Source organism: Miniopterus natalensis, chromosome 6 (genome assembly GCF_054644295.1).
Source record: "Miniopterus natalensis isolate mMinNat1 chromosome 6, mMinNat1.hap1, whole genome shotgun sequence".
Lineage (NCBI taxonomy): Eukaryota > Metazoa > Chordata > Mammalia > Chiroptera > Miniopteridae > Miniopterus > Miniopterus natalensis.
The window spans coordinates 57,112,577-57,256,755 of record NC_142086.1 but is presented as its reverse complement, the minus strand read 5'-3'; the positions used below and the strand labels follow the sequence as shown (position 1 = coordinate 57,256,755).

The 144,179-nt window shown below is 36.2% G+C and overlaps 1 protein-coding gene and 1 pseudogene across 1 annotated transcript; both read left to right on the top strand.

Moving 5' to 3' along the window:
• The first annotated feature begins 40,681 nt into the window (after positions 1 to 40,681).
• On the top strand, positions 40,682 to 131,723 carry ATP11B (ATPase phospholipid transporting 11B (putative)). Its single transcript, XM_087818290.1, has 30 exons — positions 40,682 to 40,845; positions 59,560 to 59,676; positions 65,762 to 65,851; positions 67,493 to 67,573; positions 68,164 to 68,271; positions 68,455 to 68,583; positions 69,135 to 69,238; positions 75,641 to 75,688; positions 77,741 to 77,805; positions 80,494 to 80,575; positions 81,772 to 81,922; positions 83,054 to 83,251; positions 90,094 to 90,333; positions 90,887 to 91,062; positions 91,509 to 91,577; positions 92,876 to 92,949; positions 93,023 to 93,126; positions 94,050 to 94,231; positions 95,486 to 95,689; positions 97,267 to 97,420; positions 98,851 to 98,953; positions 101,381 to 101,526; positions 102,730 to 102,789; positions 104,314 to 104,441; positions 105,436 to 105,574; positions 108,583 to 108,648; positions 109,265 to 109,368; positions 110,820 to 110,985; positions 123,899 to 124,029; positions 128,153 to 131,723. The coding sequence occupies exons 1-30, from the start codon at positions 40,819 to 40,821 to the stop codon at positions 128,232 to 128,234; spliced, it is 3,528 nt and encodes a 1,175-aa protein (XP_087674416.1). The 5' UTR covers positions 40,682 to 40,818; the 3' UTR covers positions 128,235 to 131,723.
• On the top strand, positions 65,503 to 65,602 carry LOC148092925 (U6 spliceosomal RNA; annotated as a pseudogene).
• Positions 131,724 to 144,179: the final 12,456 nt, after the last annotated feature.

Sequence of the window (144,179 nt, the reverse complement as noted above, 5' to 3'; positions counted from 1 at the left end):
TCTTAGTTTGAATGTAGATCCAAACAACTTAATTCATTTTCCACAAACTCAAGCTCCATGCCTTGGTATTTGTCCTTCGTATTTGAAAATGGCATTGAAATTCATCAGCATCCAAGATATCCAACTTAATCGGATTTTGTTTTCAAAGAATTTGAGTTGTAAATTAAAAGCTATGAAGTCTGTAATACTTTCAACAATAAAGATAAATTTAAAAATAAATAATAAAAGCTATGAAGTCTAGTGCCAAGACAAGCATTATCTGGCCATCTAAGACTTGGTGTTTTTCAACAGGGTGATATTAGTATGTACAGTGGGACCATTCTTCCCTGTGCTGTGCACTCTCTATGCAGTCAGCACAGGACATTAGCATCCCTGCCCCCCACTCCCACTAAATGCCAGTAGTATCCCCAATCATTGCGACAACCAGAAACATCCCCTCACATTTCCAAATACCCCTTGGAGAGTGTTGTCCCAGCCTGGCAGAGTTCCACAAGTCGTGCATTTATTAGGACCCCTTGATTCTGGGCAATCTCGTCATATGACTTAATTTAATTAGGTCATCACAAGTCCATGATACTTACAGGGTTCCAGTTACTTGTTATGCAAGAAATCATTATGTTTTCCCACACTCTTTTCTCCTACAAGCATCAGCTTGAATTTTTTGGCCAATTCCCTTGGGCTCACACTTCTTTGAAGTAACTGTCATTAAGTAAGTTCTTAATAAGAGAGTCCTGCCCAGCTTCACCAACCTGCTTGCCCAGTCCTGCCACCACTTGCTTTTTATTTTCTTATATAGACCCAAGGTGGGGGAGTGTCCAGGAGCACAGAGGGTGCCAGGAAGGGACAGCCTTAGAGGGGTTCACATGCCAAATGACTGCTTCATAAAGGGAGGGCCTGGGGAGGGGCCATCACCATCATCACACCATTGGCACAGGCTCCCTTTCCAGTGCAAAAGGCATTGCCTTGAAGAATTGTCCAATTTTGGCAGAGAGAGCAAGGATGCAGCAACTTTTATCAGGCAAGACATGATGAGTCACTCCCTCCAAGCTGGTTTCTCTGGTTTTTCTGGCATTGGGTAGTTTGATCTGATAGTAAGAACTGGGAACAGACTACTTGCTGGTTGGGCCTCTGATTCATAGCAAGGCTTTCTTTTTCTTGTAATGGACTTATTACTCACCAAAGTGAGCCACAGCCACCAAACTTGATAAATGGCGTCTCTGAAATCCTCCCGGAGAAAGCAGCTTATATTTGACAGGAACACAGTTATGAAATGTATGTCCCCCTCCAATTACGTCTGTACTTTTCCTTCATATGAGTGATGACAAGTTTTATGCATCATGTCACAATGAGATTGCATTATCTGTTTCTCGTCACGACAAGACAATGGCCCCATTTTCACTGAAAGCTACAAAGCTAAGGTGTGCAGCAGACTGTGGATCCTTTTATTTATTTTTTTCCCCCTAGCTCAAACATCAGCTTTCAGTAACGTAATCTGTGAAGTCTCAAGGGGAGAAGAGCCGTTTGGACATCCCCACTGTAACTTGATTCACAGACTCTGTTGAATGCAGCAGACACCTCATGTTACCGTCTTATCGATCCTGGAAACACCTGATAGATGCCTCATCTCCCAACCATCCCACCTCCAAGCGTCTCTCTTTACACTCTCTTTTGCATCGTCTCCACCATTCTCAGGTGGGGGATGTATTTGCTTCCTTTCCCATCTGCTCTCCCCAGCGCAGTCTGTCCTACCTCCTTCCTTGCTCAGCTGAATCCTTTCTCTCTAACTCACTTCCTTCTAACTCACTGGCCCTCTCTTCTGTCTCCCCTCTGAAACAAGCCTCCTCTGTCCTAGAAATAAAACAAAGCGAACAAAAACACCTTGGCTAAGCGGCTCCGTTAGTCAACTAGCCTGTTCCTTCCTTCCTCTACCAAACTCCTGTCCTCCACCCTCTGCTTCCTCCGGTGCAGCATCCACTCACTTCTGGGGTGTCGCTCCACCCCCAGCGCCCCAGGGGCCTGCATTCTCCAGCCAAGGTCACTGTGTCCCTCGGCGGATCTCTGCGGCTCACCACCGGCTCTTTGGGAGGTTCTCTTTCTTTGAATTCCAAGACTTTTCTAATCAACCTTCCCTTCTCCGTTCTCTTTATTCTGTACATCCACCCCCACCCCGCGAAATCTCACCTACACCCAGGTCTTCAACGGCTCAGTCCTGCCTTGCAGGGCCCTTGCAAGCAGCAGTGCCTGGCCCAGAGAGTGTCCCCTTCCCCAGGCCTCGCCTCCGGAGCTGCGCAGGCGGCTGGGTGTCCCGCGGGGGAAAGGGCCTGATTCGCTCCCAGCCCGCCGCCCTTGGCATTCCTGCCCTCCTGTCCCTCGCTCATCCTACTGTGACACTTACCTCTCCCCTGGGGTCATCACATTGTTCTGTCTCAGCGGCTCACTTACTTAGTATGTCTTGGATCCTGAGTTTTCTCTTGAGGTTTAATTTACGTTTTACCTGCCTCCTAAATGCTTCCACTTGATTCTCCTGGCATCACCTCAAACTCGAAGCCTAGGAATAAACGTACTTACTCCTGGGGGAGTGTGGGGGACACGGTCTTCTCTCTGACTCACAGGTCTCTGTCAGTGGTACCATCTTTCACTCAGTGAGTCTCAAAATCCTGGTCACTTTTGCTTCCCCTTTTTGTCCTAGTCGCCAAGCCCTCTTAATTCTTCCCCGCACTGCTCTTTTCTCTCCTATGTGTTTCTGCTACGAGCATCCCATCTCGGCTAGATTTAGGTATCCCATCTGCAACTAGATTAATCTTCACAAAACCCGCTCACAGACATTTATTATTGCCTTTACTAATCCGAAGTTTTTCAGGTGCAAATGAAAATCCCAGTTCAAAGTCACAAATTAAAAACAGAAATGTTTGGGCCCACATCTAACTGAAAGACCAAGGGTGTCTGACGTCAGGCATGGTTAGATCGAGGTCCTCAAGTAACTCACTAGGAATCTCTCTCCACCTCTTGGCTATGGGTTGGTTTCACTCTCAGACAGACTCTTTTTTTCTAAATTGAATTTGTTGGGGTGACAATGGTTAATAAAACCATACAGGTTTCAAGCGTACAACTCTGTAACACATCATCGGCACCCTGCATCGTCCACTTACCACCCGAAGTCAAGTCTCTTTCTGCCACCATGTCCCCCCTCTTTGCCCCTTACCACCCCCCCCTTCCCTCTGGCAATCACCATACTATTGTCTGTGTCCCGGTTTTTTTAGGTGCGACAAAATAGTCACCCCCGCCTGCAGACTCATACTGAAGAAATGTCGCATCATTAGGGGAGAGTAGTCTTTCTCAGCTGTCCAGCACAAATCCTAACACCGACTCGGATTTGCAAGACCTTGGCTGTGGACCCATCTCTAGCCCCTGGGGTGATGTCAACCTACCCAACAACCTAGATTAAGAGTGGGGAATTTTTGGTTCCCATAGAAAATAAGGATGCTATTACAGGATGAGGGAATAGGTTCTGAGTAGGCAAAGGCAACAGGCGTCCAAACATACTCTCCCACTATCTAATATGGTTAAATTCCTTTAATCTGACATTCTAGATCCTCATACCTTAATGTGCCCTAAAATTTCCTTTCTCATTTTTCTCACCCCCTTTCCAGCACAAGCCTTTCACTTGAGACAATCATTTTTTTCCAGTTTTATTGAGATATAATTGACATATGATAATGTATAAGTTAAAGGCGTACAATGTAGTATATATTGTAAAATGATTACCACAAAAGGAGAGTTAACATAGCCATCACCTCACAGAGTTACAATTTTTTTGAGCCAGTCTTAACTATTTGTTATCCTCTGATCTCTCCATGGTCTTCCTATCTCTACATCTTAGCTAATTCCACTACCCCATTACCTCTTCAAATTCTGCCCATCTTCCCAAACCAAGATTAATACACCTCTTTTTGGTCCACCTAATCATTCAGATTGCAGCGATTAATGCTTTTACTTACTCGATTAAGATTTATTGACTATGAGCTGGGCCATACCACTCAAAAATCAGAAGTAGGAGATAGCGTCTGTTGTCATTACCCAAAAGATTGGTAAAAACAGTAAAAGTTGGTATAAAAATGCATATTTATTTAGAATGAGAAAAGAAATTACTAGTTACAAATTTTGAAAAGTTGGCACATCACAAAATCACAAGATCTAAAAAGCAGCAGTATTTTTGCTAACTATCTAGCGCCCCTCTATAATACTTGTTTGTTAAATTTTTAGCCATGGATTCTGTAATGAGATTGTCACTTAACAATTATTTTGTAATATTTCCTACAAAGGAAATAGAAATATAACTCAGTGTTTTCTCTAACCTCACTGAGGTTTTCTGCTCTTTTGTTCTTGATTATTGATACATTGCAGAACTTATTTCAGCTTCACAACTCACATTTAGTAACATCATGTAAGTATTTAGGATGGTGTCAAATTTGGGGAAAGCTCTCTCTTCAAGTTTTTGGGTTGTTTTTTTCTATTTATGACATATCAGATTTGGAAATTTTTTCATAGACTAGCTTCTAGCTCCTAATATTTTAAATCTTGTTGCTCCTCCACAAACACACTGCCACTGGTGGCACACATACATACACCTCATGATAACAGTCTGGCCCTGCACTTCTGGATAGAGAACGGCACTGAGTCAGTACAAAGGTTGGTAGGAATGTTCTTAGAAGCCTTTCCACACCCTTCACTGAAATGACTAGCAATCACTTTACCCACGGAAGTGGCGTTGGGCTATGTAAATATATCTTTTTTCCAGTTCAGTATATTTCCAGCTCTTTTTTCCACTCAGTATATTTCCAGCTCTACTTCTGGCCCTGACACCGCTTGAGATTGAGTGTAGCACCCAGGAATCAAATCCCAGGACTCCTTCCAGCTTCTTCCTTCCCATATTTCCTAAATCCAACTGGCCGTTTTTACTCCAGAGCACCTCCTTTCTCAAAAAGGAACATCCCAGATCAGCAGCCATACACGCGCCACTGCCAAGGTTTGTCCAACCACCTAGACTAGTTCTTCAGGTCCTTCCCATTTCAAAGCACTATGAGCCCAAGAAAACTGACCAAAAAATCCAAGCTGATGCTTACAGGGGCAAAAGACCAATGCTGAGTTACAGGACAGTATCCTAAATGGCCAAACATAAAACTAATACCTGTTTACTAAATCATGTTCCCCAAACAATAAGTGCCTACATAGACTGGTTCTCAGGCTAGAGTGGCAGCTGCCACCAACAGCCCCACAACTGATCACCAAGGACATCAACTATTTCCCCTTCCCTTTAACTGAGCTAAGTTGCGTTTTTTTCTAAATGAATTTTTAATATGTGAAAAGCAAACTAGAGCTGTTCTTAGTGTTAGTCCATTAGAGCTCAAATAGCAGGTGCCATTCCCCTTGTGCAGGACATGCTTCCTCCATGGAAGAAACAGACTTCGAGGAACTGTGCAAGGAAGGCCTGGCCCAGAAAACTTGAGGTGTCTGAAAACAGCAGGCCTCCATCCTTCATCCTTGATCACTCCTTCAAATGGCTTTAAGGCCCAAATATGTGGTTAATGCAAAGCTAGGAGAAACGGTGAGCTAATAAAAGGAGATAAAAGGTTTCCTCAGGTTAATTTGACAAAGTTGAAATACAAAAAAAAAAAATTTAAATTAAATTAAATGTGGAATATTGTAGTTGAGTCAGAAATTCTCCAAATGCTTGCAGAAGTACAAGAAGATAAAAACAGATAACATTTACTAAATGTTACTGTGTGTCAGCCACTATTAAAGGGCTTTGCTTGTGTTAACCACATTCTAGATGAGCTGATTGTAAAGGCTATGTATTAGCTATCAGTAGCTCACTTGGCAAGGGTGTAAGGATTAGAAATGGTGTGGGCATAGTGCCTGGCACAGAGTAGGCACTCAGTAAATGTTAAATTATATTGGTTTTTTTCTAAAGGACACTTGAAAGAAAGCATCCTCTTTAATACTAAGTGATTCTTTTATCTTAGGTGGAGGGGTGTGAATAAAGATAATAATTGCTTTCAGTTAGTTGCAGGATATCAGTCTGAGGAGGGAATGGATTTGTTCTGTGTGGCCCTGAAGAAACAATAAAAAATAAATAATGTATTGGTGTTATAAGGAGCTGGTAAAAAGAAAGAAAGGGAGAGGGGCGGGGAAGGGGGAGGAAAGGGGGGAAGAAGAAAGGGAAGAACAGAGAAAGTAGGTTAGGGGCTGCCTTACAGGTAATGAGCGCCCAGAAGTCTACGGGGCTATTCTAGGAAGGACAGGACAGATCTTTGACAAGATTGGCTATAAGGGTAATTCAAGCATCACATAAGCCTGCAGGTAGGGGATGTTTTTACCACTAGCCTAATACCAAGTCTCATCTCAAATGCACCCAGATGGCTTGAGATATGAAAGCTAACACCATTGCAACTTTTCATTAGGCCTCAAGCTCCACAGGACAGTTTTCCACAACATGGAATTCCCATTATAAAGCAAAGGTCAAGGCTGGTTCCTGTATAAGACAATAGGAAATGTCCACACTGTTAATTTTTTAAAGCCTTTTGAAATTAACAAGAGAGTAAACTTTCCTCCATCAGCCCAACAACCCGGAGGCCAGCAATTCAGTAACATATTTTTCCTTCCCCCTTTCTGCTGCCAGAGGACCATGGATAATATTTGTACAGCTTTAGGGAATTCATTAGTTAAATGCATGTGATAATGTAATTCTTGGAAAATGTTGGATCTTTTTCACAAAGCAAAGAATTGCGCCTCCTGTAATAGAGAATTCAACACTATAAACATTTAAAAAATAAAACACTAGACAAATATAAAGTGCCATTTTTGTTATTTTTACAGTGTCATTCAACACATTCCTTGACAAATTGAGCTTCATTATAGGACCTGGGGTTTTTTAAGGTTTTTTTTGGTTTTTTTGGGTTTTTTTATAAAGAATCAGCTTAGAGCTAAAAAAACAAACAAACAAACAAAAAAAACCTATGTTAACTGGATCAGGTATATTTCTACGTAAAATATCTTACAAAAATATTGTAAAAGTTCATTGTAACATCGTCTCAGAGTCACACTTCTGGTTTTCACTTGATTTGAATCAATCCCTAGTCAGGCATTTTGTAAACATTCCGCATTTAACTAATAAATATCTTAGCATGCAGTTTGGAACGGTGGCAAAATGGGCTGGTGCTAAAGCCAGGCTGTCTGGTTCCAATCTACCACTCACTAGCTATGAACCTTAGGCGAGGAACCCAAACTTCTGTGCCTCACCTCTAAAATGGAAATCATGAGTGTCCAGCTCAGAGGGTTGCTGCAAGTTAATACAAAGAAAGCATGGGCATGGAGTAATCAGCCCGTGAACTCAGGTACCGCTGTTATTAGCACAGATATTAAAGGGGGAAGAAAATACCTCACATTTCAGAAAGGTTGACTGATGCGGAGTTAAAATACAGCACCCTAAGGAACCACCTGTAAAATTCTAATGCCTGTTTACTAAATGATGTTCTCCCAAACAATAAATACCTATATTGGCATGAAAAGTTAACATTTTATTTCAGAAACATAGATTTCTTGTTGGTTCTTACATGCAAACAGTGAGGCAAATGGTACCTTTTGCTGCGCTCCTGAGAGTGCACCTGAGGGCGCGGTGTTTTGGGGGGCATCAGTCTCACGGCAGAGCCCCCGGGATTCCACCGTGAGGCTTCTCCACAGCGATGACTGACATCACACTTAACAGCTCTTCAAGACAATCACTTTGTTAACACATGGTGAATTTTCTGAAGCTTCATTATTCTAAGAAGCAAACATGTCAAATATATCCTATGCATTACTTTTCAACAAAAGAGTAAGGAATAGTTATCCATAAATAATTGGTGGGATGAATTACATACTAGGATCATTTATAGTGGCGACAAGTTTAAGCAAATAAGTGGAGTGGAGAGGTTTTTAAAAATTACTTACTGGAGGTAGTTATTAGGGAACATTGTCTAATGAATTAAGCTTCAAGGTATGAAAAATTTGTAATTGAGGAAAAATTGGTAAATTGGTATAGTTTTTTAACTTTGATAGTTCAAATATGGACTACATCTGTATTCACAGTATATATCATGGACTCTTCAAGAAACTTATTTAAGAATGTTATAAAGGTAAAATATTTTCTTCTAAGAAAGATCCTTCCAAAAGATTAAAAACCAATTCCTGGTTCCAGCTTACCTCTTATTGCTTAGTAACATTGTAGAAGAATATAAAGTACATTCTACATGGGTCAATTATTAGATTTTATTTGTTTTGATTTATATGGAATCATTGGTGTAATTATTAAAATCTACATTGGAAACTCAAATATTTCAGTTAATGTTTTCGTGCCTTTTTAATTTCAAAATTGATAGGGAGTTTATTAACATAGCAGGAAATTTAAAACATCACGATTAGTGCAAAGGACAAGATACGAGATCTAGTCTCTTGATCTAAATGGAATGGATTCCTTGCTCAAATCAAGAGAAGCATTAATGAGAAAACATAATCTGTTCATTGCAGGTGAACTAAAATTATTAAATAACTTAAAGTTAAATTTCATTTCCCATTCCAGAAATATAAATACTATAGACATGTTCCCCCTTGCCATTAAGAAAGTAAGAAGGATGGAGGGAGAGAGAGAGGGAGGAGAGAAGGGAGGGGCTGCCTTTCCCTAACATTCCTTGAATCTAGTTGAGAGAAGGAAAACACCTGAAAAACCTCATGAACAAAGCAACACAATCACAGGCTGGGCTCGAGGCCACTATCGGCTGGCACATCATTTCACTAAACAGGCTGCAAACTAAATAACCACTCTGTGTTAGTGGAATATTTTATCATTGTTTATTAAGTGCCAAAATATATGTCAATATCAAATAAAGGGCAAGGAGTCTGGAAAAGAATTGAGGACAGCTGGAATTGGTCATCAAGGAAGTCGTCCTCTACTGATTTCATTGAAACTCAAGGTTACCATTAATGTTTTCATGTCTCTCTTTTTGGTTTGGTATTGTTTTCATTTTCTACTCCCCCCCCCCCCCTTTTTTCCCTCTTCTCCAGGAATAAAAGGCTTTTGGTCTGTGTGGTTTTGAAGTAATAAAAAGTGTTCAGGCAAAAAAAACTTGAGTGTGAGTCTCACCTATGTCATTCCTCCTTGCCCTTGGCCTGTGGGGTTAAATTCCTCGGTCTCCATTTCTTCACAGGTAGAGCGAGGTGACAGGGCCAGCCTCACAGAGTGAGACTGAGGGAAACGGCAGTCAAGAAACCAGCATGTGGAAGGGATTTAGAAGTACAAATCAGTAGTTACAGAATAGTCCCAGGGATGGAAAGTGCAACACAGGAATATAGTCAACAATATTGTAATAACTATGTATGGTGTCGGATGGGTACTAGATTTATCGGGGTAATCACTTAGTGAGTTATATAATGTATAATCTCTGGGTTGCACACCTGAAACAAATGTAATATTGTATGTCAACTGTAACTGAAAAATACGAAGTTATTTTAAGTTAAAACAAACAAAAAGAAAGCAGCACCTGGCACAGAGTAGGCACACAATCCATGGTGCCCATCATTCTCTCCCCTTTGGAAAAAGGATAGGAAGAGAGAGAATCTTTGTGTTAGAGCAGCGCTTCTCAAACTTCAACGTGAATATGAAACATCTGAGGGTGTTGCTTAAATGCAGATTCTGGTTCAGTAGGTCCAGGGGAAGGCTCTGAGATTTGACATTTCTAATGTTGATGGTCTTTGGACCACATTTTGAATAGCAAAGTTTTCGAGGTAAAAGGGACATGGAAATGGTCAGAGGGGAAAGAGTAGTATGTCGGGAAATAAGCCAACATTTATAGAATACCTACCATGTGCCTAGAAATGTATATATAATACATCTTTTTTTTAATCCTCAAAATAACTCTAAGAAGTAGGTTTTATTACCATTTTACAGAGCAGGGAATTGAGGATCAGGTGCAGTAGCTCATAGGAGATCTTTGTAATTCCCAAAGCTCACATTCAGTGTCCACCTTGAGGGAAGACAGGGTCAGACAGATCAACAGAAGGAGGTAAGGAAGAGCGGGTCCAAGTGGGAGAGGATCATCAAGTAGGGACGGGCATCAATGACCTGAGAGGGAAAAGTGAGCGGGCTCGGGGGACTGGAGAGTGCATTTAAGGGGGGGAACAGAGGTAAGAGTACAAGGACAGTGGCCTCTTCACCCTCTCTCTTTCTCCCATACTCCTTCAAAAGCTAGGATAGCTGCTGTCCACGGTTAAACCCTCCACCTTTTCTGCCAAATCATCATTGACACAGCACTAGCACAACTGTCACTTTCCATGCAACGAGGGAGTGGATGTGGGCCATCTTCACCTCTCCTGGTTATTTCTATGGCCACCAAGATAAGAAAGAAAATGCAAAGAGAAGGTCAAAAGGAGGACAATCAGGTACTGCATTTCCGAAGGGACATTTTCAACTACTGGGTTTAGCCAAGAGTTCATATCTAATCTAAGTTCAACACTGCCCTAGCAAACAAGAGCTGGAGCCAAAGGTATGAGTCCATGATTATAAGGAAGGCTAACAGGTGACAGTCACGTGACAAGAAAAACACGCTGCCATAAATGTCTTACTGAAAGGCAGCAGGTATTGCAGTGTTTAGGTTCCACATACTGCGGACTTCATTTAGGGCAGGCACAAAAAATATAACTAGCTTTAATAAACTCTGACTTAGTCTTGTTTTCGGTATGACACACTTAACTCTTTTTAAGGCACCATTCAGGAATATACCAATTGGCACCAAATTACTAAATTTCTTCAAAAGTTTTCATGAAAACTATAATTGTTAAATGCCAATAACTCACATAACTACACTACCAACTTCTTTCTGTGAAGGTATAGGACCTGAGCAGAATTGCCTTGGATGAGACCCTTTCCTTACCTTCATGGATAAAATCTGGCTAAGATGATCCCACAGGGCAGTCATGATCAAGGAATCACAATAATACCAAGAAAATAGCAAAAAAAAAAAAAATGGTCAAAAGTATGACACAGGAGACCAACATACCTTTAGTACCATCTACATAAGTTAATTTTATTTCATTTTCACAAACCTGTGGACTAGGTAGTGATGGGACCATTTTATAGATGGTAGGACTGAGATTCAGATAAGTTCATTAACTTGCTCTTGGTCATACTGCTGGCAAGTGGCAGAGCCAGGATTTGAAAAGGAAATGCCAGTGCTTTTAGAGAGGATGTGAAGACTGTGGGAGAAAGGGGTAGTTGCCTCTCTATATCAATTCTCCTCTTCTTCCTTAACAGAATCCCAATTTTTGCCTGGCAGCACTCTCACTTGGAATAAAGACTATGCTTCACGCTCGGCCGGGCATGGCTCAGCAGTTGAGCATCGACCTACAATCCAGGAGATCACGGTTGATTCCCGGGCAGGGCACATGCCCAGGTTGCGGGCTCGACCCCCAGTCAGGGACATGCAGGAGGCAGCCGATCAATGACTCTCTCATCATTGATGTTTCAACTCTCTCTCCCCCTCCCTTCCTCTCTCTGAAATCAATAAAGATATATATATATATTTTAAAATTTTTAAGATTGTGTTTTCCAGCCTTTTGCAGTAGTTGTGGCAATGTTGCCTATATTCTGGGATAAAGGTGGAAATGTTACACGGGACTTGGGGAAGTATTAATAGTAATCTCTCCTGTGTGTGGTCAGCCTGCCTCCTTGGCCTCCCTTCTGAGTCCCCAGTTCTTCATTCTTAGGCCACCCCCAATCGGACTGGGCTCCAACTGTGAACTCCATAACAACTGACTGACACCTTTACCCTTCCCCAGTCCCAGCTTGTTTCCTACCTGCCCTTCCCATGGGGATGATGGTCCTCGGCTCGTCTTAGCTCCCCACGATGGAAAATGAATCCCAGATGCCATCTGAGCACCAGGGTTCACAGCTGGTCTTTAGTGCCTGGTTGCACCTCCCTTCTGAACCTCTGGGAGATTAGAGCCCAGCTCTAAACCCAGCAAGCTGGCTGAGGCTGCTGCTGGCCCCATTTCCAGGGCTGGCCCATGGATGCCTCGCCTCATCACAAACACACCTGTCTGCTTTACAATCTCAGGCCCAAGAACATCCAGAACTAGTCTGCCTGCTCTGACCCTTCACATCAGATCCTCTTTGGCCACTGATGCCTGCATGAAACAAACTGAATTTTGTCGCATGCTACCCCTCCATCCTCAAGATACTATCAAGAAGGCTGTTAGGCCTTTCCAGTGAGAAAATGCCAGCCACATGTACCTCCCAGCCAGTATATCCCTTGCAGCCACGAAGCTGCAAGTCTGTCTCAGCCCAAATGTTTTCTCCTTTCTTAGTGTTACCATTCAGAATGCAGTTCTATGAGGGAAGGGGGAGAGCATGGAGCAGAAAACCTTTTACAATAATGTTAGATGCCTAACCGAACCTCTTTTGATTTGAAATATGTATAAAATTCAGTCAGTTTTAAATCATAGAAGTATGCCTAAAAGCTGACCATTATTTTCTACTCTCTTGTCAGTAGATATGAAAATGTGTTCTGAAGCAAAAATTCTTCTTTGGGGGGGCGGGGGTGTTATTCCACTTATTTAAGCATTCATTGGTTGATTCTTGTATGTGCCCTAACTGGGAATCAAGCCTGAAACCTTGAGCTGACACTCTAACCAACTGAGCTACCCAGCCAGGGCAACAAAAATCAAGAAAGTTACTAGGAGATGCAAGTTGGCAAAGAGTCTAGTTTGAGAGATTTGTCAAAGCCACAGCATGCAATGCAGTGATCAAGTTTGGTTTTGATTGAGCAAATAGACAGAAAGGGGCTGCTTTTAAGGTAACATTAATGTCAGCAAAGATCAAGCTTCTAAGTATGAGTTTCCAGGGAGGGTTCACAAGGAAAACTAATCCAGAGAAGAGAGAAAAGTAGGAGAGCTTATTGTTAATTATTTTAAATAATTTCAAAATCCTTACTTGCTTTTGAGTGTGGAAAGCGAATACAGAAATGAATCATTCTACAGGTCTGCTACTAAAGTCAGAAACTGACACTGTTGATCAGGGGTTTACAAGAGAAAAAGGGATTGACTCCATTTTGCATGTGCATCATTTCATTCAGCACCATGTTGCTCTGAAACCCATCATCCAGGACTCTCTAAAAGACAGAAGGAGGAAAAAGTGAACTTGACTAGGAAACATGAGTTCCTTGTATTAAGGTAGACTTTTTATTAACTGTAGAACTAAGTACAGGAGGCCAATCAGCAAGAAAAAAGTATAGTCAGAATTCCTTTTGTGTTGATACAATGTGAGGCTTACCTTAAGTAACGGTCCGAAAGGAAAATCAGTTGGCCTAACAAAATACATTTGTTTATTATTAAAACTTATTTTGGGATGTCTTCCTGACTCATAAATTTAGACACTGCTTCTTTGTACTCATTGCAGTTGGGTGCAACAGCGCTTGGGTACATGCCTCCAATACAGCGGGTACCATTGTATTGTAAGGGCTCCCAACTAAGATAATAAGTCATAAGATTATATATACTTGGGGTCAAAGACTATTCTGTCTGTGGATTTTCAGCAGGCTTGGGGCCTGCCAATGTGCATTGAATTAATTAATAATTTTATTCCATAAATTTCAATATAAGGTCAACATTTTCACCAATGTAATAATTTTGGGGGGAAATGCTGACTAAACTGGTTTCATTTAGTCTTTTCTCTAAGATGGAATCAAATCAAGCAGAAAGGACATCTGTGCATGACTTTTAGAAGCATATTTTTTTCAGGAATATGACTCATTGGAAGGAAAGGCCACTTTCATATGAAATCACTATGTCTGTTGCAAAATTTAGTGGTAATTTAAACACTGCTTCTTTCTATTTAGGTTTCTTGAAATACATTTGTATTAGTCAGGCTTCTCCAGAGAAAGAGAATACATACACATATATACATATCTATAATATATATACACACATATATATTTGTTCTGTGTGTGTGTGTGTGTCTATATACATCAGAGAGAGAGTTTTATTATAAGGAATTGGCTCATGTGATTCTAGAAACTGACAGTCTAAATCTGCAGTGTGGGCCAGCAGGTGGAGACCCAAGAGAGCTGATTGTGCACATGAAGTCTAGAGGCAGTCTGCTGGAGTATTCCCTCTTATTTGGGAGAGGGTCCATCTTTTTGCTCTATTTAGGCCCTCAACTGATTAGATGAGGCCCACCCACATTACAGAGAGCAATCTGCTTTAATGATTAAAATGTTGATCTCACCCAAGAACACCCTCGCAGAAACTCCCAGAGTAACATTTGACCAAAATATCTAGTCCCTCTGTGGCCCGGTCAAGTTGACATAAAATTAACATTCATGTGGCAGGGTTTATATAGGCCCTGTTCACTGTATATGCTCTGCATAGTGAAGGTTCAGAGTAAATCTCGGCTGAATAGACTACTGCTAGTTTTGTACAATTGTACATAGCATGGGCCTTTGATTCACAGAGAGCTGGGTTCCTGGTCCTACTCTGACGCTATCTATGTGACACTGAGCACATTATCTCATTTGTGTACTTCAGTTTCCTCATTTGTATTTTAGGAATAATAATAATAGTACCTACTTTGTGGAGGCACTATGAGGATTAAAATTAAATGCATGTAAAGCACTTAACTTAGTACTGGGCACATAGCAAGAAGTCAATAAATGTTAACTATTGTTACAATTATTTCCATGTGGTTGTCTCCCCTAATTGAATGATCAGTTCCTCAAGGCAAAGAATTTATTTTTAACCTTTCTCAATCACAATCCATGCTTAATCCATCATGTGCATCTGAAAACTATTTATGGGTTTAATTGGTCTCAGGTTCTGTGACTTTCCTTTTAAGATGAGAATGCCAGAGGCAGGGCTATATTTTAATAGGAGAATTTGTGTTCATGTTTTTTTAAAGAAACAAATGTGGGAAATAGTTCAGATGCTATTGAAGTAGTACGAGAAGCTAGACAAAATCCATGAAGCAGAAATAAGCTCTAAACAGGCTCTGGTGAAAAAAGATAAGGTCCTTCAAAGGAATAAATAAATTTACAAATGGAAATGTCTGGAGCACATGTGCAGCATTCTACAGGCTTTGGTTGCTTAACAAAATTGATGTGCGTTCTATTTGAAGAAACTCCAGATTATTTTTAAGCAAACCCAAGATATCATAATTTCTTCTATGTGTATTTCAATATGCCTCATTTTTTATTTAAAAAAAAAATAGCCTCAATAGTATCACCCCCCCCAAAAAAAAACAAGTCAAGAAAAATTCCTTAATACTATTAAAATCCAGCACTCATATTTTCCTTATTGTAACTATAAAACCTTTTTAAAAACAGTTTGTTCAAATCTAGATATAAACAAGGTCTATATATTGTTATCGGTTGATATATATATATATATTTTTTTTTACAGATGTCCCCTTTTTACCCCTATTCATCCCCTCCATCCTGCATCCACCCCACCCCCAGGCCTTGCCCAGACCAGTGTCTGTGTCCATGGGTTATGCTTATAAATATATAAGTTCTTTGGTTAATCTCTTCCCACCCACTCCCCCCTCCCCACTTTTCCTCTGAGATCCCTCAGTCTGTTCCATGCTTCTATGTCTCTGGATCCATTCTGTTCATCAGTTTATTTTGTTTATTATGTTCCACTTATAGGTGCAATCATGTGGTACTTGTCTTTCTCTGGCTGGCTTATTTCACTGAGCATAATACTTTCTAGTTCCCTCCATGCTGTGCCAAAGGATAAAAGACCTTCTTTTTTACTGCTGCATAGTATTCCATGGTGTAAATGCGCCACAACTTTTTTATCCACTCATTTACTGATGGGCACTTGGGCTGTTTCCAGATCTTAGCTACTGTAAATTGCCCTGCTATGAACATAGGGGTGCATAAGTTCTTTGTGATTGGTGTTTCAGGTTTCTTAGGATATACTCCTAGAAGTGGGATCACTGGGTCAAATGATAGGTCAATTTTTAATCTTTTGAGGAACTTCCATACTGCTTTCCATAGTGGCTGCATGCACCAGTCTGCATTCCCACCAGCAGTGTACTAGGGTGCCCTTTTCTTCACACCTTCACCAGCACTTGTTGTTTATTGACTTGTTGATGGTAGCGATTCTGGCAGGTGTGAAGTGACACCTCATTGTGGTTTTAATTTGCATCTCTCTGATGATTAGTGACACTGAGCATTTTTTCACATGTCTCTTAGCCATCTGTATGTCCTCTTTAGAGAAGTGTCTATTCAGGTCTTCTGCCCATTTTTTAATTGGATTGTTTGTCTTCCTTTTCTTAAGTTGTATGAGATCCTTATATATTTTAGATATTAACCCTTTATCAGAATGTATCATTGGCAAATATGTTCTCCCACACAGTGGGCTCCCTTTTCATTTTGTTGATGGTTTCTTTTGTTGTGCAGAAGCTTTGTATTTTGATGCAGTCCCATTTGTTTATTTTCTCCTTCGTTTCTCTAGCCCTAGGAGATGTATCAGCAAACATATTGCTACAAGAGATGTCTGAGATTTTGCTGCCTATGTTTTCCTCCAGGATTTTTATGGTTGCATGTCTTACATTTAAGTCTTTTATCCATTTTGAATTTACTTTTGTGTACGGTGTAAGTTGGCGGTTTAGTTTCATTTTTTGCATGTACCTGTCCAACTTTCCCAACAGCATTTATTGAAGAGACTGTCTTTATTCCTTTGTTTGTTCTTGCCTCCATTGTCAAATATTAATTGACCATAATGGTGTGGGTGAATTTCTGGGTTCTCTGTTCTGTTCTACTAATCTATATGTCTGTGCTTGTGCCAGTACCAGGCTGTTTTGGTTACAGTGGCTTTGTAGTATAACTTGATATCTGGTATTGTAATCCCTCCAACTTTGTTCTTCTTTCTCAAGATTGCCATGGCTATTTGGGGTGTTTTTTGGTTCCATATAAATTTTCAAAGTATTTGTTCTAGATCTGTGAAATATGCTGTTGGTATTTTAATATGGATTACACTGAATTTATAGATTGCTTTAGGTAGTATGGACATTTTAATGATGTTAATTCTTCCAATCCATGAACATGATATATTTTTCATTTGTTTATATGTTTCTCTATTTCTTTTTTCAGTGTCCTGTAGTTTTCCGAGTAAAGGTCTTTTACATCCTTGGTTAAGTTTATTCCTAGGTATCTTATTTTTTTAGTTGCAATGGTAAATGGAATTGTTTTTTCAGTTTCTCTTTCTGAGAATTCATTATTGGTGTATAAAAATGCCATCAATTTCTGGGTGTTAATTTTGTATCCTGCTACATGGCCGAATTCATTTATTAAATCTAGTAGTTTGTGGCAGAGTCTTTAGGGTTTTCTATGTACAATATCATGTCATCTGCAAATAATGACAGTTTTACTTCTTCCTTTCCAATTTGGATACCTTTTATGTTTTCTTTTTGTCTGATTGCTGTGGCTAGGACTTCCAGGACTATGTTGAATAGATATATATATATCTTGAGGGGGTTTTTTCTTTAATCTGTAAGTTTCCCCCAGGATCGATCTCTCTCTCTCTCTCTCTCCTTATGGACAAAAAAGGTTTTAGTCTTACAGAAGTCCTCACTGTCTAGATTTTGCTGATTTAATATCCATGGACTCATTAAACATATTCGTCTAGCCTGTGCATTTTCTATAAATTAAAATCTAAAACTTGATTTTTTTTTTAATTTTTTTTTAGTGGAAGACAAAATTACCTCCTGGGTGTTTATATGCTTCCATCACCAGGTAAATGTCTGGTTATCTTCCTGGGATGCAAGTAGCCATTCTTAAGCAATGACTATACAGTGATATTCTAATTCTATTATTTCTTTCTCATTTATGGGCTATAAATCCCTCATCACTATTAGATTATTTTGAGATACAGGTCATAATAGGATCATTGACTATTAAAACTATACTTTCATTAAAATTTTAGTAATTAAGTTTTATGTTTGACATTATATGGTAGAATCAATCATTTCTTAATACTATCAGCTGCTAGACTGTGTCTGTTGTCTCTGTACTACACATTTATATAATAAAATAGATGATCATTTTTAATTAATATTGATGAAGGAATATGGTACATAGTTTCCAAAAATGAGCAACCAGAATTTTCATATATACCCCTAATATTAATTATTTACTTGATACCAATGTTGTTTTACTGTGTTTAAGGAAGAATTGAACATATTCATGTATATTTTTATTTCCTTTGAATTATTTTCTTGGGAAAAATTCCTCAAAGTTCAAGAAAAATTTCAAGAATTAATGGAACAAAGTACTTGATTATATTTATGTCTGTTCCTTATTGCCATATTTCTTTACAAAAGGATTATATTAATTTATAGTGCCATCAAGAATGAGTAAATAATTTTACTTTGACATTGACAACTGTCATATGTTGCTACTTCAGTAGATATAAAATGCTATTTTAAAGTTGCTTTTACTTGCATTCCTTTGATTACTATCAAGAAAGAACATTTTTTTCCTATGTGCTTATTTACTAATTATTCATTCTCTTGGGTAGAAGAGACTTTTCTTGAACTATGACAAGGCATTTCTGATCAACATAACTATTAATGGGAACAGGGAATTTCAGAATCTGGTGAATTCTCAGTTTTCACAAATTGGCTTACTGGGAGTGAGAATGAATATTTCTGGTTTTAATTTCCTTTTTGTAAAGTTGGGCTGATTACATTTTAACCACAATAGAAGTCTATTCAGAAAATTTATTGGTTTTACATACCTTAAATTCTTATGAAAAAGAGTATATCCAATCATTATTTTAAGTATTTTTAAAGTATAACTTTAAAATATGAACTTAGCATTACAAACAAAAAAAAGTTAACCCAAGATTATATATGTGATATTATATATATGATAAACAAGAAAATTCAAGGTCGATCTTGGATATATATATATATATATATATATATCATATATGTATCTTTATTGATTTCAGAGAGAGGAAGGGAGAGGGAGAGATAGAAATATCAATGATGAGAGTCATTGATCAGCTGCCTCCCGCACACCCCCTACTAGGGATTGAGCCTGCAGCCTGGGCATGTGCCCTGACCGGGAATCGAACCACTGTCTCCTGGATCCTAGGTCAATGCTCAACCACCAAGCCATCCTGGCCAGGCTTGAATTTTCTTACATTCAGTTATATCCCTGAACTTGGGATCAGAAATTTACTCTGACTAGCAAGACTATTTACCTCTGTACATTCCTATTTAGGAAAAAAATGGAGTAGATTAAGTTAAAAGTTTTTTTTAAAAAAACAGTTCATCTGGAAAATAATCAATTTATTTAGCAAATATTAACGAACACATTGATTTCTTGAGGACGGGAGCAGGGGCTACTGTTTCGGGAATGAAACTTCCCTGAGGGTTTGATTATATGATGACATTCCCTCCCATTCTTTTCCGCCTCCCCCAGTGGATTTAACAACCAATCCTACAGCCATCCAGATACAAGTCAATGTACCGCCTGCTCCCCCGGGAAGGTGACTCTCCAAGCCAAACCATGGCTCTAGCCTAATCCAGAGGGACGAGCAAGAAGACAAGGCTGATGAAAGCATGCTCAGGGTGGCCAACTGGACCTGCTCTAGGCTGGACTTCGTGCACTAGTCAGGGTTCTCAGCGTCAAACTATCAAACTGACTTGAACTGATTTACAACTGACAACAATTTTCACTTTTCCATTTTGAACAGTTTACGGGCCACAGCAGTTTCCTTGACCCATAGAGACACAATCACAGTGAGACAGTGCTGAGGTGACAATGATTTTACAGAACATTTTATATCTCCCATGAATTTTACTCCTAGGAACTTTAATCAGTTGTTTTCCCTAGTATACATAGACTCTTCTTTTTATTGGCACCTTAGTGTTGAATTAAATAATAAGTGTGCTAATTAAAATAGCGATGATGATGATGATGATGATGATGATAACATATAATTAACTTTTGAAAAACAGTAAATTTATCAAAGGGTTAGGCGTTAGGTAACCCTAATTTTTAAATTAAATTTATTGGGGTGACATTGGTTAATAGGATCAAATAGGTTTCAGGTGTGGATTTCCATGTTACAAGATCTGTACATTACACTGGTGTGCCCAACACCCAAAGTCAAACCATCTTCTGTCACCATATATTTTAGGCCCCGTTCACCCCCACCCCCACCCCCTTCCCTCTGGCAACCACCAATGTAGCTTGTTAATGATAAACTCTATTTTGAATGTTCTTTACTTCTTCCATTTCTGGAACTAATGTAAAACTGGAACTAATGTCGAAATGATTAATAGCTAAAAGTTTAGTAATCACTCTTATAAGTAGTACATGAAATAAGGAGATACTCTCCAAGAATGGGAAATAAGATTGCCCTCTGGGTGTTAAATCAAAATCAACACTGAGATGCACCTTAAAGAAACAAAATAGCCTGCCACCTAATTAATAAACTGAAGGTAAATATGGTAGAGAGACCTTGTCTGCCACTAAAACACAGGAAAAAGAGATTCACAGTGTAAACATTGGCAGAGCCCAGTTAATTTGTGTCTTGAGGAAAGGGAACCCAGCCAGCTTCTACTAAGAATCTTGTCTACCTGGTAGGTATTTCCTTGGATCAGAAATGTGTGCACTGGGCTCTCTTAACTCAATGCCATTAAATATAAGTCTCTCATAAATACCTCCTCTTCTAAACCTATTCTCCTCAAGATATCTTCTGATGGTTTGGCTTCCTATAGGTTTTCCATTCAAAGAATGACAGGAAGAAAAATTAAACAATGGGCTCCCCAATCCCTGAAGGTTTTATTTCTCCTTGTAAATGAATAAAATACCTTTGTGGCTTCATATGTCAGTCTTTGGGGGAGGTTTGCTGGGGACTGAACATCCCCATTCTGATCAACTTCAAAATGTTGATGAAACGTTTTCTAATCTGTGATGTTTGCAGCAGACTCTACAGAACAGTGATTTCTCCAAGTTTTCCCCAGGTAATCTCCTCTGCATCGATGAGTGTCGAGCAAAACTTTTCCTTACAAAATGCCCACCCCTTTACTAGTGAGCACAGTTTACTCGAGGCCACACTTCCGCTCCAGAATGTAAGCATAACGTTAGGTGGATGCACAGGGATCACATCTAGAAGTTAACTTCTTTTCTGTCTCTTTCAGGTGAAGCAGACCTCACTTGCCCCATCTCCCTTGAACTATATAGTGGAAAATACAGCTCCTAGCACATAGTAGGACCTTAATAAATATGTGTTGAGATGAAGGCTGCTCTTGTGTTTGTCTGTCTTTCACAGAAGATAGGAAATAGGTAGCTCACTATTCTAGGAGTATTTTCATGATTACATATGACTGGACCATTCAGTCTTGGAGTGTGGCCCTAAAGTCAACAGAACTTCCCACAACTTGGGTGACCTTTTTTTTTAAACAGACCTCAATTTCCCAGGGTAAAAAAAAAAAAGAGGATAACACAACCATCACCAGTTCAGACCGTCTCCAGAGTCCTTGCTAGAGATTCAGGCCTCCCCTTCCAGGTCCCTTCAGTCTACCATCAGGGTCCCAGGGGATTCCCATACCCTCAGCAACCACAGTAGCTCTGATCTTGGCTTTTCCCCACCAAGTATGATCTCCTGGGTAGAAGACTGAAGAATAACTCCAGTTTCAGATGTGTTTCTACAACTCTCTGAGCTGAGATCTGACCTGTGGCCACCTTGCACCTGTGGAAAGGCGACCATGGGGCAGGCTGCACCCCTTCCTAAACGCTACTGAAAGTCCCAGACTTAACCATCACCAGTGAGCCATGTGGCCACAGCCCTAGGGCCCCAGGTGCGGCTCAGGGCCCAGGAGAGACCTCTCATCCCTGCTGCTGCAGGCTGACTCCTCCACTGGTCCCAGGGGTTTCAGATAGAGACAAAGCCCCATCTTGAATGTGAGTGGGTCAGCACGAGATAGGCACAGGCTGCTGTCCCAGAAAGAGAACAAAACTGGGGTCTCCATTAAAGAAACCTCCTTGGCCTGGCTGGGTCGCTTAGTTGGTCAGTGTCATCTGGATACACCAAGGTTGTAGGTTCAATCCCCGGTCAGGGCATATACAAGAATCAACCAATGAATGCATAAATAAGTGGAACAACAAATTGATGTTTCTCTCTCTCTCTCTCGAATCAATAAATAAAAAAACAAAAAACTCCTTGGCCCTCCCCCTGTTGCCAGACAGATCTTCCAAAGCTCTTCCGTTAATTCTTTCTCCAAATGCTACATACAGATAAAATGTATGCTTCTCTCATCACATCCAGGGTATTTTTGCTTTTCCCCTAGTATATTTTCCTGCTTTAGTGCATGGATGTGGTATATTTAATATTGAGAGGTCTACTGCATTTTGTTAAATAAAAGTGAAATTTGTAGTTGGCAGATTTGTTAATTCACATGTCAGTGCTAAGCAACTCCCTTTAAAAGATACACAGCACTATAACAATAGCATTCAAATTTCCTTTAATACTAAGGAGGGAGTTGTCTAAGTGACCTGGACAGTAATGTATGCTAAATTGGAGGCTATTTTTTTAAATCAGGAATGGAGAGAAAGAGATGATACATGAGACACGGAAGTAGAGAAGCAAAATATGATGCCAACGGTTTTTAGCCTTTGGTATTGAGATTTTGGACACTATAATTATATAAAAGCCAATATAGTTTAAAAGTATATAAAAGTGTTACTTTTGTAGCTTACAATTCTTGGTTAGGCTGGATATAAAGGTTGCTATTTTGGGGGCCCAGTCATAAAATAAATAAGAATGAATACCTATAAAGAGATGATCACAAAATACAACATTGGCTAAATCAGTGAATATAGGTTTGTTGGCAAAATAATACAAAGCAATATCTATTTTCCTAGTACTTAAATGAATATTATTATTAAGACTGGGAACCAGTTAGGAGAACAATATTTTCACAGCTTTAAGGTAAATGTTGAAAATATTATGAAATTTAAAATCCACTGTACAAGTAGTCAGACACTGGGTACAGAGTTCCAAAGCTATTCATCTTGGGCCTGGGAAATCAACATCAAAAGTCAGCTGACTTTTTTTTAGTACACTGTAGCAGCTGAGAACAGGCAATTTAACATGAGAGGAACCTGGGTTTGAATACTGGCTCTGACACTTCCTAGGTAGGTGATCTTGAGCAAGTTGCTTAACTTTTATGGCCTGATATGAATTTCCCCACCTGCAAAATGGGAATGATTATAACTACATCCCTGCTAACAGTCAACATATTTAACAACTGGTACAGCTTGAGCGCCAACAATTCAGATTAGACTCTGGCATTGGCTCTAGAGCAGGGTCCTGGAGGGCTGTTACTATGACCAGTGTTAACTCTTTAGTTTCTAGATTTGACGACAACAAGGTTGAGGGATCTGCAGAGGAAGAGCTGAGCAATCAGAGAAACATAGAGTGGGGGGCACTTGGGGAATTTAGGTCAGCAACATTTCACTGCCTACTATGGAAGTATTTCAGTGTTTTAACAACCAGTTTGGCCATATGGCTATGTAACCTGTTATGCAGAGTTCATGTGATGATTAAATGATAAAATGTAGGTAAAGTACTCAATACATGTGAAGCTCAATAAATGGCAGTTATACTGCTACTAATAATAGTGTCCTGATAGAAATAAAATAATGCCAATTTCAGGATTACAGTGAGGATTAAATAAGAAACATGTTATTTAATTCAGGGCTTGGCTACTAGTAAGTACGTAACACATAGTAGGCATTGTTATTGACACTATTATTGTTGTTACCTTTATTATTATATGACTGGTATGTGGATTAAATTGAATGCAGTGGATTAAAAGACCAATCAGGGCCAAGCAAATTTTGCATATATCACAGCTTTTCTAGCTACTAAATGATTACTGCACTCATGTTGTAAGATTATGGAAAATAATATGAAAAACTCATGAATAATTTTTAAAAAACAGAGTATTTCTTTTTCAATTCCTACAAAACATCTTATAATCTGGGAATACACCAAGCTTGTCAAATAATGCAAAAAAAATTAAGTTCATGAGCATAATTGCATCTGACAAATTATTGACTGTAAACTCAGAGAAGGCACAATATAGACAAAAGGATAAAATCAATTTTAGCATTCTTGAAGCAACTTGAATCTTGATTAATTGTTGAGATTTTAAAATTTCAATGGTATATTTTTTCATTTCTGTGAGTTTATATTAGAGATAAATCATATTTTTTGCTAAATTAGCAAGCAGGTAATGACTTTTCCTTAATGAAATACATCAGCTCAAATCTAAGTCTTCTGAAAGCTTTTTTTTAACCCTCACCCAAGGAATGAGGATATTTTTTTCCATTGATTTTTAGGGAAAGTGAAAGGGAGGGGGGAGGAGGTGAGAGGAGAGAGAGAGAGAAACCTCGATGTGAGAGAGACTCATCAATTGGTTGCCTCCTGAAAGCCCCCCAACCAGGAGTGGGGATTGAACCTGCAACCCCGGTATGTGCCCAGGACGGGGAATCAAACCCAAGACCTTTCAGTGTGTGGGCTGATGCTCTAACCACTGAGAACACTGGCCTGGGTTGAAAGCTTTCTTAGACTACACAATTTAACAGTTCCTCAGGCTGTGGTTTTAAGCAAAATAGCTAGTTTAAAATCACCTGCTTATTTTCCTTAAAGTAGACATTCAAAAGAGGATAATTTAATGGATTTGGGGTTTGTGGGTTTTGAGGCTCAACTGTGTCTTGGCACTCAATATTAAATCAATTAATTACCGAATTGCTATCTTATTTTACAATGAGCTTAATGTCTCCAGTGTACAATTAGTGGTTTAGTGGTTTGAAAAATGTGGATGAGATGAAGTGAAACTCTTGAACTTATGTACAACTAAAATTAACAATATTCTCCTATTAGCGGTTTTATTTCAGGTATGATACTAAAGGTCAACAGATTATTTTTTTACTCCACAAAATAAAGATCTTCACCATTGTTATGAGGGAAGTGTGTCTGAGGGCATCAACTACCTCAGGAAGCCCAGAGCCAGAACTGAGCATCTTACTTTCAATTTTGATTCAAATAAAATTTTTCCACATTTTGATGGTAAGCTCAAAGCTAATTTGCATTACCAATTAATCAATATTATACCACAAGCTCTGTTACCTCCTTAAAAATGATTTTTCCACTCAACTAATCCTGAGAGAACAGAAGCTGCTATCACATGAACTCTGTTTAAATAGAAAAAAATTTTTAAATGGTACTCACAGTCATCAGATGCACACCATTATTAAACATACAGTGTGCATATAATTTTCTGGCTTCTGTGGATTCACTAGCTTTCAAAAGGCTCACTCTATCTGAATGATGAAATAAAGGCAAGGGAGCTGAAACCAACTGGGGATATGGAGAAGAAAGACAGGTAGGAGCAAGATGTTGAAGATCTATTCCCCACAGACATGATACTGTTGGAGAGAGAAACACAAAGAAGTAACAGTCTTTGAGCCCCCACCCCCAGCACTGCATATTCACAAAAGATGTCTTTTACTCCATGATTATTTTCTCTGAGCACCATATTGAGGAGATCTCCCCACTTATTAGTAATGAAATTCGTTATGAACAAAAACTCTTGATCAGTTACAAGAATGTATAGTGTTAAATGCTGTAATTATTGCATCACAATTAAGCTGCATCTTTCTATAAGTAGCCAAATTTAATTTAATTAAGCATGTTTTTACTCTTAGTCTATCTAGTATTTAATCAATAGAAAGCTGAACCAGGTGAATAAAGAGGAATTAAAGAGCAGACTATATTTGCTCACCTCTGATATTAAATAAAAAATTAATATTAAAGTTAATAAAGCATCAAAGTTATGTTAAAACAGAAGATCAAGAGCAGCAAGTCCCACTTTGAAGAATGCAAGTGTACTACTTTCTGTCATTGTCCCAGGTTGGATGCAATGATCTCCTTGGACTCTGAGCCAAGGGCTAGGGAAAGGCTGGGAACCAGGATTCTAGGGAAGCACAGAGGGAGCAAAAGGAAAGGAAATCTGGGAAGAAGAGACTTTCAGATTTCAACTGGAGACAAATTCTAGTAATATGTTCTACAAAGAGCCCCAATGAGAACTGTTAAGACTCTGAGACACTCACTCCTCTCTACACGATCTGGCCTCAAACAAGAATAGGTTCTTTCTGGTACTTGACCAGCACACCCAGCCTGATGCTGAGGAGCATAAGAGCATGTATAGGGGTTACTAATGGAGTATTCATTTTAGAGGGGCTAATGGAGACAATATTGAAACTATAAACTATCAAGAGTCTAAACAGCAACCTGATAAGACATAACAGATGGAGCTAAAACTGATGGATGCAACCTAAAAACTGGCATCTCTCCCAATATACTATTTAATTAATTAACACAGGAGGAAAGCTGCATTATCTTGTCTGGCATATCAAAACAATCCAATAAAGTAAAAACAAGATATCATTCAGAATTTTAATGCAACCTTGTGGAACTCTGACATTCACTACAGTTGTCATTCATTACTGAGTTAGACTAAGACCTGTTAATTAGACTTCACACATATTATTATATTATTCAACGTTAAATTATATTTACATCTTTCTATACAGGCGCATAAATAAAAACAACATATAGAAAATAATACGGAGGAAAACATTTACATAGTGTGTGTTTAGAAAGTTTACCCTTCCTATTGTGATTGTGAAGGTTTTTTCCCTCTTTCCATGGTACAGTGGAAAGTCACAGAGTGATGCATATAACAGTAATCTCCTCCCTTTTATTTACAATGATAACACTGATCCAACATTATATGATTGAATTGAATTTCTGGTCATGCTGGTGATTCCAATTACCTGCTCTCCCTTGTCCTATTTTGGGACTAGAAGTGTCATGGAACAGAGTTTTCCCCTGTGTAAAGCTAACAACCATCTCTAAGGGTTGAGCCTACAATTTTACACTCATTAATACTTCTGGATAAAAATCTAGTGAGCTAAGTAATAAAACATGCACGTATCACCTCCCCGTATCTTCCCCTCTAGGCATACAAATACACATATACACACTGACAGCACCATCATCCCTGCTTTGTGTAGACGAGGTGTAATCTCCTTTTCTGCAGACAGGATGTTTCTTCAAGCAAGGTCACTGGGTGTATATATGCTGATTGGCAAGAAATAATGCCCTGTCTAGAAAAATTAAGTCTCAGCTGAATCACTGAAGACCTGGTCAATGAACAAGCAGCTCTCAAGTTGGAGGTGACAGAACTAAGAAATTTCTATACTTTATCTTCTTATGGACCTTCTTTATTCTACCTACCTATAGTTTCCTACATAGGTACACTTAGTACATTTCTGAATGCTTTTACATATAACATTTTTATTAGATTCAAGATGATAGACATAAACTTGTGTTGCTGTTAATAACATAATTATAAGACAGTGCCCGGGTCCTCAACTATGAACTCCTTAAGGGCTGGGCCTATGGGATTGTTAGCCCAGGCAGCTAGCAAAATGGCTGGCATTTGCTGAACCCTCAACAAATATTTGTTGAATAACTGAGTAGTGCCAGGAGAGGTGAGTATGGAGGAGGGAGCCAGATTCTAGCATCTGGGCCAGAATAGGGCAGCCTTTAGTACAATTTTATGGATGGGTCTTATAAAACTGTCAAGAATAAATTGATTATAATGACAAATTTATGATTATTTGATAGGAATTAGATAACTTGATAGGAATTAGATAATTCTTATCAAATCCAGCAGAAATCAATTTACCTCTCCAGAATAGCAACATTACATAGTCTGTAAAGTCTTTGATTATATCAGCATCGTGCAGGAGCATACCTGTTATTTCATTTGTCCTCACCTAGTAAGTCATCATCTTCTTTTATCCCTTTTTTACTCATAAAATTCCAGTTTACCACTCTAGAAGATTCCCGGTTTCTTAACTGCTTACTTAAAAATTGTTTACATTTTACAGAGTAGTTGGTAAAGCAAACAAATATTGGAGCTCTTGGATGTCACAGACCGATTCCCTGCCCTATAGAAGAATACAGTGCCATGAGGAAGAGAAACAGTAAACAGCCTGCAGCAAACAGTTATATGGTTACCAGTGTGTGAAGTGCTTGGGGAGGCACGGGACACTTCGGGAGTGCTTAAGGGGGAGAGCGCCGAATTACCTGGACAGCTGACTCAGTACTTGCTTGGAGCACCAGCAGAAACTAAAAGGGGGGGAGGGCGTGGATTTGAATCACAAGAAAATCTAGAAAGAACTTATATTCAGGATATGTATACATTTTGTTGTATGCCATTTAAAAAAAATAAACGTTTGTTTCGCTTTCATTTTGTGTTTGAATTCATATTTAGGCCAGGGGTAGGGGTCAACCAATAGAATCTTTTAGGTGATTAGGGTTTATAAATATCTTAACCCAGCCCTGCAAGAGTGCCTAACCTCCTCTGATGAGTAACTTTTAAGCTGAGACTAAAATGATAATTACCGAGCAAGGAAGTAGAGGATATCAGAAGAAATTTCCAAGCAGAGGGTACATGCAGCATGTGAAATGACCCAAAGGTGGCTGAGGCCACAGTCTTGGTCCCATCCATCTATTTCCTCTTCTCTGTAGAGAGTCATTTCCAAAGGCAGACTCATTCAGATCCTGTCATATGCACAAGGAAAGGCCTTCTTGCCATGACAGCCATGTAGAGACATTAACAAGTGGACAATCACAATAACATGGATACAGTTCAATTTAGTCCGGCTTTATTTATATGAAAAAAATTGACCATACACAATGGGCCAGGCCCTAGGTTAACTGCTGGGCATACATACCCAAGGATTTCTCCTGCTCTGGGTTCTTGTAGATCCATTTCCACATCTCAGCTCTCTCCAACTGAGGTCTTCCTCTCACTGACTCCCTGAGAAGTGTGGCTTCTCCTCCTGGTTACATTCTATTTTTGCTCTAGTACCCTATCTCCTCTACTCCCAAACCAACTCAGCCACTGTCTTCAGTCCATCCCAGAGCCCTTCTTCTAAGCCAACCTGAGCATTAAGTGTTACAGGATAGTGAGAAGCTAGAAAAATGCCAAGGCAGCAGGAATAGGGAAACTGAGACAAGAAAATTAAACAAGGCCAAGCAGCTCGGACAGCTTGCAGCTGGCTTGTAAAAAACAAGCCATTATCTTCCCCAAACGAAGGACACTTGAGAGCAAATGGTTAAAAGCCTCCCTAACAAGAGAATGCAGGAAAGGAGGGGGGAAGGAAAGTTTTATTTTTTGCTCCCTAAACAGGGGAGCCAGCAGTCTCAAGGCTTGGCAAGATAAAATTGCCAGGTGCTTTTCATGAACTCTGGGAAGGCCACAACAAAGTAAGAAGGGACCTTGAGAATTAACCTATACCAAGATGTTCAGCAAAGAAACTTTGAAACCTATAAGAGGGTATGTAATGCCTCAAACCCCTATCCAGATTAGCTGAGTGATCCTCATCTGCACTCCAAGCTGGATGAAATGAAACAGATTCTCTTGCCTTGCTTCTTTAATAAACTCGCTGCTTTAATTGCCTTAATAAATCGGCTTTATCACAGTGCAATCAGGATCTCTGGTTTAAATTCATTTATACAAGAAGACAAGAACAGGGAGAACAGGCGGGGGACAGCCCTCTCCCTCCGACTCAGGGTGTTATCCAATAACAACTTTTCTGGGGTTTCTGGGGTACCTGTAACATAAGGAAGCAACAGGCTTTCTTCTTGTTATCCAGGATTTCCCAGGGTTCTGCCCCACTGCACCCTCACCTGCTCTCTGATGTCCCCTTGCTGTTATTACTGTGAAACTCCCATACCTTCCTTAGTTGTCAGCTATTAGCAAAATCAAGATGTCCAGACTAACCCCTTGAACAAGTCTCTGCTTTCTTCCTTTTTCCCATACAGAAGTCTCTTTGAACTACCATTTCTCAATACTCACCTCCCAACACATTCTACTTCTTGCAATCTTAATGAACTCAGTTCTTGAATTCTCTCTTTGACTCAGCATATTTTCTTCTTGCTCACACTTTTTTCCTTCTTTCACTTTCCATCTTCCCTGGCTTCAGCCTTTACTCATTGTTTTGTTTGCTTCTCGTAAATCTCCTGCTCATACAAATGAATATCTCTGGTCATTGTAATGTAGTGGAAATACATATGTAATTGTGGTAGACGTAAAGAAAATCACATAATCTTCAGATTAGATGATTGGGGGTTCATTGTTATGTAATCTTAAAACTAATCTTTATGACATAATAATGAATGGTTATGTCTTATCTTTTCCTTTATTCCTTCTATTAAAAAAAGATTGAAGATGGCTTGCAAAATACACACAGTGTAATAATATATTAAGGAAGTGAAGTAACCAACCAAAGGTAAACTAGGAGTATACAAAATAAAAAATCAGGATAAAAGTATTTCATAAAATGTATACTGTGGAGTATGGGCACTTGCTATAAGTATGCCTCTGAATTTTTAAACTACCAGCACAGGATAGAAGGAAGCACATTCAATTACAGAATTCCAAATGCTCAGAGGATTATAAAACAAATGAGTTGCTCAAGAGAAGCAGAGTCATTTGTGGTAATCAATTTCTGTAGTCCCTCCTTAAACAACAGTGTGATGAGTGAGTGGTGTTCTCAGCTGCACCTCCATGGTAAAAACAGTCCTGAGATTTCTGAGGCTGCTTCTCCTAGTGATAGATAAGACAAGGGTCTCAAGATCTGGGCCATGCTAGCTAAATGCTATTCTTGCCAAAGTGTTAAAATGTAGCATAGTATTTTGCAGGTCAGCTGTAAATAGGAGGAGCTTGACAGGAACTCAACCTAAATGTAGCCAATTGCAAAGAAGAAATCAACATGCAATTGACCAAATAGTGTATATAAACAATGGCTAAGCCTCCCTCTGGGGAGACAAAGTTTTGAATATGAATCCCTGCTCCTTTACTTGCTGCAAGTAAATGAAACTACCTTGCAACAACCAGGTCTTGTTAAATAGAGTACCCCAAGCATGAACCTCTTGAGTTAGGTAATACTACCCCAAGCGGCAAACCCCTTGAGTTAGGTAACACTACCGTCCCTAGACTTCAGATATTGTTCATGTGATCCTAAACTACAGTTCAGTAAAAGTAATCATAGGAGTGGCCAAAAGAAGACTACGCAAAGGCAGGTTTCTCATCAGTTTTCTCTAATCCAAAGATAAAATTTAGGTAGAGTGCATAGTCTTCAGAAAATCCTCCATTAACATTACTTCTCCCATCTGATCATTTCTGCAAACCAGACAGGCATGTTGGCAATTTCCGGCATATTCATTTCCTTTAGTGCTCAGCAGAATTGAGGATAGGATTAATGTTGTTTTATAAAAGTTAAGGAAACAGAGGGCAACTGAGGAAATATGTGTGTGGGCTAAGCCAAGGTTTTCCTCAGAAAACAATTTTGAATCCATTCTAATACAGACAAAAGACAAAATGCTAAAACCATCATTTTACTTTCTGTCTCTAAGGCTAAGACTGTCTCTAAGACCTAATGCAGTCATTTTTTTCTCTTTAAGAGAGAGAGGAAGGGAGAGGGAGACAGAGAGAAACATTGATGTGAGAAACATCAATTGGCTGCCTTATGCACACCCTCCATCAGGGATCAAGCCCAAAAACCAGGCATGTGCCCTCACCAGAAATCGAATCGTCAGTCTTTCAGTATATAGGCTGACACCCAACCCACTGAGCTGCACTGGCCAGGGCCTAATGCAGTCATTTTAATCAGAAAAAAACACTCATAAAATATTTAACCTCAAGCAATGAAACTTCCTCTTGATGTCCATAAGATAAAGTATTACAAAACTAACGCTTCTAGATGGCTAAAGAGTTTGACCTATTGTGTAGCATAAGAAACCCACAGTTGGGTAAGTGTTGCGGACTATTAATAGCAGCTTTGGTTTTGCTGCATCTGCTCTGAGGCCGTCAATCTTTTTGTCAGTAATTCAATCATTGGCCACTTGTCTGTTTAAGCTCCTCCTCTCTTATGACAAGTAAAACGAAGTCCAAAAAGTAAACAGGTTCATTTTCTGTTGTTGTTTCTTTTACAAGAGAAGTGATAGAACACTATCTAATTCATGCAAAAGTAGTATCAAGTTATTAAAAGGCAATTTAAAAATAAGGAAGGTGCAGAACATATTTATGGTTTACAAACATTGACTTGTCAAGAAAAAGGTCATTTTTATGGCTCTTAACTCTCACCATGTTTTTGAGTTTCAGTTCTGTATAAGCATAAGTAGCTAAAAATTAAAATTGCATTCATATAACTTAGTCTACAACCGATAACTATTTGAGAAACTTTCAAGAAAAGTTGCAAAAACGTAATGTGATAAGTGTTCCTAAGGAATTCCTTCACAAGGTAATAAAATATGTAATCCTGGTCAGTACTAGCAAAGCTTGCCTGAATAGTGTTTTTTCTTTGCCTAAAGTTTGGTCTGGAAATTCCAGAAGGATAATTAATCAGAAGGAAACTGCTTTTTTTTTTTTAAAATCCTTACCCAAGGATATGTTTCTATTGATTTGAGAGAGAGAGAGAAACATCAACTGGTTGCCTTCCATATGTGCCCTGGCTAGGGATTAAACCCACAACCTACATATGTGCCCTGACTGGGAATCGAGCCTGCAACCTTTTGGTATATGGGACAATGCTCCAACCAACTAAGCCACTCGACCAGGGCCAGAAGGAAACTGTTTTTTAAGTGGGATAATTTATAACCTACTAGATTTATGTTTTTGAGAAAGTGGAAAGTTGTCCTTTTAAAAAAATGAGATAGAGCAGATTCAAGTGCCCATCTTATGGTTCCATCACTATAGAAATAATTAAGGCAACAAATTGGCCAAAGCTCAGTGTCCTCCAATCAGACTAACCCTTGAAGAGCTGTGCCCTAAGTCTGAAGGACAGTGATTACTGGTCTCACTGCATAGCTTAGAATCCATTGAAAACATTCAGTATGCTTTACTTTGTATCATTCTGATATTCCTGAACTAGATATTTCCCACTAACTATTCAGTTATCGACATTACATTTTTAATTCATTCAACAAATATTTAGCGAGTACCTTTTGGACACTATGGGTACCAAAGTGAATGAGCCAGGAATCTTGACTTTAAAAAGGTCACAGTCTGTGCTTTCTATTGATGGCCTAAGATGTTCTCATTAAGAAAAATATCCCTCGAGAGATGGCTGCAGAGTAGCTGGAAGTTGTATTCACCTGTTTCCAGCTTCAAACCAGATTTACAGCTAAATTACAGAGCAATCAACTTGAAAAACAAATTGAAGTGTAGCTGATCTGTAATACTATAACCAAGGAGCACAGAAGAAGCCATGTTGAGACTGCTAAGAGGGCTGGAGACACGGAAAGGGAGAGCCCCCTCATGCAGGTGTGGCAGCTGAGAAGCTGCAGGAATATCTCGGCAGCAAAACTCCCTCCTCCTAGGAGTGTGGTATCTCAACCCCGCACAGGGATTGAGCCCAGAACAACAGAGATCGGAAGAGGAGCCCATGTAGCATCAGGCGATGGGAATCAGTGGGGATTCTGTCCACCTGGGAGACTGGGACTGCACCATCCCAGGGAAGGAGCACTCCCATTGTTGTGGCACCAGCCTGGGATTGGACTATGACTGCTGGAGAGGCCACACTGTCTTACTTGGGTTCTGCAGAGGGGACTGCTGGCTACACCCAGCAGTGACTTTGAGGGGCCTTCTAATCTCTATAAAGGCTCTGGGCGAGACCCAGTCAGTGACTAAATTGTGTGGTTTGATAAAGAGGAAGGGTCTCTCCCACCTTGAGTGCATGGTAGGTGCCCCACCCCCACCTACTAAGCTGCTTGGCCAGCCCCATCCTGCTGGGTTTGGCAGCACAGCAACCCAAAATCTACAGGACACACCAAAAGCAGTTCTGAGAGGGAAGTTCATAGCATTACAAACCTACCTCAAGAAGCAAGAAAAAATTTCAAATAAACAATCTAACCCTACATCTAAAAGAATTAGAAAAAGAACAACAAGAAAAGCCCAGAGTAAGTAGAAGGAAGGAAATAATAAAGATCAGAGTGGAAATAAATGACACAGAAACTAAAAAAAAATTTAAAAAATCAATGAAACCAAGGGCTGGTTCTTTGAAAAGACTGATGAACCTTTAACCAGACTTATGAACCTTTAACCAGACTTATCAAGAAAAAAAGAAAGAGGGCCCAAATAAATAAAATTAAAAATGAAAGGGGAAGTAACAACTGACATCACAGAAATACAAAGGATTCTGAGAAAATACTGTAAACAACTATATGCCAACAAATTGGAAAACCTGGACAAAATGGACAAATTTCTAGAAACATACATGTTTCCAAAACTGAATCAGGAAGAATCAGAAAACCTGAATAGGCCAATAACAACTAATGAAAGTGAAGCAATAATTTAAAAAAATAAAACAAAACAAAAAACTCCCAGAAAACAAACCTCCTGGACTGGATGGCTTCACAAGCAAACTTTAACAAACATTCAAAGAAGAACTAACCCCTGTCCTTCTCAAACTATTCCAAAATATTCAAGAGAAAGGAAGGCTTCCAAGCTCCTTTTATGAGGCCAGCATAATCCTAATTCCAAAACCAGATAAAGACACTACAAAGAAGGAAATTATAGGCCAATATCCCTCGTGAACATAGATGCTAAAATCCTCAACAAAATATTAGCAAACCAGATCCAGCAATACATTAAAAAGATCATACACCATGATCAAGGGGGATTTATTCCAGGGATACAAGGTTGGTACAATATTTGCAAATTAATAAATGTGACACATCACAAACAAAATGAAAGATAAAAATCACACGATCATATCAATAGATGACAAAAAAGTATTTAATAATATCCAGCACCCATTTATGATATAAACTCTCACCAAAGTGGGAATAGAGGGATCACACCTCAACATAATAAAGGCCAAATATGAAAAACCTATAGCCAACATCCTATTCAATAGACAAAAACTAAAAGCATTTCCCTTAAGATCAGGAATAAGACAGGGATGTTGGCTTTCACCACTCTTATTCAGCATAATACAAAAAGTCCTAGCCACAGCGATCAGACAAATAGAAAAAATAAAAGGCATCCAAAAATTGGAAAAGAAGATGTAAACTGTCATTTGATATTGTTGACATGACATGATGACATGATATTGTACATAGAAAACCCTAAGGACTCCACCAAAAAACTACTAGACCTAATAAATGAATTTGGCAAAGTAGCAGGATACAAAATTAATATTCAGAAATCAGTTGCATTTTTATACACCAATAATGAACTCTTAGAAAGAAAAACTTAAAAACAATCCCATTTACAATTGCATAAAAAATAAGGTACCTTGTTATAAATTTAACCAAGGAAGCAAAAGACCTGTACTTGGAAAGCTATAAGACACTGAAGAAAGATACTAAGGAAGATACGAACAAGTGGAAGCACATATGTACTGTGTTCATGGACTGGAAGAATTAACATCATTACAATGTCCATACTACCAAAGCAATCTATAGATTCAGTGCAATTCCTACTAAAACACTAGTGGCATATTTCACAGATCTAGAACAAACATTGCAAAAATTTATATGGAACCAAAAGACCCGGAATAGTCTCAGCAATCTTTGAGAAAGAACAAAGTTGGAGATATCACAATACTGGATATCAAACTATACTACAATGCAACTATAATCAAACCAGCTTGGTACTGGCACAAGAACAGACATATAGATCAGTGGAACAGAACAGAGAACCCAGAAATCCACACCATTATGGTCAATTAATATTTGACAAAGGAGGCAAGAGCTTGCAATGGAGTAAAGATGGTCTCTTCAATAAATAGTGTTGGAAAAATTGGACAGGTACATGCAAAAAATGAAACTAGACCACCAACTTACACCATACACAAGAATAAAATGAACTAAAGACTTAAATGTCAGATGTGAAAGATGAAGATTTGCATCATCAGAAAGATGCAAATTAAAACCACAATGAGATACCACCTCACACCTGCCAGAATGGCTCCATCAACAAATCAACAAACAAGTACTGGTGAGGGTGTGGAGAAAAGAGATCCCTAGTGCACTGCTGGTGGGAATGCAGACTGGTGCAATCGCTGTGGAAAACAGTGTAGAGGTTCCTCAAACAATTAAAAATTGCCCTGGTCGGATGGCTCAGTTGGTTGGAACATTGTCCCATACACCAGAATGTTGTAGGTTTTGATGCCTGGTCAGGGTGCATGCAGAAGGCTACTGATCAATGTTTCTCTCTCCCTCTCTCTCTTCCTCCCTCTCTCTAAAATCAATAAAACATATCCTTGGGTGAGGATTTAAAAAAATTAAAAATCACAACTGCCTTTTGACCCAATGATCCCACTTCTGGGAATATATCTTTAGAATCCTGAAACAACAATCAGAAAGAATATGTGCACCCCTATGTTCACAGCAGTGTTATTTACAATAGCCAAGATCTGGAAGCAGCCCAAGTGCTCAGCAGTAGATGAGTGGGATAAAAAAAGCTGTGGTACTTTTACACAATGGAATATTAATCAGCTGGGGCGAGGGGGAGTTCTTATCTTTTGGAATAGCAGGGATGAACCTGGAGATTATCATGCTAAGTGAAATAAGCCAGTCAGAGAAAGACAAATATCATATGATCTCACTTATTTGTAGAATCTAATGACCAAAATAAACTGATGGACAAAATAGAAGCAGAGGCATGAATACATGGAACAGACTGACAGATGGCAGAGGAGAGGGTGTGGGGTGTACTGGATAAAAGGTGAAGGGAGTAGCCAGAGAACATATAAGCATAACCTATAGACATAGCCAACAGTGTGGTGAAGGCCGGGGGGGGGGGGGGGGGGGAGGAAGGCAAAGAGGGGAGGCACGTAGGACATCTGTAATAGTGTCAAGAATAAATAAATACACAATAAATAAAGATTGTGGAAAAAAGAAAAGAAAAATATCCCTTTGTTCTGTCTTTTTTACACTTAAGAATCTCTATTACACCAAACCAAGATATTTTTTCCTGGTTGTGAACAGATTTCACAAATATAACTAGCACAGAATTATGTAAGTTTACTCAGCAAAAAGAACCATATTTACTATTAATTCAGTGGCTGTTATGTGATTCTGGTAAACTTACTTTCTCAGAAGGTCTGTAACCTCACTTGGAATGGCTTAAGTTTCAGTTTCCTTGTCTACCATCAGAGTAGAACTTCCTATAAATGCTTTACTTCTGGCTCTCTACCAGTCCAGCACTTTTCAACTCAATGCATCACTCTAGCAATAATTTCCTGTCTCGCCTTTCTTCTCTCTCCAGCCTATCACATAGAATGTCTATGGCATAACATTTTAATTTCATCCTGTCATTCCATGTTCAGAAAATTCCAGGGACTGCCATTTCTTGTAAACTCTTGTGACTAGCCAGAAACTCTCCCAATACTATGCCTCGCTTTACTTAACCTCACCTCACCTCTTACTACCCCAAATTAGTAGTTGTTCCTGAAATATCAAGAACATTCTTCACTCTCTAGGTATTTGTTCCTGCAGTTCTTCCTGCTGGAAAGCACCCCCTTCCCACTCGCCCTCCCCTTTTAAGTTCAGTTTAAATTCAGCTCCTTTCTCCTGAACTCTCCCCAATTGCTATTGCCCACGTCAATTTTCTGAAATTAGTGACTATTATCAGTATAGTTCCTTAGGACTTAATCCCATACTTCCTTGGATTGTTATTTAACTGATTCCTCTCTGCACCTTCTCTTTCCAAGTAGATTGTAATTCCACCCTGAGCGAAGGTGCTCACCTTAAAAGTTGCATTTCTGTCTCCTAGTTTTAGGCAGTTGCGTATACATTTGGTGTTCAATACATTTAAAAAATATTTGTGGAATGAATGACCACTGACTCTAAATACACTTTTCCCTTTCTTTTACAGCCAGTGCCACCCTTAAATCCTGTGTATTCCCAGGTCAATGCTTTCAAACCTTTCCAACCACAACTAATAGGAATAAATTCTTTTTATATTGTGACAAAACAACGTGTGCAATATATCCTTTTTTTATCCTATTTTTTTAAATACTGACATGACACACTAAATTGATTTGCTCATGACTAAAGGGTTATAATCTACAGTATAAATACTTTATGCTCCTTGAATTCATATGAGGTGTGTAAAATTGTTCTTGAAAAATGCTTACAACAAAACAGTGCTTTGAATTCTCAATCTGTTCCTGACAGTTTGAGTTAACAATTATTATCTTTAGAGTTATCTTGAGATCACTTCTTACCATATTCCACCACAGCATGTAGAATCAATTCCTCCTCCCACTTCTACTTTTTGAAATTTGGGCACAGTTAAATAATAATGCACAAAGTGTCGTCTAGATTTCTATTTCTTATGCTGTCTTGACAAACTTTAGTGACATATAAATGAACATTTTCAGGCCTAATTTTAATCAGACCACTTGCTGATGAATAAAAGTAGGTATGGTCCATATTTTTGTGTCTTTGTGTATCTTAGGAACTTGCATGAGCCTTGTTACCTGATCATACAGAATCTGAATCCCAGCTTTGCCAAGTTACTTAACCTGAGCCTTTATTTCCACATCCATACAATGGGAATAATAATATTAACTTCAAAGGATCGGGGGCGGTTGATATACTTTAACCACCCTCAATTCTTTTCTTTGCTTTTTTAAAAAAATTTTTATTGATTGATTTTAGAGAGGGAGAGGATCATTGCCCTGTTGTTTCACTTATGTATGCATTCATTGGTTGCTTCCTGTATTGTATGTGCTCCTATGGGAGATGGAGCAAACTTGGCGTATCCAGACTATCAGGATGATGCTCTAACCAACTGAGCTATCTGGCCAGGGCCTCTAGCTCAGTGATTTTCAACCTTTTTCATCTAATGGCACACATAAACTAATTACAAAAATTCTACAGCACTCCAAAAAATATATTTTTTGTCGATCTAACCAAAAAAAATAGGTATAATATTGATTCATTCATACCGGATAGCTATTGTTGTGATGGCTGTTGTCATTTTTTTATTTGACAATCTAAGAGAAAAGAGGTCAGTGCCCCTGACTAAATAGTCAGGTATTGCATGTTTTAAAAATTCTTGTGCCTTCTGAGGCACACCAGTTGAAAATCACTGAGCTAGCTAAATTTTGTTATCGGCTTATTTATAATATAATATTCCACTGCTGGTTTTTTAGGTAACAAATATCCCTGTGGAAAGGCTCTATTTGTGGTGCTGAATAACCATTATATAATAAATGTCTCTTTAAACTAAAAGAACATATATATATGAAATAACTTGTGTAGTCAAGCTAACCCATTTAGATTTGTTTTCACTTTATAAAAAAATTTTTTTTAAAAAAAACCACACGCACCTGTGTGTTGAATGAAGTGTGTTTTAACTCAGCAAGATTATTGCACACAATACACAGACATAACACTCAAGATGTACATGAGGCTGCTTGTGAACAAAGCAAGACCTAGCACTCCATTTCAGCCTTCCAAATCAAAGCCTTGTTCCAACTGCTTTTATATTCCTTCTTACCTCTGTTGATCCACCCTTATCTTACCTATCTACTTTTAGGGTGTTTTTAATTGCAGGAGTTTGGCGGTGAATTTAAGTAAACAACTACCTCCCCACAAAGTGTTTTTCACCCTAACCTGTTCAATTTAGCACTGCAAAGCGGAGTATCTCGTCCATTCTCCTGTAAACGCTGGTTCAGAGTGGACCGGGCACAGGGGAGCTGCAGTCCCTTTCAAAATCACCTAAAGGCAGTGATCAAGATTCCCCGAGCCTCAGCTCAGTCGTTTGCTAGAGGGCTGCGTTTTGCGCCGAGACTAAAGTGGAGACCGCTGGGGATTAAGCTTCAGCCCCCACTCCCCAAACTGCTGCGTGTGCGAGAAGGGGGTGGGGGGGGAGTGTATCCAAGGAAGCGGAGAGGCAGAAACAGACCGGCAACAGGAGGTAGAAACCGTGGAGTCAGAAGCCGCAGGCTCCACAGACTCGCACAGACACGACTGAATCCTAGATGGCAGCTAATAGTCACATTGATTTTTAATTTAGTTATTTAGAATTTTAATTTTAATAGCAAATATGGTTAATAAGTACCGTACAAATCTAAACATTAGAACGCGGCGAGCAGCTAGCGGGGAAGCGCCGTAGGAGCAGAAGCGGCGGCCGCGAACCCCGCCCCTTCCCTCCCGCCGCTGGCCCCGCCCACGCGGCTGAGCTCCGCCCCGGCCGCGGCCACGCGCGCCGAGCCTCCGGTCCCCGCAGTCTCTGTCGTCACGTCCGGGGGCGGTCCGGGACGCCGGGGGCGGGCCCGGGTGGGGCCGGGACGCCTTGGGGGGCCGGACAGGGCGGGGGTGGGGTTGTGGCGGTGCTCTGGGTGACAACGGTCAGTAATGAAGGTGGCCGCGGCGAGGCGGCAGGCTCAGCAGCGCCGGGCGGGGGTGGCGCCCGGGCCGCGCCAGTGAGACCTCGGGCCCGCGCGGCGAGATGGGGACCCGGCGCGGGGAGTGAGGTGGCGGCGGCAGTAGCGGCGAGCGGAACTTTAGCCGGAGGGGCTCTCAGGACTGCCCCTCTGGCTCGCCTGCCTCCCCCTGCAGCCCCTCGGCCCCCGCGTCCCGCGGGACCGGCTCGGCGACGGCGGGGGCATGTGGCGCTGGGTCCGGCAGCAGCTGGTAGGTACCTCCGTCCTGTCACCTCCCGGGCGCCCCGGCGGAGCCGCTCAGGCCCGGGTGGCGGGGAAGGGCTCGCGGCGCGGAGCCGCGAGGCCCGGGTGCGGGCGTCGAGCTAGGCCGCAGCAGGGGCGGGCGCGGGGCCGGAGCCGCCTGAGCCCCGCGCAGCCCGGGCGCGCGTCTCGCCTGCCCGCTGGCGGCGGGAGGTGGCCGCCCCCGGCCCGCGCTCCTCGGTTGCTCCCGCCTCCTCGCCGGTCCTCGGCGGCTGTGGCCAGCAGCGGGGGTCCGGAGCGGGCCCGGCGTTACCCCTGAGGAGACGGGGCGAGGGAATGGAGTGGAAAGAGGCCAGCGTTTCCTGCCTGGAGCAGTTTGGGACCCGTTTGAGCGAAGGGGGGGAGGACTTGACTTGGCCCCTCTGGTCACCGCGCGCAGTTAGTGTCAAGATTCTGCGTGGCGCTGATGATCGGAAAGGAGGGTTCCTCGTCTAGTGTAACCCCTCAGAGTGGAAGAAGTGTTACCCAAGGCCTGGGTGAGAGACAGAAAAGATTCCGACACCCCGTTTACTTTCGGAAAAGATTTGTACGATAGGTAGGCTACGTGTTCCTACCTTGTCTTCCTTCACCCCGCCGCGAGTGAAACTTTTGGAATGTCGACCTTACTTTTTTCCATTCTCCTGAAGGCAGTTTGAACGAGCCTGGTTTGGAACCAGTGGAACATCTGGGGGGGTGGGGGGGGGGGAGAAATCTTAGAAGAGGGCGATTTAAGGCATATCAAAAGCGCCACCTTTCTTAGAACTAATTCAGATAGAAAAATCTTTCCTACCTCCTGGCAACTACAACACTAAGGCAACAGTGAAAATTAGGACAAAAATTGCTTCTGGCTGAAGAAGCCGAACCTTGTCTCGGTGATGAGGTCTGTTACTGGTTACTGCTTAATTTCTAAATCGCATTAGTTAAATGCTTCTAGAATTCGGTGGTTTCGTTTACTAAGTCAAAAGGCAGTGAAGCAAACACGATTTTTGTGAGAATAAAGCATTGACCCTCCTGCTCCAGAACAACATTTTAATGTTAAGACTGAGAATTACTCTGTTTTAGAGCCAGCCTTCTCTTAATTCATTTTGCAGCGGGCATTATTCTAAAAAAAGAATAAATTTTATAAATGAAACTAGAACTGCCTGCCACTCCCACAAACAAATGGTGGCTATTTTTAGTTAATTGTGAATTCAGATACCCAAATATATGCCTTATTAGGAAACCAAGCTAATGATATTATTATAATTCCATATTGTGGTAAGACTTTGTTGCAGTAAGCTGTAGCACAGTAACTTGACTCGAAGTTAATTATTATTTTTCGAAGTTAATTATTACAGGTCTGATCTCATGCTTTTGACTTGCCAATCTTCCTGTGTGGAAGGCTTATTTATGGTGTTTTACCTGGAAGATCATTCTGAAGTGGTTTTCTCAAAGCTTTTCCTAGTAGATTAAGACACCACTTCTCAGTGTTAGGTATTTTTGTTAACCTGAATAAAATCCTGCTTGTATAACCACTCATGTTCAAGACAGGCAATCTGGTAATGTTTTTAAAAAATGACTTCAAGTGAATGCAACGTAAAGGAAGGACAGGAAGTTGTGTGGTTAATTTCTAAGACTATTGCCTTACTGAATGGTTAACAAGTTGAACACGTTGCTGTGCATTAAAAAAAAATGCTATCTCTGACATTTAGTTGCTCATCTTGCTGGTTTTATTTTTAAGTTATCATATTCTCCAAGTATGTAATCAGACCTGTGCCAATTTAGGACTTTGTACCTCTGATTAACTTTGTACAGTCACTTAAATTATACATTAAGGATAGTGGATATACACAGTAATGAAAGCATATTTTACTATCCCAGTCACAGGCAGCTATTCTAGTTACCAGGAATTACTAAGGACTAGTTTAGATTATTCTTCCATTTGCTCAATGGATTGAGTCATCCATGTCTTTTAGGAAGAGGCTCATTTTAAAAATTGAGATAAATAGGATAAAATAAGGAAAATTAATATGCAAATTGCAAGGATACATTTTTGGAGTTCTAAACATACTTTATTCATTATATGAATCATGATTTTCAATAACTTGTCTTGCCAAAAATAATTTATAGTCATTTTATTACAGAAATAACTTATGTTCTAGTAATTTCTCCCTAATTAAATAAATGTTTTACTACTTATCTCCACAAAGTATTTTCACTAACTAGACTCGAGGAAAATCAGGTTTTCAGAAGGTTGATATTTTCTCTTGGGGAAGTAGAGTGGAAAGAAAAGATTGGAATATCCTTTTCTTTTTCTTTTCTCTTTAAATTGATTTGAGAAAGAGAAAAAGAGAAAAACATCGGTGTGAGAGAGAAACATCAATCAGTTGCCTCCCGTATACCCCCTAACCAGGTTTCAAATCCAATGTACCCTGACCAGAAATCCAACCCATGACCCTTCACTTTATGGGAGGACACTCCAACCAACTGAGCCACACCTGATGAGCTGCTCTTTCTCTTTTGTTCTTTCTTTTTTGACTCACAATGCTGAAGTTATTTTACAGTAAGAACATTTTTTTGTCTTTTTGGTACAGTTAGTATTATCCATAGTGTACTCATTTCTAGCAGCATACTATGTGTATTAACTCAGATGAGATGACAGCATTATAATAGAGGAAATACCATTAGCTACTCACTGTATTCTCATATTTAGATTTGTAAAGTAGTTAGTAACCATATTGACTATTAAGATTAAAATTCTAATTAAATTAAAAATTCATGTGACTATTACCTACCGTATTGGACAGCTCTGAGCAGAACATTTTCATTATCATAGAAAATTCTACTGGACAGCACTACTTTAGACTTTTAAGTGAAAGTCTTTTCAATACATATTTTAGTTGATAAGTAATATTTATAGGACAGTGCAATGCTGATTTTATTTTTTTTTTATTTTAAATTATCTTTATTGCTGAAAGTGTTACAGATGTCTCCTTTTTTTTACCCATTGATCCCCTCCACCCTGCACCCCCACCCGTTCAGGTCTTCATTCCACTATTGTCTGTGTTCGTGGGTTATGCATATATGTATATAAGTTCTTAGGTAATCTCTTCCCCACCCCTACCCCTGCCTTCCCTCTGAGATTCATCAGTCTGTTCCATGCTTCTATGTCTCTGGATCTGTTTTGTTCATCGGTTTATTTTGTTCATTAGATTCCACATATGAGTAAGATCATGTGACACTTGTCTTTCTCTGACTGGCTTATTTCTCTTAGCACAGTACTCTACAGGTCCCACTATGCTCTCTCAAAGGGTAAAGAATCCTTTTTTACAGCTGCATAATATTCCATGTTATAAATTCTGAGAAGATGCTTGAAATGATTTCAGTCTTCTTGAACTTGTAGAGACTTGTTTTTTATATTCTAACGTGGTCTGTCTTCAAGAACATCGCATGTGCACTTGAGAAGAATGTATATTCTACAGTTTTGTGGTGAAATGTTCTGTAAATGTCAATTAAATCCATCTGATGTAGTGTGTCATTTAGAGTCACTGTTTCCTTGTTAATTTTTTGTCTGGAAGACCTATCCAGTAAAGTCAGTGGGGTGTTCAATTCCCCTACTATGACTGTATCGCTGTCGATCTCTCCCTTAAAGTCCTCCAGAAGTGTTTTTTTTCAGCCTGTGTGAGTCTTTTGTTCTGAGGTGGGCCTCCTGTAGACAGCATATATTTAGGTCATATTTTCTTAACCATTCAGCTACCCTATGTCTTTTGATTGGATGTAATGCTATGTTTTTAAAGCACTTCCTGTGTGCAGACATTATAATGTGCTAAATACTGAGGATACAAATGTAGGTCAATGAGGGCCTTATTCATCTTTTTATGTGTCTCACACAGTACTTGACATAGAGTAGACATTGGGTACATGTTTGTGAATAAATGTATAGATGAAGGAAGAAAGAATGAATCCTGTAGTAGTGTTTCTGTGTTCAGAGATACAATGATAAAATTCAAGATTGACCAGTCCAGAAGAAAGCTAGAAAATTGCTGTAATTTTACAAAAATACAACTTAATGTTGTTATAGTAAGAATACCATTTCTTAAATTCTCCATAAATGTAGTCCCTTCAGATTTGTATTGGCAGTGGTAGGAAGGCTGGTGAGATTTGTTTTCTGATTCACTGAGAAAAATGGGAAGCTCTTAACTTACACTGCCTCAACTTTCTGTCTCTCATCATACACACTCATTGAACTTGTTTATAACTGTGCTAAATTCTTCCCTTTCCACTTGTCACAAAGGAAGGTGTGACAGTCCTCTTTTTTAAACAAACCTCTTATACTATTATTCCTGTTTTCCCCAGTCCCCATCAAGTACCTATACTAGTATATTTATTCTCTTACTCTTTTCCTTTAACCTGTGAACATGTTCAGGCTTCTCTCAACTATTTTTTCCTGTGCCTGAAAATGTCCAATTCTCTTCAGTTTTCTAAAAAATAGGTCTATCCTGAATAACTGTGCTGTCCAGTACACTTGAAGTGTGGCTAGTTCGATTTGAGATGTTCTTAAGTGTAAAATACACACAGGATTTCAAAAACAGTATGAAAAAAAGAATGTAAAATAATCTCAATTTTTTATATTAGTTACATGTTAATATTTTGGACATATTGGGTAAAGTATTACAATTAATTTTATCTGTTTCTTATTACTTTTAAGATGTAATTACTAGAATTTTTAAAATTACAAATGTGGCTTGCTTTTGTGGCTCGTGTTATATTTCTGCTAGTGCTGCTCTGTTTCTGTATAGCACAGAAGTCTAGATATCTCACTCACTAGACTAAATATCTAAGGGCAGGGGCCATTTCTTGCTTGTCTTTATATCCCTTGGTTTCAAGACAGCAGCCGGCCCATTGTAAGTACTCACATGTACCAAATGTTGGTTGAATATCAGATTTATTTCAGCATCAGTTTGGTAGTACCTGCATTCTTTGCCTTTCTCTCAAGGAATGAAGAGTAGGAAAAGGAAGTGCAGGCCTATGATGGTATTATTTTGGTGTGGCTATTAATTTTTAACCTCAGGAATTAATGTTTAAGAACCTAAGTCTTTGAATATTTGCTTCTTTTATCTCTATGTTCAGCCATATATTCTTGAATACCCAGTTTTTCATTTGGTTAGGGAGGGTCAAGCATTAGAGGAATCCCAAGTATCTCAGCAGCACTGAAGTAAGGGTCTTGACCAGATCCTTAAAGAACCTTATGATTGCCATTACTGTCATTAATATCCCTTCTATCACTGTAGCCTGTTTTCAACATCGCAGCCTGAGTGATCTTATTAAAACACAAGTTAGATCGTGTAATTCCTATGTTCACAACCCTCTAAGGACTTGCCTTCTTGCTCACATTAAAAACCAGTTTCCTCTTTATCTGCATCCCCTCCTCCCCAAACCACTTTTCATTTTCCATCACTCTTCACTCACTTTGCTTTATGCACACTGTGGCCCTCTTGGAATTCATTAGAAGTCAGGCCTGCAGTGCTTAAATCTCAGGATCTTTGCCCTGTTACTTCTGTCTGGAATGTTCTTCCTCCAGTTACCTGCTGGTTCCTTTACTCCCTTCATGTCTTTATTCAGTTGTTATAAATGAGGCCTTTTCTGGACATTCAACATAAAATTGTAGCGCTCCCCAAGACTTCCCTGTCTCCCTTCCCTGCTTTTTTTTTTTCTTAGCACTTAATCACTATTTAATATACTCTGTAATTTTCTTATCACATTTATCCCACGAAGGCAGTGATTTTGCTCTATTTGTTTTAGTTCTCCATATAACAAAAGCTGTTTCTCAACTCTACATGCACTTTTAAGGAACACCATCATTTGATTTTTTCTTTTTTAATATATCTTTATTGATTTCAGAGAGAGGAAGGGAGAGGGAGAGAGAGAGAAACATCAGTGATAAGAGAGTCATTGATAAGCTGCCTCCTGCATGCCTCCTGCATGCCCCCTGCTGGGGATCAAACCCAAAACCTGGGCATGTGCCCTGACGGAAATAGGAACAGAGCTCATAGGTCGATGCTCAATCGCTGAGCCACACCCAGCCAGACTCAGTAGCACTATTTCTTTCTCATTTATTTATTCACTCATTGACTCAAACATTTTTTGATTACCTACTCTGTAATAGCATGTTGCTAGGCTCTGGAATTACTAAAGTGAACCCATATCCTAGCCACATTGAAACCAGAAGATTATTCTAGTTTGATCTTAAATATGTGAAGGGAAATAGGAAGTTAGATATCTAATGTAAATAAGGCTTAAATCACTAAGGTTTCATCAACTACAAGTCAGGAGGGACTTTTCTGTTTTTATCATCAGTGGTCCTTGGCACACTACAAAGCACATAGAAAGTACTCAGTGAATACTCTGGTTGCTAAAGTAAATTCTTTTCATTATATGCAGAAGGCAAGAATTGCAGATCACGAGTATAATTTTAATAGTCATTGTGCAGGATAAGTGAACTGCTTGCTGAAAGAATGGAAAATATGTGAAAGTATTTTTTTCTGTTTTTAAAAAATATGTTTTCAGAATTATGTCAGACCTAGTGTTGCCAGATAATCACTTCTCTGCTTAAAGTTTAATTTTCAAATTTTCATAGCACTTTAGGATTTGCGGAGTCCTTTTTTTTAACCTTGTATAAACATGTTTTACTTTCTTCTGAAGCATGTTTCTCACATTCCCAACATACAAAATTATTAAGACAATTGTGTTATTTCTGCCCTAGTTTTTTCCTACCTTTGTTTTAATTCTTGTATAAATAAGTAATAGGATTCACGCAGCATCTCTATTCTTTGACTTCATTATATTTTTTATAGTTTAGAAGTTTTTTACCTAATACATTAGCATATTTAAATCTGTACTTGGAAATATTTTTCAGTTTCTTGGTTTGAGTACTGGCTCTGCTGCTCATGGTATAAGCAGCAGCTTCTAATGTGAATGATAGAACCAAGATAGTGAATACTTGTAGTATAACTTACATTTGGCCATCCAAGTACATTGTTGCTTGTTATCCCTATTGGACCTAATATCCCGTTTCTAACAAATATTTTATAAATAACCCCTTTCTTTGTTATCCTGAAATAAAAAAGAAACATATAGCCTGCCTATACAAATACATTCTTTTTAAGTCAACATTAAAACCCTAGTTGTCATGTGAAGGAAAAATGAATACATTCATATCTATTTTAGTATGTAAATGCTCAATGATAACTACACTAAGCATAATAAATAATCAGTTGCTATAATCATTATGAATGCACAGCTATTAATACAGACGGCTGATCATGTAGTGGTGACTCAAATTCAAGTGACATTTCCATTGGTGATGCAGTTTTCTGAGGCAGCAAACAACTTTTCATAAAGTTCCGACACAGCATAGTCTATCTTTAATTTACATGGTAGTTTCATTCCTGAAAAATTAATAAATTCATGCAAACTATTTTATGTTTATATTTAAATAGGGGACTTATATTATTCTAAAGAAATTTTTACCAACATGAGTATCAGGTATGGCATTTGAAACTTGTCTGGTTCACAGGACATTTCTTCATTGTCAGAACTCTACAGTGCATTGCAGAATGTCTAATATCTCTGCCCCACCTACCCATTTATTCACCCACCTACAAAATGCCAGTAGACACCCCCCTCCCAATGATTGTGAAAATCATTACCAACAATATTTCTGAAATGGTTCCTAAAAGTCTTCCTTCCCTTAGGCTCATTCCTTAACAGGAATTTTGACTTTGAGACATATAATCTCTTAGCTATAATAGAGAACTATTATATGTGGTTCTCTCAATGAGAATAGGAAATCACACTTAAGCAACCATTCAGGAAATGATAGGTGAGTAGAAAGCTTGTAGAGCAAAGTGTATGATCATTCAGAAACATTGATACTATTTCATTCAGAAATAGTATTATCTGGGTTGATTTGCTAATTATAAATACTTGGTATTACATTGTACCTATCTGATAGCAGGAATGGCATATACACTGTTATATAAAAGCAAGAGTCATATGGATTTTGAGAAACATTAAAAATGTTTATAATTATGGCAGGATAAAAGGTAGGATGTCTAGATTGTGGGAAGTGGACCTGGTAGGTACAAGATGGTTGGTTTTTGTTATTGCTGCTGCTGTTATTTGATAGCTGTTTCCAGGTTTAGGCATTCTTAACCTTTTGTATCAATTGTCTAAATAACTAAATGGGATTCACCCTGCATCTCTATTTTTTTTACGTTAGTATGCTTTTTAAAGTTATTGTTTAGAATTTTGTGATTGTATCTTTGTGATTTATATATGTTTTTAAATATTAAATTTTGAAGATACTGTGTAAAAGATACGTTGTTTGACCACATGTCTCTGGCCTGTCTCAGGGTTGGAGCCCACTGCTTCTGATATACTAAGGAGGACCTGCGAAGCTATCTTCATTGCCCCTGTTGTTTCTGATTGTGAGGGGAGAAGGAGAAGACTCAAGTGTTTGAGAAACCTGGGTAGAAATTTCTTTTTACCCATCTATTTCAAATCTGAATTCTAGTTATAAGATTTACAAGTTTCACTCCTTATCCAGCCAGTGTTTAACTGGATAGGCAGAAAAAAATCAAATTTAGGGTTCTTCAAACCTAAATTCTCTCTTACAAAGGCCTCTGATTTTTAAATTTGATCTAAGCTAAAACCCTCTCACACATTTATTTTTTTCATAAATGTCTCTCTGATTCTATACATAGAAATCACCAGTCTAGCAAACAGGAGACATTCATATTCATGGTTGAATTATGGCCAAATAGGACTCTCCTAATCCAGAAAATCTGTGGTGTAAAATTCAAAAATGGGTGAAACTGATATTTTTAATTGTGGTAAACTATGTATAACTTAAAACTTACTATTTCAACCATTTTTAAGTGTATGGTTTTGTGATAGTACATTCACATTGTTGTACAGTCATTACCACCATCCATCTCCTGAACTTTTTCATTATCCCAAACTGAAACTTTGTATCCATTAAACATTCTCTATTCTCCCCTTTACCAAAGGCCTAGCAAACTATGAATTTCACTACTGTTTCTTATTCCTTATATAAGAAGAGTCATATAATATTTGTCCTTTTGTCACAGGCTTATTTCACTTAGCCTAATGTCTTCAAGGATTATCCATGTTGTAACGTGTTAAAATTTCCTTTCTCTTTAAGGCTAAATTCTATCCCATTGTGTGTGTATACCACATTTTGAATGGTCATCTGTCCAATGAACACTTGGGTTGCTACCATCTTTTGGCTATTGTGAATAATATTGCCATGAAGATGGGTGTAGAAATACCTGTTCAGGTCTTTACTTTCACTTCTTTTGAGTATACATATATCCAGAAGTGGAATTACTGCATCATATGACTATTCGGTTTACTTTTTTGAGGAGTTGCCAGTGTTTTCAGGTGTCTGCACCACTTTACATTCCTGTCAGCAGTGCACAAAGATTCTAATTTTCCACATTGTTGCCAATACTTGTTTGTTTTTTTAAGATAATAGTCACCCTAAAGGGTGTACAGTGGTATTTCATATTTCATCATGGTTTTGATTTGCATTTTCCTAATAAGTTGATTTCTTTGACATTCAGAATGAACCTCCACCACCTGTCAAGCTGTATAAATCAATGGCTTTGATGAGTATGGGATACATCTAGGAATACCAGAATAAAAAGTTTCCTATTAGCCAGCCCCCTTTCACTAGTAATGGCAGATTTCACTTTTACAGAATCACTTTTTAAAAGTTTCCTTTTCAATTTAAATATCATTGAAATTAAATTCAATTTGGTAAAAAATTTATTGTTAAAGATATTTAAAAACCAGAGTCGGAACCTGAAAACTAAAGAATTTAACGCATTCAGTAAATATTCATTAAATAGCTAGCATATGCTGTGTTTAAAAGTCTTACAGTCTGGAGGGCGAGATGGATATACGGACAAGCAATTAAAATTCAGTGTCATAAAATCTGTGATGGAGTGTATAAAAGGTTTGGTGGGTGTAGTAAATAACAAATGCCTTCCTTTATTTCTGGAGAAGGAGAAATGTCAGGGAAAGCTCCACTGACAAGGAAGTTCTTAAGCTGAAACTTGAAGGATGAGTAGGCTTTTGCTGGAGGTATATGTTGGAGTAGGGAATCAAGTTTGGGAAGTAATATAACCTGTCAGAGATGAACTTTCTGTAGTAAAGCACTGGCAGATGATTCAAGAATTTTGGAATTAAAAAAACCTCTAAATTTTATATCCTGTAACCAGAGAGCTAGTCCCAGTCCATCCCTGCACTAAACTAAAGTTCTTGGAAGCCCAAAAATCTGATAGGCACCAAACTACCTTACATCTTAAAATGAAAATTATGTAACATAAAAAAAAAGTTAAAAAATTGTTGTGTTCACATTATGGGCATTTTTAAGTTACTCCCTATCACCTTACTTTGGTCTGTTAATAGTGTAAAATTATCTTGTCCTTAAAATACCTTCATATGGATATATTTTATTTAAAGTCTATGTCCAGGAAATAGTAATTCACAATTAAGTTTGTCAATGTGGTAAAGTATATTAAATCATTCCTCCCCAGAAGCATCTTATTTTTGCTAGGCCATTTTCATGTCCCTCTGGATACTGGAACATATAGCCAACAAAAGTCACTTTCATATAAAGCATGTGACCTAAGTAAAGCTTCTGTCATTTGTTTTAATAATGCTATTGCATTTTTTGAATCTGAAGCTTTTTTCATTGTTGTTTTGAGTTTTTTTGTTTGGTTGGGTTTTTTTTGGTGGTTTATTCTGAAACTGTTATGGAGGAGGAACTAGGTCATATGTAAGAATAAGCTACAAATTTACTTTGATCACTGTGAACTCTAAAGATGTTTTCTTAGTTATGTGACAATATTTAATGATAGGACTATAGTTTTACTCTCTTCTTAGCTCTTTTATTTGTAATGCTTGTATTTTTTATAAAATCTTTGGGATTTTAAGATAATGCAGAGGCTAGTACATTTGGTATGAAAATGCAAAAATGTCATGATTCATTTTCAAGTATTCCTTTGTGCCAAAAATCAAATTCTAAAAATTATAATGCTATTTGCTGGTTTGGTTTCCCTAGGTCTCATCAGTTTGTGGTTACAAAAGGAGCCTCTTCCAAATCCCATTTTTTTTAAGTGCCTGTAGCTTTAACAAATGCTCACAAATCTAGGCAGAAGAGAAAAGAGGTTTTGGATTTCATACTTTTTAGAGTATGAGAGTTTTTATTTTTCAATAATTTAAAACTGTGTGCTTCCAAAGCCCTTATCTGGTGGCTAGAATAACATTAACCTATGTTGATTCCTTTGCCTAGGACAAGATGAAGTCAGAGGAGAAAGTAGCAGGCAAGCATCAAAAGGTTGAGGGTGTAAGTGGGTAGTCTGGGATGACGCAGGAAATGCACTATGTGCCAAAGGTTCCTGAACCCTGGCATGTAGCCTAGTCATTAGGGAGTTCAGATTTTATTTCTTTCTCAGTGCCATAGAATTGCTGATAATGCTTGCTAGAAATAGTTTGAAACTATGCCACACTAACAGTATAGTTATACAATTAATTTTTTTAACTGATTTTTTTTTTTACTCCTGTTAAAGAGAGGTGTTATTGAAACAAAGATTCTCTTGTGTTATTTTAAAAATATAGAATATTGAGATGGGGAACTGAATACAGAAGCTGACTTTAGCGTAAGTGGTTTTAAGCTTCTTTACATCATGAAAAGTATGCTCATTTTATCAGCAAAATCCACATATATCCAGATTTGCATACAATTTCAGAGATTCATAGATGTGAATCCCATTTATGGACCCTGCTATAGGTCACTTTATTTTTATTTAGTTTGTGGCTAGTGTAATTCGTTGCAGAGATGATGCTAATGAACCGAATAGGTTTAATTTCCATGAGGGACATTTAGCTGTACTTAAACTACAGTCACAAATATAAATGTAACTATTTTATGTGTGAAAAAGAATATACACACCCACACATATGTGCATGTCATTGATTATAGCATGATTGGATGACATTGTGTGACTTAATCACAACTAAGAAAACAAATGCATAAGTGGATGCTATGGTTTCTCTGGGAATAAGGAAAAACTTATTCTCCTGGAATTGTCATATTATTTTTAAATCATGTTATTTTGGAATATGGCGATGCTGAATTTAAAATTCAATTTAATTGAAAATTGATTTTCTTTTTTGAGTATTTCAGTATATCTTCTCAAAATAATTAAGGAAATCTTAAGGAGTTCCTAGACTTGACTGTGTGATCACTGATAATTCTAGTCATGAATTAAATATTGCAGTAGTGTGTGTGTGTATGGAAGGGTCTTCATTTTATTTTTTTTTTTGTCTCAACTTTAGATGAACATAGTAATTCCAGTCTTGGTGGAATTTAGCAAAAAAATAAAAGTCTATAAAATTCAGTGGTTCTCAGCCTCAATTGTCTTGACATCTTGTTAAAGATTTATATATTCTTTTAGACCCTCAAATTTACTTTGTTTTTTCTTTAATTTATCCCAGAAGCTTACATGCATGGTATGTAATTTAATGTTATTTAACATGCTTACAGAGTAGATATTAAGTGAATATACTTCATGCAACTTAATGCTCCAGTTACTTGTGTGTTCCTCTTGTAACTTTATGAACTTTGTAAGCAAACTTCCTATGAACCCCCTTTGAGAAATATAGCCATAGATTACAGCATTAGAATTCAAGCTATTTGTTTGAGTTGGAGCATGTTATAGATTTGCTTGAGTATACAGTATAACAAATCATATAATCCTTCATGGCTTAACATACAAAACTCAATATTTGTTGAGTGAATAAATGTCATGTGCCTTTAAGATGAGCAATGAGTTCCAGTTCTGATTTTGAGACCTGCCTTCTTTCCCCACGTAAGTTATTACAGGGCACAATTGTAAAGTGTTTAAAAGATAAATAAGATTGACAAACCTTTAACCAGTCTCATTAATAAAAAAAAAAAAAAAAAAGAGGACACAAATAAAATCAGAAATGAAAGAGGAGAAGTAACAACTGACATCACAGAAATACAAAGGATTGTAAGAAAATACTATGGAGAACTATATGCCAACAAATTGGACAACCCAGGCAAAGTGGATAAATTCCTAGAAACATGCAATCTTCCAAAACTGAATCAGGAAGAATCAGAAAACCTGAATAGACTGATTACAACTAATGAAATTGACATAGTAATAAAAACTCCTAGCAAACAAATGTCCTGGATCGGATGGCTTCACAGGCGAATTTTACCAAACGTTCAAAGAAGAACTAACACCTATTCTCAATATTCCAAAAAATTCAAGAGGAGAGAAGACTTTTAAGCTTTTTTTATGAGGCAAGCATTATCCTAATTCCAAGACCAGATAAAGATACTACAAAGAAAGAAAATTATAAGCCAATATCCTTGATGAACATGGATGCTAAAATCCTCAACAAAATATTAGCAAACCAGATCCAGCACACATTAGAAAGATCATACACCATGATCAAGTAGGATTTATTCTGGGGAAATAGGGTGGTATTGTATTCATAAACTAGTAAATGTGATAAAATGAAATATAAAACCACATGATTATATCAATAGATACAGAAAAAGCATTTGATAAAATCCAGCACCCATTTATGATAAAAACTCTCAACAAAGTGGGAATAGAGGTCTCTTACCTCAACATAATAAAGGCCATATATGACAAACCTACTGCCAACATCATACACATTGGGCAAAAACTAAAAGCGTTTCCCTTAATATCAGGAATAAAGCCAGGACCATCCACTTTCACCACTATTCAACATAGTACTGGAAGTCCTAGCCACAGCAGCCAGACAAGAAAAGGCATCCAAATTGGAAAGGAGGAAGTAAAATTGTCATTCTTTGCAGATGACATGATGGTGTACACAGAAAACCCTAAAGACTCCACTAGAAAACTGCTAGATCTAATAAATGAATTTGGCAAAGTAGCAGGATGCAAAATTAATATTCAGAAATCAGTTGCATTTTTATGCGCCAATAATGAACTATGAGAAAGAGAAACTAAAAAAATCCCACTTGCAATTGCATAAAAAATAAGGTACCTAGGGATAAATTTAACCAAGGATGTGAAAGACCTGAACTCAGAAAACCATAAGACACTGAAGAAACTGAGAAAGATACCAACAAATGGAAGCATATACCTACCGTGTTCGTGGATTAGAAGAATTAACATCTTTAAAATGTCCATACTACCCAAAGCAATCTATAGATTTAGTGCAATTTCTCTTAAAACACCAATGACAGCCCTAGCCAGTTTTGCTCTGTGGTTAGAGCGTTGGCCTGCAGACCGAAGGGTCCTGGGTTCGATTCTGGCCAAGAGCATGTACCTCGGTTGCAGGCTCAGGGATGCTAGCTGTGGTACATTTACACGGTGGATTGATTACTGCCCAGCCTTGAAAGAAAAAAAAAGATCTTTTGTGACAGCATGGATAGACCTGGAGATTATTATGCTAAGTGAAATAATCCAGTCAGAGAAAGACAAATACCATATGATCTCACTTATATGTGGAATCTAATGAACAAAATAAACTGGAGAACAAAACAAGCAGAGGCATAGATACACGGAACAGACTGAGCTGTCAGAGGGGTGAGGGTAGGGGAGGATTGGGTGAAGGTGTAAGGATTAGCCAAAAAACACATAACATAGAAACAGACAACAGTATGGTGATAGGGGGACAGGGACTAGATGGAGGTGGGCAAAGGGAGGGACAATGGGGACATCTGTAATAGTGTCAACAATAAAAATCAGATATAGGTGCCACATTTTATCCTTGAAGATTCTGATTTTGAAATTAGATACGGGCACATTCACACCCACAAAATTTGGTCATCACTATAAATAGCATAAACAAATACATTTAACTTCATTTGTTTTATGAAGCATACAAATGGATTTAATTCACACTCCCAGACTAGCTCTAAGAGCACAAGATAAATTTTTAAGTAGAATAACAGCAGTTGAAAACCATACAATGCACTGTTAACATTCTGATGTACTAAATTTCACTCTAGGTAATATGGGAATTTCCACTATTGTGTGTCTACGCTTAATGGAAATTTTATAGGAATGCTAAGCATTGAATGGCAGTCACATTACTTAGTAGATTACTAAGTTGGAGTTTTTAATATCTAAAAATGGATTATTCTAGCTTATGAATATCACACTTAATTGACCTTTTAATAATTTAGTAGTACTAGTAAATAATCCTTGACCAAGAAAATCCAAATCATTGCCTGTTAGAACCAAAAATGGTCTTGGCATTTGGTGACTGCTTTTAGCTTGTCAAGGGGATCCCGAGGTCTACCCAGGGAAAGAGTACAATACTATAGGAATGGAGTATCAGTATTTTTATCAGTGCAAACCTTTCCAGTAGAGATCATTACTAAATGTACCTTTAGGTATGGTCATTTAAATTTGAGGCCAGAATTAAGTCCTTGTTTCAGAGAGTCAGTTGATAATGTAATTAGCACAAATAGGTGATTGTATGGAATGAATCTGGGCAAGACCCAATACATTATAAATCCTCCAGGAACAAAGTTCTTTGAAGCCAAGTTGATCTCAGTGTGGAAGAAATATAGACCTCTTTCATCACATGTTGTAGGTGCTAACTAGGCCCTAGCTACATAGGACTTTCATATCTCTGAGTAGGACTCCATCCTAAGAGAAAGTTAAGGAACCTCCAGGAATGGAAGGGAAGGAAAGAAGCCTTGTCTTCAAATGCTTTTATTGGTCTTCTATGTGATATTTTCTTGTGATAGCATTTCTGATAGTATGGACTGGTTTTCATTACCATAGATGTTACCTGGTTATTTTATATCTGAATGTTCCTGTTTACCTGTGAAAGAAAAAAAATGTAGCTTAACTCTGCTAATAAATAAGTAGAATCTATATGTGGTTCAAGGCCAGTAATACGCATAATCTGATCAGATAAAACCAGATGTAAAGAATCATAACAGAGCTGAAGCAACAAGATGGCAGTGAGGGTAACAGCTGCACCTGCCGCCTCCCACAACCACATCAAAATTACAACTAAAATACAGAACCACCATCAGTCGGAACCTCCAGAAATCTGGCTGAATAGAAGCCCTACAATCAGGGAACTGAAGAAGCACCTAGACCGGTAGGAGGGGCGGAGACGCGGGCGGATCAGGACTGAATCGGAGACTCGCCGAGAGCCCACACCTGGTGCAGCGGTTTAAACCTGGGAGGGAATCTCCGCGGTGGGGGTTTCCCGGAGGAGTGAGGGAATCCCAGCCCCACAGCAGGCCCCCAGCCCAGGGCTCCAGGGCCGGAAAGACGTCCCCACAACTTCAGGCTGTGAAACCAGCGGGGACTGTGACTGAGGGTCGTGGAGGCTGCAGGATCCCCAGCAGCTCCTCTTAAAGGGCAGGCGCACAGACTCACTCGGACACTCTCCCTCTGATCCCCAGCGCCAGATAGCAGCTTGAAAGGAACCTGGGACACTTGGGGAGGAACTAACCTGCCTGAAATCGGGACGAGAGGTGGAGGGGTGGGTTTCTCCTAGACAGAGGAGCTGGCAGAGGCCATTATTCCTTCGGCGAGTCCTCTGCGCGCACGCACACACCGCTGGCAGGCAGGCACCATATTTGAATCCCCAGCACCTGACTCTCACCTTTGACCGCCCCGTGATTCCTGGAGGCCCTGCCCCTCCCCACCTGCAGCTCATCCAGGCCATTTCCAGGGGCTTTTCTATGCAAGTGACCTCTGGAGCCTTATGCTTAGGACATTCCTAAAATCTCCCAAACAAGCAGCAGCGTGCCCCATACAGCTTGATAAGCGGCCCCAGGCCTGGCACTAGCTGCAGCCTGCATTGGCTCATAGCTTGGCCTCTCCTGGACACCTCCAAGCCCACCACAAATAGCAGCCAACTACGGTTTGCTGTGTAGCTCATGCTGGGTGGCCCTGGGCAAGGCACTGGCACAGGCTGACTTTGCACCTCCCAGGAGGCCCCAGAGACAGTGCACCTGGTGGTCAGACTCGACCACACTGGATTACAACCCTACCACATCCACGAGTGACACACTCAAGGGGGGTACTTGGTGAACACCAAAGGTCCACTGAAATAAATCCTGCTCCATAGGGGTGTATCCAGCACAGCAGCTCTCTCACTGTAGTTGCAGCTGGTCCTCACAGCTGATTGGCCTGGGGTCAGTTCCTCCCAGGGATGCCCACAGCAACCAAGGCTCAACTACAACAGGACAGTGCACACAGCCCACACAGGGGAACACCTAGAAGGCCCAGCTCAGGTGACTGGGGAGGCTGAGCCACTGGACCCTACAGGACACCTACTACACAAAGCCACTCTACAAATTCCAGAAGACATAGCAGCTCTACCTAATACACAGAAACAAACACCTGGAAGCAGCCAAAATGTGGAGGCAAAGAAACATGTCACAAAGGAAAGAACAAAAGAAATCTAGAAAAGGAACTAAATGAAATAGATCCAAGCAAGCTAACAGATACAGAGTTCAGAATAATGGTTATAAGGATGTTTAAGCAGACTTTTAGGGAAATAACTGAGAAAATCGACAACGTAATAAAGTACCAATTTGAAATGAAATCTACAGGAACTGAAATGAAGAATAATTTACATGGAATCAACAGTAGAGTAGAGGACGCTGAGAATCAAATCAGCAATTTGGAACATGAGGAAACGAAAAACACCCAACCAAAAGAGCAAAAAGAAAAAAGAATCCAGAAATATTAAAATAGTATAAGGAGCCTCTGGGACAACTTCAAGAGGCCCAATGTTCATATTATTGGGGTGCCAGAAGGGGAAGAAAGAGACCAAGAAATTGAAGACCTATTTGAAATAATAATTACAGAAAACTTCCCCTACCTGGGGAAAGAAATAGACTTACAAGTCCAGGAAGCACAGAAGGTCCCAAACAAGAGGAACTCAAAGAGGCCCACAGCAAGACACATCATAATTAAAATGCCAAAGGTTAAAGACAAAGAGAGAATCTTAAAAGCAGCAAGAGAAAAGCAGTTAGTTACCTACAAGGGAACAGCCATACTACTGTCAGCTGATTTCTCAACAGAAACTTTGCAGGCCAGAAGGGAGTGGCAAGAAATATTCAAAGTGATGAAAAACATGAAACTACAACCAAGATTGCTCTACCCAACAAAGCTGTCATTTAGAATTGAAGGTCAAATAAAGAGCTTCACAGATAAGAAAAAGCTAAAAGAGTTCATCACCACCAGACCAGCACTACAGGAAAAGTTGAAGGGTCTTCTTTAAGAAGAAGCTAATGAACAAAAGAATCTGATCAGCCAAATAGATCCAGAGACACTGATGCATATAACAGATGATCATATTTCAGAGGAAAGAGGGAAGGGGGGTGGAGGGTGGGAAGAGATTAATCAAAGAAGTTATATGCATATATGCATAACCCATGGACACAGTTAATAACAGGCTGAAGGCCTGGGGAGGGAGTGGGAGCAAAGTAGAGGGGGTCAGTTGGGGGGGGAATGGGACACCTGTAATATTCTCAACAATAAAGATAAATTAAAAAAAAAATCATAACTAATCTTGTTTACCATTATTTTTCTTTACTTGTTCTTAGGGTTTTGACCCACCCCATCAAAGTGACACGAGAACTATTTACATAGCCAACAGGTTTCCTCAGAATGGCCTTTACACACCTCAGAAATTTATAGATAACCGGATCATTTCATCTAAGGTAAGAATTAACACTTTTATTATTAAAATTACACATATGTATCACTTTGTTTTGAGAACTGGTTTATTTGTATATTCTAGTATACACTATAATCTTAAAAATTCAAGGAAATGGTTAGTAGACTTACCTTAACCAAAATTGTGAACTGTAAAATAAAAGGAGTTGCCAAATGCTAATTATCTTTAGTTTCAATTAAACTAAGGAACTAATAGTTATACTATATGCAGGCACTATATTAGGTACTTCTCATATCATTTAATCCTTACAACAACTCTGAGATAGCTTTACAAAGTGTTATACTCATTTTGTATCAGTTTCATCAAATGAATTGCTGGGAAATAATTTACTGCAGGTCACACACTAGTAAGTGATGAGATTGGAGTTTTACCTCAGTTCTGTGCAATTTTAAAGCTTGACTTCCTGCCCTGACTGGTGTGGCTCAGTGGTTAGAGAATCAGCCTGTGCACCAAAGGTTCATGGGTTCAGTTCCTGGCCAAGGGCACATACCCGGGTTGCAGGTTCAGTCCCTAGCCCCAGTTAAGGCACGTGCTTGAGGCAGCCAATCAATGTGTCTCTCTCACATCAGTGTTTCTCTCTCTCCCCCTCCATCTCTCTCTCTCCCTTCTTCCTTCCTTTCCCTCCCTCTCAACCCCCTCCCCCTCCCTTCCTTCCACTCTTTTTAAAAATCAATGGGAAAAAATATCCTCAGGTGAGGATCAACAACAACAACAAAAAAACTAAACCTGACTTCCTCCAATTTTATCACTCTTTTGTAAACATTTTATAGTACCAGATACTGCTTCACTCTTTTTTTTTGAAGATGTCTGTTTATTTTGAAACTGAAGAATATAGAGTAATGCTGTCCAGTAGACTTTTCTCTCATGATAGAAATGTTTTCCACACTAATTTGATGGCCATTTGCCATATAAGGCTATTTAGGCATTGAAATGTGGATAATGCATCTGAAGAACTTCGTTTTATTTTCAATTAAATGTCAATAGCCATATGCATCTAGTGGTTACCTTATTGGACAGTGCAGGTATAAAGGATGTGAGTCAAAGAGACTAAGGGTAAAGTTCTTAGATCATAACTATTGCTTCCCTCTCTTCCAGAGTGACTAATAATTTTCTCTCTAGTCCTGATCTGATCTTTCCCAATATTGTTTTAGGCCAGTGGTTCCTTTGTTCTTTCCTCTTTTTTTTCAGTCTTCAGATTATTTACATATGCAACACACCCATTAGTGACTTCTCTCATCAATTGTTCTAATGCAGAGAGCAGAAAGGGGAAATACCAGGAGTAACAGAGGAACTCTAGATTAATGACACTTAGTAAATTATGCAAGAACTAAAAGTCCTTGAAAATTTTAAGGTTTTTAAAAAACCCTTGGGTATAATTTATGTACAATAAATTCACCAATTTTAAGTATACAATTTGATGAATTTTCACAAATGGATAACGTGAATCACCACCACAATCAAAATATAGAATACATTCACCACTCTAAAAATTAACAGCCAGTTCCACTCCTCCTCACTTTCAGCACTAGCAACCACTGATCTACTTTCTTTAACTATAGTTTTTTTCTTTTCTGGAATTTTATATAAATACGTTCATATAGTATGAGTTTTTTGTACCTGACTTCTTTTTACTTAACATAATACTCTTGAGACTCACCTTTGTTGTTGCACATATCAGTATCAGTAGTTCATTCCTTTTTAGTGCATGGTTTAGATGTCAGCCTGGATTTGCATATTGTACGTTCTGAATTTGGTTCATTTTTCTTTTGTGGTTCTTTCACTACCAGTGTTTTCCCCTTAAATTTTCAGCCCTCAACTCCAATCTCTGTCATATTTTATTGATAAGGGTGTAGTTTTCCCCTTGTTTTGCTGTCATAGCTGTGAGTTTGGATAGTGTCTCCAGACTAAAAAGACACAGCTCACAATTCATACTCCTTCTATTTAGAATTTAAAAAATTAAACATTCTTCCAGTTTTTATTTATATTTTGGACATTTTCCAGAATTTTCAATAATTTTTTAAAATCTAGTTTTTGTAATTCTCATCTACTAGGAGTTCACAGGACCAGTGACCTCTCACAATCCTGGAAAACTTTGGGGATTATCTTTATATGATTGTTTTCATTTGCAGCAGTATTAGGTTTAATATTTTTGACCACTGTTTTGAAAATGTAGATATTGAAATAAACATTGCCCCCCTTTTTTTTAAGCATACATAAGGACTATCTCTCTTATTACTCCCTTACTACTTCCTTATTATTCCACTACTGTTTTCTTAAACTACTTCCAAACCAGGTTACCTGCGATTTTATATAAACTCTATTGAACTTCCCTACCCCTGTGCTTTTGCTATGATTTTCTGTTGGTAACCACAATTTTTAAAATATAGACTTTATGTTTTTGTAGAGATTGTAGATTGCATGTTTTTGTAGAAATGTAGAATTCATTTTTTTTACCACAGTTTCAAGAATGCAGACATTTATATAGACAGTATCAGTTTTTTTCCTGACCATAAATGAGACTGGCTTCTATTACCCCCTTTTTACTACCTTTGTAACCTACTATTGTTTCCTTAAATTCTTCCAGACTACATTATCTTTTATCCCACAAAGCCATCATGAACTTTCATCCTCTTTGCCTTTGTTCATACTGTCCTTCCTTCCTGAAATGTTCTCCCTCTATTTGCCCTCTATTTTTAGCCTGTGAATTTATTTCCTCTCTTAAAGCCCATGTCAAGTAAGAACTCCTTTATTAAATTTTTCTTTCTTGCCCTAGCTGGTTTGGCTCAGTGGTTAGAGTGTTGGCCTGTGGACTGAAGGGTCCCAGGTTCGATTCCAGCCAAGGGCACGTACCTCTGTTATGGGAGGCAGCTAATGGATGTGTCTGTCTCACATCAATGTCTCTCTCTCTCTCCCCTCCCCCCCCCACTCTCTTTGAAAAGCAATGGAAAAAGAATTATCCTCAGGTGAGGATTTAAAAAAAAATGTTTTTTCTTTCTCATTGACTGCTTTTTCTTTCAATTCTTTGTATATTCCTTCATTTTATCTTTGAATGCAGCTATTAATATTTTGTTGTTAATTTCTATTTAATATTGAATTTATCGTTTTCCTCTTATAGTGCAAGTGTCTTGCACATTGTAGATGCACGATGTTTTGGTTTAATTTACCATGGTAACTACCTTATTTTAAATTTAAACTTAAGCAAAAGATTTAATTTTATATCTGTATTTTAGTTTTCTTACTAATGTTAGACCTTACAAGGAAAAAAAGTCAGTTATATAGTCATATACACAACTGCAGAGAAGTTATACTTCTAATTCATTTTTGTTGACTATTATTAAATCATAATTTAAATTTTTTAAAGCATAATAAATCATTTTTCTCAGAATATTTTCATATTGTTTAATATTATTTTACTAGTGTCCCTCTTCCATATGTGAGAGAACAAGCACAGAATTTAGACTCATTCAATTTATTAATATGTTTGTATTTAGAAAACCTGGAAACAGCAATTCCTAACATTTGTAAGTTAGTTTTCGTAAGAAATTTTTATTTATTCTTAGTTTTTTCATTGGATTATTGAGCTGGCCAAAGAAAATGTCCTGAACCCAATTACCTTACTGCCAATTTATGTAGTTGTTGTTTTCAGTATTTTGGAAGACAAAATATATTGTCTCTGTTATGGTTTAAATAGCTTGACATAAATTTGGGACATTACCAACCTAATTCTTATCAAGTTTATACATTTGATTTGATGACTGAAGAAGCTACATGGAATACTCTGACCCCTGTAGGGGCAACTATGCTTACTCCAGTAAAGATCAGCTGGAGATGATTTGAGCCAGAATTACAGTCTCATATATAGGTATTGAACAGTAACTTCTTTTAGTGCCAGGAAGTATCTACCTTTCTTCTCTTTAGAGCCCTGAACACAATTCCTTCTCCCAGAATCTGAAGCCACTGATTCTACCACAGGAAAATATGTTTCAGGTATCCCAGATTAGAACTGAAAAATATAATTTCACCTAAAAAAGGGAAGTTGTTAGCTATTGTACAACTCTTTATGTACCCTTGAGTCAAATAGGCTTTTGTGGACTCTTCTGGGAACCCAGCCGTATTTGTAAAATTGTTCATATGGGCCCTGCCTGGGTGGCTTGGTTGGAGCATTGTTCTATACTCCAAAAGGTTGCAGGTCAAATTCCCAGTCAGGCACATACCTAGGTTGCTGTTAAATTCAGTATGGGAGGCAACAGATCCCTCTCCCTCTCTCTCTCTCTGTCTCTCTCTCCTCCCTTCCTTCCCCCACTTCCTCCCTTCCTTTCTCTCTGAAAAATCAATAAAAACATATCTTTGGGTGAGGATTAAAAAATAAATTGCTCATATGGGAAAGGAAGTTTCAGGTCTCAAATCAACTGATTAAGAAGTGAATTTTTGACATAAGAAATTTTAGAAATTAGAACCATCTTACATTGCACCAGAGAAAATTTGGTAAACTGTCTCTTTAAATATCTTGGAATGTCAATTAAGGTTTCATTGCCTGACATCAGGATAGTTATCTAGAAAAAAACCAAACGTTTCAACCATATATATTTATTTAGTTATCCTACTAAACTTTTGAACTCCAACTTTGTGCCAAGTAGTAGTATAAGTGCTGCATAGAGCAATAAATAAAACAGTGTTCCTATCCTCAGGGATCTTATATTCTACTGGGAGAACGTACATAGGGTAATGTAGCAGTGCTACAGAGTGTTTCCCTGTTTCACATACGAAGTTGTGAGTAGTGAATGACACAAATGAAATTAGTACTGTATTCATATCCTGCCCCTATAATAGGGTATTATAGGCTTATGAGTTGATTAATAATATAGCAGACACATAGCAATTAATATGAGCCAGGTTCTATCCTAAGTGCTCTATAAATGTATTAGCTCATTTAATCTTTATAACAGTATAATTATAAAATACAGTGTGATGATTATTGTCTTTTTGTAGAGGTACAAAAAGTGAGGCGCAGAGAGATTAGGTCCAAGGTCACTTAGGGATCTTGAATCAAGTGTGGGCCACAGTAGTTTAACCCCCTGCCATCTATATTCTTAACCATTATGCTCTACTGTTTTACTTTAAAATTGACATTGTGACAGATTTTCATGTCCTTTATGAAATTTTCTTAGTGATGATTCCAGTGATCACTTCTCTAAGGTATTATTTAATTTTTTTCACATTCTGGGTTATTTTTTCATATTCCATACTTAACAAATAATTGAATAATTATACCATTTTCTTTATTTCCAACACTGAGCTAAATAAAATATAAAACAGATTGTATCTAGTGTCAGCATTTCTATTAATTCTTATTTATCTTTAGCGTTAGGTTTAGTTTTGTGTAGTAACCAAAGTCCAAAATAAATTATTAAAATGTAAAATGTGATTTGACTTTGGTGGTAGGCACACAATGCAATATACAGATCATGTATCATAGAAACATACACTCGAAGCCTATATAATCTTATTAACCAATATCGCCCCAATAAATTTAATTAAAAAAATTTTTTTAAACGTTGTTTTAGATTTGCTATCTCCAATTCCTAAAAAATCAAGAATTTAGTAGCAAAATTTTAGATTACAGTTTTCCTCATTTTTAAAAAGTATACTAAAATTGCAAATAAATAGAGGGGAAAAAAAGAGTAGAACGAAAGTTTTGAGACTCTAAAAACTAGATAGTTTCTGTAGCATGGGGCAGAGTTGAGGGAGGCAAATGGCGGAGGGAGAGAGTGGGGGACATGTGAAATAGTCAACAGAAAGAGTTACATTAGTGCTCACTTCAACAGCACATATACAAAAATTGGAACGATACAGCGATTAGTATGGCACACAAGGATGGCATGCACATTCGTGAAGTGTTCCATATTTTTTACGAACTTTAGAAAGAAAGAAATCCAGCAAATTTCAGTCATTAAAGAGTTACATGAATTTGTCTAAGATCTTAGTAAATCTGATTTTACTTTTATTATATCCATATAGTGTATATTATTTTTAAATTTATTGCTCTCCTGTTTTTGTTTTTGTTTTAGTATACTGTGTGGAATTTTATTCCAAAGAATTTATTTGAACAATTCAGAAGAGTGGCAAACTTTTATTTTCTTATTATATTTTTGGTTCAGGTAAGCTTTATCACTCAACAGATTGTTAAATTTATAGATAAGATTTCTAAAAATATATCTTCAGGAAAAGTTACATTGCATTCTAAATCATTTGACTGTGGGACCATTTTTGTTTTCTGTAGAGCTTCCCCATTGTATTCAGTGAGCACAATTATTTAACCACATCTAGATTTCTAAAAAACTAGCCAATGAATTTTAAGATAATTTTATTTGTTTCATTATTGATGTGCTATGGTGCTGATAACCATAATCAAAGCCAAGAAAATAACATCATTTTTCAGATGTTCTTCCAGAACATAAATATTTTGGCTTTACATGTTTTTGGCACATTTCTGCCTATGGAACCATCTTTGTACAAAGTGAATTTTTCTTTTTTTAATGTCAGTTTTACTTTTATTTAAAAAAAGTTTTTCCCATTTTTTAAGAATCCCCATGAAAATGGATTTTTATTTAGGAGACCATTTTCTTAACTTGAATCTGTATTAGTTATAGGCTATTTAACAGTTTCTTAATTTCACATTGTGCTTTTTTTCTAATATCAAAATATCAAGAGAACAGCTTATGAAATGAGTATGAGTCAAGATTTAAAAATAGTTATTATTTTCTTTTTAAAAGGTTATTTTTTTCTGATAATACTTCAGCAATTTCAATGTGGCATTGGATTTTTGTAAGAACTCTGAACTTTTCTCTCAATAGAACCTGGGATTTCAAAAGAAAAAAACACTTGCGACGTTATTACTTTAAAGCTTGAGGAAACTTTTACTTTAAAAAAAAAAGTTTCCCTCATGAACAGAGAAGAAACTTCTGATTTTTTTATCAGAAAATCAGCTTGTTTGTCTCGGAAAAGTGAGAAATTTGTAGTAACCATGTCCACATAACATGCATTTGTGAAATTACCAGCGAAGATCAGGAATTCTTCGCTTGTCTGTGGAACAGAACAAATTTAATTGGCCTCTGTGGTGTAAAGGAACATTAATAAATCATTAGATCCATGTTCTAACTAGCCAAGCATAATTACTGCAAACATTTCTTTACTTCTCCAGCAGTTTATTAAAACCTCAATTGTATTTAGACAATAATTTAGACAATAATTACAGCATCATTTTCCAAGCTGTACCCCCCTCTGGCTCTGCTAGATTTAACAAAATCACTTATGGAACAAAAACCCTTTCTGTAGTCCCATTCCCTGTTCTGTCTCCCTAAGTGGTGAGTTTATTCTGAATCCCAGAGTAAAAATTACTGACAGACTTTTCAGCATTTATCAGGATGGGCCAAGAAATGTGAAATAAGAGTCAGAGCAGCTGTAGCTCCCCTCCTAGGCAAATATTGAGGAAGACCTGAAGTACTCTCTGTTAAGAAGGCAGAGTAGTGACTGAGTTCACTCGAACAGTATTTGTGGGTATTCGGTAGATTTATATATTCTGCTAACCCCAGGTAATAGCTGATGAAGTGAACTTGTAAAACTGAACTGGACTATACTCTCTGCATAATAAGTCCCTCCTATTATTTTTTACTCTGGAGTATGATACACATTTTGTATAGTGTTCTTAGAATTCCTAGTACACCTGAGATTTAAGATACCAATAGTGTGATGTGTACAATATAAAAATATAATACTCCGCATTCTTTTTTTTAATCTAGCTTATGATTGATACACCTACCAGTCCAATTACCAGTGGACTTCCATTATTCTTTGTGATAACAGTAACCGCCATAAAGCAGGTATGAAATGCTTTCTATTCTTGTTTCCCCATGTCATTCATAAGTTAAGTTGCTAAATGTGTCCACTCCAAGGTATCATTTATTGTTGTGAAAATAATTTCTATAAGAAAGAAGTGAATGTTTTTGATTTCACACATGATAAAATTAAACTGAATTTAGCCACACTATTATTATTTCAGGTGACTCATGCTCTGATTACCATTGTTAAAATGTTGTTCTCTTGACACACCTAGGAAGCATCCTAAACAAGCTTTTTATATGTATAAACCAAATTCTTACAAGTATACAAATCAAAATAGCCTAATGTAATTCTGGTGAGTGAAATGTTTGGAGGCAGTTTTTATGTTTCTTTTTCTCATTTGATAAAAATATTTTCTAATTAGGTGAAGAGATTAGCCAAAGAACATATGTGCGTAGCCCATGGACACAGACAATAGTGTAGTGAAGTCCAGAGGAGTCGAAGGTTGGGGGCTGGGTGGAGGTGGGCAAAGCTGGAGAAGAGGAAAACATCTTTAATAGTGTTAACAATTAAAAAAAAATCTTCTAATTATACTAAAAAGGACACTTTTTTATTCTTTTGATATTTACAGGGATATGAAGATTGGTTACGACATAACTCAGATAATGAAGTAAATGGAGCTCCTGTTTATGTTGTTCGAAGTGGTGGCCTTGTAAAAACTAGATCAAAAAACATTCGGGTATGCATGTAGTAATTAATAGATATCAGTTATATTTTGATATCACAAATTCTAATCTGATTATATTTTAATTAAAAGCCTACTTTTCTACATTAAAATATTGTGATAGACCACTTGTTTAGAACCTAATAAGTCCTTGCCTTTTTAAATTGGTATATTCACTCTCCCCCAAATTCTTCATAGGTGGGTGATATTGTTCGAATAGCCAAAGATGAAATTTTCCCTGCAGATTTGGTACTTCTGTCCTCAGATCGACCTGATGGTTCTTGTCACATTACAACTGCTAGTTTGGATGGAGAAACTAACCTGAAGGTTTGTACATGTATATGTTTGAGTGTTCCTCTTGGTGAACAAAATGTCTTTGGATTAGAGTGATATTTTCCTTTGGTAAAGGTAATAAAGTGTGACCTGATAAAGGAGAAATATTTTTAAATTACTGAAATTTTAAAGAATTATTAAGTTTTTTAAAAGAAATAATGTTATATGTTTATTTCAAGGTTAACCTCACATGGTTTAGTCAAGTTAAAGAAAAATGGAAAGTGTTTTAGGAAAACTAAAATATTTTAACATTTTGGTTCCCTTTTTTTTAGATAAAGGAGATTTGAAGTAGATGGGGTTGTAAAGTACAGCATAGGGAACATAGTAATACGGTAATAAGTACATATGGTGTCAGGTGGGCACTACGTTTGTCAGGATGATCCCTTGGTAAGTTATATAAACGTCTCATCCCGTGGCTGCACACCTCACACTAATATAATACTGTATGTCAACTGTAATTGAAAATTAAATTATTTTTAAAAAAGAAATAGGTGATATGTAGGGTCCAGTTTGGATCTTAAAACTAGTTTAATCTTTTTTTTTAGACACATGTGGCAGTTCCAGAAACAGCAGTATTACAGACCGTGGCTCATTTGGACACTCTTGTGGCTGTGATAGAGTGTCAGCAGCCAGAAGCCGACCTGTACAGGTATGGTGTAACATTCAGCATACTCATTTTAAGTCCTGTTTACAGATCTCAAGTTTACAATCATAAACATGCAATGACATCTTTAGCCAACTGAAGACATTACTGAAGGGGAGGAAGTGGAGCTACCAGTTACGGGGAACAATGGCAAAAAGCAGAATTTGCCAGAATTCTAATCCAAAGTATTAATTCAAGAGCAGAGCTCTTTTGTTCAGAATTTCCTTTCCATTACCTTCTACTTCTGTGTGAACTGGCTTTGTAACTATAATAGTAAACTTCATAAGTATAATAGTAGTTATAGGAGAAGTAAGATGATTATTTTAGAAGAAAGGAATTGTGTGCTTGTGTGTATGTGTATGTGTACTCCATGAAGGCAAGGGCTATGTTTTTGTGTTCACTCGAAACTAATTCCTTTTAACATCATGATTTATTGAATGCAATGTAAAGCATCTTTCAGTGATCTGCTAATTATTGTGGGCTATGAAATACAAACAACTTTTTATTCTTAAAGTGAAATACTAAACTCATTTTCACTCAGTAACTGCTGATAGAATATAAATTACAACCACATTGTAAAATTCACCCTTAGCTTCTTATCATGTGCTACGTCTCCTTCTATTGGTTCAGATGTTCCAATCTTATCATTAGTCATTGGCTTTTCCATAATAATTTCTTACATAATTTGTTATAGATCCATATACTATTTATAATGGAATTTTCTATGTTATGTTATAAAAATCTGCAGTTTCATTATAGTCAAATGAGGTATAGAGTTTTCTAATTAACCATAAAAATTTGGGGTCCTATACTTAAAGAGCATTTAAATTGTAAGATTTAACTGTGAAGAATTTAGCACTTTAAGATTTGTATATTGCTATTATTTCTTCATCTGAAACAATGGTGTGTTATAAAAATATTATTAAAAACTAGAAAATGGAACATTAAGCAGGCATAAGTTTAATGTGAGTTCAAATATCACTAAAGTATTGATGTGTGGTTTTTATATTATCTTGGAAAATGTGGAAAAAGTTAAAACTTTTTTTAATAGGAAATAATTCACTGTTAAATGTAAGGTGTTCCTCTTTATTTTCTCTTTTCCTCTTACTGAAAGTATATATTTTGTTTTAAATATAAATGTAACTACTACAGAAGACTTATAGTGGAAATATAACTCAATTAAATTTATTGCTGTTTGTATTCTTTCATTCAACAAATTATTGTTGAGCACCTATGTGCTCATTATGGTGGGTGAGAAATAAGATAATCAGCTGGTATCTGCCCTTGAGGAACTCATAGCTGTAAAGATATTATATATATATATAAAATTATATATTTTTCACTTTTCTATATGCTACATATAAGGGGAATATTGAAAGCATTTTAAATGTCCAATAGCAGAATGCTTACACGGGTACATGGTACAGATATAAAAAGGGAAATATGTAGAATATAAAAATGTTTTCGAAGAACTTAATGACATAGAAACATACTGAAATATAATTTAAATAAGATACAGAGTTGTAGCTCTCATCCTAATTTTTTATATGTGTATTTCTATGTATTTGATAGGTAGTTAAGTAGCAGGATAGAAAAATAGATAGGTACAGAGAGAAAGAAAATCCTGGAGGAATTACCTGTGAAAATGTTAGTAGATATTTCTTGGTAGTAGGATTTTAGCTGTTTTTTATTTGTTTATTTAATTTTGTTCTCCATATTTTCTAATATTTATTGAAAGAATGTGGATTGTTTTTGTAATTTAAAAAAAGTATTTTCCATTTTACTGCACAGTATTCTTCATGATCATTTCTAATGGCTGCGTAATAGTCTAAGTGAATGTACTAGAATCTAACCATTACCTCATTTTTGAATCCTAACTCTTCCTTTGTTTTGCTATTACAAACATTGTGTGGTGCATTATTACAAATAAGTTCATCAGTTCAAAATTCAGCAGTTGGATAGTTCGTCACTTCTCTTCTTTGATACAATTAGTTCACTTTGGCTTCCAGGATACTTCTCTCGATACTTCTCTCTCGCGGTTTTTCTCCTACTTCACTAGTCCCTCCTTTCAGTCTCTTTGCTGATTTCTCCCGTTCTCCCTGGCTTCTTGATGTTAGAGTGCCCCAGGACTGTCCTCAGTTCTCTTCTGTTCCCTACCTGTACCTTTCACTCTCTACACTCCTTTGGTGATTTCATCCAAGGTGATGGCTATAAAGATCACCTACATGCTAACTCTCATATTTATATTTCCATCCAAGATGTCTTTTCCAAATTCCAGACTGTTATATCCAACTTCATGTTCTATAATTCTACTTTTAGACATTTAGTAGAAATCTCAAGTTAATCATGTTGAGAATTGAGCTCCTGATCTTCCCTCCAAAACTTTTTATGCCAACAATCTTTCCTGTCTTAGTTGATGATGGTCCCTCCTAACAATTCTTCAGGCCAAAACCCCTGGAGTCAGCCCTGACTCCCCAGAACCCCCCTTTACCAACCTTTCCTCACCTCCTGTCCCACATCTCATCTCAGTCCATTAGAACATCTTATTGGTTTACCTGCAAAATATATCCAAAATTTGGCTATCTTTCACTGATCTCACGGCTACTAATTTGTCTAAGTCGGCAGAATCTCCTACCTGGCTTACTGCTATCAAAGGCATTCTTACCAGTTCTTTTTTTCCCCCCTTCTTTCCCTCACAGTCTGTTCTCACAAAAGCAGCCAGAGTGATCCTTTTAAAATGTAAGTCAGATCAGATCATTACTCTGCTCAAACCCTGCAATGGCTTTTCCATCTCACTCTGAGTCAAAACCCATGTCTTTATAGTGATCTGTAAGACCTTACTGGTTGTCCCTGTCCCCGCCTTTCCTCTCTGGCCTGATTTCTGACCGTTCTCCCTCTTGCCCACCCACCAGCTACACTCCTTATTTTCTCCTGAACATGCTGCATTCCCTCCCACCTTTTCATTAGCTGTTCCTTAACCTTTACCACCTTCTAGTTGTCAGTGAGGCCTACTTTGATTATTTAATACTGCAACCTAATTCTTTTTACCCTGTTCTGCTTTTCTTTTCTTTTTTTTATAACACATGATACCTGCTAGTATATTATATAATTTACTTACTTATTCTCTCTCTCCAACTACAGTGTAAAGTGAAGGGCGGGCATCTGTGTGTGTTTTGTTCACTGGTGTATCCCAAGTACCTAGAACAGATCTGGCATATAGGAGGCCTAACTGCATATTGCTGACAGTTGAAAAAACAAATATCTTAATGTATTTATATTTGTGCAGTCACATTTTTCCTTTTATTGAATTGTTTGTGATATATGCAAGCAAGATTTTTGTATGTATAATTCACTTTACTATTGAATTGACGTACTTGAATAGTACTAGGCTCGTACTAGACACTCAGTAAATATCTATTGAATGAATGGATGAATGATAGAGTTCTAAAATATTACTCAAACATTTTTGAGTCCATTCATTTATCAGATATCGAGTGCCTCCAATAATCAAGGCATAGTGCTAGACACAGAGAATAATGTGTTCACTTTGGCAGCACATATACTGAAATTCAGAATACTATGGGAAAGATACAATGATATAGCTCCTGCCTCCTAGAGTTTATAATCTACTGCTAGATTATTCCCTAAGAACAGACAGAGCTGCAGAAAAGGAATTACTGGATTAAAGTACTAATAGTATGAAAGTACTAATAGTATTAGTACTAATAGTACTAATAGGATTAAAGTATGGCCTTTCATAAGCATACACTTTACAAAAGCATTGGACTAATTTTTATTGCCATTAGTAAAGTGTTAGTGTATGGGATTTTTTATATGGGATTTTTTATTGTTTCAGCATTTTACTAGTATTAAGTATTATAGTTTTAAAATTTTTTTTAATTTTGTACATAGTAGTTTCATAGTTTTAAAACTCATTTTATTTTTTATTAGAAAGGCTAAACGTTGTTTATTAATTCTTCCCCCTTGAGCATTGTTGACTCCTCCCTGCTACCTGTTTATTAATTGGGGTTACACTGTTTTTTTAAAAGAACCTCTAGCTCCCTGAGAGGATAAGGTGTGGTTAGAAACAAGCTCTGCCAGGCCACTGGAAGAAGTAAAACTTGGGAGAACCTTTTGATGGGGAGTAATCCCTAGCAGCTGTTTCACAGTGTTCTCCATTCATTCCCTTTTTCCTGGGCTCTTTTGCTCCTTCAGTTCTTTATTTTTTCCCCTTTTAATTTTTTAGACTCTGACTTAGCACTTCCACTTCTGGGAATTTATCCTAGCAAAATAATGAAATTCTGCTACTCCTAAGAACTTACCTTAATGAAAATATGAAAAGATACGTACACAAGTTGCTCAGGGTTGCATTAATTAGACCAGCAATTTTCAACAAGGGCACCACAAGAATTTTGAAAACATGTAATACCTGACTACTTAGTCAGGGGCACTGACCTCTTTTCCCTTAGATTCTCAAATTAAGAAATCACAACAGCCAACACAACAGTAGCTGTTGGTGTGAATGAATCAAAATTATACCTATTTTTTTGTCAGATCAGCAAAATAACAAATTTTATGGTGTGCTGCAGAATTTTAATAATTAGCTTATGTGTGCCATGAGATGACAAAGGTTGAAAATTGCTGGTTTAGACTATCCATTAGTTGGAAAAGACATAAACTTCTATCAGTAGTGAATTATTTAAATAAATTACACTGTAACCCAAAAATGCAATATTATGTGTCCATTAAAAATAATGATGGAGATCTGTTTTTTGGGCAGGACATAGTGGGGGGGCGGTTACCAACAGTATTTATGGTATGATCCCATTTTTGTTTTTAAGATATGTATTTATATGTGCATGGAAAATATATCCCAAAATAATAGCAGTGTTTGTATTTGAGTGGTGGGATTACCTGTGATGGTTTTTTCCGTTTTGACATCTTTTTTATATTGTCTGAATCATTTTATAAAATGTGTGTGTTAGTATATAGTCTTTATAATCAGAAAAGATAATAATAATAAAGCTATTTTGCTTTGAAACAAATCAAAGTGTGGCTTTGGAGAAAGAGCTAAAGAAAGTGCAAGATGAGTTATTAATCTAGCATGGAACTGGCATGAACCGACAAGAAGTGCCTTAGAATAAAAAATAACAAAACATCAAATGAAGGAGAGCAGGAATTCTCCTGTTGGAACTTAGCTCAGGAAAATCAAGAGTGTACCACATCCTCTGAAAGATGCCCTGGAGACACCAGCTGAATTGGTTCTTTAAATCTAAATCCAAAATTGAGGTTGGAAACAAAACAAAGTTGAGATTAAAAAACAAAACGAAAACCCAAAAACCAACAGTGCTTTTCCCTGATACAGGTATTTAAAGGAAGCAGAAGGAAGAGATTAGCAAGAAACAATGAAGCCCAAGGAATAGAGCATCTGTGGCCTGGAAACAGGAGGAATAATAGGGGACATTGGGAAGGGAATGCTTAATGTTGCTTTGCCTAGTTAAATGATTAACATGAAAGCTCTATCTAGAATTTGCTTCAACTCAAAATTTACTTCTCACTATAGTAGGAAGTAATTATTCATTTGAATTGACTCCATGCAGTAGAGCTGTTAAGGTAGTGGAAGTTGGAACTGAAAGGCCAGATTATGAAAATTCATTGATAACAGGCCACTTACTCCAGAAGCTCTGGAGTTCACTGATAGGTTTTTGCTTACTACTCTATTCCTGCCACTTAATTTACACATAGTAGTTGCTCAGTGAATGTTAGTTGGCTGAATGAATGCATGAATAAGTAAATGAAAGATTCTAATCACAGGAAGCTTATTTAAGTAAACTGATGAAACGTGAGAATTCATTGTTGGCTAAATAATGTATACATCTTTGTGTAGCAACTATAAATTCTCATGATGAAACTAATGATAGTAATAATATATAACATTTGCATCACCATTTTGAAACATTTTTTCATTCATTACCTTGTTCATAGCTGGAGTGGGATGGCAAGGATATTAAAATTTTTTTTTTAAATATATCTTTATTGATTTCCAAGAGAGGAAAGGAGAGGGAGAGAGAGAGACATAGAATCATCAATGATGAGAGAGTCATTGATCAAGCCCGCAACCCGGGCATGTGCCCTGACCGGGAATCGAACCCCCATCGCCAGGATCCTAGGTCGACGCTCAACTGCTGAGCCACGCCCGGCCGGGCGGATATTAAAATTTTTAATGCTTAATGACTGATAAATATTTACTTTTATAATTACTAACTTGATTATTGGACCATTTATATAAACAAAAGGTTGTTTGTTTTATGTATAAGAATAGTGCCAGAAGTATCTAAAGTTTTCTACCTATTGATGTTATAAGTTGATGTCATTGGCTTTTTTGTAACATGGTGAATTCTTTCACAGATTCATGGGGCGAATGATAATAACTCAACAGATGGAAGAAATTGTAAGGTAAGAACAAATTCACATTGTTTGGGGGAGGAACTAAAATCAAGTTGAGATATTAGATAAGTAAGCTGCATAAAATGGAAAAGGGTTCATGTACAAGCACTTAGCACTTTATCTTCTAGTTATTTGTAGCAGCAGCAAGTGAGGAGGAAGCAAATTCCATGAAATGATATCGAAATAATTTAGTAAGATTATTTGTATATTTGTATTTTTTTCCTAATATCAGGTAGTAAAATAAAAGGAAACATAGGTATTCTCATTGAAATCCTTACCCACCACACTTAAAGTATAGAATACCAAAAAAAATGTCTTCTATAATGTTTAACAAGTATAAATGTATTACGGTAGTCTTCATTTCAAAATCATTTAGCACAAACTAGAGTATTTAATGGCCAATCCATAACCTCTTATTTATTCTTCTGATTGGATTTTTGTTTGGGTGGTTGTGGTGTTTTGTTTTCCCTCTATATTCAGGTTAATTTCTGGCTGCTACGTGAAAGGCCTTAGGATCATTTCAAAGACTTGCTGATAGGATGAGATTACATTGTTATTCATGACCACAAAGCCAAATTTTAAATAAATCTTGGAGTCATCCCTTCAACTTCTAAATCAAATGAACATTTCACCTTTTTTTCTGAAGACATATTCAGTTAAACTGGCTGCTTGAAATAAGTCACTGACATATAAAGAGGTGAACTTATTTTTTTATGAAATCTTCAAGATAAGCCACCAAAAATATGCATCAGCACTGATTCACGTTTTTAATAAACATTAACACAGGAGCATGTTCAATGAACTCTGTAACAAAGTCTCTTGAAGTATAGGGACCCTGCTTGAATAACTATGACTAGATTTTTATTTTTATTCTGTAGTGACATAATGAGATACATGTGTGGATACATCGTCTGAATTGCATTAAGATACTGTGGCTAGTAAAGGAAAAGATCAGTTATATTACCTCAGCTCCTAGAATGATTAAAAAAAAAATGGGCCATGTTCTTTGCTGAAGCAACCAGAGTTTGCTGATGAATTACCTTTTAATTTGAAACTTTCTGTCATTGTATCCCAAGTGTATATGCCATTGTGAGCTCAGAGTTTTTCTATTCATTGTTAGAACCAACACCAAGTAAAAAAGAGCTATTTTATGGCTCCTGGTTAATTGATTTTGGAATATCCATGTAGTGTGCTTCAAATATGACTAGCTATTAAAATCACACTTGTTAACAATGTCCCAAACACCTGGTCCTCATTGGTTCATTGATTTTTTTTTAGAGTGTTTGTATTTACCAACATCTTTAAAATTGGTTCACTTTCTGTTTGATTTGGATGACTGTGTATGTATATTTCAGAAAAGCATAAGGAATATCAACAAAATTAAGACTTTTTAATGTATCCATAACAGAATCTTATCATTTTTCTATCACTAAAAAAATACAATTTTCTTTCTAGTTATTCTCATTTTATATCTCCTTTATGGAGAGAAATTCTAACAGCAAGAAGACCCATGCTCCAAGACGTATGCAATGCAAGTAGTAAAGTTGTAGTGTCAATCTTGCCTAGAAAAGTACTAACTCACTTACTACCTGATATTTTATAATCCAGAGTAACTTTAATTATGCAGAACTCATGCATTTATACACAAATCATGCCACAATTCATGTTTACATTGCATTTTAATGCTCTGTTTTCTTCAAAAACTTTATTAATTCTGCTCAAAATTTTCATTCTCTATTAAACATTTATAAATCATTGCTTAATCTTTTATTTTATTGTGTTTTATTTTTAAAATTTTTGCAACTGGTATGGTGGCTTTGTGAGTTTATATACCAACATAATCTGACTTCTGAGCCACCAATCTTAAAGTGACTGAAATGCTAAAGAAGGTATTTTTGTTACGATAACTAACATGACTGACCTAGATAGTAGCTAAAATTTTGATTTTATATAAAAGCACTGTTGCAACTAGAACTCAAGTACTTTCTGCTGAAGATGCCATTTTAGAATTTAATTACATTTTTAATACATTTAATGCTTTTGGTTATTTTTTTTCCCTAGACCTCTGGGGCCAGAGAGTCTCTTGCTTCGTGGAGCCAGATTAAAAAACACAAAAGAAATTTTTGGTTTGTATATGTTGAAAAATTTTAATTATAGTTTCATGTTGATGCTTTATATGACCTATTTTTAAAAGCACAGCATTTGTGGTTCTTTTGGTTGGACAACTTGGACTTATTTACATGTTGCCTGTGATAATTTTCTTACAAAGATTGTGTTAATATAATTTTGGTTGTAGTTTTTGTTATTAATCTCTATTTTTGAGTAATAGACTAGAACTTGCTTTTATATTTTCTTTGTTGATATTTGTGAAACTTAGTGCTAAGAAGATAATTCTGGTACTTCTACTCATGGTGGATGAGAGCCAGTATGCCTGGCATCGTGGTGTAGTCGTTCTGTTACGAGTATTCTTAGATTGGATGAATAAAACTGCCGACTCATTCAGGCATTCAGCAAATTCTGTTGGATCATATATTGACTGGATCAACAGGATGAGTAAATAGTGCTCTTGCATTGGAGATCTTTTAATTAATTAATTCACAATTAATTAATTTATGCTCTGAGTCAATTCTAAGCAAGTTGAGAAATCAGCGATAATCTTTAGCTGTCAACTCGTTTTACCCATTTCAGAAGTGGCCCTTTCTACACTAGCCGGCTTATGCTGTCACTGGATGTTTGCAGGTTTTGAGTTCCGTCATCGTCCCCATTCTTGTCTTTCGTCTGTCTTCTCTCTCAGTGTTAGGCTCTCTGATAAAGAAATCCATACACTTTTTTTAAAAATGGAAAGTAACAAGTGTTGGTGAGGATGTGGAGAAGTTGGAACCCTCATACATTGCAACTGCTGTGGAAAATAGTGTGGCAGTTTCTCCATAAGCTAAATGTAGAATTACCATATGACCCAGCAGTTCTGCTCCTAGATACATACCCAAAAGAACTGAAGACAGGTGTTCAAACAGCACTATTTACAGAAGTCAAAAGGTAGAAACTGCCCAGATGTTGATCACCTAATGAATATATAAACAAAAGGTAGGCTGTTTATATCATGGAAAATTATTTACTATTAAAAAATGAAAATATTATGCCGAGTGAAAGAAGCCTGATATAAAAGCCACATATTGCATGATCCCATTTACTTGAAATAGCCAGAATAGGCAAATTCTTAGAGACAGAAAGTAGACTAATGGCTGGGTCGTGGAAGGGAATGGAGAATGATGCTTACAGGTACAGGGTTTTCTTTGAGGGTGATGAAATGTTTTCAAGTTAGGTAGTGAGGATGGTTACACAACTTTGTGAATATACTACGTGCCCCTGAGTTGTACATTTTTAAATGATTAAAATGGTAAATTGTATGTTACATATATTTTACCACAATCTAAAAAGAGAAAACCGCCCGGCCAGGCGTGGCTCAGCAGTTGAGGATCAACCTAGGATCCAGGCGATCGGGGTTTGATTCCCAGTCAGGGCACATGCCCGGGTTGCAGGCTCGATCAATGACTCTCTCATCATTGATGTTTCTCTCTCTCTCTCCCTCTCCTTTCCTCTCTCTGAAATCAATAAAGATATAAAAAAATAAAAATTAAAAAAAATTAAAAGAGAAAACCATAATAAATATTCTGATAGCAGAATCCAGCGAAAACCTGTAAGGATTTTAGACCCTCTCCTATAATGCTGTATTTTAACACATCCCTCCAGCATTAATACCTTTCACGCCCTTAAAAGGTGTTATTTGAATGCCTTTAGATGGGTCTGCTATTGTCTGCCTCAGTACCACCTCTCTCTGTTATATCACTCTGGCTGATTTCTATAATTTTGGTGCCCTTTGCATTTGAGTTACAATTTCTGCCTTTAAGGGATAATTCTAACGGTGAAAATTCCGGGACAAATCTTTAGGAAGAGGGCATGATGATTCCTCACTGCTTCTCAAATCTTGCTGTTTAGGAATGATCGTAAACATATGTTTCTAGGCATTTCCTAATTTTTCGTACAAACCCCACAACAATTTTATGAGGTATTTTTTTCCACTTAAAGGTGGGGAAATTGAGATCAAAGAGATTAAATAACTTGCCCAAGGATGCAGAACTAATAAGTGGCGGAGCTGGCATTCAAGTAAGGTCTAACTCCAACAAAGTTTTTTATAAGGCTGGTCTTAATTTCATTCACTCCCCAGGTTTAGTCCCATTATTACTGTCATTCTCGCTCATCTCATAGTCATTCACATAGGCACAAATTTTTTCAGTAGCCTGCCCCTTGTGTTTACTTTATTTACTCTGATAGATGTCCATATTGTCTCTCCAGTTCTTATGAAATTATGTCTAGCCTACAGATCCTGGCATTCAGGGGTTTTTAAACTCTGATCCTAATCTATTATTCCATCCTAACAGAAAGTGCTTTTTCATTTTTGTCTTTATTAACACTGTTTGTTCTATCTATAGTGGCCTGCCCTGCCATTTTTGTTTTTCCAGATCCTTTTCCTCCATCAATTCCAACTCAAAATAGTATCTCTTTCATTCATATATCTCAGTTATAACTCAGAAACAGAACCTCCATGCCTTCCTTATCCAGCAGGTTGAGCAACTGGATGGAGTTCCCTAAAATTGGAATTGGAAAGCCTTTATAAAATTCCAAAAAAGGAAAGTCAGATTTTAACAGCTGTTAAACAGTGCATTTTCTTAGATGCCTTCATGCTGGTGAGTACATTTCTCTTGTGAAACATGCTAGGGGATTATTTTAAAGAACTATTTTGTTTTGTTTTGCAGGTGTTGCTGTATATACCGGAATGGAAACTAAGATGGCATTAAATTACAAGAGCAAGTCACAGAAACGATCTGCAGTGGAAAAGTAAGAAAACTATTTTCATTTTTTAGCACATAAATATAACTATGGATGTGTATATTATTCGTTATGTATAAAATATACATTCTGTGTAAAAATATATTTGATAAATATACAATGTCAAGTCAACACAAGATGCTATCCTTGAGGATAGGGATCGTTCTTATATTTTTGTATACATGTAGCATTTTGCACAATGTTTGCCATATAGTAGATGCTAAATTATGACTTTAAAATAAATATTATTTGGTAATAATGGAAACACTTGATCAGACTAACCCTCCTGCAGATAACATTGATAAAATCTGGACAAAACATTTTTAAAAATAAACAATTTGAAAGCTCTGGACAGTGACACCCCCCCCCCCCCCCCCCCCCGCCCAAAAGACAGAAACTGGCAAAGAATGGCATCAGCAAGGGGACAAATTTAAGAATGTAGCTTTTTTCCTGAAGGCACTCTCCAGTTCATGTATTGCATAGGGCATCAGAGAGCCTGAGTCTTTACAGGATGTAGGTGTCAGAGGACAGGGAAGAGCAGCTAGAAAGGGGAAGATCATGGAGGGAGCCACAGAAGGAAATGAGCTCTAAAACCTGCACATAAATTATGTCCAAATCTTTGGCTATTAGACCTATACATGTGCAGGAGAGATCTCAGTGGGCAGCAAAACAGTAACAGTATGTATCAGCAAGCTGAAAGATCTGAACAGAGAATATTGCTGTTGCCTGTTGCAGTGGAGACAGTGTTTGGTATTTGAGCCTAGCCAACTCCTGAAAATAGGAAAAATTTGAATAATTACACAAAAATAACTGGCCAAAACTGTCATTTAGTATTAGCATTTTGAACAATAACATAACTATAATAAATAGGTTTATCTTATGTACTGGTTATTTTATTGCTAGTAAATAAATTCTACTAAATGGTCATGTCTTTAAAAAAATGACTATGTCCTTTAAATAGCTGCTATAATATCATATATTTTAATATCTTATTTAATATCAGTATTATACAGGAATAGCCTACTTCAATGGCACAGCAGTACCACATTTTAACATGCATTCTGTAAAAGGCACTAAATATGTTCCTGTGATTATCTGCTTTGTGGTCTCTTGAAATCCAAACTTGTATTCCAGTATCTGTATTTTAATCTAAAGTGAATAGTAACACCTAATTGATATGATTTATATTCTTTTTTTCATTTCAGGTCAATGAATACATTTTTGATAATTTATCTAATAATCCTTATTTCTGAAGCCATCATCAGTACTATCTTGAAATATACATGGCAAGCTGAAGAAAAATGGGATGAACCTTGGTATAACCAAAAAACAGAACATCAGAGAAATAGTAGTAAGGTATTTTATGGTGTTCTTGACTGTGCTGCTGTAAAGGAAACTTCTGATAGTGATCACTCTGACCTTCCTAAAACCAGTACTATTGAAGAATGACAAAGGACATTGCACACCTGAAGCCAATACAAAATACTGAAAGTAAACTGTAATTGAAAAATAAAAAAAAATCGCAGTAGTTGACTAAAAAAAAAAAAGGACATTGCAAATGAAGAGTAGCCAACCTGTTTGTAGTGGTAAACATGACATGACCAATTATATTTTCTATGTAATTATTTGAATAGTTATAAGAGAGCACAAAAATTTAAATAGTCTGTATTGGCATTTCACTTGAATACTACAAATTCAATTTTTTTTTAATATATCTTTATTGATTTCAGAGAGAGAAAGGCGGGAGAGAGATAGAAACATCAATGATGAGAGAGTCAATGATCAGCTGCCTCCTGCACGCACTGACTGAGGATCGAGCCCGCAACCCGGGCATGTGCCCTGACCGGGAGTCGAATCCTGATCTCCTGGATCCTAGGTTGATGCTCAGCTGCTGAGCCACGCTAACTGGGCTACAAATTCAATTTTTTATTTTTGTATAAGTGAAATTATTTTCAATTCTGTCATAATAATTCAAGAAATCGTATTGTCGGTCTGTTGATGGTATAAAGTAGTAATAACAAACTGGCTAGGGCGAATCTGTAATTTTAAGAGCTTTCAATTCTAACACTTCTAGCCTAGCAATTATTTCATAATTTTTAAAAATTATAGTCAATTTTTAGTTATCTCTTATTTTGAAGATTAGAAGTAGAATGGTAAGCATATTCCAGAGGTTATAATTAAAATTTTGCCAACAACAGTTTCAGCCACACCAGTCTTTTTGGTAGCTTCTGAAAAGTAACAAATTAAGTAATTTGAATTTAACCTTTTTTTCCTTATACTTTGTCTGAGAGTCTAATGAGCAGTAAAACTACCAAGGAAATGTATCAAAAAGACAATTCAATAAATGAATTTTAATTCATGAAACTATTCTGCTTCAAAATATAGTTAATGATCTATTTAGACATGAAACTTTCTGATCATTTTCTACAGTAATATTGAAGATAGTCTCATATTTTCATTTATCAAATAATCATTTTTTTCCTCTAGATTCTGAGATTTATTTCAGACTTCCTTGCCTTTTTGGTACTCTACAATTTCATCATTCCAATTTCATTATATGTGACAGTAGAAATGCAGAAATTTCTTGGATCATTTTTTATTGGTTGGGATCTTGATCTCTATCATGAAGAATCAGATCAGAAAGCACAAGTCAATACTTCTGACCTGAATGAAGAGCTTGGACAGGTAAGTGATCCTTTTAATTTATTTTCCCGAATTGTTATTTTTATCGAAACAATATATGTACAAAGACTAATAAAACAGGAAATATTATAAGGCTTTTACCAAAAAACAGCCCTACTTTGCTCCACACCTAATTTTGTTTTCCATTTTAAAATTTTAAAGCTATTTCTTTCATTATTTAGTACCATATTTCTATATAGTATTCTTTCTTGATTTTTACATTATAGACATTATTTACTATGGAATAGAAAGATAAAACTCTTAGACTCTTCCTTCCACACACATACCCAGACATACCCATTTTGCCTCCCCATAGGTCCCCCAATATTGTTACATCACAAGTTAGGATCTAATAAATATTTATTGACATTATTTTGACTGTTTTAGTATTGCTCACTGATTTCTGGTTCTTTGTGTATGCCCTGTAATGCTATAATTACTTTTTCTTTCTTATGTATTTTGTTTTCCCTAGAGCTAATTGCTCTGTTTTTTCATTTGCTTTATTTTAATTTCCACAAAATTAGGTGTGGAGCAAAGTAGGGCTGATTTTTGGTAAAAGCCTTATAATATTTTCTGTTTTATTAGTCTTTGTATATGTATGGTTTAGATAAAAATAAGTCCACAAGTAATTCTTTGAGGACTGTGAAACCTCTCTATATATAGACACATCATGTAGTCTAGGATTTTCTCTCTTTTAGTGGCAGCTTTTTTGGAAACCTTTATCTTTGTTTCAGTTTGGATTTCTTTCTGGGCTAGCTGTCACCCTGGATTTCCCTTTACCATCACCCTAGAACTGCCTTTGCTTCTCCTGTTTTGGATCTGCTGTCTCCTGGCTCTCATGTCTTCCCACCTGTGGCTTATTCTCATTTTGGTGGAACGTATCTAATAACTTCCTGAAAAAGAATTCACGAGAGGAAAATATTTTGAGACTGCATGTCTGGAAATATCTTTATTCCCTTCCTACACTTGAATAATTGTTTAGCTGGATAATGTATCCCAGGTTGGGAATTATTTTCCCTCAAAATTTCAAAATCATTTTTCTGTTGTTTTCTAGCTTCCAATGTTGCTGTTGAAAAATCTAGTGCCATCCTGATTCCCAGTTCTTTATTTATTTCTGAAAATGTTTAGAATCTCTTCTTTATGCAGGAATGCTGAAATTTTATGATGATGAACCTTGGTATGAGCCTCTTTTTCTTTCATTATGCAGTGAACTCTGAGCCCTTTCTGTCTGGAAACATATGTTCTTCAGTTCTGGGAATGTTTCTTCTATTATTTCTTTGATAACATCTTTTTATGGGTTTAAAAAAAATTATTTGCATATCAAGCAAATTTATCTTGCTTCTCTAATTTATCTTGATTCTCTAATTCTGACTTGCAATTTTCATTTACTTGTTTATTTTTATAATCTTTCTAGGAGAATTCATCAACTTGATCTTTCCACCTTTTGATAAATTTTTGTTTTTTGTGTGTGTGTGTGTATATATATATAATATACATTATTTTATGTATGTTTTTAATCCTCATCTGAGGATATTTTTTTCATTCATTTTCAGAGAGAGTGGGAGAGTGATACATTGACTGGTTGCCTCCCGCATGTGCCCAAGCCTGCAACCAAGGTGCATGCCCTTGACCAGAATCGAACCCGAGACCCTTCAGTCCGAGGGCCAAGGCTCTAACCACTGAGCAAAACTGGCTAGAGTTTGTTGTATATTTTTAATTTCTAATATTTCAGTATATATGAATGGTCTTATTTTAACTGCATCTTACTCCTGTTTCTTGAATATAATTTATTATTTTACCTTTCTGAGGATATTAATGACAGTTTATTTAAAGTCTTTCGCTCCCTGCATTTTCTGTTTGCTCCTAGTTCCTTTTTCAGTACAGTCAGTTCTGCTATAATACAACATATGCATTCCTGAAAATCACTGCGCTAGGCAAAATTGCTTAGTAAAAACCCCAGGGCTTAAGGAAAAATGGGATTTAGGAGTACAACAAAAATTTTGTAACATATTTAAAATACAAAGATAAGAACCTAATAAAAATACCACTTACTAAATTGATAAGAAATACATTAATGCTATAGTAAAAACATGGCACTTTATCTTGAAAAATGCCAGAAGGTTACTTGTGGAAGTTACCATCAGAAGTATTTCAGCCTGTGTGTTGTGAAGTATTGGAAGGAAGGTTGCCTGAGAATAGGAAAGTAGTAACACCACATGTGGATGGGTGTGGCTCATAACATACAATGACCCGAGGTAGCTCGTAGCTGTTAGAAGTGTGTGCATTTCATGTACATATTCCTGCTCTGCTTGGGTGCAGAAGTTTTCTTCGTTCACCTACTGTTTCTCACAGATGGAATCATGCGGAACCAAATACAAAGTTCCCGTTATGCTCAAATTGTTCCCTTATATATCAATCTCATTGTAATAAATTAATTTATGTTTTCAAGACAGTGTTCCAGCAAAACTGACGGTAATTTGTTTTAGACTCTACGTTTTATATAAGGGGTGATCCTCAAATGAATGCTAACCTTTGGTTTTCTTTACAAATGTAAAAGATTTCCCTAGAAAAGCCTGGCAGCCCAGCTGTTTTGGGGAATATTCCCAAATATCAGTATAGCTCTTTCCTCAGCTTTCCCTGAAGAATTACTGCAGTTAGCATTTCTGCTGCTTATGATTTTTGGAGCCATCCAGTAGAAATTTCCCTGTTTTTAGTGGACTGCCTCACCTGTTTTCAGTGGTCTTGTGCCTTTTTCAGCTTTCTGCAGAGTTCAGATTCTCTCTAGTTCAGCCCCCTTAGGGAATGAAACCTTCCATCTATTGCTTTGATGGATGAGAGGCAGTTTCCAGTTTTCAAATTATGAAGGAATTTCAGTATTCAAACTGTACCTGATACCACCATTTTCAGCCCCATCCTGTACTCCGACATTCAATGATAGCTGTACATCTACTTCCAGAGAGTTTCTGGGAAACGGGTTCCCCCGTTGCTTAGGTTTCATATTCTAAGTTCTGCTAAGTCACCAGAAATTCATCTTTCCATCTTCTAAACTTGTCAAATATCCTTCTCATGTTGTCTTTTCTATCATTATTTTTGTGTGTTTTTTTACTCCTTTATTATTTTGGTGAAGTTTCAAGAGAAACAGAGATAATTGCATTTGTTCAACCTGCTTTTTTTTTTTTAATCCTCACTTGAGGATATGTCTTCATCACTTTGAGAGAGAGAGAGAGAGGTTGCCTCCCACAGGCACTCCTATCAGGGCCAGGATTGAACCTGCAACCCAGGTACATGCTCTTGACTGGGAATCGAACCCATGACTTTGGTATGTTTACCTCTAACCACTGAGCGACACCAGCCAGGATGATCCATTTATTTTTAGAAGCATTTAGGAGGCTTTAATAATTTATGCTACAAGCACTGGTGAGGGTGTGGAGAAAAGGGCACCCTGGTGCACTGCTGGTGGGAATGCAGACTGGTGCAGCCACTATGGAAAACAGTGTGGAGTTTCCTCAGAAGATTAAAAATTGACCTGCCATTTGACCCAGTGATCCCACTTCCAGGAGTATATCCTAAGGAACCCGAAACACCAATCACAGAGAACTTATACGCCCTGTGTTCATAGCAGCTCAACTTACAATAGCTAAGATCTGGAAACAGCCCAGGTGCCCATCAGTAGATGAGTGGATAAAAAAGCTGTGGGGCACTCACACCATGGAATACTACGCAGCTATAAAAAAAGAAGGATCTTTTATCCTTTGAACAGCATGGAGGGAACTAGAAAGTATTATACTAAGTGAAATAAGCCAGTCAGAGAAAGACAAGTACCACATGATCTCACTTATATGTGGAACATAATAAATAAAATAAACTGATGGACAAAATGGATCCAGAGACTTAGAAGCTTGGAACAGACTGAGGGATCTCAGAGGGAAGGTGGGGAGTGGGGAGTGGGTGGGGAGAGATTAACCAAAGAACTTATATGTTTATAAGCATAACCCATGGACACAGACACTGGTCTGGGGAAAGCCTGGGGGGGGGGGGGTGTGGATGCAGGGTGGCGGGGATAAAAAGGGGACATCTGTAATATTTTTAACAATAAGGATTAAAATAATAATGCTAAATATTAATTCATATCATATCTTTAATTCTGTATCACATATTCAAGACCTAAAAACAGCCTATTTTTACTGCGTCTCTTAGCGCATTTTCCCTTTGACCTTTCTATTCCAATTTTCTACTCTTCCTCTTTCCTTCATGAAAGAGTATTATTTTCATGGAAACCCACACTATGTATACATACCCACATTTGCTTTTTTTCTTTAAGAAACTTTAAGTGATAATTAACTTTCTTTCATTATCTCAACTTCTCTTTTTACATTTAAGCCTGCAAGTATTTCAAATATGTTTATTGCTTCCATTTCTATTCGATTTTTGTATTAATATGAAATCTACTTTATTTTACATTCTTCCATGTCCTTTATTTCCTTTCTATCAAAGAAATTTCCACCAAAGTTAAAAGATTAAACATTTGATTTTATATATTTTTTAAACAAAGTTAATTTATTTTATTCATCCCTGTTATAATTTTAATTCTCAAGAATCCTCCATGACAGATAGGTCTCTGTCTACTCTAGTCATCTTCGGAGTGTTGTTTGCTTGACTGGTGATGTATTTTATATCATTATATTTGTTAATACCTCATTCTCATTCTTCCTAGTCTAAAAGTTTTTTTTTAACTTATATAAATAAGTGCTATCTCTTAATATCCACCTTTAAATTATAATTCAACATTTACTGTAGATAAGTGGGCAACCCTTAGTATCACACAGCAAAGATAAAGTGTGTTATCTTTTCATTTCCAGTTTCACTATTTGCTAGTTATTTGATGTGGTAAGTTACTTAATCTTACTCTCCTTTATTTTCTCTTCTCTAAAATATTCATAATAATAACACTTCATGGAGTTGTTCAGCGGCATTAGAACACTTAGCAATGCTTGGGAAATAGTGTTGTACAGTTACTGGCTTTTATTACATTACATAGCAGAATTCCTGAGTCTCAGGTATTGTGTTTATCTTTATTATTTCCAAAAATATGAACTTTGAGGTATAGTTTGTCATGTATCTTTATGTCTTGGTCAAAACAATTTTGTTGCAACTTTAATCTACCTCCCTTGTTATATATTGATCTTTTTACTCTGCAATTTTGCTGAACTCACTTATTAGTTCTAGTAGTTTTAGTGAATTCCATGACCTATATACAAGGTCACATTACCTGCAAATGGAGATAGTTTTACCTCTTCTTTTCCAAATAAATACCTTTTGTTTCTTTTCTGTTACCTAATAATGCTGGCTAGAACCTTTAGTACAGTGTTGAATAAAAGTCGCAAGAGCAGAGATCTTTGTCTTATTCCTGAACTTGGAGAGGAAGCATTCAGTCTTTCTCCATTAAGTCTGATGCTACCTATGGGTATTTGTAGATACATTTTATCGGTTTGAGGAATACCCTTCTATTCATAATTTGTTGTGGTTTTTTAATCATGAAAGGGTATTTGATTTTGTCAAATGCTTTTTCTACGTCTATGGAGACGATTATTTTATTTGTAGAATAAAGGACAAGTACCATTTTATTATTATGGTGGGTTTCACTGATGTTGAACCAGCTTTGCATTCCAAGGATAAAGTTCACATGTTCATGGTATATAATCCTTTTTATATGTTTCTGGATTTGTTTTGTGTCTATTTTCACATGGGACATTGGTCTGTAGTTTTTTTCTTCCCTTGTGATAGCCACCTCCTATTTTAAATGACTTCTTTCTCAAATCATTGCAATAAGCAAATTCTCACCATAATCCTAGTTGTATCAAGACTTGACTATTTCATTCTTTTTTGGACCTACCTTCTTTTAGGGTTAATTTTCTAGAATTAGTCTCAAAGAGTACTAAAACTATTTGTCTTATCTACCTTTAAAAAAAAAAAAGTATTTATTGATTTCAGAGAGAGGAGGGAGAGAGATAGAAACATCAATGATAAGTCATTGGTCGGTTCCCTCCTGCACGCCCCCTACTGGGGATTGAGCCCATTCTCCTGGGTCATAGGTCCATACTCAACCGCTGAGCTGCGCTGGCCAGGCTGTCTTACCTACTTTTTAAAACGTTTTTAAACATTTCTCCTTTTTACTGAGTTTGTTTCCTGCCCTCAGTTTCAATGTCCTCTATTTTAAACAACTTTCCACCTCTGACTTTTTGTGTTGCTGTCATTTTGTGTTCCTCTATTTTCAGCTCTATACCATTTCTCTTGGACCCTTTCATGTTAATTAAGCATCCCTTCCATCCTTGCTCAGAGATCACTCTTTTATTTTTTATTTTATTTTTTTAAATTGATTTGAGAGAGAGAGACATAAATTTGTTGTTCCACTCGTTTGTGCATTCATTGGTTGATTCTTGTATGTGCCCTGACCAGGGATCAAACCCACAACCTTGATGTGTTGGGATGACGCTCTAACCAACTGAGCTACCTGGCCGGGGCTCAGAGGTCATTCTTGAGTCTTATTAAAAAACATCTTATCCAGGAGATAAAAAGAAGTACTACCACGTTGTCAGTCAACTCCACAAATGAACATGCACCTAAAGATGCCACAAACTTCAAAATGTATATATTTTTAAATATTTTCTGTTACCCTGTTTTTTTTCCATGGCATCTTTAATTATTTAACTGTGCTTCAATTATAAGAATCAGCATCAATATATCAATTTTAATGGTAGATTTGACTTGAGACAGAGTCCAGCTTTCCTTCTTTAACATAGGACTATGAACACAAAGGTTTGTTTTCTTTTGTTTTCTATCTCTAGGTGGAATATGTGTTTACAGATAAAACTGGCACACTGACAGAAAACGAGATGCAGTTTCGGGAATGTTCAATTAATGGCATAAAATATCAAGAAATCAATGGTAGACTTGTATCTGAAGGACCAACACCAGACTCTTCAGAGGGAAACTTAAGTTATCTTAGTAGTTTATCGCATCTTAACAACTTACCCCATCTTGCATCCAGTTCTTTTAGAACCAGTCCTGAAAATGAAACTGAACTAGTAAGCAAATCTTAAATTTATAATAAATAGGAGTTTCTTTTGAAATAGCTATATTTGTGTTAGTGGGGTAAGAAAAATATGTGTTTGAAATGTATATCCTCTGATTTAATACTGAAAATTTAGAGTCATAACCCAGTTTAACTTGTCACTTAATGTGTGTTTGCATTAGTTCTCTTGGTATGTAAATAGAACTAAGTTAAAGTCCTACTGCCTTGAAGTAAAGAAGACTTTTCTGAGAGATAGTTTTAATTTATTTAATACTTTCTGAGACCTCACTTCTTCCATAACAGAGGTTTCACCTTTACTTGCAATTTGGTTATGCCTCCTAAAAAGTTGAAGGGCCATAAGCAAATGTGAAAAATTTTACTCTTTAAAGTCAGAAGCAACCAGCTGTTGTTTAGGCGATTCAGGATTGTAGCATTCTTATTCTAGAACTTAGGTTACTGAATTATGAACTCTATTTATTTGCATTTTTTTAGAATTCTGTTTCTGGTCTCCTAAAGGTTATTTGGGGATGGTATTTATAGTGTGAATATTCATTATGTATCTACAGATTAAAGAACATGATCTCTTCTTTAAAGCAGTCAGTCTCTGCCACACTGTACAGATTAGTAATGTTCAGACTGATGGCATTGGTGACGGTCCCTGGCAGTCCAGCCTTGCGCCCTCCCAGTTGGAGTACTATGCATCTTCACCAGATGAAAAGGCTCTAGTGGAAGCTGCTGCAAGGTTAGTTTAGTCTGACTTCCAAATCATCAGGAAAAAAAACCTTTTAAATAAAAATGTGGAAATACTAGAATATTGAATTGTCAGACAAAATTCATAAGCACATAAAGATAGAAATGTATTTTAAATTTTTAATGAGAATTTGAAATGTGTCATTAATTTTGTTAAGCTTGCAATAGAGTCATATTTTGATGTGATCTCTAAAAATCTGGTTACTATGAAGTATGAATAATATAATTTGTGGGAATGCATGTGTATGTGTTGTTTTGGACCTACTCTGATCCTTCAAGTTCTTAAAAATAATGCTATATTCAAAGGAAATATTTTAAAATCCATCTTAAACTTATGTTTTAAATATTTTTACTCAAGCTAAGTTATAATGACATATTATGAAAAATGAAATATCATTCCTTAAATTTTATTTATTATTTTCTCCTTTTAATCCCTAGGATTGGCGTTGTATTTATTGGCAATTCCGAAGAAACTATGGAAGTTAAAATACTTGGAAAACTGGAACGGTAATTTTTTTCTATATTGTAATTTTCTATATATCAAGCATTTAGTATAGAACAGATATAAGTAAATTGTGGCCTAGAGGCCAGATCTGGCCTATAGCCTGTTTATCTACAGCCCACAAACTACATTGCATTTTTAAGGGGTTGTTTAAAAAAAGTAAGATGCAACATAGACCATATATGTCATACAAAACCTAAAATATTTACTATCTGGCCCTTTACAGGAAAAGTTTACTGACCCAGCTCTAAAATGGTATTATTACATTATGTATCATCACAGTAGTAACAATATTCTGCTCTGAATCTTTCATGTGTATTTTAGCTTAATGGTTCTTGAATTTATACGTTTATTTTTACACACTCCTAGGGAAATGAGTTTCATAAGTTTCTTATGCTAACAAAGAAAAACTTTCTTATATTTTCTGATTTTATCTTTTAAACATTAAGGACCAGCTATCTTATTTCCCCTGTATGATAAATTAGCCCATTCTTATTATAGTTAGATCTTTCATGGTTTTATCAATTCCAGTCATCTCAACTCCAGCTGTGCATTTTCAAACTATGTTTTTCCAAACAAAGTAGAACTTTTTGGCTGCTTTTATGTGGAAGCCTGTCTAGTCTAGCTCATTCTATCAGCTTATATAAACCATTCCAATCAGTGTTTATCTCTCATATGGGCAAAGCATTGCATATGTACATCATTGTATATATTCATCCAGAAGACTTTTCAGTCCACCACTGACCCATTCTTTTACAGCTGCTTAAAGAGGAGCTATGAACACCTATACATATGTTCTGTCCCAGGTTCAGAATCACTGCTATAGTGAGGCTTTGTTACTCATGTGAGTGTGTGTATTTCTCAGGTGTGTTTGAGCAGAAAAATGGGTTGAGAATCACTTTTTTTAGTGAGAAAAACATGGAGCTGGGCAGATCTGGATTCCATTCCTTGCTCTACCACTCACAAGCTTATTTGACTTTAGACAAATTACTTAATCTTTCTGAGTTTAATAGTCCTCATTTGTAAAAAGAGATAAGATCTACCTCCTTTGGTTCTCATGAGTATTAAAGGCCATATGATATGTAAAGTTACATGGCATTTAATAAATACTCAGTAAATGCTAATTCCTTCTTTTTCTATCATATGTTGTTAGTAATGACTCATAACCAATAGTCTTAAAAATGTAGTTGAGATTAACTTTTTGTTCTAAATTAATCATTTTTATCTTTTATAGGGGATCTTTTAAAATATTTACTTAATATTATTCAAAAACGTAAAGTTTCGCCTTTTTTTATTTCGTTAGGTATAAACTGCTTCATATTCTGGAATTTGATTCAGATCGTAGGAGAATGAGTGTAATTGTTCAGGCACCTTCAGGTAACCAACTTAAATGTCTATGAATTTTTATTTGTCTAATATTAAGAGCTTAATAACTCATTTTTCTTTTTAGGTGAGAAGTTTTTATTTGCTAAAGGAGCTGAATCATCAATTCTCCCTAAGTGTATAGGTGGAGAAATAGAAAAAACCAGAATTCATGTAGATGAATTTGCTTTGGTGAGTGCAAATTTCTATAATTTAAAAACTCTGAAAGATATATAGATATAGATACACATATATTTGAAAGACTTGGGGGTTTCATTTTTGCATCAGTTTATCAGAAATTATAGAATTAAGTGTTGGCTCCATATTTTTTGGTTAAAAATTGACTTTCAGCCTATTGAAGTGTGAACCTAGTGTAATCAGGGCACTTCTAGCTGCAAGGACCACTCAAATTACTACATTAAAATGAGGGGAGGGTTACTGAAAGAATACAGGGGAATCCCAAGGATATGGAGAAACTGGAACCTTCATACATTGGTGGGAATATAAGTGATACAGCCACTTTAGAAAATAGTTGGGCAGTTTTTCACTCCTAGGTATACACCCAAGGGAATTGTAAACATATGTCTACACAAAAACCTTTACACAACTGTTCTCAGCAGCATTACTTCTAATAGCCAAAAAAAATGGGAACACCCAAATGTCCATCAGCTGATGAATGGATTAAACAATGTGTCATATCCATATAATGGACTATTTGGCCACTGAAAGAAATGAAGTACTGGTATATCCTACATCATGGATGAACCTTGAAAAGATTATGCTAAGTGCAAGAAGCTAGTCAAAAAAAGGCCACAGAGTCTATTCATATGAAAGATCCAAAATAAGCAAATTCATAGTGGTTGCCATAGCCTGGAGGAATGAGGGAAAGGGTAGTGTCTTCTAATGGGTGTGATGAAATGTTCTAGAATTAAATACTAAAAATAATTACACAACTCTTTGAATTCAGTAAAAATTACTAAATTATTATTTTTAAAAGAGTGAATTTTATTTGTAATTGATTTTTGGTAAAGGGGCCCTCAGTTTTATTTCAGTGACTTCTTGATTCCCCATTTGTTACTTTTGTTTAATTTTTCTCCTTAATTTTTCTGTTTTAGAAAGGGCTAAGAACTCTGTGCATGGCCTATAGACATTTGACATCTAAAGAGTATGAGGTAATAGATAGACGCCTATTTGAAGCCAGGACTGCCTTGCAACAACGGGAAGAGAAATTGGCAAATGCCTTCCAATTCATAGAGAAAGACCTGATATTACTTGGAGCTACTGCAGTAGAAGACAAGTAAGTATCTGATAAATAGGCAATATCTTTTTTCTCTCACAAGGATTTGTTTTAGCCAAATATTTCTAATTTATGACATATATTTCATTTGTTAATGTCCTATAATAAAATCAAAATCAAGAGTTAAAGCCTTTTTCCCAGTTAATATGTATACTTTTTCTTCTAGCCAGGTATCTGAAATAGTTGAAAGAATCCAGCTATAATTTTGGCCATAGACTTAAATTTTTAGGATACTCTGCAGTGTGTGCCATACAAAGACTTAAGCACCTGCTTAGTTCTCTAACCTCATCACCCATCATTGCATCCTTCCACTTTATACTTCAGTAGTACCAAGCTGTCTGTAGTTCTCCTCTGAACAACAACTGTAGTTAAAACTATTCTATTTTTTGGCTTTGTTCCTCCACAAGGCTATGCCTTCTGTCTGATTGTTCTTCCCTTACCCATTTGCGAATACTTAATTATAAAGTATAGTTAAGATATTGCCCCAATCCAGTAAAACCTTTCCTTACTTCTAACAGTATTTTAAAAGCTCTTTTTGTGAAATCTCCATGTTTTGTAGGTCTGTGTTGTCCTTATGGCTGTATAGTATAATTATTTGTTTAAAGACTTTTCTCTGTTAGCCTGTGAATTCCTTGTCTTTGTTCATTCTTTGTCTTTGTTCCCAACATCATTCTCAATGTGTGTTTCAGTTTCTTGAGTTAAATTGAAATCTATGAATTAAGTTGAATTCTACAAATTAATTATATATTTTTCTCTACCACTTAGATCTATGGGTGTTTGCATTTTTTTTAAATCTAGGTTTTCATTTACTTTTCAGTTGTCCTCATGAAATTTCTGAGACTCAGCTGAGGTTATGTAGTCCTTTATTTTCCACAGTCTAATTTTTGAACTGCTGATAGGAGAGATTTCCTTATCAAAAAAAGGAAAATCTTATAATTTGAAGTTTAAGACTTTCTAATAAAATAGTTTATGTAGGCCATATACTTAATTTGGTTCTATAAAAATCAACTTTGAAAATATACTCCTAAAATACGAGGTTGTAGATTTTATGTTAACCAGATGATCACTGATTTGGTTGTTCTTGTTCCATGGGAACAATTTGGGAAACAATTTGTTATTTTACTGAGCTGAATGTTACTATAATATTTCTAGGTCAAGAAGTCCAGAATTTACCTTACTTATACTCTGTGATTTTTACTTAAAAGACAGTCAGAAAAGTATTTGAACTGTTAATTTTGTTTCTTTTATTTTCAGACTGCAAGATAAAGTTCGAGAAACTATCGAAGCACTGAGAATGGCTGGTATCAAAGTATGGGTACTTACTGGAGATAAACATGAAACAGCTGTTAGTGTGAGTTTATCATGTGGACATTTTCACAGAACCATGAATATCCTTGAACTTATAAACCAGAAATCAGACAGTGAATGTGCTGAACAGTTGAGGCAGCTTGCCAGAAGGTAAGAATATAATTATCTGGGTCATAGAGTTGACGGGTAAGCAGACTATGGCCCACTTTATAGCCCATGAACTCAAAATAATTTTTATATTGTTTGATGGATGAAAAAAAAATCCAAAGAATAATATTTCATGTTGTGAAAATTATATGAAATTCATATTTTGGTGCCTCTGAATAAAGTTTTATTGGAACACAGCCACATTCATTTATTTACATATCAGTGAAGGCTTTTGCGCTGTAGCAGCACAGCTGAGTAGTTGTAACAGAGACCTTATGAAGCACTTTTATAATTTCTCACTGCTGCTTGATACACTTCAAGTCACAGTGATAATTATAACTCCATACATATTGTTGTGTGACATTTTACTTTTTTTTTTCCTCAACCCTCACCCAAGGATATGTGTGTTTCCATTGATTTTTAGAGGGGGGCAGTGAGAGAGAGAGACAGACAGACAGACACATCATTGTGAGAGAAACATCAGTCAGTTGCCTCCCATACATTCGAACCCGAAACCTAGGTATGTGCCCTGACTGGGAATTGAACCCACAGCCTTTCGGTGTACAGAACAACACTCCAACCAACTGAGCCCCCCGGCCAGGGCTTACTATATTTTAATTCTCATCATCTCCAAACAAGAAAAATGGACTTTTAATATCATACTTTTAAAGCACAGTAGAGTGTTGATTATTTTATCAAATTAGATGCAGCACAATACTACTTTGAGTGCTGGCCTTCAACAACATATTAAAGTGTCACTGAAAAATAGATACCCTGCTTGCACCAGAATGGAAATCTGTGTACTACTTCTTTTACCAAGAAAATCTTTATGAATGGGGAATAGGGAGAAACACAAAATAGTGTGCTCAGAACAGTTGATTCCTTCATTCCTTTGCTTCCTACTTATACATAATTTAGCTCAAGAATTTCCCCGAATATTTTTTATTTAATTTTTTTAAATTAAGATTTACTAAATATAACTAATAACGATTTTATTTTTGTAAGACTGTATACTCACAATTTGGGATAATACATACTCAGGTATATGTTACAATTCACATTTAGAAAATATAGTTACTGTATCTATGGATCAGTTCATTGTAAAATTGAATGTTATCTCTTTTACACCATATCAGTCATACTCAGTTCTACTTAATCTTAACTTCAGATAATACAATTTAGTTTGTTTCCTGACATATTAGTTTTGTGTGTTTTTTGTTTTGTTTTGATCTTCACCCGAGGACATTTTTTCCATTGCTTTTCAGAGAGAGAGAGAGAGAAACAATTGATGTGAGAGAAGCACATCAATTGGTTGCCTCCCCAACTCACCCCACCAGGGCTGGGGATTGATCCTGCAACCAAGGTACGTGCCCTTGGCCGGAATTGAACCTGGGACCCGTCAGTCCAAGGGCCGACGCTTTAAACACTGAGCCAAACTGGCTAGGGCGACATATCAGTTTTGTAATAGTAAAGTCTGTAGATGAATGGTCCATCTTTCAGTAAGAACCTTGTTTACTAAATGATTGTAAATTAATATGACTTTAAAGTATTTACAGAGGATATAATTATTTCTGTTTTAGAATTACAGAGGATCATGTGATTCAGCATGGGCTGGTGGTGGATGGCACCAGTCTCTCTCTTGCACTCAGGGAGCATGAAAAACTATTTATGGATGTTTGCAGAAATTGTTCAGCTGTATTGTGCTGTCGTATGGCACCACTGCAGAAAGCCAAGGTATGTTTGGGTTATAAAAAGTTCCATAAAGATACATAGATCTAAAAGTATTCTTTAAGGTTAATGACTTAACTAGTTCCATTTGGTGGCACGCAGTGTATGAATCTTACTAGGAGTCAGTCATTTCTCATATTACAAATTTTAACCATGGAATTTTCAGAGTGAATATAAAAGTTTCAACTATTATAATAACCTAGAAAGTCTGTGATGGGTAGCAATTTGTGATTTTCAGGAGACACAAATTTTAAATGTAATAACTAAAGTTTCCCAAGTTACTTCCTTACCTACTGAGGGAGCCTGTAAGACTTCAGTTCACATGCACCTTCAGGTGGTTCTGTTAATCTCTGCTTATTCTTGCATTCTCGTGAAGTGATAATTCTCTTCATTAAAAATGGCTATTAAGTAATAAATAGAACTTTAGTGAGAAGTTGAAAAGCCAATTAACTTGTGATATAAAGTTATATACAGAAAATATTTAAATTTCAGCTGTGATTCAAGTGAAAGCCTATACAAATATTTTTTATAACTCCAAATTTATAATTTGAGGTCTTAGACAGTATCCTTTACAAACAGTATCCTTTGAAATGGACATCTAAACACTGATTTTTTTCACATATAGGTCTAATAAATTAGACATTCAATATTTTTTGGCTTCATGGAATTTTCTTATGATGCCTGTGTTATTAGAATTCATGTCCCATCAGTCTATGGAGACTAAAACTGGAGACCAAACAGAGCTAATGCCTAGGTTCTTTATAAAGGTACATTCAAGAATTTCAAAGAAACATTTTTTTAAATTTCATTGAATTTAATTTTGATTGCTTTTTAAAATTTTTTAATTTTATTACATGAGGAAATAATTCTCTTTATATCAAATGAAAATAATTTCTTAAGAAAAAAATTTTGCCTGACAAAGTTCAAATAGGTGTAATTTTTTTTTTAAATATATCTTTATTGATTTCAGAGAGAGGAAAGGAGAGGGAGAGAGAGAGATAGAAACATCAATGATGAGAAAGTCAGTGATCGAGCCCACAACCCAGGCATGTGCCCTGACTGGGAATCGAACCCCGATCGCCTGGATCCTATGTCGACACTCAACCACTGAGCCATGCCCAGCCGGGCTAGGTGTAATTATTTTTTACACAGTTATTATTTAAGCTTTTTACAAATTTAAGCTGTATTTAAAGATTCTTGCTTCCCATAATAAAATCCAAGATAATACTGTTTTGCAATGTCATTTCTGAAAGACATTTCTAGCACCCTAGTAGAGACATCCCTCAAAGAATGAACCCCAGAGCATATTATTATCTAACATAAAATAATTTTTTTTCTACTTCCTTCAACAGAGTCATTTCTTAAAAATGAGTTTACATATAAATATAAGAAAGTTGAAATTTTATCATAAGTAATTATAGTTGTATGTTTTTCAGGTAATACGACTGATAAAAATCTCACCTGAGAAACCTATAACATTGGCTGTTGGTGATGGTGCTAATGATGTAAGCATGATACAAGAAGCGCATGTTGGCATAGGTGATTGATTTTATTTCTCCCCTGAGCTTTTAATGTTGGTATAATTATTTGGGGATTTTGAATTTTCCTTTTGTAGACTAAAGTGCAATATCAAATACATGAATGAAAACTAAATGAAACATGGTAATATATAACAGTGTATCCCCATCAGAAGCCTATTATAATTAGCCCAGTATTACAAATATTTTAATTCCAAATTTTCAAGGACATGAATACCATAACAAAGTAACTTTATTTTTACATGTCCTTTTATACCTTTTAAAGTACTTTCATACATTATTTTATACCTTTTAAACTCTAAATTTGTGATTTACATAATTGCATTCATGGTTTTAAATTCTTGTTTTAGAATGTTATTGTTATTTATTTGTCAATATAAAGATTCTGCAACTCATTTTAAAGACAATTTTAGAGACAGAAAATCATACCAAACTGTAATAAAATATAGAATTCCAAATAGTCTTCTGATTTAATAACCTTTATCCTAATTTTTTTCTTTTTTTGCCTAGAATTTTTATTGGATTCAGAACACTAATATAGTATTTATATTTAAATTATCAATCATTTCCTATTTAAACCATAATCTGACTTGTTTTTCTCAATAACTATATTATACAAATACAAAAATAAAGAGAAAAATATGGTTCTTCATTACAGGATAAATTTTTAGAGTTAAAAAAGAGTTTAGCTAGTCCTGTTTTGGAGTCATCTGTGTAATATCCTGTGAGGAATAGTTATTGGGTCTAATGTTTCTACTGTATCTCTCAAATCAACTCTTGAGGATAATTAAATCATTTTGAAAACTTAATTTTCTTTCCAGTTTGTATATTGTTGTTTCCCATAAATCTTCCTAAAATATTCGATATCTTCCTATACCATATATTAAAGCATAAAAAGTTACAGTATTTATAACAGTTTGAGTCTAGTATAGGTAACAGAAATACCAGTGTATAGAATAGATTTAAATATAAGTAGGGAAACAAAGTACTTGATTAAAAATACTGATAGAACTTGTTAAAGACCATAAAAAGTAATAAAAGAAAAATTTAATGAATAATCCTGCATTTTGAGATATAAAAGGGCCTTTTTAAGTACAAAACCAAACGAAGCAAGGGAAAGATCAGTATGTGTGGCAGAAGTAAATACTGCCCCCAAACAATTTTAGAGACAGATTAGTAAAGAATATTTGCAAAATAGATGACGAAGTCTTAATATTTCTAGTATGTGAAGTCTTAAAAAATTAAGGAGAATAAAGAAAAACATTATAATAGAAATTGAAGAATGTGAACCATCAGTTGTCACAAAAGGAGAAATCTAAAATGAATATTAAATGCATGAATAAAAGTATTCAGTCTTACTAATAATCAAAATAATGCAAGTTTAAATTGCCTGTCAGAGTGATAAAAATTACAAAGATTGGTAAAATTTGGAATTGGTGAAGGTACAGATTAATAAATGCTCTTATTCAATATTAATGGGAGTCAAAATTGTAAATGTTTGCCTGTTGACCTGGCAATCAAGCATCTAGAACTTCTTTGAAGAAAATATGTGAATATGTTGAGAAAGACATACTTTATAAACAGTGTCCATAGTAGTATATTAAGGAACAAAAGTTGATTACAAAACAATTCCATTTTTATACACTTGTATGTATTAAATAAACACACATACACAATATGTGGAAGGAAAAATTCTAAAAGGATATATGACAAAAATAGTGGGGGTTTTCTAGGTGCTATGAATATAGTTGATTGTCTTTACCTATATACTTTGAAACATTTTGATCCTTTTATGACAAAAATTAAAAATTTTAATTTTGAAACATAGTTTTTCAAAGCTGCTTCCAGATTTTAAAAGTTAATTTGGCAGTAACTCTTTTGAAACCTAAAAGATTATTATAACCTAAAAAGTGTACTCATATTTATCAGATAAAATTAAGTACTGTTTTCGGATGACATTGTACTTTTCTTTAAAAGCACATTTTGTTTGAGTTATGCATAAAAATTTTAAAGCAGTCAAACATGCTCGTTTTTGGTAGGTTCAAATTACTCAGTTTGGATATTTTTTATGTTCAGTGAAGTTAAAGCTGTTTTATAGCATCCTCTCCATGAGAAATCTGTTAACTAGTACTTTGAGCTTATTGTAATTTATGTTCTTATTACATCCTGGACTTTCAGTATTATTTTTATATTAATTTTATATTATATTCTAAACCTTTGAAAATTGATGTTACATGCCTGGTATATATTGTAGCTTTATATTAATTACCTATTGATTTAGAACCGGAATCTGTTATCTGCTATATATTAGGATATGGCGATCCTAAGTCCAAGTTCAACTGCTATAATTAACATATTCACAGATACATCACGAAAATTATACTTACCAATTATCAATGAATTTGCCTTTTTGTCCCCTTTATTATAGGAATCATGGGTAAAGAAGGAAGACAAGCTGCAAGAAACAGTGACTATGCAATAGCTAGATTTAAATTTCTCTCCAAGTTGCTCTTTGTTCATGGTCATTTTTATTATATTAGAATAGCTACCCTTGTACAGTATTTTTTTTATAAGGTAAGTTTCATGGAGATATTTTAGAATCAGTTATTGATAGTAATTTGAGGCTTCAATTTAAGGACTACTTTATTATGATACAAATTATTCTTAGAAACTGTTTCCATAAGTAAAAATAACAGTTTATGGAATGTACTTTTATTATTAGTCATGAATCTAATGTGTACTGACAGAAAGCAAATCAGGGATTGCCTGATGCCAAGGGCGCAGGTTACAGAATTGACTAGAGAACTTGGCATGATAGAAAAGTTATCTAGTTTGTGGTGGTGATTACAAAGGTGTATAAATTTTTCAAAACACATAAAACAATTTACACTTAAAATTGATACATTTTATTCTATGCAAATTAGAACTCAATTTTATGTCTTTGATGTTATTTTAGTTTGAATCAGTAATAAGTTTAATTTAACTTCAATATGATGGTTTCAAGCAGAGGTTCTAAATCCTTTTGTGCCATGAATGACCATTTGGTAGTCTAGTGAGATGTATAAATTACTCAGTATAGGGCTTTTAAATGCATAAAATAAAATACATAGGATTACAGAGAAACTAATTATGTTGAAGTACTGCTCTGTCTCTTGACCCTTTTGAGGAAGGTGGGATTCTGTGGAGCTCATGTAAAGAGCCGCTGAGTACCAAGACATTTAATACACCAGCATGTCCTATATTGTATATATACCTATAATTAATAGCTGCAAGCCAATGAAAGAACACAGGTAGATTGCATATTGCTAATAAATGATGGTGACAGTTTTTCTTTCCAGCTGCTTATTGTAGCTTTGCTCTGACATAAGTATATTGAAATCAAAAGATGTGTGGTAGTTCCACTTACTTCATTTTAGATATTTTAGCATTATAAAGCTACTGATAGCCCTAAAGTTGAAGTAAAACTTGTTGTACTGTATATGAAAAGTATTGAATAATAATTGGAAAGTGTAAATTCAAAATTATGGTATTGCTTGGTAATGATACGAGTCAAGGGTATTTTATTCTGACATTTGCAGTGCTGAGTAGAATATTTTCAGACATTTTCTAATAAAATGGGAGTTCTGTTTTCCCATTTTATATGGACAAATTCTTATGGGCAGATTTTCTGTTTTCTATATCAGCTGAAATTGTGTTTCTGGACTCATTAGCCATTTAAAAAAAATTTTCTTTTAGACCTAAATATTTTAATTATTTCCATTTAATCTTGTTTTTCAGAATGTGTGCTTTATCACACCCCAGTTTTTATATCAGTTCTACTGTTTGTTTTCTCAACAAGTAAGTAAATAGAAGCTTTTGTTTTATACTTTTAGAATAAAGTATGTGTGTTCGGTGTTTGATAGATCCTTGGAGGGAATTTTTTGTAGTCCTGCTGATAATTAGATAAAATTTTCTAATTAGCATATTTAATCAGTATAACAGTCATAATATTTATTTATTCTGATTTTTAGTTTGAAGTGGGTGTTAAATATATTTTAATTCTGGATTTTTTTAATGGATTTAACTTTTAACAGCTTAAGAGAGAATTTTATAACTTTTTTCAACTTATGTGTAATATTTCTATAAAATCCATATCAAGCCAGGCCAGAAAACTATTGTGAGACTACCTCTTTTTTTTTCACTCATAAAATTTTTTTAGATTTGGAAGGAACCTTAGTGTTAGACACCGGGGATGACATACAGGTTTTAATCTCAGAAGCTAACTCAATAATTGGTCGGAACTATTAGGAGTGCTATATTGAAAGGAATTCTGCAGCTATAGTCTCAGAGGGAAACCCTGTTCTTGATTAGCAGTAGCTATAATGAGCACATGTATACACATATCACATATTTCCCATTCCTGACCTACTCTATCTTACATTATAAAAAAGGAAATTGAAATACATAGAGACTCGGTAACTCACCCAAGATCTCACAGCTAAGTTAATAACTAAACCATATTTGGACATAACTGCTTCTGACTGACTGAGCACCCTCTTCACATACCACACTATACATCTCTAATTGATCAAGACATTTGTTCAAATTTATTGAAATAACAAGAGCTTAATTATTTTAGGTTTTTGAGTTTTATTCTATCCTTGCTCACTGTTTTCTCCTCTGTTTACAATCTGTAACTCCATATTCTAAATATCTGCTTAGGCATTGATTGCCTATAACAGTGTTTGCTTGCTTGAATGGAATAAAGAATAAAGAGCATATGACAAGGAGAGCTAACTTATTTTGATTAAGTTTTCAGGGAGTTTACAGTATAATTAAAGATAGAGTATTAATAAAAACAGAATGTGAAGCGTAGACAAAGTGCCAAGCAAACTAGTACCAACAGTAGCACGTATGACTGTTTAGAAGAGGAAGTTATCATAAATGTGTGAAGTTTCATGAATCATGCTTTAAAGGAAGTGTAGGACATGGATGCAAACACAGAACCATGAAAGCAAAACTTAATGTGTAGCATATCAAAGGAATAGTGAAAAATCTGGAAGCATATAAGAGAATTGTGTAAAATTACATCACAGTGACCGAATTGTGGAGAATCTTGAAATGTAGATCCAATTCACTATACTTCCAGTATTATTTGACATAACAAAACATTCTAATTCCCACAAAGAATATAAATCTGTGAACATTATATGTGTATGCTTATGTCAAAAACAAATTGAGATTATTAAAATGGATTTTTGTATAAATTGAAAAAACTACATAATTTTATGCTTATTTTTAATATGCTTCTGTTTTTATATGCATAAGTAATAATAATACATAGTTTAGAATCTCAAAATTTCTACCAATTTCTCTTTCTAGACATTGTATGACAGCGTGTACCTGACTTTATACAATATTTGTTTTACTTCTCTGCCTATTCTGATATATAGTCTACTGGAACAGCATATAGACCCTCATGTATTACAGAACAAGCCCACCCTCTATCGGTAAGAATTTTCCAGTATTAAATGTCCATAACATTTCTGATTGCAAGTAGTATATTATATAGTTATCTGTTTTTAGAAGTACTTTAAAAATAAGCAAATATATTAGGTAGTGTATGGTTTATAATTGTTGAATACAATAATGTTTCCACTGTTTTTAGGAATGAACACTTTCATCCTAGTAATGCATTGGGCAATTGTATAATTTGGATTTACTCTTGTAAACTGGTAATATTCCATTTCATGTACACAAATAAAGTTATTCAGTAATTGGTTGTCTCTAGAGTTTCTAAAAAAGTAGTTTATGTCCTGGCATTGCCAAATTTATGAGTAGTAATCAATGTAAAATGTAGGGTTAGGGACATTAATTCTTGTCTCATATTTTCTGCTTTAATCCTGGTTCCACAGAACCAAGTAATCACAAAGATGTAGAACCATTCCTCAGGATCAGTTTATGATTTCCACATTAACCTGACCTCCACTCTTATAGAGGTATTCAGTTATCCAGAAATGGCAATAACTTAACCTTGATTTCCGAGGATATCTAGGACTGGGCTTGACCCAAGATTGGCAAAGACTGTTCTTCTCATGATAGATATTGATGGAAATGATGTTGATTGGGAGCCTCAGTGCTGAACCTAACTCAAATGGCTCCACTAAAAAGAATAATCATGGAAGAGTGACTGAATGTTTATACCAGAATATAATACAGATAAATCAACTTTTCCAATTAAACTAAAGCATTATGCCTATATCATATTTTTTTATCAAATGAGAAAATAAATTTGTAGTATGTGAACTATAAATTGTTACACAGGAGTATGATATTATTACAAGTAGCGGTTTGTAAATTGATGGTTATTCTTTCTGCCAGTATTTTCAGATAATTTTTAAAAATCTATCTGTTTTATAATTATGAAATTGTAATGATTATTGAGTAGGTAAAAAATGAGTCCTAATATGTTCCTTTTTCTCCTCTTTTTTAAAAAATTTACAGAGATATTAGTAAAAACCGTCAACTAAGCATTAAAACTTTTCTTTATTGGACCATCCTGGGTTTCAGTCATGCCTTTATTTTCTTTTTTGGATCCTATTTTCTAATGGGGAAAGATATATCTCTGCTTGGAAATGGCCAGGTAAAATATATATTTTTTGTAATTGTTAATGGTTTGATTTAATTTGGTTTTTGATAACTTTCTGTTATAAAACATAAAAGTGAAGTTCAATTTAAATTATAAAATTGCAGATATTAAGTTAAAATTCAATTATAAAAAGGTTTTAACCTTTTTTATTTAATAAAATTTTATACAAATCAAAATTAAAACAAAAAGGAAATACAATGTAATCTTAATATGAAACTCAAGGTACAGGGCAGTTTTACCATTCAAAAATGAATTAATACAAGGGTGTATGTTCATGTCCCTGCATGCTTTTCACTTCAGAATTGTTTTTAATAATAGCTACTGTTTTTTAGTGCTTGCTTTTGTGCTAAGTGCTTTACATGCCCCATATCCATTAATCCTCACAATAACCCCTTTGGAGAGGGATTATGACCCACCATTTTTAGATGAGAAATGAGGATTTGGTGTTAAGTTTTTTACTTTTAATTGCATGAATTATTTTTTTGGTATGCTTAGGAAGCACTACAGAGTTTTTTCCCCTTCCTGATGTCTGTTCTCCACACAGCAGCTCACATGATCTTTTAAAAATGAAAATATGATCATCTGTCTAATCTGCTCAAAATCATCTAGTGTTCCTACTATAAGCCACACTGATTTTCTTGTTACTTGAGCGTACCAATTTGTTCCTATCTTAGGACCTCTGCACTTCCTGTTTCTCTACTTAGATGCTTTTCTCTCACATGGTCCTATGACTGACTCCCTTATTCATTCAGGTCGGCTGAAACATCACTGGCTCAGGAAGGCCTTTCCAGCACATTCCTGTAAAAACCCATCTCTCTCACCTTTTGTCACTTACTGGCCCCTTACTGTACACTTACTTCTCTTCATAGCACTAATCTCTCCCTCAAGGTTTATTTATCTGTCTCCTCCAATAGGTGTAAGCTCTATGAGGTCAGCAACTTTATCTTATCATTGCTTTATCCCCAAGGCCTAGAATGGTACGTGGTATGTAATAGATGCTCAGTTACTATTTGCAGAGTATACAAATGAATGATGAATGATCCTTTTTAATTTGGAATACAAGTTTGACTTTATTAGTTAGGTAACAAATTCAGTTAGAAGAAGTAATCCAGAAAACAGGCAGATTAGTGATTGAAAGTGTTTTGAGCATGTCTCATCTGAGCTGGGGCAGAGCTGGGGTTAGTATAGTTTAAACATACACATTTTGTCAGGCTTTCTTTAAGATTAAAAAAAACACCATACAATTGCCCTGGCCAGTGTTGCTAACTGGTTAGAGCAGCGGCCCTCGCATCCAAGGGTCAAGGGTTTAATTCCCAGTCAAGGGCACGTACCTGGGTTGCAGGTTCGATCCCCAGCCTCAGTTGGAGCATCTGTGGGAGGCAACCAACCCATGTATCTGTCTCTGTCTCTCTCTCTCTCCCCCCCCTTTTCGCCCCCTCTTCCCCTCCTTCTCTCCCTTCCTCCCTTCTACTCTCTTTAAAAATCAATAGAAATAATATCCTCAGGTGAGGATTAACAAAAAAAACATACAACTGTAAGTACAAGCTTAAGTATACAAGAAAATAACTGAGTGATATAAATAGGTCCCACTTAACCGAAGCCAGTATAATAAGCCCAACTCAGCTTCTTTTAGCCAGATCCCCAAAATATCCTCTGCCACTCACTTCATCACCAACTCAAAGGGAAGTCAGATTGGAAAGAGACAGTAGTCTTAACTAATCAATCGCAGTTATAAAACATTATTTTTGCTAATTTTACACACACACACATGACCATGTGAATGTGTTCCTACAGCTCCCTCTTTGAATGCAAGAGGAAGCCCTAAATAAGCTCTGCTTCTAAGAAAGATTCCATGTAACTAGCCCCAATCTGGGTCCTGTAGAACCAGATACTGAGGGGTGGGTGATAAGACATGTGCAGTTGTTACCACATCCAGGCACAAGTTCCCTGCCTGCATCTAAAACCTGTCCATATAGCCCTGAAAGAGGAGACTGGCACTCTTCCCAGAGCTGAGTAGAGTGAGACCCACTGATTTTCAGTATTTCCAGGTTATTTCTAGAGATGATAAAAGCAGAAAAAGAAGGAGGGGCTCAATATGCCCTTTTTCATTCTTCTGACAAATTCCTCAAATACCCTTAAATAAAAAAACATTAATTGATATTTTATTGTTGACGGTAACTTACTGATTGCTTTTTATCTATCAGGCACCCTGTCTTTTTGCATACTGTAATGCTTATAAAAACCTAAAAGATTTTCCCCACTTTACAAATGAAAAAAGTGAGATACAGAGATGTTAAGTAATTTGTCAAGTAAATGCTAATTGTTAGAAATCTGTGATAATAAAACAGCCTCTTAAATAATTTTTAAACCAGCGGTAAGGACTATGACTACTTTATGAACTGAGCTAACATAAACTTCTGATTGTGTTCTTATTGTGGAACTTAATAAACTGTGTAAGTTTTTGCTGTGAAGCCCAGGGGAATACCTTCTGACTAGTATTAACACCATTTTTATAAGGAATCCTTTGAGGAGTAATTCTGTTGACCATTAACTTTCAGATATTGGTTGTGTAATTTTGTTTTTCCTGCTCTGCCTATGCTGTATCCAGAAATACAGTGGCAAGTTACTTGCTGTATCTTCTGGTTGGAAGGGTTGCAAAAAATAACTGTGATTGAACAGGGTTTTGTTATTTTTACTGTGGGACAGGAATAAAGCACTATATCATTCTAAATAAAAACAATCTGTGCCACACAATTCCAAACCCATCTTGGGTTTCCAGTCTGATAGTGTTATGCAGTGGATAATAATAATGAACATAGTAATGCTTATAGTATTTCTTCTCATACTCCTTTAACTTTACTAATCTAGTCACAGATTTCAGTTGTAACTGGCTAAAATAATGCAAGTGATTTTTAGTAAAGAATGATGTTACTTTCTGCCTTATCTCTGACTTAGCATCATGGTGACACATAATGCAATAAGGGTTTATTCTTTCTCTTTAGATGTTTGGAAACTGGACATTTGGCACCTTGGTCTTCACAGTCATGGTTATTACCGTCACAGTAAAGGTATAGTACAGAAATTAGACACATGAACACATTTTGTATCTGTATAATTCATGGTTAAATTTCTTTAGCTATAGATGGATATTTTTCCCTTTTCCTACTTTAGTCATACTGATTGCTATTTAATAATTCATTTTCATCAAAAATCTTTTTTAAGTTCATTATTTCAGAAAGCCCCTTGTTGATTTTTATGGTTAAATAAAGGTTAACACCTTCCTGGCCAGTGTGGTTCAGCAGTTGCGCGTCGACCTATGATCCAGGAGATGGCAGTTCGATTCCCGGACAGGGCACATGCCCGGGTTGCGGGCTTGATCCCCAGTCAGGGATGTGCAGGAGGCAGCCGATCAGTGACCCTCTCATCATTGATGTTTCTCTCTCTCTCCCTCTCCCTTCCTCTCTGAAATCAATAAAGACATATTTTTAAAAAAAACATTAACTCCACAGTTACTCATCTCTGAAATTTTGCATCTCTGTATGTAATGTAAGACAACACAAGTTGTTTCAGGCAATAAAGTTGAAAATAAAGTACTCATGAAATTTCAATGCTTTTTATCCTAGAGATTAAAATAAAGACTTATTTTATATTAAGGATTTAAAAAAAATTTTTTTTTTTTTTTAGATGGCTTTGGAAACTCATTTTTGGACCTGGATCAATCATCTTGTTACCTGGGGATCTATTATATTCTATTTTGTATTTTCTTTGTTTTATGGAGGGATTCTCTGGTGAGTGACTATATTATGTTTTAATTATATTGATTCTGCTCATAAATACAGGGGTGGGCAAACGTAGGAGTTATTAGTATGGAAAATAATACAATAATTAATAATGGAAGAATAAACTGTTTTGTGTATACTCACAACTGTAAACCTACTTTTGCCCCACTCTTGTATTTATTGTGATAGATTTTATTATGAACAAATAATTTTGAGATACTATCCTGATAATAAGCATACGTCTTTCAGTTGCTCTTACTGATATAGAGTGAAAAAGAAACTAACAATTACTGAATACTGTGTTTTGTGTGTTTTACCTAAGATATGACATTGATTCATCACAATAATCTTATTGTCTCCATATTTTCTATATGGAAACTGTGTTCTAAGATCCCAGAGGTTAAAAAGAGCAAACCTAGGATTTAAATCCCAGTTGTTTTACTCTGTAATTAATGTTCTTAACACTAACAACATTACCTCTAAATTATTTACTAATATACACAATTAAAAAGTCACATTGAGCCATTAAATTTTTGTGAATGAGTAAAGTTCTCTCTTAAAAGTAAGTAGTATGCTTCATCTTCATTGGTAAAATCATATTTTTAGCTACTATGATAAATTAAAAATTAATGCCTTTTCTAAGATTATGTATAAGTGATGGACAGCTAAAGTCTTTCATTGGGAGAATTTATATTACATTTGCCTGCTATGCCTTTGATCCCTGTATTGGGCAAAAAATTATAGAAGGTAGGCAGAAAAACTTAGGTTAGCTAAATAATTATCTTACACCTAGAAACATAAAAGGATACTCTTATGAATAATGCTTTGTTTATAATGTTTGTTTTTAATGTTCATCATTTTTTCATTTCTTTCTCTAATTCCCCATATTCTTTTGAAGTGATATATACCAAAACCCAAAAAGAGTATCTTGACAATACTTAACTACTATGTAGAACTAGTATTTGTGAGTGCATTTATTTTAAAATATATTCGTAAAGAAGAACATCTAAGTAGAACTTTTCAACCTAAGGTTTGGGTAATCAGTCTTTTAGTTGCTTAGTAGAGAATATTTTGTGAAATACTTTTTCTTGTGTTTCTTGGTCTCTTAAGGCTGTTTTACTACGTAATTATTTTGATATCCTACTAACATAGTTATCTAGTCAACTACTTGCCACTTTCCTAATAATAGAAACTATAGTTGCCATTGAAAGTAATTAAGTTGGATTTTATTTCTAACAATTAAAATCTGTCTTGTTTTATTGGTTATTCAATTAATTACTGGTTCCAAATGTTGAATATTGTCCCAAACTTGTATTCCAAATTAAAATCGTAACCTTCGAATATAGTGGGTGTGTAAACCCACTGTTTCTGAACCCGTATGTAAACCCACGTGGTATCTTGATTTAAAAAACTGTCTTGTCAGTTTCTCTTTTTATTAAGCCCACTTTCTTTCTTTCCAGGCCATTTTCGGACTCCCAGAATATGTACTTTGTATTTTTTCAGCTCCTCTCAAGTGGTTCTGTTTGGTTTGCCATAATCCTCATGGTTGTTATATGTATGTTTCTTGATATTGTGAAGAAAGTATTTGACAGACAGCTCAATCCTACAAATACTGAAAAGGCACAGGTAATCACTTTTGTATACAAAACCTTTTATTTAGGGATCTTTAACAGTAAATAGCTGTCATTATAATTTGCTTATATCAGAAAACAGGAAATTATCCATTTCTGTAGTAAGCATTTTGCTGTATAAATATTGTTAAATACGATATTTGTAAAGTTATTTCTATTAATTGTATGACTCCTGACAAATTATAATTTTTAAAAATTACATTGTTGTTATACAATTTCAGGTTTTTAAGGATAATACTATCATGTCCAGATAATAATAGTAAACATATTTTAAATAATATTGTCACAGCATTCTATCAGGTGTATATAAAATTGGGATATATATCCATGTCTTTAGAAACCTTAGAATTTGAATTATACTTTTTCAGGTTATATTGTTTTCAACAAAAGAGTTGAATTAGGTTAAATTAGGTTATTTAATTAGGTTAAATAAGTTCTTTAACCTAAGTTTTTAAAGAATGAATTTTTATAAAATACATTCTCTCTGAGCACTTAATAATAAATATTAAACTACAGCAAATATTAGTAGTATGTTACATAGTGTTTAAGAATTCTTTAGGGCCCTAGCCAGTTTTCTCAGTGGTTAGAGCATCAGCCCATGGACTGAAGGGTCCCAGGTTCAATTCCGGCCAAGGGCACATACCTCGGTTGCAGGCTCAATCCCCGGCCCCAGTTGGGGCGTGTGTGGGAGGCAACCAACCCATGTGTGTGTGTCTGTCTGTCTCTCTCTCCCCGCTCACCCCCCACTCCCCTTCTAATCTCTGAAAAGCAATGGAAAAAATATCCTTGGGTGAAGATTAAAAGTAAATAAATAAAAGAAGTCTTTAGGACCTGAACTCCAGTTCAAAACCCAGGTCTACCACTTGGTAGTCCTGTGACTTTTAAGTCTCTTTCAGTATCTACATGGGTAAAATTCTGATAGAAATGTCTATTGTGTTACTTTTGTAATGAGAATTAAATAATGTCCAAACACATATTAGATGCTCAAGAAGTGGTAGCTCTTTAGTTGAATGTGCCATGTTTGTATATTTGACTTGTACATGAGCTAGAAGTCTATCTTAATTTGTCTTACTAACTATACCATAGCATTGGACCTGTATCCTCAGGAATACATTCTAATTAACTTTTACACCCCAGTAAACACTGAGTATATTATCATTTAGTTCTGCCTAGGTTCAGATTTTTTCCCCACATGTTTGCTACCTGCCAAGCAAATTTTATTTAAATTTGGAGACTTAGTTACATATTCTACAAATAGAATGTGCTCACTAAGTAGTGATTTGAGGTAGGCTTCCTAAACAGTGCATTTGTTTTCATTTCAGTTGATCATATCAGCATTTCTTTAGCCTTTATTTACTTTGGTAACTCAGTCCTAACCAATATACATTTTTAATACATAGGCTCTGAAGCAGCATAGGCTCTGAAGCCTGACAAACTTAATTCAGATACTGTTTTAACCATTTATAAAATGTATATCTTTAATCCAGTCATTTTCCTAAGCCTCAGTTTTCTCCTCTGTAAAATCAGAATAATAATTACTATCTTACATGATTCTTAGAGATAACAAATATAAAACACCTAACCCTGGGCCTGTATGTAGTAAGTCCTCAGTGAAAACATAATTAGCCTTCCATCCCCAGTCAGGGCACATACAAGAAACAACCATTGAATGCATAAATAAGTGGAACAACAAATTAATGTTTTTCTCTCTTTCTCTCCCTCTTTCTCCCTTTCTCTCTCTGTCTTTCTAATCAATTTAAAAAGCAAACAAACAAAAAAAACAATTATAAGGATGATGAGGATGTTACTCTGTGATACTGATCTTCAAATAAGGCTAAATAATTGACATAATCTGATTACTCTATGGATATATTTTAATCAGTATAGAAAACTTTTCTACTCTGTAATATGTTATTTAAATATATATCAGAAAGGTTTACCTATCTTGTTCAATCTTAAGATATAAATATTTACAGTAACAGAATACTGTTCTTCATATTGTCTATTATATTTTTCTAGACTTTTATGGAGAACACACATTGGTCTCCCCCTCTTGGTCTATATAATGTTATATTTCACCAAAATATATTAATGACATCACTTTAAAAACTTTAGTCTTTATAAAAGTAAATAATTAGATTTATTTACATTTACCCTTAGAAATTCTGTAATAGGCAGTGCATTTGCAAAGTATGGTGTATTTTCATAGACTTTTTAATAATCACAAAAGGTGATAATATTTGTCCTTGTTATCTTTCTGATATGGTAGCCTCTTTCTAAAGGATTATGTAGGAAGTATTTTGTACCTTAGGGAGGACAAGAAAATGTTAAAAGTACTTTATATATATTGTGGTTCTTTTACCATAGGTTAAAGTTGATAAAAAATGGAATATGCAATAAATCAATCATTCTGTGTGTGAAAGCTGGTATAATCTCCCTTTTCTGTCCCACTAAATTTCCTTTTAAATGACTTGACAGGTGTTCTGTTATGGTTTAATCCAAAGAGGAAATCTCTGCTTCCACTCAGGAATCTTCTGGGCTGTTTTTTTCTTAAACAGTATATGGTCATTCCAATCCCATGTATCACATTATTCCTTTGCTGCAGGCAGTAATCTTTATTATCTCAGTCTTATACTTTTCACCTCTGAGTTCAAATAATGAATAATAATTAGAAAGTTGACAGCCATTTTATTGATTACCAAAAGTAGCAAGAAAAATCGTATCAAAAGGAAAGTTGTCAGCATTTATTTTGAACTTTTTCTCCAGAATAACTGGGTGGTGGTGGTAAGCTTGAAGAAAGCCAAGAGCTCTACAAATGTCAGTCATGTATGTGTATCACGTATGATATTTCCTCCTCTTGTGAGAACAGATGTGTCTTTACAAAGCTTGTCCTGTGTCTGTCTCAGGTGGTGAGTACAGCTCACTGACTGCGTGTATGTCCCACCCCTTTCTGTCCACTTGTAGATGTACTCCAGCACAGCTGCTTTAAGTGACGAGTTCATCGCCCTGCAGCCATTGTCGAGGGCAAGGAATCAGCTGAGCAAGCTTAGGTAGAGTAGGAGTAGAACCTTGTTAACTTCTGCATGCTAAAGGTCAATTAAACAATATTTAAAAGATGGGCAGAGGCATGAATTAAGAGTGGGCCATTTTTGTTAGCACAGCTCTGTCTCTAATTTGACCTTTATTAATATGTATATAAAAACCTAAAAAAGAAAAATCTGTTTCTTCATTGAGAAGAAAATTTAGATGAAAATTGAGCATAACAGGACAGAGACCTATACCTTGTTATATATTTTACACTTCATCTTTTTTTTGTAGTACAATTCTAATGCTTCTGCTTGTCATATTTATATTTAAGAATGCTCCTGCATGTTGAGTAATTTAAGCTACCAAAATTCATCATAAAATTTAAAGTTTTAAGTTTCTGTTACTTGAAAGTGAGAGTTGCTCATTTTTTATCTTGCCTTAGTCTGCATTGTAGATTTATGTGCTTATTTGTCTTTGTACATTGTAATGGCTGCTGAAGCATTTCATGCCCTTGCTACTGTTTAGTGCATCTGTAAATTGAACATATATTTTATATCTCTTATATACCTTTATCTCCACAGACAGATCCATTCTGTCAGTTACCCCAAAAACAAAACAAAACAGACAGACAAAAACATTAGTCTAGATATCTCTTTTGATGGAAGAAAGTAAAAGCTTAAATCTTAGAACCGTTGATATTAAGATACCAAAACTAACTCTAATTCCAGTCTGGTTTGAAGAGAAAATGTAATATAACTAAAACATTTGTTTAGCTTTGGCAATCTTCATTTTCTCATTCTATCAGTATTTTGTGGATTTTTAATCATATATGTATATTTTTAAGTGTTTGTTATTCTCAAAGTTTCTAATCTCTACATTCACTTGGTCAGATAAGTGGCTTTGGCAAAGCACCACCTGGCCTCTGATGGAACTGTGAGCTCATTGTTTTGAGCTGTTCTAAAGTTTTCCCAGACCTTTTGATTTTATTAGTAGCTTCAAGATTTTTAAAATATTGTACTTTGAATTGCAAAGGTGTAAGAACTGTAAATAAATACACAAGTGAGTGTTTAAGTGGCAGTCAACTAAATCTTTTGTTTGAAACAAAAACTAAAATCAAACTTGAAGATTTGTCTTCACCTTTGGTTGAGCCAAATACATATATCACATTTTATCTGTATGTGCCTTTCAGAAAACAGCAGGTATTCATCACATTTTTGAACATCGAATTATTTAACTCTAAGGCAATAGGAGAGCTCATTATTAAAAGAACACTCTGGCAAACTCTTTTGTCAAGTGAAGATAACTTATGCATTGAGAATAAGCATACTTTTATGAAATCATATTTTTACATATGTTGGCTTAAATCAAGCCACGCAAAAAATGAGGTAAGGAGATCATAAACTAGAGATCTCAGGCTCTATAATGATGTAACAAAATAGTAAGCTTGACATTCATATCTGTGAAAGAACACAGTGACAGCAGGCTATGTTGGTCAGGTAGCCTTTGCTGCAAGCCAGTCTCCAATCAGGTGGTCTAAGAAAGGGAGAAAGAGCCCTGTTGGGGAGACAGCGGGCCTGAATGCTAATGCTCCCCTTGGCACTGCTCCCTATATGTCCTAACCAAATTAGTTCACCTCTCTGAGCCTCTATCACCTATCAAATGATCATTTTACACACTGTGATTTCTTTTCTTACTATTAGCATCAGAGAAAAACAGGTAAAAGAAATACTGTGCTCAACCAAAGGCCAGGCAGAAATAACAGTTGCTTAAATGAGCAACGAATGACCACTGGGTCAAGAACAAGTGCCCATATACATCTTCGGATGCATCCTATGATTTTTGAATACATCTTGGTTTTGAACTGCACTGAACAGTATTCCTGGGTGTGATCCGTGGTAGCTTAATTGTTTATAGAGAGGAAAATTATACAGATATCAAATATCTTTAAGAGCTTTCAAATCTTTAATCAGGGTAATACCTCTTAAGAACCGTTAACACAAAACTATTAGCAATTTTTTTTAATAAAGAAAACTCATTTTGAGTATTTTCTCCTCTGTATTAGAGGCAAAGCTATCTTTACATAAACTTATTGTACCCTTGAAACCAAGAAATTCTACTTTATATTTTATATGTGTAAGAAATTCACCGTAGCATTTTTTCATAGAAATAATTATTAGCCAGTCCTAAGACTGAGAAAATACATAAAAATAAGGAAAATTTTGTTTTTATTCAATGAGAACTTTTTATAATTCAAGAAAGGTTACAATTAGCTTGGCTATGGGCACATGCTCCTGGGAAGGTCTGTCATACAAATACAGAAAAATGAAAGAATAGAAATTTAACACTAAAAAATATATTTCAAATTAAGGATTGAATTAATCTTGTTAAGTCAGGCCCCCTTCACCTATGTGTAACATTTGAAAGGCCATGTAACTGACCTGTCTTCTCTGCTGAAGTCCAGTTAGAGAAGTCTGAGAAGGGAGTGTGAGAGGTGCAAAATGGGACATATCTTTGCAATGAGAACCCTAAATCTTGGTGGCAAGGAATTTGCTTAATGGAAGAAATTTAATTTTATCGAGGGAAACATGGTTTTAATTTGACTTTGTGCATTGGACAATCATGGCTTTATTTTGTGTGCTTTGTTGTATGCCCGGTAAGAAGCTGCTGTTAGCTCTCTTTTGTGACAGTAAATGAATGTAGTGGTGTGTGAACATTCATTTGTGCCTCACAGATTGTGGACTCCAACTTACTGTTTTGATTCTGAATCTATATACAGTGAGAGTATTGTCTGTAATATGAGATTTGTTGCTTTTCTGTCCTTCCAGATGGAAGAAGATAAGGGTTCAGTCAGCTCAGCATATGAATTTGCTGAAAGCAAGCACAGAGGGGAGGACAGTAGGCACCTGCTAGCTGAGGCTTGCAGCCAGCAGGACAGTTCTTACGTGCACTAGGTAGTACTGCGCTGGATCTTCCTGGGGACGTATCTGCTAAGTTCTCATATTTGGGGCATGCTATGGGAGAACTGGCCTGATATTTTAGTTTTACTTTACTAATTCCTCATTGTTTCTCACATGTTGTTTTTGTTTACTTGTTTCCTTTTTTGTGATCTTTGCCTTTTTTATGTCCATCCTGTATATTTTATTAATCTTCCTCTGGAGTTACAGTGTTGAATCATACTTTACCTCAAATTTCTCACCTAGTAAGGTATTCTCACAACCTATTGTCTTATATTCAAGAAGTTATTCCTTGTTACTTCTTTTAAAAATGTTATGCTATTTCTGTTACTTCTGAAATCAGTTTTCCCACGGGAAGTTGTAGTTGTGCATCATTTTACACATTTTAATGTAACTAGACACTGAATTACTTCTCTAAGTCTACCTCTTGAGTGGAATGATCAAATGAGTGAGTGCTGATATTCACCAAACTCTCAGTTCTTTTCACCAGCTTTCATAGTTATATCTTTGTAATAAACAAGCATGAATTTATGAAGACTTGATTAAGTCCCCTCTTGAGAAATAAACCCTGAAAAGCACTTGTAGACCTCCTTGGGATGTGCAGAGTACTCAGACTGGAGTGGTTATGGAGGGTAAAAATCCTTATCACTGTTAGAGCTTCAGCTGCCTACTTACTATTTTGTATGTGGTGCAGCATGTCCTCAGACAGCACCATTTCACTTAATGTCATTCCAGTGTGATGTTAGTGAGATGCTGTAGGAACTGAACTCTTGTTTATGTCAATTAGCCTATGGTAAAATTGGTTTCATTCTGTGTCCTTTCACTTAAAGTAGCACAACCTGTCAATGACTTTTAAATGAGGTGTTACTGTAATTACTGCCCAATAAGATGCTGTTGTCTCATCTGGGATGAGACCCTAATAAATGGTGAAACTTTAAAAAAAACTACTTGTAGATTGTAAATCTTAACTCTTGTAAATCAGACCGTGAAACATATAATAATATGAAAAATTTGAATTGTTTTGGAAGACGTATTTTTAAATCAGATCCTTTAGTGAATTGCTCTAAATGGAAAATGTTGAAGATAATTAATCAGCTTTCAGTTATTAATTGAAAAAAATTTTAAATAAGTCTGAATTTTTATTTTGTTTTGGAATGCAGGTTCAAGTGCCTGTTTTAAAAGACATGGGTCTGGTGCTCTTTTACTTTAATATGTCCATTAAAATGTCCAATACAGTGGAGGACTGAGTTCTTAGAATGCTCCTATTAAGTAACAGGGGCCTTGTTACTTTGTTTTTTACTGTGTTACTTCTACAAAGTGAATTTTCTCACAATTCTGTGACTTTTGGTCTCACTTCCTATAAACAAGAAGCCAGAAGGATCCTCAAACTATGACTATGACCTTAGTAAAATTGCTGGGGTTATTACCCTGATCTGCAATTTTTTCTACTTATCATTGAATTTTAATTGGTTGAATGAAATATATCTGGAATATTTTTCTTCTCATGTATTTTGCCTTTGGCATGTATTTTGAGATGAAAACTGCTTTTTAAAAAGTGTTATATAATATCCTCTTCTTTTTTTCTGTCTTGAAATTGCATTTGTTTCTGTACTCAGAATTCGGTCAGCCTTGCCAAATTGGGCAGAAGGCTGTGCTGAGCCCTGAATGTCGCCATGGGCTAGGGTCTTCTAGTCATCTCCTTCTACTGTCACCTGCCTCTTAGGCCTCTATTGTTTTGTCATTTTTTGTCTCTGGATCCCTTCTCTGAATGCCCTCTTTCAGGCTGTACCTAACAGCCATAGGGATAGCAGTAGGATCCCAGGGCTACTGACCTTTCTCATTGTGGACCAAGGTGCTTAAGCCTCAGACCTGAAATCTGCCACTGCCAAAAAGAGAATACATTTTAAACAGTTTCAACCAACTATGAGAGAGTCATTTTCCTCTCTTGTGACAGATGCAAATACTGCCTCATTTAACAAAGCAGAGATAGAAAACCTTAATGGCTAAAAGATGAATATTAATGAGGCTGCCACCTGTGGCAGGAACTAGACGCATGCCTGATAAATACGACTGACACTGTATAAAACTAATATTATTTTCAAATGTGTGCTGACTTACTGAGCAGCCTTTTCATCTGAAGGTTGAAATGAAGAAAAATAATTAGTATTGACATTATTTCTACCAAACACTTTTCCTATGATATGCTGTAATGATTGATGCTTAGAAAATCGAATTCTTAAGATCAGTTGTGACATAGCTTAGTGCATCAGTTAGTGCTGTGCTGCTGCTTTACCTCTCCGTTATAATTGGGGATGTTATCCTTTTTCACAGCTACTGATACTTTTCTTCACCTAAACTGCAAATTCCTTGTTATATATTGTTGTGTATGTAACCACATTATTAAAATAAAGGAGCCTATCTTTTTGAAACTAGGAATTAGCTAAATTATTAAAATAAGCTTACCTAAAAATATAATTATTGTATGCTTATTTTCATAGTTAGATTTAGGCAATACATACAGAGATCTCCTCTCAGGAGATCCCTAAGACAGTAGAGGTATTCTGTCTGTAACTATCTTTCAAAATTGTTTATTTTACTTGGAGAGAAGGAAAGAAGGAAGTTTAGAGGAGTGAATATGAGCTTGAAGCATGTTTTGGAGAATTAGGCCTTGAGTAAGATAGGGTTTCATTGTTCTTAACCAAATTTGGAAATCAATAATATTTTATGACTTTTTATTTCACCTTTAAAGGAAAAAATTTTCTTAAACACAAACTCCCCCCCCCCACCCCCCCATAATTATAGTTTAAGGCTTCTTTCCAGATATCTTCTTTAAGGCTATATAAGGTGCTCACTTTGAATATCAAATATATAAAAACAGTTATAAGGGCAAAAGAACAAATATGGTTAATAGTTTGATAATTATTATCTAAACTTAAAAACATTATTTGATTTGATAGGTAAGATGTGGTAGAAGTGATTAAAAGATTTAGAAATGTATGACAGTTTTTTAACATTTAGAAGATTTAAGGAAGATATTCTGTAGAAGCTTCTAATAGGAAAAACTTCTGAATTGATAGAAAAATAATGGAAATAAGAGCAGTGAGCCAGAATTTAGTTCTGTAAAGATGAAAATTGTTATTAGCCATACATTGTCATGTTGAATCTCCATAGTTGTTTTGCTTGGGAGCCCTTCTAGCTCTAAGTAACGTGGTGGTTCCCGGGAAGCAAGTGTGGTGGAGTGTGTCTTGCAAATTAATCAAAATTTCTCATAAATTAAAAGTTATTTCTTTGCACCACCAGATAGAATCTCACTTCCATTACCACACTTTGCTTTTTTGCTTTTTTAGTGTTTACAATTAGTAATTTTAAAAAAGTACTGACTTCCTCTCCTTCGTTTGAATGAAGTGAGATCTAAATGCTCCACCCCATTCCCACCCCCAGTTCCACTGGCAACAGTGGCTACATGTACTCTGGCTGGGCTCCCGGCTCTGGAGGGTGAGATCAAAGAGAGAGATGGGGAAGTGGTGCAGAGCTTGAAGGTTTGCTGGAGAACAGTATGGTGTTTTCTATAGATAGCTATACAAAAACACAATTAACTAGCATTTAGCATTTTCAAAGCAGCTGGGGGTTTTTTTCTCTTTAGGGAAAAAAAGGAAACATTTTGTTTAGTTCAAAAGGTGATCTGAAGAAGTCATTTCTTTATATTATTTTTTATATTTCAAGATGTTTACTCTCTTAGGTTGCCCATATATTAATACCTGCCCTTAGGTTTTTAAAGTGAAAGGTAATGAATGTAAAGCAAGATCATTATCTAAGCAGTGTTCTGGACATATGTGGATACTCAAAAGCTGCTGACCTTATGGATATCATTTTCAGTGAATTCCCATCAGTTGGTTGAGCACTAGCTCTATAGGCAAAGCACGTGTTGTTAAGCTAAGAAGAACCAGACAAACTCCTTGCTCTCTAATTTCTAGTCTAGTTCAGTGCTCTCCCATAAATGTGCAGGACCAGTTGTTTTCTTGTTTTTAATTTCCAGTCCATCACAGACCAATACTTTTATAAAATACAATAAAAATTATTTGCTAGGAAATGAAATTTAAAAGATAGATAAAATAAGCCCCAACTTTTAAATTATTTTAGATTCAACAGTTATAAAAGTGTTCTGTCAAATTGCCTTACAATTTTCTAATCTTTTATTCTCAGAGACTAGAAACACTTATATACTCCTGAGTCAGTAGCAGCGTTTTTGGACCAACACAGATCTGTAGGTCATGCTTTGAGTCACACTGGTCTTTTTTGCAAAGGGGCAGGAGTAACAACTACTCTGCTTAGGTTAAACGTACTGAGTACACATCACATGCTCCTTCCCGCACACAGTATTACTCTTCACTGTCTTCGCCAGCTCCAGCTACTGAAATCCCATCCAATCTTCAAGATGTATTTCAAGTGCCATCTTTTTCATCAAATCTTTCATGTCCTTCCACCATTACCAGCAACAGCTGGGTTTGAGCTTTCCCTCTTCTTTTTTGATATTTGTAGTCTGCCTCATATCATAATGATAAGAAGGCAATATAATATCATGGTAAAGAGGTTTGGGCTCTGGAATCAAAGAAGCCAAGAATCAAGCCCCAGTTGGGTGAGCTTGAGCAAGCTCTTAACTTCTGTTTCCTCATCTATAAAATGCATGAGTATGGTGCTTATCCCAAAAGGTTATTATAATTTTTAAATGAGATAATCCATGAGAAGCATTTTACATAGGAACTGGCACATACATAGTACACATTCCATTGGTATAACTGCCATTATTATTTGTTCCTGACTTATCTCCTATCCTTTATTAAGCACAGTGCCTTGCTTAATAAATGTAAGTTGAATTTAAGTGATTGTGCCATTTAAGTGATGCAAACAAGCAGTGGGATAGACCCAGAAAGAGATTACTGATAGTTGGAGAGGTGAGGGAGATTTTTATGGAGATGATAGTATTTATACTGAACTTGGTATAGGAATCAACATTCTGACCCTAATTGGTGACAGGCCCTGACACATGCCCACAGACAGGGAACACTGCCTGTTTGGCTGTGTGGAGACGTACTGTACAAGAGCATTGGGAGGCAGAGCAGGAAAGGCAGCCTCAGGTCAGTTTATATAGGGCCTTAGCGGCCTCCTTAAGGTGTTGTACTTTCTCTTTTGAGTATTATGTGGGAGCTATAGATTACTGTTTCCTACAGAGTGATTTTTGAGATGGAGGAAACGAGCCCAGGGATCCAAAGAGGAAACTGGGAAACTGATGAAATCCTATTACCTAAACCAGCATTTCCTAAACTATTCCTCTGAATATTAACATTTCTACTGGTGTTGATTAATGTTCCCTTGGGGATTGGGGGCTGTTACTGGGGAAAAAAACAAGTTTGAGTATTGTGGTGTCTAGCTCTTCCCTGGAGACTGGCTGTGCATGCTGACTTATTGACAATCCTTTACTCAGAAAGTCTATTGAGACTTTCATTAAACTAGTGTTTCCTAAACTTAATTGGCCACAGAACTTTTTTCGTGAAATGTCTGTAAACATCTCACAAAATGCAGTTTAAGAAACAATACCATAAACAGTCCTAAACCAAGGGTATTGTAAAGAAAGAAGTAAAATTTGGGTATTTCTCAGTGCTTAGCAGATCCTAGGACATTGGTGCAATCGCGCAATTCCCAAACAGGAACTATCTTGACTTGCGCTGCTTGGTATTAGGTAGAATTACTCGACTTCAGTTGACCAGGTTTATTCAGAATGCCAGGTTATTTACATTCCATCATATCCATCTCTGTCCATCGTGAATGTCTCCACAAATGTCCTCTGTTTTGCCATGCCTGCTCTCAACTCTTGGTGATTCCCAACCTTTGTGAATTGTAACCCTCTAATGAATCTATTTTTTGTTGTTTCTCCTTTATACTTTTGAAAGATTTGTTCTGCAGTATGTTATATATATATATAAAGGAAAGTGAGTGAAAATAACTTTGTTTAAAGTGACAAACTTTGAGATACTTAGGGGTACTCCCTGACTATCAAAACCAGGGTTGGGATTCACTGAGCTATGTGTCATACCACTTTTTTCCTTATTTAACAGGATTAAAATTATTAGTATACTTCAAGTTATCTTGCTGAGTTATTTATACCTGAATCAATATAAACCTTGCATACTTTCAGGAATCAATTTCTTTTTAAATCTTAATAGTACTACTTAGTCACATGTTTAATTGATTTTAATGCATGTACCATCAGTTACTTTTTAAAAAGTAAGATGAGCTGATTATAGGCACAGTTGGCACTTAATAGTTGCTCAGCAATTTAAGGTAAATCATGAACTTTTTTCAAGGATAATTATGGAGTGAATATATGTAAGTGCTTAGAACCTGGCACATAGTAACACAACACAAAGCATTTGCTACTGTTTTTGTTGTTATTATTGTTGTAGTTGTTAAAGATTGGGTTTAGGTCCCTGCCTGGTTGTTATTTCCCAGTCTTCAAAATAGTTCACACTCCATTTTTTTGATTGCTAGACAATTTTAATTGAAATTGCAGGAGCATTTCACCTAAAAAAAACTCAAGAATTAGAATTCATTAAGTTTCTGAATAGTTGATGTAAGTCATTTTGACCATAATAAAATATTAAGACATTAATATGCAAAACCTTTGCAGATTTAAATAATATCCAGCTACTTGTTTTTATATAATTATATTACTTAACTTCAAATTTAGGACACAGTGCCATTTAAATATTTTTGTATGATTACTCTTAAATTAAGCCTTTCATGCTGTACATTTCCATATTATAGAAAACATATTTATATACATTACTTTTAATTTTAAAGTGCTTACTGTAATTTTTAATGCTTTTTGGAAGTCTAAATCTATAATTTTTTCTGCTTCAACTTCTCCAGCTTACTGAAAAAAATTCAAGTATCAAGTGCGTGGACTCCATGTGCTGTTTCTCAGGAGAAACAGCGTGCGCATCTGTTGGAAGAATGCTGGAACGAGTAATAGGACGATGTAGCCCGGGCCATGTCAGCAGGTGTGAAATTTCTCTAAGTAGCCTTTGCTGCAGATGAGTATCCTAAAAACTGGAACAGATGAACATTCATCTCTAGATACCTAATAAATCAGCAGCTGGTTTTACCAACTGAAGCAGGAAGTGTACTATTTATTAGCACTTTTTGGTGGTAGATTTCACTTTGTGGCTTTGGGTAAGGGATTCTTTCACTAACAAAGGAAGAAAAAGCACCTTTGAAGAGACTTTCATCTAATGAACAAAAAATTTTGCTTCATAATCTTTCTAAAATGTGGTAAATAGGAGTGTGTATATGGTACTCTTACTTGGTTTTTATACCTTTTTCTTATTATACCTATGCTACTGTTTTATTTCCTATATATTTTTGTTTGGTTGGTTTTTCTATTTACAAAATAATCTACACATAATAGTAAAATCAAAAGATTTGCTTTTCTTATTCTTTGTCTGTATTTTCTAGTCAGTCATTTGAGACTGCCTGGTATTTATAAACACACAAGGCTGTATTGCTGTTCTCCTACCCCTTTTTATCTCTGTAATGAGGTTTTAAAATGAGTTGTGATTTTTAAGTTTTTACTCGGTACTCATGGTCTAATTAAAAGTTGATAAGTTAGAACAGGCTCTTTAAATTATGGTTTATTAAAACCTTTGCACTTTTGTTTCCTCCCAAATCTTTTTCTTAAAAGATTTATCAGTGCTTTTCTGGGTCATAACAAACAGTACAATTTTTTTTTGGTAAATTCCACTTAAATTTATTTAAAAGTGAAATGTATTCATTTCTTCATACATGTCCCCAAGAGGCATATTCTTTAGGGGATATTAAGGAGTAAAGATAACTTTTCACTCTTGTGTTCTTTAGGTAGATGATAATATTTTTAAAATTAGAGCAGCAGTGCACTGGTGTGCATGAAGGGATAGATGGTGGTTTTCCATCGCCCACAGTGTGCCATGTAAATAGCATCACTTTCTACCTGTGCCATAGCTTGGAAAAGGTTGGAAAGTATACCAAGAGCAGGGAATAAAGGGTGGAAGAGGACTACTCTTCTCTGTTGATAAAGGAATTTTTAGTATTTGGTTAGCTTTGTGTTTTAAAAATGATGAGTAGATATCATTCATGTATGATAAAATTCAGGTAACTTTTACTGGTGAACTTAGTAGTTCCCGCTTTGCCTTTAGTTGTGGCCATGTCTTTATGGTACAGTTGCATTTATAATTAGCATTTTTATGTTAATATAATGTCTATGGTTTCAGTCCCATTTGTTTGTCATAACATAATGAAAAATATCCCCATAATGCTGTGATATCATTTTGTAGTAATTTTATTCCACATAAAAGAATTACTATTAGCAGTTAAATTTATTGGGACTTATATGTTATGACTTACACAGTTGTATTGTAAAATGCATTATGAGAAAGCAGCTTTGTCATGTACCAGGCCAACAAGTTTCCCAAAGGAAGTTCCAGAAGGACCTAATGCATATTATTTTACTTACTAAGACCACTTCATCGCACAGAACCAAGGTGGGAATTAAAATAAGAGAATATTGTAGAAATTCACAGAATTTAAAAAATTTCTACTTCAACATGAAATTCTCTTTAATGACAGTATATGTCTTCACTATTACAAAAAAACTAGAATTGATTTTAAATGAACCAGAAATATTTTTCTGCTTATATATATTCCCATTTTCTTGGTATTAATTATTTGGGTAATGTCTCCATTATTTTTACATAGACCTTTTTTCACTGCATTACTCCTCTTGAACCTGCCCCGGATATTATAGGATTTATTTCAGCCTGTTCTCTGGAAGGTGGCTGTTATCATCTGTACTTCTTTTCACTTAGAATTGTACCATATTCTTTTTTGCAGGACTTTATTTTTTTATTTTCCTAATAATAACCTTTAACAGTAATTAATATCTTATTTGACAGGCTGTAAATATCTCTCCAATTTTGTCCAACATCCAAGGTTATAATTATCTACTATTTTCATTATCTCCTTTTCTTTTCTCTTCAAATTAATAATCTAAAAAGTGTTTTGAGATCTGTTCTTTTTTCCCCAGTGGTCAAAATCATACAATATGCAAAACCACTTGGTGCTTTTCAAAGGGCTGTATGAAAATTGCCGTAGTTCCATTAACAGTATATTTAAACTTTGAAAGTTATTTTGGTATGTAGAGTTTTGTTCCTGTTTTTTACATGTAATTGTATTAGTGAAATATGTTTGGCATTTCTGTTTTGATTTTGGACTAGCCTCTATTCCGCATTTCTATTTCATGTCTGATTTAAACGTAGGGCAAGGCTGGTACCTCTGTTACCAGGTAGAAGCCCTTGGCCTATTCCATTAACATATTAAACATACGAGGGCATCACTTGAGAAGTATAACTAGTGCTTTTATAGGACAGATTTCTCTGCTGATTAAACTTTTACTATCCAGGCATAAAAATTCTACTTACATTTTATTAATTGATATTGTCAAAGAAATATGCCATATTGCAAGCTTGGTTTCAAAGGTAGCATCATGGTGCTGTATAAGGGATATGCCATGTTGTACCGTAAAGGGCTGCACTTTAGCAATAAATTATTTTCTGTATGTGCGAGATCAACAGTTACTTTATCCTAATTGAAACTGTTTACTAAATAGGAAAGAGTTAATAGTTGATATGTAATTCAGGTATTTAATGTTCTGTCAAATATGATATTTAACATATGGATGCACATGTGTGCTTTGAAAAGATAAAAAATGGAGGAACCTTACCTAATTAGATTTTCTATGTAAGCAATGATTGCAAAGAGGAAAACTTGATATTAAAAATATTGGCAATTTGGGAGTGGAAACTTGACTCCAGATAATTGGGATGTTCATACTTATGTTTTATCATATATGTCTGAGCACAATTTTTCTTGCATAAATACCTACTCTAAAAAATGTTCATAGTTCCATTTCTTTCATATATTTTACAAATACTAAGTGCCAATTATGTCCCAGACGCAGTACTAGGTGCTAGAGAGAGGATAGTGAACAAGCCTTTCCTTAAACTAAGGTAGATATTGTTTAAGGTTTTCTGGAAACTAGTAAATTCTCAAACCACTGGTATAGTTGTTGTTTGTTTGTTTTCCTCTTTGCCAACTTTGTAAAATTCTAGGTTCCAAACTTCATTATGACTGCTTACTTAATTGATTTATATTTGAACTACATACAGAGTCTCTTAGAAAACAGCAGATATTTGATAAAAGTGAAATGGGTTATTTTAAATGCTAGTCTCTTCCTCTAACATCTTTGTATAAGGAAAGTGGGAACTCTATAAAATTACATAAGATGTATTTATTGTTAAATTCTTTCAGTCTCCTAAGAAAAGCCACCTTTGACTTGGTAATCCTTAAAGTAGGTTAGGTTGTTTTAAGCATGACAGACTGTTTTTGATCTTTAGTTAGTTAAGCTTAAATTAATACAGCTGCAAATAAATTATTATGTAATGAATTACTTATGGGCTTTATCATTCAGACAGTAGTTAACTTTTCCAGATCGGTAGAGGATCATTTGTTCTTAATTGTGAAAACTCTAGTGACTTAGAGGTGTCTTTGATGCCTACTGAATAAATCATTCATGACATTTAAGCCATTATGCTAAAATCTTTAGAACAGAATTTATAGCTAAAAAGAAAGAAATTAAGAACATACTGCTATTTCATTCCAAAGTGTTTGGTAAGTGTGATTTTTGTTTGTTTGCTCCTGTGATGTCAAAATAGAGCCTAGTTGCTTTTTAGTAAAACTGAATGTGTGTAACTTTTAATAACATATTTATTTTTTATTGAATTAAGATTTTAAGAGTGTCTTATATTCTACTACCTATAGAAAACGTTTTCATGCTAATGAATGTCTAAATTTTGGCTATTATTTTTTATGATGACTAGAGCATTATTCTTTCCAAGTTTTGTATAATACAAATGGAATGTTTGGTTATTCAATGTTGGTATGAAGAACTTCCTCTTAGCATTTAAAAATGAGTCAATCAGTGATTATTTTAATACTCAAATTGCATTTTGGTCCTAAGTTTTAGAGTAAATTTTTTTCTCAATTAAAACATAGGTCCTGGTGAGCCAAACTTTTCTCTTATTGTTACTTTAGATCATGGAGTGCATCGGATCCTTTCTATACCAACGACAGGAGCATCTTGACTCTCTCCACAATGGATTCATCTACATGTTAAAAGAGCAGTAGTACTTTGTGGCAACCATTCACCTCCTTTCCCAAAATTCAGTGTGATCATCCTGGTAATGACCACACTAGCTCTGCATAATTACTTTCTGAAGTCTCTGGAGTAGTTTGTACCCACTCAGACTTACAATGGCAAACAAACAAAAAGCATTAACATGAACCACTCTCAACCCCTTTAATTTAAATCTGAACATGTTAACATTTGTGAATAAAGAGACATTTTTCATCTCTTTGTTTGGGTTGTCCCTTGTGCTTATGGAATTCCTAATGGAATTTCAGCCTGTTGCTGAGGCCACCATATTTTAATATCAAGGTAGAAAAATAATTCCTAGTTAATTGTATTTTTGAATATTAGCTTAGTTATTGAGTCTTCTATTTAAATCTGCTTCTGTAAATTATGCTGAAAAGTTTGCCTTGAAAACTCTATTTTTTTATTAGAGTTATATTTGAAGCTTTTCATGGGAAAAGTAAATGTGAATAGTAAGGAATTTTGGTCCCTTAGTGACCCATGTTGTTAATTCATTAGTGCTTTCTAAGTTCATAGAGAAAATTAGGAGAATGCATTTCTAACCATTATTGACTGCACTGTGGGTAGTAAATATATACCAGTACCAAACTTCTCTTAATTTACTGTAACACACCAGTAAAATTAACCATATACATGCAAAGGGTGTAGCATATTTTATCCATAATTCGAGAATCAAGCCCATTCACCGAATTTCAAATTGATGTTTACTCATATTTTTATGACAGAATATAAAATGGGTCAATTAGATACATTTGCATATTATTATTTGATGTATTTATCATTGGATCTTTTGCATGCTTTAATCTGGTTAATATATTTAAATTTGCTTTTTTTCTCTATCTGAAAACTGTTTATAGTATTTTATGACACTGTTGTAAAGTTCAACTATATCAATAAAAACAAGTTTGGACAGTATTTAAATATTGCAAATACTTTTAATCAAAATGTTAGGATAATTAAATCAATAAAAAGAGAAAGGCCTCTTTCTGTGGCTTAGAATTACTCTTGCCTTTCAGTAAGCTAAACAGTAGAATAAAGAATCTCAGACAAGAATCTTGTTATTTTTAGGTTAGATTAGTTATCCAAGTTACAGCAGACTAGCACAGGAAAGTGAAATCTACCCCGTGTTTCATTATAAGGTATATTTTCAGGTATGGCTATAGACTAAGTGAAACAAAGTCTAAAGTGCTAAGTTTTATGGGTTAATAGCAGCAATATGTTAAAATGCTAAGAATGATTGATTAGGTATGTATTCAGTATTAACTCACTACACCTCAATACTTAATTTATATCCTAAATTTATCATGTAGATGGTCATTTGTTTTGACCACAAGTAATATTGTTTTAAAATTTGGAAATGATTATTGGTTTAAGAACTGTTACGCAGCCCTAAGCATATATAATGATTGACACATACACATTTTAAACTGTATGGAAATGGTTAAATAAGGTTTTGCCGAAGTTTTCCATACAGTTGAGAGTATAATTCTTTTCTGTAGATTTATTGTGCAGTCCTCCATCCCTTCCCATTTCATGAATATAAAACTTCCTGAATTGGGCTTGGAGGCAATAGTCAAGAATTAAGACTTTGCCTTTGTTCACTGGTATTTTCCTACTAACATAACCTTTGTCTGTTTCAATAATGCAAGGATATTGGGTTATGAATTTCAGCCTAAATACTAATTTTCATAAATAGCCCTTCTTTAACTCAGATATTCCAAAATTGCTTTAGGAAGATTTGGAAGATCCTGGAAATATGTAAAAGGGATAATAAAATCTACAATGTGTAACTTACCAATTCATGTTCCAGAAAAGGAAATATAGCTAAAAATATTCAGTAGAGTAGTTTCATGGAGAGTATTACGGAATTTGCTTTTCTTAGAATGTCTTATAAAATGTTCACATAACATTTGTAGGCCTGCATTACATCTGCCTTCCAGTGTTTATTTGCCATCAACTAAACTGACTGACACTAGAGAAGGACCATGAAGCCATCGAGCAGGCTCGGACCAACTGCAGCTAACCTGCATGGTGCTTAAGGTGTGATCAGTGTATTTCCTGCATCCCTATTTGAAGTTATTTAAGAACTTTATGTCAAAAAAAGTAAATGCATCCTCTGATAATGCTCATCCTACTCTGTTGTTCAAAACCTACTCCAGTTAAAGGAAGGTTTTCTTATAATTGTAAAAAAAGGGTTTTCTTCTATTTATTTAAGAAAGTACCAGTGTTGTCTATAAGCTTCCAGTAGTTTTCTGTTGCTAATACTCATATTGTAAAACTATTACTATATAACCAATAATCACAGAAAATGTCCCCTTTGCATATTTCTTTAAAATTCTTTGGAAAGCACGATGTTAATTAACTTACTCTTCTCTGCCAAGACCAGAGTAGGATGCTACATGTGTTATTACTAATTAATGATTGGTCTCGAATCTGATGTATTTTCCTCACTTGCTTGCCTTGAAGGCTGTATCCGTGAAGATAGTAGCAAGCACCAAGTCAGTTTCCAGAATGGCCCATCAGCTGTTCTATGACTCAGCACCCTGCCTCAGCTTTAGCAACCCTTAGGTTCACCCTAGAGGGGGAGTAGAGTGTGGGCCAGGAAAACTATAGGTTTGCTGCTGGGTTGAGAACAAAGAAAGGAGAATTTACAGTTTTAAAATCTCTTAAATACCCTCCACTTTGGGTTTTAATTTCCATGATGTCCAAAGGCTTCCCAGACCTCACCCAAACTCTGGCACTGTCCTGGTTAGAAGATAAAGCAGAGGCACATCACCCTGATTGGAAATAGTTTTACTCAGACCAGGGTCATTTCTGCTGCATAAGATTGTGAAATTGGGCTATTGGGCTTGTGTGATAAACTTGATACACTGATAGGCAGGAGTTGGGTGCAGTAAAAAATTGTAAATACTGAAAGTTTTTAAAGTATGCTAGTCTGAAAAGTTTTTGGGATCTGGGAGAAAAGGGAAAATCATTCATGTTTGTGTTTTTCTTGTAAAGATCAATTTGGGGTCTGATATAAGCAGGTACTGATAAAACTAACACACCAAAGAGTTATATAAAACATGTTTTATTAATTGTGGGTCCCCTTTTAGAGACATTTTTATTTCTATCCTGAAATGAGTTATCTATTTTCATAAAAATAGAACATTATTAATATGCTGTTTATGTGAGATAACTTGAATGATATTCCTACAGAAATATATCATAATTAATGATATGTTTGTAGTAATGGAGACTGTTAGATTTTTATGAGGAACTAGTAGCTGTAAATACTATAACAACTCTTAGTTTAAAATTTTGGACCTCAGACACTGTGGCTGTCTAATATAATCCTATAAAAATTTTCTGCATTTTTAGTAAATGTAGTTACTTATTGTAACAGATCTCAGTGATTTTTTAAAGTTTGTGAAATCATATTTATCAAATAAAAATTTTCCTATATAATTAAAAGTGTTTTTTCATCATTTAAGCACATTAAGCCTCTCAGCTCATCACAACCAGCACTGCCAAATTTGAGTTACATTTACTACACTTACCCTCCATTATCATACAGAAATACCATTATGCTTTTCACTGACAGCATTTTTCAAAAATCTACACGTTCTTTGGCTACCCGGGCTTTATAGATCATCAGTACATTTCCAGAAAAGTGGCCCAGTAGAAATGCACCAACTGTGAAAACCAACACACTTGAACTAGAAACTGAATCGTTCATGAATAGCCAGCCAGTGTGGATTTGGAAATGCCTTGGTCCATAGAAAATATGTGCTTTCTTTAAAATATAACAGGTATAATGTATATCTATATATAAAGTATTCTAACCTTCTAAAGAGAGTTGTTACTCCTAATGCGTCCTTGGTTGCCAGTTAAAACACACATAATTGTTTAACCAACTTTTGTTAAAAAGGTAAGCTGTTACTTTTGCCCAAGTGTTAGTATTTGCAAAAGACGACAATGTGTGATATGTGTAATGTGCTTTTCTTTCTGAAATGAATGTGATCCTGGACAAGTCAGTTTATCTAAGCGTCTTTTTTTATTTTAAAGGAGATGAGGGTTGAGACACTCATTAGGGTAGCTTCAGTCTTTAACTTTTATTGTACAATACGATGGATCATGTTCTTAATAAGATTTAGGACAAAAAATAAAATTTTATGAGCAACATATAAAATTTAGTGAATTCAAAAACAACTCAAGGTTTATTTTTAAGAACTGACTCAAAGGACAAAGCTACTGTAAATGCAGATAAGTCCACATCTCTGAACAGCTCTTTTTGGGAATGCCAGAGGGCCCTCTGATAAATCAGACTTTTTAATACTAATTTTTGAGGTAAATGGTTTATATTCAAGTAAAATTTGTAGACCACCAAGTGCATAGGTTTTAGGATTCTACTGTCATTTTTTACAAATCTATCCGTCTATATAATCGCTACCCCAGTCCAGATAAAGACCCCATCATCCCAGAAAGTTCCCTGTGCTGGTTCCCAGTGTACTTTTTACTCCCTTCCTGCCCTTGGCAACCATTTCTTTTTGTTCTCTTTTCATAGGTAAATCTTACTGTTCTTGAATTTAAAAAAGAATGGAATTATACAAAGTGTTCACTTTTGTTTGTGGCTTTGTTGCTCAAAATGTGAGAGATTCATCCATGTTGTTACATATATCGATAGTTTGTTTTTGCTGCTCAGTAGTGTTTCACTTCATGAACACCCCACTATTTATCCTTTCTCTTGTTTATGGACACTTGGGTTGTTTATAGTTTGGGGTAGTTATTGTGAACATGCCTTGTGGACATGTTTTCATTTCTCTTGTGAAATAACTAGTAGGATTGCTGGGTCATAAAGTAGGTTTATGTTTAATTTTATAAAAAACACAAAAAATTTTCCAAAATGAGTGTATGTGCCATTTTGTGTACATTTCTGTACAGTTATGAGAATTCCAGATGTATCCCATGATTTTAATTTGCATGATGACAAATGATGTTTAACTCCTTTTCATACACTCATTGGTAATTGGTCCTTTTTACCTGAAATGTTCATTCATGTCTCCAGCTATTTTTCTCTTTAGGCTGCTTGTCTCGTTACAGAACGGCTGGAACCCTTTACATAAAGATGTCTGGCTTACCTGTGTACTTTCTTAATGGTGACTTCAGGGAGAAGTACTTCATTTTTGATGTAGTCCGATATTCTTTTCCTTTATGGTTCTGTGATTTTTGTGTGTGGTCTATTCCAAGGTGATGAAGATACTGTCTTGTTTTGTCCTGAAGGCATTATAGTCTTTTATGTTTGTCTGTGATCCATCTCAGATTCATTGCTGTGGAGGCTGTGAAGCAAGGACTGAAGATACTCCTTCCTCTTAATCCCCATGCGGGTATTCGTTTGGTTTAGCGTCGTTTGTTGAAAATATTTGTCTCCATTTCATTTGTTTGGTGCTTCTGTTAAAATTGACTATATATATGTGTGTTTACTTCTTGGACTCTGTTGTATCCATTCATTTATCCATACCAGTAGCAAACCATCTTGATTACTATAGCTTTACACTTCGTTTTGAGGCCAGGTAATATAAGTTCTAACTCTATTGTGAAGATTGTTTTGGCTATCCTAGCTCTTTTGTATTTTCATATAAATTTTGGAATCATCTAATCAATTTCTGAAAGAAAAAATCCTGATATTTGGATTAGGATTGTTCTGAATCTAGATCAATTTGGCAAGAACTGATACCTTAACAATCTTGAGTTCTAATCCTTAAGCGTGATATAACTGCCCATTTATTTCAGGTCTTCTTTAATTTCAGGAATGTTTTGTAGTCTTCAGTGTAGTCATATTGGGTTAAGGATTTCTCATGTATCTGTGCTTATGAAGGAGATAGGTTGTAATTTCATTTTCTTACAATGTCTTTGTTAGATTTTGGCATTTGGGTTATACTGGCCTCATAAAATGATTTGGGAGGTGTTTCCTCTTTTTTGGAAGAGTTTATGTAAGGTTGGTGTTATTTCTTCTTTAATATTTTGGCAATATTTATCATTGAGGTCATGCGGGCCTACAGTTTATATTTGGGAATATTTTGGATCACAAATTCAGTTTCTGAAACAAATACAGAATTACTCACATTTTCTATTTCTTTTGTCAAATTTGGTGTTGTATCTTTTTAGAAATTTTTCCATTTCATGTAATTGCCAATATTTGTCATAAAGTTGTCCAGAATATTCTGATTATCCTTGTGACTATGGGATCTGTAATGTTGCTGGGGTTTTTGAGTTTTTGAGTTTTTATTGATAGCTCTTTCTTAACTTTTTACCTGACCAGTTTTGTTAGGGATTTAATCAATCTTATTAATCTTTTAAAGAACCTACTTTTGACTTTGTTAATTTTATCCATTGTTTGTTTTCTATTTTATTGCCTTCTCTCATCTCTATAATTCCATCTTTCTATTTTAGTTTTAATTTGCTTTTCTTCTGTGGATTTTTTGATGCTAGATAATTGGTTTTCATTAAACCTTTTTAAATTGATTTTATTGGGGTGACATTGGTTAATAAAATTACGTAGGTTTCAGGTATACAATTCTATAATACATCATCTGTATATTATATTGGGTTCACCGCTCCAAGTGAATACTCCTGTCACCATTTATCCCTTACCCTCTCCTACTCCCCTACCCACCCCTTCCTTATAATCACCATATGTTGTGTGTCTGAGGTTTTTTCTTTCCTTATCTCTTCACCCTTCTCACCCAACCCCCTTTCCCTCTCACAGCTGTCAGTCTGTTCTCTGTATGAGTCTATTTCTATTGTGTTAGTTTACATTGTTCATTAGATTCCACATATGAGTGAGATCATATGGTACTTGGCTTTCTCTGACTGGCTCATTTCACTTAGCATAATACTCTCCAGGTCCATCCATGCTGTCACAAAGGGTAAGATTTCCTTGTTTTTTACAGCTGCATAGTATTTCATGGTGTAAATGTCCCACAGCTTTTTTATCCACTCATCTACTGCTGGGCACTTGGGCTGTTTCCAGATCTTGGCTATTGTCAATAACACTGCAGTGAACATAGGGGTGCATATGTTCTTTCAAATTAGGGTTTTAGGTTTTTTCAGATATATTCCCAGAAGTGGAATTGCTGGGTCATAAGGCAGTTCCCTTTTTAATTTTTTGCGAAAACTATACTGCTTTCCACAGTGGCTGCACTGGTCTGCATTCCCACCAACAGTGCACGAGGGTTCCTTTTTCTTCACACCCTAACACGTGATTTGTTGATGGTGGCCATTCTGACAGGTTCATTGAGGTCATATCTCATTGTGGTTTTAATTTGCATCTCTCTGATGGTTAGTGATGTTGAACATTTCTTCATATGTCTATTGGAGAAGTGTCTATTCAGGCCCTTTGCCCATTTCTTAATTGGATTGTTTTTCTGGTGTTGAGTTTTATAAGTTCCTTACAAATTTTGAATATTAAGCCCTTATCAGATATATCAGTGAATGTTCTCCCCTTCAGTGGGTTGCCTTTTCATTTTGTTGATGGTTTCCTTTGCTGTGTAAAAGCTTTTTAGCTTGATGCAGTCTCATTTGTTTATTTTTCTTTTGTTTCCCTTGCCTGAGGTGATGTGTCAGAAAAAAATATTGCTACGAGAAATGTCCAAGATTTTATTGCCTATGTTTTCTTCTAGGATTTTCATGATTTTAAGTCTAACATTTAAGTCTTTAATCCATTTTGAGTTTATTCTTGTGTATGGTTTAAGGTGGTCTACTTTCGTTTTTTTTGCACGTATCTGCCCATTAAGTAAACCTTTTTAAGAAACATATTAAACCTGTACGTTTCCCCGTGAGAGACACTGCTTAATATGCATCCCACAAATTTTATTTTCATTGTCATTTGAATCAGAATATTACATTTCTTTTATGGTTGTTTTTTTCTTTTATCCCTAGATTATTTAGAGGTGTTTTGTTTGGTCTTCAAATGTTTGGGGGATATAATTTTTCCCCCTTTTATACCCTTTGCTTCTTTTTCTGACAGTGTTAGGCAGGATTTCCAGTACTAACATTTGTGGTGATAATGGCTCCCTTAATCCTGTTTCTTATCTTAAAGGAAACGATCTGAGGTTTATTCATTTAGCGTGATATATGCTGTAGGGTTTGGATATACATAAGTTTTCCCAAATTAAGAATATCCCAGAGAAACAAGATGGCTGCGTAGGTAACAGCTGCACCCGCCGCCTCCCGCAACCACATCAAAATTACAACTAAAATACAGAACAACCAACACTCAGAGCCTCCTGAGATCTGACTGAAGCCCCACAACCAGGGAGCTGAAGGAGCAACGAGACCGGGAGGAGGGGCGGAGACGCGGGCGGGTCGGGGCTGCATCCCAGAGACGCGGCCGCGGGCCCACACCCGGTGCCGAGGGTTAAACCCGGGAGGGAATCTCGGCGGTGGGGGTTTCCCAGAGAAAGGAGGGGTCCCAGCCCCACAGCAGGCCCCCAGCCCAGGGCTCCAGGGCCCGGAAGAGACGTCCCCACAACTCTGGGCTGTGAAACCAGCGGGGACTGTGGCTGAGGCTGCGGAAGCCCCGGCAGCTCCTCTAAAGGGCCCGGCACGGACTCACTCGGACGCTCCCTCTGCGCCCAGCGCCGGGCAGCAGCCGGAAAGGACCCGGGACACTCGGGAGGAACTAACCTGCCTGAGATCCGGGCGAGAGGTGGAGGGGCGGCTTCCTCCCAGGCAGAAGGGCTGGCGGAGGCCGTTGCTCCTTTGGCGAGTCCTCCCCGCACAGCCGGCAGGCAGGCGCCATATTTGAGTCGCCAGCGCCTGACTCTCACCTTTGGCCCCGCCCCGTGATTCCCGGAGGCCCCGCCCCTCCCCACCTGCAGCTCATCCAGGCCATTTCCAGGGGCTTTTCTGTGCAAGTGGCCTCTCGAGCCTCATGCTTAGGACTTTCCTAAAATCTCCCAAACAAGGAGCAGCGGGCCCCATACGGCTTGATAAGTGGCCCCAGGCCTGGCACTATGGGCAGCTGCATTGGCTCATAGCTTGGCCTCTCCTGGACACCTCCGAGCCCAGCACAAGCAGCAGCCAACTACGGTTTGCTGTGTAGCTCATGCTGGGTGGCCCTGGGCAAGGCACTGGCACAGGCTGACTTTGCACCTCCCAGGAAGCCTCAGAGACAGTGCACCTGGTGGTCAGACTCGACCACACTGGATTAAAACCCTACCACATCCACGAGTGACACTCAAGGGGCACACTTGGTGAACACCAAAGCCCCACTGAAGTAAATCCTGCTCCACAGGGGCGTCTCCAGCACAGCAGCTCTTTGGTTGTAGTTGCAGCTGGTCCTCGTAGCCAATTGAACTGGGGGTCAGTTCCTCCCAGTGACGCCAGCAGCAACCAAGGCTCAACTACAACAGGACAGTGCACACAGCCCACACAGGGGAGCACCTAGAAGGCCCAGCTCAGGTGACTGGGGAGGCTGAGCCACTGGACCCTATGGAACACCCTACTACACAAACCCACTCTACAAATCCCAGGAGACATAGCAGCTCTACTTAATACATAGAAACAAACACCAAGAAGCAGCCAAAATGTGGAGGCAAAGAAACATGTCACAAAGGAAAGAACAGAAGAAATCTCTAGAAAAGGAACTAAATGAAATAGATCCAAGCAAGCTAACAGATACAGAGTTCAGAATAATGGTTATAAGGATGCTCAAGGATATTAGTAAGAGTATGACGAAAATAACTGAGAAAATCGATGACATAATAAAGGACCAATTTGAAATGAAGGCTACACGAACTGAAATGAATAATTTACAGGTAATCAACAGTAGAGTAGAGGACACTGAGAATCAAATCACAATTTGGAACATGAGGAAACAAAAAACACCCAACCAAAAGAGCAAAAAGAAAAAAGAATCCAGATATATGAAGATAGCATAAGGAGCCTCTGGAACAACTTCAAGAGGCCCAATATTTGTATTATTGGGGTGCCAGAAAGAAATTGAAAACCTATTTGAAAAAATAATTACAGAAAACCTCCCCTACCAGGGGAAAGAAATCGACTTACAAGTCCAGGAAGCACAGAGGGTCCCAAACAAGAGGAACCCAAAGAGGCTCACAGCAAGACACATCATAATTAAAATGCCAAAGGTTAAAGACAAAGAGAGAATCTTAAAAGCAAGACAAAAGCAGTTAATTACATACAAGGGAGCACCCATACAACTGTCAGCTGATTTCTCAACAGAAACTTTGCAGGCCAGAAGGGAGTGGCAAGAAATATTCAAAGTGATGAAGAACATGAAACTACAACCAAGATTGCTCTACCCAGCAAAGCTATCATTTAGAATTGAAGGTCAGATAAAGAGCTTCTCAGACAAGGAAAAGCTAAAGAAGTTCATCACCACCAGACCAGCACTACAGGAAATGTTGAAGGGTCTTCTTTAACAAGAAGCTAATGAACAAAAGAATCTGATGAACTAAATAGATCCAGAGACATTGATGCATGTAACAGACGATATTTCAGAGGGAAGAGGGAAGGGGGGTGGAGGGTGGGAAGAGATTAACCAAAGAAGTTATATGTATATATGCATAACCCATGGACACAGACAATGACGGGGTGAAGGCCTAGGGAGGGGGTGGGAGCGAGGTGGAGGGGGTCATTTGAGGGGGAAAAATGGGACACCTGTAATACTTTCAACAATACAGATAAATTTAAAAAATAAAAAATAAAAACAAAAGAATATCCCCTTTTATTCCTACTTTGCTAATGGTTACTTACAGACAGGTATTGAACTCTGCAAAATGATTGTTCTGCCTCAATTATTAAAATTATCTTAAAATTCTTTTCTCCTTTATTAATGTGGACAAGTTATTGGATTTTTCTGATGAACAGTCTTTGTGTTGCTGAGACAAATCCTGTTCATGATGTATTATTTTCAGTGCTATGTTGAACTCTCTTCATTGATTTATTTAGGATTTTGCATCTCTGTATAAACAAAGTGGGCTTATAATTTTCTTTTTACTGGTTTTGGAGTATTACACTAACCTCATAAAATGAGCTGGGGAAGGCCTCTCACTTTCCCGTTTTATGGGGAAACTTGCATAAAATGGAATTAGCTATTTTGAAACTTTGGTAGAATTTATCTTAAAACCATTTGGGCTTGAGGTTTCTTGAGAGGAAAGATTTTTGACTACCATTTCTAATACATTTCTTTTTATAATTTATTAGTCTATTCAAGTTATTCCTCTATATTTTATGTTTGTAGGAATTTATCTGCTTTATCTAAATTTTCCATTGTAGTTCATAAGACTTATTTTATATGTCTGAAATAATTTTTTTCTAGATTATTTTTTCATGCATTACTTTACTTTTCATTTTCTTATTATTGACATATAACATTAGTTTCAGATGTACAACATAATGACTTGATATTTGTATATACAGGGTGTCCCACAAAAATGTATACATGCTTTAACAGCTGATATCTCAATTTTTAAAATGAAATGTATTTTAATAAACACTACCTTTATAAGTATTCAAAGTCTGTATATACATTTTTGGGGACACCCTTTATTTCATAATCATAAAAATTTTTTTCTTGTGATGAGAACTTTTAAGACCTACGCTCTTAGCGACTTTCAACACCCCCTTATGACAGATGGACAGATCCTGCAGGCCAAAACTCAGTAAGGGTATAGTTATTTAACTAAACAATACCAGCAATCAACTAAATATAATGGACATCTATAGACTGCTTTATTCAACAGTAGCAGAATACACATTCTTCTTAAGCTCACATCGAACAAGATAGACTGACCACATTCTGAGTCATGAAACACACCTTAACAACTTTAAAAGAATAGAAATCATACTATGTCTGCTCATAGACCACAGTGGAGTTAAACTAGAAATCAATTAACTGGAAAATCCTAATACATGAAGATTGAACAACACTTCTAAACACATGGTCAACAAAGAAATCTCAAGAGAAATTTAAAAATATTTTTCACTAAATGAAAGGAAAACCACAACTTATTTGTGGGATGCAACAAAAACAGTGCTTTGAAGAAAATTTAAAACATTGAAAGCATATATTAGAAAAGAAGAAAGATCTAAAAATCAATAATCTTTAAGTTTCCACCTTAGGAAACTAGATAAAAGAAGAGTAAATTAAATCCAAAGTAAGCAGAAGAACAGAAATAATAATTAGAGCAGAAGTCAATGAAATTGAAAATAGAAATCAATAGAAAAAAATCAATGAAACCAAAATGATACTCTTTGAAAAGATCAATAAAAATTAAGCCTGTAGCCAGGCTAACTAAGAACACAAATTACTAATATCAGAAATGAAAGAGGAGACATCACTACAGATCCCAAGGACACTACAAAGGTAATAAAGCTTAGTAACAACTCTATGCTCTCAAATTTAAGAACCTAGATGAAAAGGACCAATTAATTGAAAGATGTCATGTGCCAAAATTCACAAGAAGAAATAGATAATCTGAATAGACCTATATCAAATTGAATAAGTCATTAACCTTCCAAAACAGACAGCAGGCCCAGATGGGTTCACTGGTAAATTCTAACAAACATTTAAGAAAGAAATTATACCAGTTCTCTATAATTTCTTACAGAGGATACACTCGGGGAATACTTCCTAATTCTATGAGTCCAGCACTACCCTAATACCAACACCAGACAATTATATTATAGACATTATAAAAATAAAACTACAGACCAATATCTCTTATGAACATAGATGTAAAAATCCTCAATAAAATTTTAGCAAGTAAGGAGTGACATTAGCATAAAGCAGTATGAGTCATTCCTTTTTCCCCTCCTCTTTGTCTTATATTAATCAGAGATCCATCCACGTTTGCATCCAAAATTGGGTGATTGGACCAGGGGGAAGGCTGAGGACCCATGAGAGTTGCAGCAGCAGGCTAACATGCCTTTTTGTTGTTGTTGTTAACCAACAAAAAGGACATCAAACTCAAAAGTTTCTGCACATCAATAGAAATAATTAACAAAATGAAAAAACCTACAGAATGGGAAAAAATTTTTTGCAAACCACATTGAATAAAGGGTTAGTATCCAAAATGTATAAAAAACTCATACAACTTAATAACAAAAAACACACAATTAAAAATGGGGAGAAGAACTAGACATTATGTCAAAGAGGACATCAAAATGGCCAACAGGCAAATGAAAAGATGCTCAACATTGCTAATCATCAGGGAAATGCAACTCAGGACCACAAGGAGATAGCACCCCACACCTGTTAGAGTGGCTATCAAGGAAACGAGACAACAGGTGCTGGTGAAGATATGGTAAAAAGGAAATCATACATTGTTGGCAATGTAAATTGTACAAGCACTATGGAAAACACGTAGATTCCTCCAAAAATTAAAAAATAGATCTACCATATGATCCAGCAATTCCACTCCTTGGTACATACCCAAAAGAAATGAAAACAGGATTGCGACAAATTACATGCACTCTCAGGTTTATCACAGCATTATTCACAATAGCCAAGATATGGAAACAACCCAAATGCCCACCAATGGATGAATAGATAAGAATGATGTCCATATACACAATGGAATACGTAGCCATGGGAAAGGAGATCCTGCCATTTGCAACAATATGGATGGTCCTTGAGCACATTATGCAAAGCAAGACAAGTCGGACATAGAAAGATGAGTGCTATATGATATCACTTATATGTGGAATCTAAAAAAGTCAAATCTGAAAACAACACAACAGTAAAATGGTAGTTCCCAGGGCATGAGGTGTGGGGGATTAACACCAATGGTGTTTAATGGCACCAACTTGTAATGAGTAGTAAATAAGCCATAGAGATCTAAGGCACAGTATAAGGAATTACAGTACTGTTGTACTATAATTACGGAATGTGATATCTCTACAATAATCATATTGAAATATATAAGTGCATCAAAGTAACATGCTGTACACCTTAAACTTGCATAATGTTTAAAGACAAATTCAATTAAATAATAATGTTTATGAAAGTGGTAAGGAAAAAAATCCAATCCAATATTTATTCCAGGTATGAAAGGCTGGTTCAACATTCTAAACTCCATAAAGTCAAGTCATTATATTGCACACCTTAAACTTATGCGGTGCTATACATTAATTAAATCAATTTTTCAAAAAAAGTAAATCAATGTAATGTATCACATCAACAGGCTAAAGTAGAAAAACTACATTATCTCATCAACAGATGCAGAAAAAGCATTTAACAAAATCGAACATTCATGATTAGAAAGAAACAAAAAGAGCTCTCAGTAAACCAGGAATAGAGGGGCAGCTTCCTCAACCAAAGAACATCTACCAAAAAATCTACAACTAACATACTTAATGACAAGAAGTTGATTTCCCACTAGGATCAGGTACAAGACAGAGATGTCCCTTCACCAGTCCTTTCAACATCGTACTGAAAGTTCCAGCTAATGCAACAAGGAAAAAATAAAACCATCTTGCTTCACAGATGACATGACCACCTATGAAGAACTAACACATGTTTATAACAAGGTAGGGTACAAGGTTAAACTACAAAAACCAATCACTTGCAGCAATAAACAAGTGGAATTTTAAATTAAAAACACCAATTACATTAGCACCCCCCAAAAATGAAATACGTGTATATCTAACAAAATATGTACAAGATCTATGAGAGAAAACAAAATTTTACCACTACACATGGCTGCAAATTACTGCTTAGGTATTGCAAGAATTGATTTTGGTGTTACAAATAGATTTTTGCGAGTGGGCAAATTCACAAATATGGAATCAGCAAACAATTATATATATTCACCTTCAATGATTAATCAATACCAAAGATTTAGTGTATATTCACTGTGTGAAACACCACACTATGTGCTGAGGATTCAGAATCAAGTAAGGCACTGTCAGGGAGACAGGAATTTGCCAGTAAATCATTTCCTGGGGTAAAATGTGCAACACTTAGATCCAATGCAGAATTGTCCTGCCCCAAAATGCTCATGGCACCCAGATGAAAGACACTGGAAGGATCTGGCTATACTTTGGGGCACTGCTTATCTTGACTTGCTTTGAGAAGACTAAGAAATATGTCTAATCTTAGCGCAATTCTTTATTTTCCCCCGTTTCTAATCCAACTGTCTCCTATCACAGTAAATGACACCATCATCCATACAATCATTCCAATCAAAAATTTTCCTTCCCTCTGACATATAATCCACCACTAAATTCTTTGAACCCACCTTTAACATATACCTCGTCTGCTCACCTCCTTCCTGCCATTGTCACACCAAGTTCAAGCCAGCATCACCTCTAACCTAGAGAGCAACCTCCTAGCCGTGGGAATCCTTCACACAGTAGGCCAGTTATCATTTAAAAGCCAAACAAATAAGTTTGCTTCCTTGTAATGTCTTCTAAGGTGTCCCATTGCACTTAGAAATTCACACTAACGTGCTGGCTCACAAAATTCTATGCGATGTGGCTCCTGCCTGGCCCGCTGATCTCACCCCATGCCACTACCCCTCACCCACTGAGCTGCCACTGCTCTGCCTTCCCTTCTCCCCCTCAAACTGCCAAGTTCATTTCTGCTCTGGGAGTTTCACAGTGTTCTCTCTGCATGGAATGTTCCTTATGTCTGTAAGTTACAGATTTGTTAATGAACTTGGAAATTAAAAGTATCTGAGTACCCCAAAGTTTTTCGTTTCCCTTAGAAAAACTTTTCACATGCAGTGCATGTAGTTGTTAGATAAGGGCCATATCGCTGCAGCAGGTGCCCAACAGCAATAAATGGGCCTGAAGAGAAGAGGTATAACATTGTTATTACATTCCACAGAGAGTTCCGGTCAGCAGCCAGTCTGTTCCATGAAGTCATCCAGGGATTCACATTTTTCTTCATCCTGATGA

What these genes read in the sequence shown, in the direction of transcription:
- ATP11B (XM_087818290.1), top strand. Translation starts at nt 40,819, where the DNA reads ATGTGGCGCTGGGTCCGGCAGCAGCTG. An exon ending in TTATTATATTTTTGGTTCAG is followed by an intron (nt 65,852 to 67,492) that starts GTAAGCTTTATC and finishes TTTTTAATCTAG; the next exon opens with CTTATGATTGATACACCTAC. An exon ending in ACTGTTTGTTTTCTCAACAA is followed by an intron (nt 102,790 to 104,313) that starts GTAAGTAAATAG and finishes TTCTCTTTCTAG; the next exon opens with ACATTGTATGACAGCGTGTA.